The following is a 144,179-nucleotide window of genomic DNA, read 5'->3' as shown; positions in this document are numbered from 1 at the left end:
CGCTGCCCAGTGGGCCTGCCAGACCTAGGGTGTGCAAATGCAGGCCTAAAAGGGCCAGCAGACTCACAGGGCAGCGCGCCCTAGTTAGGCCCAGAAGCCTTCTATATAGAGAAGTTCGAAGGAGCAGCCGCGGATGGGTTTATAAACCAGTGCGGCTGCCCTTTGCTCGGCGAGGTGGGACTAAACATTGTGCACCGCCGGTGGCAGCGCACAACCATTAGTACCGGTTGGTGGTTCCAACCGGTACTAATGATTGGGCCTTTAGTACTAGTTCGTGGCACGAACTGGTACTATAGCGGCCGTTTCCCGCCCCTTGGCCTGGCGAAAATTGGCCTTTAGTACCGGTCGGTGGCTCCAACCGGTACTAAAGACCCCTCCTATATATATGGCACTTATAAGAAATTCTGTTTCATCGACCACCACTTCTTCTCGATCCAACTTCTTCGCCGCGCCCGTCGCCCATCGCGCGCCGCCCTCGCCGCCCGTCGTCGCCATCACCGCCGTCGCCCCCGCCACCCGTCGTCGCCGTCACCGCCGTCGCCCCCACCGCCCGTCGCCGCCGCCTCGCCCGCCGCCCGTCCCCGTCGCATTGCCCGCCGCCGCCCCCCGCTCGGACACACACACACATACACACACATACACACAGACACACACACACACATACACACACACACAGACACACACACACACACATTGTTTTTACTTATTTTCTATTTTCTGTTGTTTAGATTAATGTTAGATAAATTACGTAGATAATAATGTTAGAATGTTAATGTTAAATGAATTATATGGAAAAGATGTTAAATATTAATGTCAATTTTAGATGAATTAGCTAGATATTAATTAGTTATATATATGAGATTTGAACTAGTTGAATTAATATAACTAGTTTATTTTTAGTATGAAAATTAATAGAACAATGTTATTTTTAGTAAGAAAATTTAGGTATATGAGATTTGATGATCTAATCAAAATATTACTATATAGAACTACCTACTTTATTTTAGTAAGAAATTAATAGAACTAGTTTATTTTTAGTAAATGCTTAGTTGAATTAATAGAACTAGTTTATTTAGTTGAATTAATAGAACTAGTAAGTGTTTAATGTTTCACCTATATATGAACATATGTTAGATATTAATGTCAAATGTTAGATGAATTAGATATAAATTATATGTTAGATATATATTTATTTTGTTATATGAGATTTCATTATCTAATTAACATTTTATTATATAGAACTAGCTACCTTATTTTTAGTAAGAAAATTAATAGAACTAGTTTAGTTGAATTAGTTGAATTAATTAGTTGAACTAGTTAGTTGAATTAGTTCAATTAATTATGTATATTTTTCGTAAGTGCTTAGTTGAATTAGTTCAATTAATTAGTTGAACTAGTTGAATTAACAGAATTAGTTGAATTAATAGAACTAATAAGTGTTTAATGTTTCACCTATGAACATAGGAATGTCGTCTGACCAGGAACACGAGTTCATTATGTGCGAATACTGCGAAGACCAGCGCGGCCTGTGCGGCAGAAATTTTCTAGTTGATGATAGACGCTTCAACATCAAGCTGGATGAGAACTTCGAAGTGGATACAGTAAGTCACAATGACAAGTCTTTTTTCGTAATTAAGCATGACTTATGCCTCATTTGCTTCAACTTTTAATTTTAATTTTTCACTATTCTACTAGCGTATCCCCTGCCATGCAAGAATTTTTGTCTTGGATAAGATAGGTTTCAGTCCTAACGAAACTATGGAGGTAAAAAGAGTTAGTTGAAGATCGAGCATGGTTATACCTTCAACGTCAAATTATACAATGCAGACACATACACCTATTTTGATTGCAAAACTTGGCAAGCACTATGCAAGGCTTATGCATTTGAGCCTGATATGGTTATCAGCTTCGATATTCGTCCAGAAGATGATATTGAAGGTAATAGAGACATCTGGGTCGATGTGCAGACGCCTCCAGTTCTACCATTATGTGAGTTTCTCAACCATATTTATGTCTTTGATATGAGATTATTTGAATCAGTTGAATAATTAATAGATCTCAATTTATATTGACAGCTTACTTCCAATCAAGCAAACATGTCTGGCGCTTGGTAGACAGGACCGTCCACTGTCCCGGGGCTGAACTAAACTGCGAGGAGACAAGTCATTATGTTTCATAGCTTGAGGATCTTGATGCTGTCAAGACAAATTTCTTTCCTGCACTTAGAAATGTTAGTCCTCAAAACATGCGACCAATAGTGTTCGTACTGAACTACGGTCACATATATTTAGGAAAGATGGTAAGATTTCTATTATTTCTCCTCAGTGCATCTTTTGCATACATTATTTCTTTAAGCTAAACTTCATTGCTAAGTATGTTACTATATGATGTTCTTCAACAGGGACTCCCGATGAATGTTGTGCCTGATTGGATCGAGACTAAAGGTACCATGAATATTGTTAGCTTACGGCCAAGATATCCTACAATGCACTTTAGTGCATTCAGGATTTCTAATAGCGAGGAATGTTTAATAGTAAAAGACTGGAGCAAAATTGTGAACGATCACAGAGAAGTACTAGGGGGCAGCAATCAGAAGCGCAAACCACGATTAGGAGACAGGTTCATCTGCATGCTCCAATATGATGAATCAGCAAAGCTATACATGTTCTATGCTATTTTACCTGAGAGAGAGTAGTAGGAGTGATTAATTAGCTAGTTCATGCTCTTAGTACTTGTCCTCTCATGTCCGTGTTCTTCGTCCTGAACTTAATCTCAAAGAGTGATTTTCTTTTGTGGTGTTATGACCGCTTATAATATCATTACCATGTTGAACTCGATGATATCTTTGCTATGAAAACTGTTGTTGGTGACGATATATATGATGTAAGAGTTTTTGTATTAATATGATGATGAGTTATTATATCATTTATGAAAGAAACTGCATATTAGTTTCAACTGGATGGATTCTAGCTAAGTGATCAAGTATATGCCATATCCATATTACCTCGATCACTTAATTAGGTGATCAAGTATATATAATATGGATATGACATATACTTGATGACTTAGCTAGGATCCACGCATCCAGTCAAACTAATCTGCGGTACATTCACCTAATGATTTAACAACTCATTATAATGTAAAACAATCACTAAATTAAATTGAAAACACAAAATTAAAGTAAAAATAAAAAATAAAACCAAAACACACCCAAACATTTAGTACCGGTTGGTGTTACCAACCGGTACTAATGTCCTACGCGCCCACGGAGCTGGCTCGCGCCACGTGGTTGCCCTTTAGCACCGGTTCATGCTGAACCGGTACTAAAGGGGGGGCCTTTTGTGCCCACAATTTAGTGCAGGTTACCGAACCGGCACTAAAGGGCCTTACGAACCGGTGCTGTTGCCCGGTTCTGCACTAGTGTAACGAGATTGAACTAGGTATTGAGATACTGACGATCGAATCTTGGGCAAGTAACATACCGAAGACAAAGGGAACAACGTATGTTGTTATGCGGTTTGACTGATGCTATTGGTTATTGATCGGAGATGAGTCTCAGTCATGTCTACATAGTTCTCGAACCCGTAGGGTCCGCATGCTTAATGTTCGGTGTCGATCGGTATTATGAGTTTATGTGTTTTGATGCACCGAAGGTAGTTCAGAGTCTCGGACATGATCACGTACATGGCTAGGAGTCTCAGAATGGTCAAGACATAAATATTGATATATTGGAAGGCTATGTTTGGACATCAGAATGGTTCCGGGTGAGTTCGGGCATTTACCGGAGTACCGAGGGGTTACCGGAACCCCCCGGGGAGCATATGGGCCTTAATGGGCCTTAGAGAGAAGAGAAGGCAGCCTAGGAGCCCCCCCCAAGCCCAATCCGAATTGGGTGTGGGGCTTGCTGAAGGAAATATGCCCTAGAGGCAATAATATTATTATTATTTTATTTCCTTATATCATGATAAATGTTTATTATTCATGCTAGAATTGTATTATCCGGGAACATAATACTTGTGTGAATACATAGACAAGCCAAACGTCACTAGTATGCCTCTACTTGACTAGCTCATTAATCAAAGATGGTTATGTTTCCTAACCATAGACATGTGTTGTCATTTGATTAACGGGATCACATTATTAGGAGAATTATGTGATTGACATGACCCATTCCATTAGCTTAGCACCCGATCGTTTAGTACGTTGCTATTGCTTTCTTCATGACTTATACATGTTCCTATGACTATGAGATTATGAAACTCCCGTTTGCCGGAGGAACACTTTGTGTGCTACCAAACGTCACAACGTAACTGGATGATTATAAAGGAGCTCTACAGGTGTCTCCAAAGGTAAATGTTGGGTTGGCATATTTCGAGATTAGGATTTGTCACTCCGATTGTCGGAGAGGTATCTCTGGGCCCTCTCGGTAATGCACATCACATAAGCCTTGCAATCATTGAAACTAATGAGTTAGTTGCGAGATGATGTATTACGAAACGAGTAAAGAGACTTGCCTATAACGAGATTGAACTAGGTATTGAGATACCGACGATCGAATCTCGGGAAAGTAAAATACCGATGACAAAGGGAACAACGTATGTTGTTATGCGGTCTAACCGATAAAGATCTTCGTAGAATATGTAGGAGCCAATATGAGCATCCAGGTTCCGCTATTGGTTATTGACCGGAGACGTGTCTCGGTCATGTCTACATTGTTCTCGAACCAGTAGGGTCCGCACGCTTAATGTTTTGATGACAGTTATATTATGAGTTTATGAGTTTTGATGTACCGAAGTTAATTCGGAGTCCCAGATGTGATCACGGACATAACGAGGAGTCTCGAAATGGTCGAGACATAAAGATTGATATATTGGACGGCTATATTCGGACACCGGAAGTGTTCTGGGTGATTTCGGAGAAAAACGGAGAGCCGGAGGGTTACCGGAACCCTACCGGGAGAAGTAATGGGCCATATGGGCCTTAGTGGAGAGAGAAAAGGGCAGCCAGGGTGGGCCGCGCGCCTCCTCCCCCTGGTCCGAATTGGACTAGGAGAGGGGGGGCGGCACCCCCCTTTCCTTCTCCCTCCCCACTTCCTTTCCCCTCCTAGTAGGAGTCCTACTCCTACTAGGAGGAGGACTCCTCCTGGCGCGCCAATAGGGGCCGGCCGGCCTCCTCCCCTTGCTCCTTTATATACGGGTGCAGGGGGCACCCCTAGACACACAAGTTGAACCACGTGATCATATTCTTAGCCGTGTGCGGTGCCCCCTTCCACCGTAATCCTCGATAATATTGTAGCGGTGCTTAGGCGAAGCCCTGCGATGGTAGTACATCAAGATCGTCACCACGCCGTCGTGCCAACGAAACTCTTCCCCGACACTTTTCTGGATCGGAGTCTGGGGATCGTCATCGAGCTGCTTGATCGGTCGGACCATGAAGACATACGACTACATCAACCGCGTTGTGCTAACGCTTCCGCTGTCGGTCTACAAGGGCACATAGATCACACTCTCCCCTCTCGTTGCTATGCATCACCATGATCTTGCGTGTGCGTAGGAATTTTTTTGAAATTACTACGTTCCCCAACAGTGGCATCCGAGCCTAGGTTTTATGTGTTGATGTTATATGCACGAGTAGAACACAAGTGAGTTGTGGGCGATATAAGTCATACTGCTTACCAGCATGTCATACTTTGGTTTGGCGGTATTGTTGGACGAAGCGTCCCGGACCGACATTACGCGTACGCTTACGCGAGATGGGTTCTCACGACGTGCTTTGCACAAAGGTGGCTAGCGGGTGACAGTTTCTCCAACTTTAGTTGAACCGAGGGTGGCTACGCCCGGTCCTTGCGAAGGTTAAAACAACACCAAATTGACAAACTATCGTTGTGGTTTTTATGCGTAGGTAAGATTGGTTCTTGCTTAAGCCCGTAGCAGCCACGTAAAACTTGCAACAACAAAGTATAGGACGTCTAACTTGTTTTTGCAGGGCATGTTGTGATGTGATATGGTCAAGACATGATGCTAAATTTTATTGTATGAGATGATCATGTTTTGTAACCAAGTTATCGGCAACTGGCAGGAGCCATATGGTTGTCGCTTTATTGTATGCAATGCAATTGCGCTGTAATGCTTTACTTTATCACTAAGCGGTAGCGATAGTCATGGAAGCATAAGATTGGCGAGACGACAACGATTCTACGATGATGATCAAGGTGTCGCGCCGGTGACGATGGTGATCACGACGGTGCTTCGAAGATGGAGATCACAAGCACAAGATGATGATGGCCATATCATATCACTTATATTGATTGCATGTGATGTTTATCTTTTATGCATCTTATCTTGCTTTGATTGACGGTAGCATTTTAAGATGATCTCTCACTAATTATCAAGAAGTGTTCTCCCTGAGTATGCACCATTGCGAAAGTTCTGCATGCTGAGACATCACGTGATGATCGGGTGTGATAGGCTCTACGTTCAAATACAACGGGTGCAAAACAGTTGCACACGCAGAATACTCAGGTTATACTTGACGAGCCAAGCATATACAGATATGGCCTCGGAACACGGAGACCGAAAGGTCGAGCGTGAATCATATAGTAGATATGATCAACATAGCGATGTTCACCAATGAAACTACTCCATCTCATGTGATGATCGGACATGGTTTAGTTGATTTGGATCACATAATCACTTAGAGGATTAGAGGGATGTCTATCTAAGTGGGAGTTCTTAAGTAATATGATTAATTGAACCTAAATTTATCATGAACTTAGTACCTGATAGCATCTTGCTTGTTTATGTTTGATTGTAGATAGATGGCCTGTGCTGTTGTTCCGTTGAATTTTAATGCGTTCCTTGAGAAAGCAAAGTTGAAAGATGATGGTAGCAATTACACGGACTGGGCCCATAACTTGAGGATTATCCTCATTGCTGCACAGAAGAATTACGTCCTGGAAGCACCGTCGGGTGCCAGGCCTGCTGCTGGAGCAACACCATATGTTATGAACGTCTGGCAGAGCAAAGCTGATGACTACTCGATAGTTCAGTGTGCCATGCTTTACGGCTTCGAATCGGGACATCAACGACGTTTTGAACGTCATGGAGCATATGAGATGTTCCAGGAGTTGAAATTAATATTTCAAGCAAATGCCCGGATTGAGAGATATGAAGTCTCCAATAAGTTCTATAGCTGCAAGATGGAGGAGAACAGTTCTGTTAGTGAGCATATACTCAAAATGTCTGGGTATAATAATCACTTGATTCAATTGGGAGTTAATCTTCTAGATGATTGCGTCATTGACAGAATTCTCCAATCACTGCCACCAAGCTACAAGAGCTTCGTGATGAACTATAATATGCAAGGGATGAATAAGACTATTCCCAAGCTCTTCGCAATGCTGAAAGCTGCGGAGGTAGAAATCAAAAAGGATCATCAAGTGTTGATGGTCAATAAGATCACTAGTTTCAAGAAAAAGGGCAAAGGGAAGAAGAAGGGGAACTTCAAAAAGAACAGCAAGCAAGTTGCTACTCAAGAGAAGAAACCCAAACCTGGACCTAAGCCTGAAACTGAGTGCTTCTACTACAAGAAGACTGGTCATTGGAAGCGAAACTGCCCCAAGTATTTGGCAGATAAGAAGGATGGCAAGGTGAACAAAGTTATATGTGATATACATGTTATTGATGTGTACCTTACTAATGCTCGCAGTAGCACCTGGGTATTTGATACTGGTTCTGTTGCTAATATTTGCAACTCGAAACAGGGACTACAGATTAAGCGAAGATTGGCTAAGGACGAGGTTACGATGCGCGTGGGAAATGGTTCCAAAGTCGATGTGATCGCGGTCGGCACGCTACCTCTACATCTACCTTCGGGATTAGTATTAGACCTAAATAATTGTTATTTGGTGCCAGCGTTAAGCATGAACATTATATCTGGATCTTGTTTGATGCGAGACGGTTATTCATTTAAATCAGAGAATAATGGTTGTTCTATTTATATGAGTAATATCTTTTATGGTCATGCACCCTTAAAGAGTGGTCTATTCTTATTAAATCTCGATAGTAGTGACACACATATTCATAATGTTGAAGCCAAAAGATGCAGAGTTGATAATGATAGTGCAACTTATTTGTGGCACTGCCGTTTGGGTCATATCGGTGTAAAGCGCATGAAGAAACTCCATACTGATGGGCTTTTGGAACCACTTGATTATGAATCACTTGGTACTTGCGAACTGTGCCTTATGGGTAAGATGACAAAAACACCGTTCTCCGCTACTATGGAGAGAGCAACAGATTTGTTGGAAATCATACATACAGATGTATGTGGTCCGATGAATGTTGAGGCTCGTGGCGGATATCGTTATCTTCTCACCTTCACAGATGACTTACGCAGATATGGGTATATCTACTTAATGAAACATCAGTCTGAAACATTTGAAAAGTTCAAAGAATTTCAGAGTGAAGTTGAAAATCATCGTAACAAGAAAATAAAATTCCAGCGATCTGATCGTGGAGGAGAATATTTGAGTAACGAGTTTGGTGTACATTTGAAACAATGCGGAATAGTTTCGCAACTCACGCCACCCGGAACACCACAGCGTAATGATGTGTCCGAGCGTCGTAATCGCACTTCACTAGATATGGTGCGATGTATGATGTCTCTTACTGATTTACCGCTATCATTTTTGGTTATGCTCTAGAGACGGCCGCATTCACGTTAAATAGGGCACCATCAAAATCCTTTGAGAGGACGCCTTATGAACTATGGTTTGGCAAGAAACCAAAGTTGTCGTTTCTGAAAGTTTGGGGTTGCGATGCTTATGTGAAAAAGCTTCAACCTGATAAGCTTGAACCCAAATCGGAGAAATGTGTCTTCATAGGATATCCAAAGGAAACTATTGGATACACCTTCTATCACAGATCTGAAGGCAAAACTTTTGTTGCTAAATTCGGAAACTTTCTCGAAAAGGAGTTTCTCTCGAAAGAAGTGAGTGGGAGGAAAGTAGAACTTGATGAGGTAACTGTACCTGCTCCCTTATTAGAAAGTAGTACATCATAGAAACCAGTTTCTGTGACACCTACACCAATTAGTGAGGAAGCTAATGATGATGATCATGAAGCTTCAGAACAAGATACTACTGAACCTCGTAGATCAACCAGAGTGAGATCCGCGCTAGGGTGGTACGGTAATCCTATTCTGGAAGTCATGCTACTAGATCATGATGAACCTACGAACTATGGAGAAGCAATGGTGAGCCCAGATTCCGCAAAATGGCTTGAAGCCATGAAATCTGAGTTGGGATCCATGTATGAGAACAAAGTATGGACTTTGGTTGACTTGCCCAATGATCGGCAAGCAATTGAGAATAAATGGATCTTTAAGAAGAAGACTGACGCTAACGGTAATGTTACTGTCTACAAAGCTCGACTTGTCGCAAAAGGTTTTCGACAAGTTCAAGGGATTGACTACGATGAGACCTTCTCACCCGTAGCGATGCTTAAGTCCGTCCGAATCATGTTAGCAATTGCCGCATTTTATGATTATGAAATTTGGTAGATGGATGTAAAAACTGCATTCTTGAATGGATTTCTGCAAGAAGAGTTGTATATGACGCAACCGGAAGGTTTTGTCGATCCAAAGGGAGCTAACAAAGTGTGCAAGCTCCAGCGATCCATTTATGGACTGGTGCAAGCCTTTCGGAGTTGGAATAAACGCTTTGATAGTGTGATCAAAGCATTTGGTTTTGTACAGACTTTTGGAGAAGCCTGTATTTACAAGAAAGTGAGTGGGAGCTCTGTAGCATTTCTGATATTATATGTAGATGACATATTACTAATCGGAAATGATATAGAATTTCTGGATAGCATAAAGGGATACTTGAATAAGAGTTTTTCAATGAAAGACCTCGGTGAAGCTGCTTACATATTGGGCATTAAGATCTATAGAGACAGATCAAGACGCTTAATTGGACTTTCACAAAGCACATACCTTGACAAAGTTTTGAAAAAGTTCAAAATGGATCAAGCAAAGAAAGGATTCTTGCCTGTGTTACAAGGTGTGAAATTGAGTAAGACTCAATGCCCGACCAATGGAGAAGATAGAGAGAAAATGAAAGATGTTCCCTATGCTTCAGCCATAGGCTCTATCATGTATGCAATGCTGTGTACCAGACCTGATGTGTGTCTTGCTATAAGTCTAGCAGGCAGGTACCAAAGTAATCCAGGAGTGGATCACTGGACAGCGGTCAAAAACATCCTGAAATACCTGAAAAGGACTAAGGATATGTTTCTCATATATGGAGGTGACAAAGAGCTCATCGTAAATGGTTACGTTGATGCAAGCTTTGACACTGATACGGACGATTCTAAATCACAAACCGGATACGTGTTTACATTAAACGGTGGAGCTGTCAGTTGGTGCAGTTCTAAACAAAGCATTGTGGCGGGATCTACATGTGAAGCAGAGTACATAGCTACTTCGGAAGCAGCAAAAGAAGGAGTCTGGATGAAGGAGTTCATATCCGATCTAGGTGTCATACCTAGTGCATCGGGTCCAATGAAAATCTTTTGTGACAATACTTGTGCAATTGCCTTGGCAAAGGAATCCAGATTTCACAAGAGAACCAAGCACATCAAGAGACGCTTCAATTCCATCTGGGATCTAGTCTAGGTGGGAGACATAGAGATTTGCAAGATACATACGGATCTGAATGTAGCAGACCCGTTGACTAAGCCTCTTCCATGAGCAAATCATGATCAGCACCAAAGCTCCATCGGTGTTAGAATCATTACTATGTAATCTAGATTATTGACTCTAGTGCAAGTGGGAGACTGAAGGAAATATGCCCTAGAGGCAATAATAATGTTATTATTTTATTTCCTTATATCATGATAAATGTTTATTATTCATGCTAGAATTGTATTATCCGGAAACATAATACTTGTGTCAATACATAGACAAGCCCAACGTCACTAGTATGCCTCTACTTGACTAGCTCATTATTCAAAGATGGTTATGTTTCCTAACCATAGACATGTGTTGTCATTTGATTAACGAGATCACATTATTAGGAGAATGATGTGATTGACATGACCCATTCCATTAGCTTAGCACCCGATCGTTTAGTATGTTGCTATTGCTTTCTTCATGACTTATACATGTTCCTATGACTATGAGATTATGCAACTCCCGTTTGCCGGAGGAACACTTTGTGTGGTACCAAACGTCACAACGTAACTGGGTGATTGTAAAGGAGCTCTACAGGTGTCTCCGAAGGTAACTGTTGGGTTGGCATATTTCGAGATTAGGATTTGTCACTTCGATTGTCGGAGAGGTATCTCTGGGCCCTCTCGGTAATGCACATCACATAAGCCTTGCAAGCATTGCAACTAATGAGTTAGTTGCGAGATGATGTATTACGAAATGAGTAAAGAGACTTGCCGGTAACGAGATTGAACTAGGTATTGAGATACCGACGATCGAATCTCGGGCAAGTAAAATACCGATGACAAAGTGAACAACGTATGTTGTTATGCGGTCTGACCGATAAAGATCTTCGTAGAATATGTAGGAGCCAATATGAGCATCCAGGTTCCGCTATTGGTTATTGACCGGAGATGTGTCTCGGTCATGTCTACATTGTTCTCGAACCCGTAGGGTCCGCACGCTTAAGGTTTCGATGACAGTTATATTGTGAGTTTATGAGTTTTGATGTACCGAAGTTAATTCGGAGTCCCGGATGTGATCACGGACATAACGAGGAGTCTTGAAATGGTCGAGACATAAAGATTGATATATTGGACGGCTATATTCGGACACCGGAAGTGTTCCGGGTGATTTCGGAGAAAACCGGAGAGCCGGAGGGTTACCGGAACCCTACCGGGAGAAGTAATGGGCCATACGGGCCTTAGTGGAGAGAGAGAAGGGCAGCCAGGGTGGGCCGCGCGCCTCCTCCCCCCTGGTCCGAATTGGACTAGGAGAGAGGGGGCGGCGCCCCCCTTTCCTTCTCCCTCCCCACTTCCTTTCCCCTCCTAGTAGGAGTCCTACTCCTACTAGGAGGAGGACTCCTCCTGGCACGCCAATAGGGGCCGGCCGGCCTCCTCCCCTTGCTCCTTTATATACGGGGGCAGGGGGCACCCCTAGACACACAAGTTGATCCACGTTATCATATTCTTAGCCGTGTGCGGCGCCCCCTTCCACCATAATCCTCGATAATATTGTAGTGGTGCTTAGGCGAAGCCCTGCGACGGTAGTACATCAAGATCGTCACCACGCCGTCGTGCTGACGAGACTCTTCCCCGACACTTTGCTGGATCGGAGTCCGGGGATCGTCATCGAGCTGAACGTGTGCTAAAACTCGGAGGTGCCGTAGTTTCGGTGCTTGATCGGTCGGACCGTGAAGACGTACGACTACATCAACCGTGTTGTGCTAATGCTTCCGCTGTCGGTCTACAAGGGTACGTAGATCACACTCTCCCCTCTCGTTGCTATGCATCACCATGATCTTGCGTGTTCGTAGGAATTTTTTTAAAATTACTATGTTCCCCAACACTTGCCCCCTTTCCTTTCTCCTTCTCCCTCTTTCCTTTAGTTGGACTAGGAAATGGGGGAGTCCTAATCCTACTAGGAGGACTCCTCCCCCTTGGTGTGCCTAGAGAGGCCGGCCGGCCTCCCCCTCCCTCCTTTATATACGTGGGGAGGGGGCACCCTAGGACACACAAGTTGATTGTTTAGCCGTGTGCGGTGCCCCCCTCCACAGAGTTCCACCTCGGTCATATCGTTGTAGAGCTTAGGCGAAGCACTGCATCGGTAACTTTATCATCACCATCATCACGCTATCGTGCTGACGAAGCTCTCCCTCAACACTCAGCTGGATCTAGAGTTCGTGGGATGTCACCGAGCTGAACGTGTGCAGATCGCGGAGGTGCCATACCTTCGGTGCTAGGATCGGTCGGATTGTGAAGACGTCCGACTACATCAACCGTGTTGTCAGAACGCTTCAGCTTTCGGTCTATAAGGGTACGTAGACAACACTCGCCCCTCTCGTTGCTTTGCATCACCTAGATGGATCTTGTGTGTGCGTTGGATTTTTTTTGAAATTAGTGTGTTCCCCAACAGTGGCATCCAAGCCAGGTCTATGCGTAGATGTTATATGCACGAGTAGAACACAAAGAATTTTTGGGCAAGGGTATATACATATTGCTTGTCGTCATTAGTTGATTCTTGATTCAGTGGTATTGTTGGATGAAGCGGCTCAGACAGACATTACGCGTACGCTTACGCGAGACTGGTTCTACCTACATCCTTCGCACACAGGTGGCTAGTGGGTGTCAGTTTCTCCAATAGTTGAATCGGTTTCAATGAACAGGGTTCTTTCTGAAGATCAAAAAGCAATCACTATACCGCATAGTGGTTTTTGATGCATAGGTAAGAACTATTCTTGCTCAGTCCGTAGCAGCCACGTAAAACTTGCAACAACAAAGTAGAGGACGCCTAACTTGTTTTTGCAGGGCATGTTGTGATGTGATATGGTCAAGTCATGATGCTAAATTTTATTGTATGAGATGATCATGTTTTGTAACAGAGTTATCGACTACTGGCAGGAGCCATATGGTTGTCGCTTTATTCTATGAAATGCAATCGCCATGTAATTGCTTTACTTTATCACTAAGCGATAGTGATAGTCGTAGAAGCAATAGTTGGCGAGATGACAACAATGCTTCGATGGTGATCAAGGTGTCAAGCCGGTGACGATGGTGATCATGATGGTGCCTTGGAGATGGAGATCAGAGGCACAAGATGATGATGTCCATATCATATCACTTATTTTGATTGCATGTGATGTTTATCCTTTATGCATCTTATTTTTCTTAGTTCTCCGGTAGCATTATAAGATGATCTCTCACTAAATTTCAAGGTATAAGTGTTCTCCTTGAGTATGCACCACTGCTACAGTTTGTCGTGCCGAGACACCACATGATGATCGGGTGTGATAAGCTCTACGTTCACATACAACGGGTGTAAGCCAGTTTTGCACACGTGGAATACTCGAGTTAAACTTGACGAGCCTAGCATATGCAGATATGGCCTCGGAACACTGAGACCGAAAGGTCGAGCATGAATCATATAGTAGATATGATCAACATAGTGATGTTCACCATTGAAAGCTACTTCATCTCACGTGATGATTGGACATGTTTAGTTGATATGGATCACGTGATCACTTAAATGATTAGAGGGATGTCTATCTAAGTGGGAGTTCTTAAGTAATATGATTAATTGAACTTAAATTTATCATGAACTTAGTCCTGATAGTATTTTCATACCTATGTTGTAGATCAATTGCTCGTGTATAGCTTCCCAGTTTTATTTATGATATATTCCTAGAGAAAACTAAGTTGAAAGTTGATAGTAGCAATGATCCGGACTAGGTCCATGATCTGAGGATTATCCTCATTGCTGCACAGAATAATTATGTTCTTGATGCACCGCTAGGTGACAAAACTATTGCAGGAGCAGATGCAGACGTTATGAACGTTTGACAAGGTCGATATGATGACTACTTGATAGTTTAGTGCACCATGCTTTACGGCTTAGAACCGGGACTTCAAAAACATTTTGAATGCCATGGAGCATATAAGATGTTCCAAGAGCTTGAATTGGTATTTCAGACTCATGCCCGAGTCGAGAGGTATGAGACCTCTGACAAGTACTTTGCCTACAAGATGGAGGAGAATAGCTCAACAAGTGAGCATGTGCTCAGAATGTCTGAGTACTACAATCGCTTGAATCAAGTGGGAGTTAATCATTCAGATAAGATAGTGATTGACAAAATTCTCTAGTCATTATCACCAAGTCACTGGAACTTCGTGATGAACTATAATATGCAAGGGATGACGAAAAGGATTCCCCGAGCTCTTCGCGATATTAAAATCGGCGAAGGTAGAAATCAAGAAAAGCATCAAGTGTTGATGGTTGAAAAGACCACTAGTTTCAAGTAAAAGTGCAAGGGAAAGAAAGGGAACTTTAAGAAGAATGACAAGCAAGTTTTCACTCCCATGAAGAAGCCCAAAGCTAGACCTAAGCCTGAAACTGAGTGCTTCTACTGCAAAGGAAATGGTCGCTGGAAGAGGCACTGCCCAAAATACTTGGCAGATAAGAAGGATGGCAAAGTGAACAAAAGTATATATGATATACATGTTATTGATGTGTACTTTACTAGTGTTCATAGTAACCCCTGGGTATTTGATACTGGTTCAGTTGCTATGATTAGTAACTTGAGACAGGAGTTACAAAATGAATAGAGAGTAGTTGAGGGCGAGGTGACAATGTGTGTTGGAAGTGATTCCAAGGTTGATAAGATCACCATCGCACACTCCCTTTACCTTCGGGATTAGTGTTGAACCTAAAATAAATGTTATTTGGTGTTTGCGTTGAGCATGAATATGATTGGATCATGTTTATTGCAATACGGTTATTCATTCAAGTCAAAGAATAATTGTTATTCTGCTTACATGAATAAAACCTTTTGTGGTCACACACCCAAGGTGAATGGTTTATTGAATCCCGATCGTAGTGATATACATATTCATAATATAATAATATTGAAGCCAAAAGGATGCAAAGTTAATAATGATAGTGCAACTTATTTGTGGCACTGCTGTTTAGGTCATATTGGTGTAAAGCGCATGAAGAAACTTGATGCTGATGGGCTTTTGGAATCACTTGATGCTTGCGAACCATGCCTCATGGGCAAGATGACTAAGACTTCATTCTCTGGAACAATGGAGCGAGCAACTGACTTATCTATACCTACTATTAAAGCAAGGTGATATTCTTGGGTTCGTCCCGCATCTGATCCTATGTTACGTGAAATACATGAAGTGGTATTAATTTGTAGAGCAAAGTTTCGTATCAACTATTAAAAAAAGGTTTGTATCAGCTGAGTTGGGCCTACATTCCTTCACTTGGGCATTCACACGTACGTTGTGATCAAGCCCCTCAAGTTGTTTCAGTTTTGTTTCTAAAAAAGGATAGTTTCAGGTTTTTTTAAGAATCCTACCTTCTCCTGCAAGGGATCGAGCAGGCGATCGACCTCCTCCTATTTCCTATGCCCTTCCGTAAGTTGTTTAAGTTTTTTTCTGAACAAAAAACCAGTCGTCCGGCTGGGCCTTATGGCCAACAGACACATCTCAGCTTTCAATGGAATAAAAAATCTTCTTAGCTAGCGTACGTACGCTTGTATATGAGACATCATTTTTTGTCAATAGTCCCACCTTACTCAGTTAAACTGATTACCATCACTTTATATACTTTCTCAAACCATTGCCATCAGTCACCTAGGGAAATAAATAGTGAGCTTATAAAACGGGATTAGCATAACAGTTTGTGAATTACAATAGAGTTTACTGATTTGTAAAATGTTTGCTGATTTAGAAAATGTTTGTGAGTTTCAAAAAAAATGTTTGTCTATTCTAGAATTGTTCGCCGATTCAAAAGAAAAAGCTTAAAAACCATCCGCAATATAAAATAATGTTCAAATTTTAAAAATTGTTTGTAAATAGTTAAAATGTTCACAATTCTTTAAAAAATTCCAAAGTTCATAAAAATGTTCATGAATGATCGAAGGTATGTACTTAAAAATTAGTGCTTCTGAATGTTTGTGACTAGATACCCGCATGAATTTTGAAGAATTAACTGCCGGGATGGATTGAAATATTATAGTATGTTTTTTAATTACTTTTCTTGAAATTCAGAATAATACTTTGAATTGCAAAGTTTTTTGACAACCACGATATTATTTCGAAAATGTGCACATTGCTTTGATTCGTGAATAAATTTAGAAAAAAGAAATAGTTTTATGCATTTGTGAACAAAATTTTAAAATCATGTGATGAGATGTGAAAAAAATGTGGTCATCATCATTGGACATTATGGTTTTCTTTCTTCCGTTGCAACGCACGAGACCTTTTGCTAGTCGGAAATAATATATACTGATGTATGCGGTCCGATCAGTGTTGGGGCTCGCGGCGGGTATCGTTATTTTCTGACCTTCATAGATGATTTGAGCAGATATGGGTATATGTACTTAATGAAACATAAATCTGAAAAATTTGTGAATTTCAAGGAATTTCAGAGTGAAGTGAAGAATCATCATAACAAGAAAATAAAGTTTCTACAATCTGATCACGGAGGCGAATATTTGAGTTACGAGTTTGGCCTTCATTTGAAACAATGTGGAATAGTTTCGCAACTCACGCCACCTGGAACACCACAGCGTAATGGTGTGTCCGAACATCGTAACTGTACTTTATTAGATAATGGTGCGATCTATGATGTATCTTACCGGTTTACCACTATCGTTTTGGGGTTATGCATTAGAGACAGTTGCATTCACGTTAAAATAGGGCACCGTCTAAAAATCCATTGAGACGACACCGTATGAACTGTAGTTTAGCAAGAAACCTAAGTTGTCGTTTCTTAAAGTTTGGGGTTGCGATGCTTATGTGAAAAAGTTTCAGCCTGATAATCTCAAACCCAAATCGAAGAAGTGTTTCTTCATAGGATAACCAAAGGAAACTATTGGGTACACCTTCTATCATAGATCCGAAGTCAAGATCTTTGTTGCTAAGAGTGGATCCTTTCTAGAGAAGGAGTTTCTCTCAAAAGAAGTGAGTGGGAGGAAAGTAGAACTTGATGAGGTAATTGTACCTTCTCTAGAATTGAGAAGTAGCTCATCACTGAAATCAATTCTAGTGATGCCTACACCAATTAGTGAGGCAGTTAATGATGATGATCATGAAACTTCGGATCAAGTTACTACAGAACTTCGTAGCTCAACCAGAGCATGATCCGTTCCAAGAATGGTACGGTAATACTATACTGGAATTCATGTTACTAGACCATGATGAACTTATGAACTATGAGGAAGCGATGATGAGCCTAGATTCCACAAAAGGGCTTGAGGCCATGAAATCTAAGATGGGATCCATGTATGAGAAAAAAGTATGGACTTTGGTGGACTTGCCCAATGATCGGCAAGCCATAGAGAATAAATGGATCTTTAATAGGAAGACGAACGCTGATAGTAGTGTTACTATCTACAAAGCTGGCATTGTCAAAAAATAGTTTTTGACAAGTTCAAGGTGTTTACTACGATGAGATTTTCTCATTCGTAGCGATGCTTAAGTCTATCCGAATCATGTTAGAAAATTGCGACATTTTATGAAATCTGGCAAATGGATATCAAAAATACATTCCTTAATGGATTTCTTAAAGAAGATTTGTATATGATCCAACCAGAAGGTTTTTTCAATCCTAAAGATGCTTACAAAATGTGCAAGCTCCAGCGATCCATCTATGGACTGGTGCAAGCATCTTGGAGTTGGAATATACGCTTTGGTAAGTTGATCAAAGCATATAGTTTTATACAGACTTGCGGTGAAGCGTGTATTTACAAGAAAGTGAGTGGGAGCACTACATCCTTTTTGATAAGTATATGTGAATGACATATTGTTTCGGAAATGGTGTAGAATTTTCTGGAAAGCATAAAGGAGTGTTTGAAAGGAGTTTTTCAAAGAAAGACCTCAGTGAAGCTGCTTACATATTGAGCATAAAGATCTATAGAGATAGATCAAGACGCTTGATAAGATTTTTCAATGAGTGCATACCTTGACAAGATTTTTGAAGTAGTTCAAAATGGAACAGTCAAAGAAGGAGTTCTTGCCCGTATTGCAAGGTGTAAAGTTGAGTAAGACTCAAAAAACATGACCACGGCAGAAAATAGAAAGAGAATGAAATTTATTCTCTATACCTTAGCCATAGGTTCTATAAAGTATACTATGCTGTGTACCAAACCTATTGTGTACCTTACCATGAGTTTGGCAAGGGGGTACGATATTGATCCAGGAGTGGATCACATGACAGCGGTCAAAATTATCCTTAGAATACTAAGGAGATATTTCTCGATTATGGAGGTGATAAAGAGTTCCCCTTAATGAGTTACGCCGATGCAAGATTTTACACCGATCCGGATGACTCTGAGTCTCAATCTGGATACATATTGAAAGTGGGAGCAATTATCTAGAGTAGCTCCATGCAGAGCATTGTAGACATAGAAAATTTGCAAAAGGCATACGGCTCTCAATATGACAGACCCTTTGACTAAGCTTCTCTCACAATCAAAACAAGATCACACCTTAGTACCCTTTGGGTATTTTTCACATGACGATGTGAACTAATCACATGGTGATGTGAATTATTGGTGTTGAATCACATGGTGATGTGAATTAGATTATTGACTCTAGTGTAAGTGGGAGACTGAAGGAAATATGCCCTAGAGGCAACAATAAATTTGTTATTTACATTTCCTTATATCATGATAAATGTTTATTATTCATGCTAGAATTGTATTAACCGGAAACTTACTACATGTGTGAATCCATAGACAAACAGAGTGTCACTAGTATGCCTCTACTTGACTAGCTCGTTAATCAAAGATGGTTAAGTTTTCAAGCCATGGACAAGAGTTGTCATTTGATGAATGGGATCACATCATTAGAGAATGATGTGATTGACTTGACCCATCCGTTAGCTTAGCACTTTGATCGTTTAGTTTACTGCTATTGCTTTCTCCATAACTTATACATGTTCCTATGACTGTGAGATTATGCAACTCCCGAATACCGGAGGAACACTTAGTCTGCTATCAAACGTCACAATGTAACTAGGTGACTATAAAGATGCTCGACAGGTGTCTCTGATGGTGTTTGTTGAGTTGTCATAGAACGAGATTAGGATTTGTCACTCCGTGTATCGGAGAGGTATCTCTGGGCCCTCTCGGTAATGCACATCACTATAAGCCTTGCAATCAATGTGACTAATGAGTTAGTTACGGGATATTGCATTACGGAACGAGTAAAGAGACATGCCGGTAACGAGATTGAACTAGGTATTGAGATATCGCTGATCGAATCTCGGGCCAGCACTACCCCAGGAGACTGCTAATGCGACACTACAATCATGGACCCTTTGCCGAAACTGTGTGCGATGCAATAATCGCAAACGGTGGTGCAAAAAATCGTCAAAAAAGGTGCAAAACATTTGCGATGATGTATGCATCAAATACGGTTCAGGTTTTAGTTGCGTGTGCGATGAAGGGCATACGGTTAATCCATTCAAACTGTCTGCGATGAGGCAGAACAACAGAAACGGGTAGCCATAACAATGTGTGTGCGATGCAGAACACACGGTTAATCCATTCGAACTGTTTGCGATGAGGTAGAACAACAGAAACAGGCAGCCATATCAATGTGTGTGCAATGATTAGTATGTTACGCATACATTTCCTTATGTGAACATGTGTGTCAATGTACAATATGGACAGTTAATATGCAAATGCCTTCTGGACATCGGGCACACGCTTAAACTCAATGAACTATGTACGATACTAATACTTTCCATGAAAATTTATGAACTTGGGTAACAACATTTGAGTAACATATACATAGTGGTTACACTATTCGACAAAAGGAGGATCTTCGTAACATGGTTTTGACAACCATATGGTCCATATCTACATACTTAACATAGTAACAACTATCACATCTAACATTCTTAAAAAGTTGATCCGCACTACTACCAATTTTCTCAACATGCACACTGTCCACATCAGCTTTTGCCACGTCATCATTCAGTGAAGCCTATCCACCTATCACCTATTAGAGTGCCACGTCTGCCGTCAGTTTTTTCGATCCACCGGCCAACTGCGCATGTCTCTAGGCCTTAATTTCCCTGACTGCTCATCTTCTCCTATTCTTCTGCCACACCCGGTCTCCCCACCACAAACACACATGAAACGGATGGGGGATGTGAGCAATCATCCACCCCTCCGTTTTCCAATCTACCCGACCCTCCAATACCTTCGCACTATACATAGTACTTCGCACCAAGGCACTTCCTCCCGGACCGCACCAAGGCCCGTCCTGATTGTAAGCACGTTCGAGCTCTTAGCTATGGCGTTTGCGTTGGATCCTCATCAACCTTTCCGTGGAAAGAGTGATCGATGTTGCAATCCACGTGCAGCCAAATCAGTCTGTGCACGTGCCGTTGTTCTGCTCCGAGCCTCGGACGAGCTGCTCTGTTCCGGTCCTTCATCATGATGGCGTCCTCGGATGCACCAGATGCGGCCATTGCCGTTGCGGCCTCGATTCCAGTCGAACGCTCTGCTCCGATTCTCTCGTGCCGGAGGCTCCGGATGCGCCTGATGTGGCCATCCCGCACAACTGAGGAAGCCTGTGCGCAGGCGTTGCCCTGCTATAGCTCCTCCTCGCACAGACAAGCACGAACCATCTGGGGCAAAAGAAGCCAGCAGCGGCGGCAAGCAATCCCATCAGGCCGCGGGACATAAGTTTAATTCATCCATCGTCTCCCATGCTATCTTCTAGTCGAATCTGGTAGATTTTCTTCTCCCTACCAATCTTCTCTATTTGCATCAGTACTATCATAGCTGGGTGCCAAACTCCTATCCAGATTTGATAATTTTTGCTCTGGGAACTCAAAATGCGTTGAATCCTCCTTCGTGGATGCTCATCTCCGTCCAGTAGCACACGTGGTAGATGGGATAATTTGGAGACCTGGCTTCCGCCACCGCACCTACTGGACGCCTGCTTGGAAATCTGAAAAACTCTATGGTACATCTTCCTCAACATGAGTTCAAGCCTCTCCCATGGCTCATCCCCTTCTCCTTCAGGCACCAAGTCTGTTGAGCGGACACAACTGGAGCACTCGCCGCCGCCACGGTGCCACCACACGGCCACCTGATTGGCAAATCTGAATCACTCTACAGGTACACCTTCATCTTTATTAGTTGTTCAACCATCTTGCATAATTTGGGATTCTTATTAATCCCCAATCCATTGACTCTTGCTTCCTACCCGTTCAATTTATTGATGTACCAGATTCGTGGTGTTTGGATTTAATTGGAAGAAGTGATATGTGTCTTTCAATCTGCAATCAATTGGATACAACAATGATGAACACTTGATTTTTTGTTGCAACAAATTATAGGCTGCTGCACGCATATGTTCATCTAACTCAAACTAGACGATGAATGATACCTGAGCTAGTCATGCCGCTCATCTTGATCTGCCATCTCCATTTTCTCAGATAGGTTGGATGTAGATCTACATAACTATAGTTTTGTGAAATTTTACTCTTCGTCATGTGCCACTTGCTGGAAGGCCATTACTACAGATGGATCCAAATAAATTTCCTGGCATGTTCTCCACATTTTGGTCTGATGGTTTCATGTCATACGGCGCTGGAGCATATCATTGATTTCCTTTTGTTTGGTCGTATGAATTCTTATGATGAGATTGGATTCTTTATAGACAAGAATCACCAACAAACATAGTTGAATGAAAGTATCACGTATGTGCTACTACATTTTTAATGGATTATGTCGGATGGGGAGCGCAAACTGATTCTTATTATGTAGAATCAATATATTGCTACATCATGATTGGTCTTTATGCCCAGGAAATATTGAGTCCGCCTAAATTGATCTTAGGATGTAGTATATGGTTCACGATCCAAGTAGAGATTACACAAGAAGTCGAGAACTGGTATTTTTCAGTCGAATTTTTTTCCTCAGTTTGTGAAGATCTGCAACATTTAACATGTGTTTTTCTTAGTTATGGTGCTTCCTACCAGTTCAATATTTAGTAGTCTCTATTCGAGGTACTATTATGTATTCTCCTGAAAAGAACCATTGTATTTGTCAGATAAGTATGGACGAGGTTATTCGATGCGACGCATTTTCTGTTCTGTCAAATGCACGTCTTCATAATTTCACTCAGTCACCTTAGATAACCCTTTTGTTCTCCATATAAGTCTATCTCTTTCAGTGTGTTCAACTAAAAATAGCTAATTGACTTTATTAATCTTCATATAGGTCAGTCTATTCCAGCATATTCAACTAAAAATTGTCATATGCATCATCATTCATTGGTTCAATCTTTGTTGATAATCTGACAAAAAGTTCACTACTTCGGTAGTATGAAAACTTTATGAAACCGACAAGCTAACTTTCTTTATCAATAAAAATTTTGACGCCTCTCATAACTTTTTGAAGGATTTTTTTCATGGTTTACAATCTACTAACTTAATAAATCCTTCTCCTATACGATGCTATAAATTCCTGTAGCAACACGCGGGGTATCATTTAGTTTCAAGAGGCTAAGGGCCAACAACCATATGGTCCATATCTATGATACGTGTCCAACGTATCTACTTTTCCAAATACTTTTGCCATTGTTTTAGACTCTAACTTGCATGATATGAATGGAACTAACCTGGACTGACACTGTTTTCAGCAGAATTGCCATGGTGTTATTTTTGTGCTGAAATAAAAGTTCTTGGAATGACCTGAAAATCAACGGAGATTATTTTTGGAATAGATAAAAAATAATGGTGAAAGAATCAAGGCCAGGGGGCCCACACCCTGTGCACGAGGGTGGGGGCACACCTACCCCCCTGGGCGCGCCCCCTGCCTCGTGGGCCCCTGGTGCTCCTCCAACCTCAACTCCAACTCCATATATTCGTGTTCGAGGAGAAAAAAATCAAAGAGAAGGATTCATCGCGTTTTACGATACAAACCCGCCGCCAAGCCCTAAACACTCTCGAGAGGGCTGATCTGGAGTTTGTTCGGGGCTCTGGAGAGGGGAATCCGTCGCCATCGTCATCATCAACATTCCTCCATCACCAATTTCATGATGCGCACCGCCGTGTGTGAGTAATTCCATCGTAGGCTTGTTGGACGGTAATGGGTTGGATGAGATTTATCATGTAATCGAGTTAGTTTTGTTAGGGTTTGATCCCTAGTATCCATTATGTTTTGAGATTGATGTTGCTATGACTTTGCTATGCTTAATGCTTGTCACTAGGGCCCGAGTGCCATGATTTCAGATCTGAACCTATTATGTTTTCATGAATATATGTCAGTTCTTGATCCTATCTTGCAAGTCTACAGTCACCTATTATGTGTTATGATCCGTTAACCCCGAAGTGACAATAATCGGCATACTTACCGGTGATGACCGTAGTTTGACGAGTTCATGTATTTACTATGTGTTAATGCTTTGGTCCGGTACTCTATTAAAAGGAGGCCTTAATATCCTTTAGTTTCCAATAAGACCCCGCTGCCACGGGATGGTAGGACAAAAGATGTCATGCAAGTTCTTTTCCATAAGCATGTATGACTATATTCGGAATACATGCCTACATTACATTGATGAACTAGAGGTAGTTCTGTGTCACCCTATGTTATAACTATTGCATGAGGAATCACATCCGACATAATTATCCATCACTGATCCATTGCCTACGAGCTTTTCATATATTGTTCTTTGCTTATTTACTTTTCCGTTGCTACTGCTACAATCACTATAAAACCAGAACTATTACTTTTGCTACTCTTACCACTACTATCATATTACTTTGCTACTAAATACCTTGCTGCAGATATTAAGTTTCCAGGTGTGGTTGAATTGACAACTCAGCTACTAATACTTGAGAATATTCTTTGGCTCCCCTTGTGTCGAATCAATAAATTTGGGTTGAATACTCTACCCTTAAAAACTGTTGCGATCCCCTATACTTGTGGGTTATCAAGACTATTTTCTGGCGCCGTTGCCGGGGAGCATAGCTCTATTCTTTCAGTCACTTGGGATTTATATCTGCTGATCACTATGAAGAACTTGTAAGATTAAAGAACCAAGATTTTTCCCTCAACTACGAGGGGAGGTAAGGAACTGCCATCTAGCTCTGCACTTGATTCACCTTCTATTTTGAGTAAACTTGCGACACCTACTCCTGTTATTCATTTTAAAATGTCGCATGTTATTGATGAGGCCACTTCTGCTTTGCATGATACTTATGATGAAACTACTTCTATGCTTGATAATACTGTGCCACTAGGTGAATTTCTTGATGAACAACTTGCTAGGGTTAGAGAGAATGAAATTATTAGAACTAATAATATTGATGAAAGAGATGCTGAAGATTCTCCCCCTAGATATGAATTGCCTGTTGTGCCTGAGGGTTATGTTATGGATGAAGAAACTACTAGAGACTTCTTAGCTTGCAATGATAGATCTCATCTTAAGAAATTATTAGCTAAGCTTAAAGAAAAGTCTTTGAATGCTAGAATGAAATATGACCTTGCTTTTGATACTTCACCTATCTTTATTACTGATAAGGATTATGATTTCTCTGTTGACCCTGAGTTAATTACTTTGGTTGAATCTAATCCTTTCTATGGCTATGAATCTAAAACTGTTGTGGCCCATCTTACTAAATTAAATGATATAGCCACCCTGTTTACTCATGATGATAAAACTCGTTATTACTTTATCCTTAAGTTGTTTCCGTTCTCATTAAAGGGTGATGCTAAAACATGGTTTAATTCTCTTGATCATGGGTGCGTGCGTAGTCCCAGGATATGATTTATTACTTCTCTGCTAAATATTTCCCCGCTCATAAGAAACACCTTGCTTTAAGGGAAATATATAATTTTGTGCAAATTGAAGAAGAGAGTCTCCCACAAGCTTGGGGGAGGCTTCTCTGATTACTTAATGCGTTGCCTGATCATCCTCTCAAGAAAAATGAAATACTTGATATCTTTTATAATGGACTAACCGATGCTTCCAGATATTACCTGGATAGTTGTGCTGGTTGTGTTTTCAGGGAAAGAACTGTTGATCACGCTCAATTACTTTTGAATAATATGTTGAGTAATGAAAATGATTGGACACTTCTTGAACCAACTCCTAAGCAAACTCCGAAGAAAAGGGATATTCTATTTCTTAGTCCTGAAGATATGAAAAAGGCAAAGAAATCTATGAAAGAAAAAGGTATTAAAGCTGAAGATATTAAGAATTTACCACCTATTGAAGAAATACATGGTCTTGATAACCCGACACAGGTAGTAAAGGTAAATTCTCTCTATAGATTTGATGAAGGTGATATTCCTCGTTATAAGTCTGCTAACCAACTCTTAGATGAGTTTGATAGTTTTATTGTTAAACAAGAAAACTTCAATGCTTATGTTGGTAGACAATTGAAACGCAATGCCGATATGCTTGAACACTTGAGTGATTATATGTCTAGAGTCAAAGGTGAACTTAAACTTATTAGTATACATGCTTCTATGGTTACCACTCAAGCAGAACAAGTACTTAAGGCTCAGAATGATTTGCTCAATGAATTAAATAATAAGAAAACTGATAATGCTATTAGAGTTATGACTAGAGGGGGTAAGATGACTCAGGAACCTTTGTATCCCGAGGGCCATCCTAAGAGAATTGAGCAAGATTCTCAGAGAACTAATGTTGATGCACCTAGTTCTTCTAAGAAGAAGAAAAAGAAAAATGATAGGACTTTGCATGCTTCTAGTGAACCTGTTGTTGACACACCTGAGAATCCCAATGACATTTCTATTTCTGATGCTGAAACACAATCTGGTAATGAACATGAACCTAGTGATAATGTTAATGATGATGTTTATGTTGATGGTCAACCTAGCAATGACAATGATGTAGCGATTGAACCTGCTGTTGATCTTGATAACCCACAATCAAAGAATCAATGTTATGATAAGAGAGACTTTGTTGCTAGGAAGCACTGTAAAGAAAGAGAACCATGGGTTTAGAAACCCATGCATTTTCCTCCTAAACCATCCAAGAAAAAGGATGATGAGGATTTTGAGTGCTTTGCTGAAATGATTACACCTATCTTTTTGCGTATGCGTTTGACTGATATGCTTAAAATGAACCCTTATGCTAAATACATGAAGGATATTGTTACTAATAAAATAAAGATACCGGAAGATGAAATTTCCACCATGCTTGCTAATTATGCTTTTAAGGGTGGAATACCAAAGAAACTTGGAGATCTAGGAGTACCAACTATACCATGCTCCATTAAAATAAACTATGTTAAAACTGCTTTATGTGATCTTGGAGCTGGTGTTAGTGTTATACGTCTCTGTTTATATCGTAGACTTGATTTGAATAAGTTGACACCTACTGAAATATCTTTGCAAATGGCTGATAAATCAACTGCTATACCTGTCGGTATTTGTGAGGATGTGCCTGTTGTGGTTGCAAATGTTACTATTTTAACAGAATTTGTTATCCTTGATACTCCCGAGGACGATAGTATGCCGATTATCCTTGGTAAACCCTTTTTGAATACTGCAGGGGCTGTTATTGATTGCAACAAAGGCAATGTCACTTTTCATGTTAATGGTAATGGGCATACGGTACACTTTGTGAGGAAACAACCTCAAGTCCACAATATTAATTCTATTGGAGAAATTTCAACAACCACTGTTGGAGGTTTTGAATTTCCTCTTCCTACTGTCAAGAAGAAATATGATATTCTTATTGTTGGGCACGTGCATATACCCGTTGAGGTAACCTAGTGTTATTTGAAATTTCTCCGATTTCATGTGATTCGGAATGAGTTTGTTAACAAGACTTGATCAACCTTGTTAGTGGATTCCTTTTGATGAGCATGAGATGGATGAAGTTAGAAAGCACAACTTTCTGTACCCTCTTTTAATTTTCTGTTATTTGTATTAAATAAAGCAAAAATAGTATTTGTTGTCTGTTTTCTGCAATAAAAAATACCCCAAAAATAAAAGTTCTCCAAATGCCCTGAAAATGAAATATGATTTTTTCCAGAATATTTAAGAATTATTGGCACTAAGAACACATCAGGGGGACTCACCATGTGCCCACGAGGGTGGAGGGCGCGCCCCCTGCCTCGGGGACCCCACGTGGGTCCCCTCCACTTATCCTTTCACCCACACACTTCGTCTTGCTCCAGAAAAAATCACCCACCAGCTCAAACCCGTGTTCTAGCTCATCTTGCTACCATTTTCGATCTACTTGCTCAAAGCTCCATTCACAAAACTGCTTTGGGGGATTGTTCTTCGGTATGTGACTCCTCCAATGGTCCAATTAGTTTTTGTTCTAGTTCTTTATTTATTACAATTTTTTTCTGCTTAGGTGAACCTGTTCTTGAGCTTGCATGTCAAATTTATGTGGTCAAAAGTAGTTTTAATGCATGATATAGCCTCTAGGCACTTGTAGGAGTAGTTGCTATCACTTTTGTTGAGTTTGGTTCACTTTTATTTTGAGTCACTAAAAATTTCAGAATTTTTTCAGAGGAAGAAATATGTTTAGGAAAATGTACCAAGGTGTTTCCTCAAGGAAGCAAGGCCCAAGGTCCGCAATACGCGAGCCGGACAATGAACTACCAAGGGAGGCTCAAGTGCGGCCTTGTGAATGGCCGTTAGAGTATTTCATGGTTCAAGCAGGCATCAAGGAAGAATTTGACGCATATGTGCGTAATGCTGATCTTGAGAGCTTCGAGGCAGATAAGTGCCGGCAATACCTCTATTTAACTGATTCGTTTGTGAGAAAGTTTAAATTTACTTCCTCACGCAATTCTCACAGTGTCCTATTTGATCTTTATGATAAATCTTATACCATGGACTTAGAAGATTTTAATACTGCTTGTAAACTCCCGCAATGGGGTAGCACTAGTGAACCTCGCAAATCTAAATTTAAAATTTCTTGCTAGTATCACTGTGGGGGAATCTAGAGAAATAACACAAGCTACCATAGGGAGCATTCATTTTCCTGCCATACATTATTTTGCTCTCTTTGTAGGTAGATGCATTAACGGTAAAGATGATGCATATCACATGTGTGTTCCCGATCTTAGTGTTCTCGGGAGTGCTGTATTAGGAGATAAACAATACAAATTGGGGGCTATTGTTGCACATAGGTTGCATCTTAATGGTTTAAATGGAGATTTATTTAGTGGAATTTATGCAACTCGTATAGCTAATTTCTTGGTATACCCATACGTGGAGATGATATTGAGTTGCCTCCTGCTTATCTAAATTATAATGCTATGGTTCGTCATCAGTTTGTTGAGAGGAACGATCAGTTCCTCCAGTACCGACTAATCTTTGACAGACGGCGCACCTTCCACATTGCTCTCCCTGCTCCTGCTTTCTTTGATTTTCAGACAAAAGGGAGATATGTTATAACCAGGGAGAAGGCGAACGAGTACGAGAGGAGGTCGGAGACAACTCGCCTCCAAGCTGCAGCTCATGAGGCAATTTTTGCCGCTTCTCAGTACGACCCCAGCTACAACTTTGATCCTTGGGGATAGACCAACTTAGGCCAAAGGCCTAAGCTTGGGGGAGTACGCATTTCTCACCGACATTACATTCATGTTCACACACTCATGCCAGTTGTCGGTGCTCATACTTTTTCATTGTATCATCCCTGCTAGTTTATTTTCTTTTTAAGCTTTCTTCTTGTGTGTTTGAAAAACCTTAAGAAAAACCAAAAAAATTATTTGTAGATTTTAGCTAGTTTACTTTCCATGCTTGTAGTAGTAGTAATTAAAAAGAAAACCCAAAAAGATTTGTCATTCTTCTTTTGCTTGTTGGGAGCTTTCCCGTGTAAATAGTTTTGTTTCTTTTCTTTTTCTTTGGTCGAGAGGAGAAGACCATAATGACAATGTTGAGTGGCTCTCACATGCATTATTGTTGATCTAACAGAGAGCCCATATTACCTCATCTTCTCTCTTGAGTTGAATGCTTGCAGATTCCAGCTCAGTCCAATTCACGTGCACTATTATTATTATCCACACTATTCGGTCGTGCAAGTGAAAGGCCATAATGACGATATATGATGAACTGGTTGAGATGAGAAAAGCTGGTATGTACTCGACCTCTCTTGTTTTTGTAAATATGATTAGTTCATCATTCCCGATTCAGCCTATTATGAATGAAACATGTTTGCAATGTCAATTAGATATTATAGTTGCTCATGCCATGCTTAAGTAGCTAGGAGTTTATAATGGTTTACCTTGCGTGTCAACATGCTATTAAAATGGTTGTGATGTGGTATGATAGGGTGGTATCCTCCTTTAAACGATTCGAGTGGCTTGACTTGGCACATGTTCACGCATGTAGTTGAAACAAAATCAGCATAGCCTCCACGATATTTATGTTCATGGTGAATTATATCCTACTCATGCTCGCATTCAGTGTTGATTAATTTTAATGCATGTTCATGGTTGTTGTCGCTCTCTAGCTGGTCGCTTCCTAGTCTCTTTCTAGCCTTCACTTGTACTAAGCGGGAATACTACTTGTGCATCCAACTCCATAAACCCGAAAAGTTATTCCATATGAGTCCACCATACCTTCATATATGCAGTATCTACCTGCCATTCCAAGTAAATTTGTATGTGCCAAACTCTAAACCTTCAAATAAAAATTCTTTTTTTGTATGCTCGAATAGCTCATGTATCAACTAGGGCTGTCTGTATCTTTCATGCTAGGCGGGTTATTCTCAAGAGGAGTGGACTGCGCTCCTCACTCACGAGAAAATGGCTTGTCACTGGGATGCCCAGTCCCATGCTCAAATCAAATCAAAATAATTGCAATCAAAACTCCCCCGGGATTGTTGTTAGTTGGACGCACCCGTTGTTTCGTGCAAGCCATGGATTGATGCTTGTTGGTGGTGGGGGAGTATAAACTTTACCATTCTACTTGGGAACCGCCTATAATGTGTGTAGCATGGAAGATATCGAGATCTCTCGGTTGTTATGTTGACAATGAAAGTATATCGCTCAAAATAGTATTCATCTCTATTTCAAAATCGAGCTCTGGCACGTCTACAAATCCCTGCTTCCCTCTGCGAAGGGACTATCCATTTACTTCTATGTTGAGTCATCATCCCCTTATTAAGAAACATCAGTTGGAGAGCACCGCTGTCATTTTCATGTATTATTGTTAGTTTACATTGAGTATGACTTGACTGGATCTCTTTTACCATGAATTACAATTTCCAGTTAGCCCTTGATCTTTAGAGGTGCTCTGCATTTATGTTTTGCGGTCTCAGAAAGGGCAATCGAGATACCATCACTAGTAGAAAAAGGGCCTGCAGTCCCGGTTCATAAGGGCCTTTAGTCCTGGTTCTAGAACCGGGACTAAAGGGTCGGTACTAATGCCCTGACCCTTTAGTCCCGGTTCAAACCAGAACCGGGACTAAAGGCCCTCCACGTGGCCGCTGCCTGGAGGTCCACCTTTAGTCCCGGTTGGTAACACCAACCGGTACTAAAGGTAATTTTCCGATTTTTTTTGAATTTTTTTTGAATTTTTTTATTTCCAAATTTCTGATTTATTTTAACCTCTAATCTCTAATCACCCCTCTCATCACTGCTCAATTTAATCTCTAATCACCCCTCATCATTCCAAATCATCTAACTTCCCGGACGTTCACCCATCCTCCCACTCCCCCAGCCTGAGCACGCTTAACTTCCAGGTTCTATTCTCCCTCGTTTCCAAGTCTGCACTCGTTGTTTTCCTGACAATAGTAAGATGTTAATCCTATTAACCCTCAGGATTTTAGCTTGAGCATGAAGTCACACATTTCACTGTTTGAGTTTGAAACTATTGTTCTAAAAAACAATAATTATTTAGTAACACTAATATTTCTTGAATAAGTAGTTTGACCATAGTTTGACCACAGTATGACCATAGTTTGACCAGATTTGACCAAAATTCAAAAAACTGAAATAATTATTTAATAACACTAATATTCTTGAATAATTATTTAGTAGCACTAATACTTCTTGAATAAGTAGTTTGACCATAGTTTGACCAGATTTAATGAAAATTAAAAAAAACTGAAATTTGAGCATAACTTTTTTTCCTTTTGGAATTTGAGGATTCTACAAATTTGCAAACAGGCCATAGGCCGTCTCCATCGGATGTAACTTTTCAAGTAGATGATTTTTCATATAAAAAACTTTTTAATCCGAGTTCGTATGCAAAAATTATGCCCATTTTACAAATTCCAGAGAGATTTTGTAAATAAAGTCGAAATTCATATTTGTAAATTTTCCCAACAACTAGACCACATATCACATGGGAAACTTATTTTATTTTATTTTTTTTGACATTTCCATCATTTTCTTTTGTTTTTTCTAAAATTGAAAAGGCGGTCCACAAGGGGGGGAGAGTTTGAAAATTGGACCTTTAGTACCGGTTCGTGCCATGAACCGGTACTAATACCTCAAAGCCCATTAGTCTCGGTTGGTGGCACCAACCGGTACTAAAGGTTAGACCTTTAGTCCCAGTTGGTGCCACCAACCGGGACTAATGGGCATCGCACCCTTTAGTCCCGGTTTATGGCATGAACCGGGACTAAAGGGCCCAGGTGAACCGGGACTAATGCCTTAGCCGCACGAACCGGGACTAATGCACCCATTGGTCCCAGTTCTGGACTGAACTAGGACTAATGGGGTTACCCGGCCTGGACCAAAGCCCCCCTTTTCTACTAGTGCATCTTGTTATATCATATTATGATTGTTTTGAGAAAGTGTTGTCATCCGAGATTTATTATTATTGCTCGCTAGTTGATTATGCCATTGATATGAGTAAACAAGAGACCTAAATGTTATTGTGAATATGGTTAGTTCATAATCTTTGCTGAAAACTTGAATGCTGGCTTTACATATTTACAACAACAAGAGCAAACAGAGTCAGCAAAAGTTTTTCTTTATCACTTTCAGTTTATCAACTGAATTGCTTGAGGATAAGCAAAGGTTTAAGCTTGGGGGAGTTGATACGTCTCCAACGTATCTACTTTTCCAAACGCTTTTTCCCTTGTTTGGGACTCTAACTTGCATGATTTGAATGGAACTAACCCAGACTGACGCTGTTTTCAGCGGAATTGCCATGGTGTTATTTTTGTGCAGAAATAAAAGTTCTTGGAATGACCTGAAAATCAACGGAGATTATTTTTGGAATATATAAAAAATACTCGTGAAAGAATCAAGGCCAGGGGGGCCGCATCCTGTCCACGAGGGTGGGGGCGCGCCTATCCCGGGAGAAAAGATATACTGTTACTAAAATCAACTCTATATATTCGTGTTCGAGGAGAAAAAAATCAGAGAGAAGGATTCATCGCGTTTTACGATACGGACCCGCTGCCAAGCCCTAAACACTCTTGGGAGGGCTGATTCGGAGTTCGTTCGGGGCTCCGGAGAGGGGAATCTGTCGCCATCGTCATCATCAACCTTCCTCCATCACCAATTTCATGATGCTCACCACCGTGCGTGAGTAATTCCATCGTAGGATTGCTGGACGGTGATGGGTTGGATGAGATTTATCATGTAATAGAGTTAGTTTTGTTAGGGTTTGATCCCTAGTATCCATTATGTTATGAGATTGATGTTGCTATGACTTTTCTATGCTTAATGCTTGTCACTAGGGCCCGAGTGTCATGATTTCAGTTCTGAACCTATTATGTTTTCATGAATATATGTGATTTCTTGATCCTATCTTGCAAGTCTATAGTCACCTATTATGTGTTATGATCCGTTAACCCAGAAGTGACAATAATCGAGATACTTACCGATGATGACCGTAGTTTGACGAGTCCATGTATTTACTATGTGTTAATGCTTTGGTCCGGTACTCTATTAAAAGGAGGCCTTAATATCCTTTAGTTTCCAATAAGACCCCGCTGCCACGGGATGGTAGGACAAAAGATGTCATGCAAGTTCTTTTCCATAAGCATTTATGACTATATTCGGAATACATACCTACATTACATTGATGAACTAGAGCTAGTTCTGTGTCACCCTATGTTATAACTATTGCATGAGGTATCACATCCGACATAATTATCCATCACTGATCCATTGCCTACGAGCTTTTCATATATTGTTCTTCGCTTATTTACTTTTCCGTTGCTACTGCTACAATCACTATAAAACCAAAACTATTACTTTTGCTACTCTTACCACTACTATCATATTACTTTGCTACTAAATACCTTGCTGCAGATATTAAGTTTCCAGGTGTGGTTGAATTGACAACTCAGCTACTAATACTTGAGAATATTCTTTGGCTGCCCTTTTGTCGAATCAATAAATTTGGGTTGAATACTCTACCCTCTAAAACTGTTGCGATCCCCTATACTTGTGGGTTATCAATCTACATACTTAACATATATAGTAACAGCTAGCAAATTTTAAGAGGCTGAAGGCAAACAACCATAAATATCCGCTGGAAGCAGCTTGACATCGATGACTCGGCATCTTGTCAATGAAAAGGAAGAACCCTCATGTGCCTTGGTAGAGTAGGAGTAGAACAGTGTCTCCAATTTTCCAATATAGATGTATTGCCACGAGAAGCGAGAACTTGTTAATTTAAATGGTTCCATTTTTGCGAGAAATGCAGTACCTTGCAATCACTTTGGCGTTATTAGCAGGCACAAGTGTAATTCAACCACGCTGGGAAATCGATCCAGGAACGGCTACAGGGGGCAATTTCTGTTAACATGTAGAATAAAAACCAATTGTAACATATCGTTGATGATATATATAGTTTATGAGCATCAACATTAAAATAAGACTTTTTACCAGCGCTTTGTGCACACAATTAGTCTTGTTCAGTGTGTGCACCATAGGTCTAATTATCCCATCCAGAATCCAGCGTTCATATGCTGTGCTATGTCTGTCATCAACAAAGTTTATGACATACTTCAAGTCCTTCAAGTGAAATTTGGTACGCTTAGTAACATACATATCATTCACTATGCATCCAACATATCCCGCTTAAAAGGTGGAAGGTATTATTTATTCAGAACATGGCATAAGAATATATATAGTGCGCATAAATTGGTAAACAAAATTTGTTACTGGCTAGGAACGGAGTCAGAATATGATATCACAATTGGTTGCTTAAATAGTGATCAATTGGTTGCTTAAATAGTAATATGACAGCATGGAGAAAGTTGAAAGGACACTAACCTCGGTCAGACTTTGATCGGCTGATGACGTTGGGGAAGTAAACATCCATTTTAATTAGACCAGACTATGGTGCACGCACTAGAATTTTATTGCCAGCTTTCAGTTCATAACACTTAGACATTTTTCTCCAAAGGTCCGCATTAAAATAGGAGTGACCATCTTTATCAAGTTTTACGCTAACCGTCATTGTAAACCCATGTTGCGTTGTCAATATGACATCCTGGGAGTCATCTGCAAAGTAAAGCCCAAGATTTCCTTCTACTCCTGTTCTTGCAAAGCAAGTGATGTACTGCTTGAAATGAAAATTAAGATCGTAAATTAGATATATTGAAATAACCGAGTGATACGTCTCCAACATATCTATAATTTTTGATTGTTCTATGCTATTATATTATCTGTTTTGGATGTCTAATGGGCTTTAATACACCTTTTAATATTATTTTTGGGACTAACCTACTAACCAAAGGCCCAGTGCAAATTGTTGTTTTTTTGCCTATTTCAGTGTTTCGCAGAAAAGGAATATCAAAAGGAATCCAAACGGAGTGAAACCTTCGGGAGAGTTATTTTTGGAACAAACGTGATCTAGGAGACTTGGAGTGGACGTCAAGAAAGAAGCGAGGAGGCCACGAGGTAGGAGGGCGCGCCCAGGGGGGCAAGGCGCACCCCCAACCCTCGTGGGCCCCTCGTAGATCCACCGACGTACTTCTTCCAGCTATATATACCCATATACCCCGAAAACATCTAGGAGCACCACAAAACCATATTTCCACTGCCGCAACCTTCTGTACCCATGAGATCCCATCTTGGGGCCTTTTCCGGCGCTCCGCTGAGCGGGAATCGATCATGGAGGGCTTCTACATCAACACCATAGCCTCTCCGATGATGTGTGAGTAGTTTACCACAAACCTTCAGGTCCATAGTTATTACCTAGATGGGTTCTTCTCTCTCTTTGGATCTCAATACAAAGTTCTCCTCGATTCTCTTGGAGATCTATTCGATGTAATTCTTTTTGCGGTATGGTTGTCGAGATCCGATGAATTGTGGGTTTATGATCAAGATTATCAATGAACAATATTTGATTCTTCTCTGAATTCTTTTATGCGTGATTTAATATCTTTGCAAGTCTCTTCGAATTATCAGTTTGGTTTGGCCTACTAGATTGATCTCTCTTGCAACGGGAGAAGTGCTTAGCTTTGGGTTCAATCTTGCGGTATCCTTTCCAAGTGACAACAGGGGCATCAAGGCACGTATTGTATTGTTGCCATCGAGGATAAAAAGATGGGGTTTATATCATATTGCTTGATTTTATCCCTCTACATCATGTCATCTTGCCTAATGCGTTACTCTGTTGTTATGAACTTAATACTATGCATGATGGATAGCGGTCGATGTGTGGAGTAATAGTAGTAGATGCAGAGTCATTTTGGTCTACTTGTCGCGGACGTGATGCCTATATACATGATCACGCCTAGATATTCTCATAACTATTCGCTTTTCTATCAATTGCTCGACAGTAATTTTTTCACCCACCGTAGAATTTTCTATCTTGAGAGAAGCCACTAGTGAAACCTATGGCCCCCGGGTCTATCTTCCATCATATGATTTTCCTATCCACTTGCTATTTCTATCATTGTTTATTTTGCAATCTTTATTTTCCAATCTATACAACAAAAATACCAAAAATATTTATCTTATTATATATATCAGATCGCAGTCTCGTAAGTGACCGTGAAGGGATTGACAACCCCTTTATCACGTTGGTTGTGAGGTTCTTGTTTGTTTGTGCAGGTACGAGGGACTTACGTGTAGTCTCGTACTGGATTGATAACTTGGTTCTCAAAACCGAGGGAAATACTTACGCTACTTTGCTGCATCACCCTTTCCTCTTCAAGGGAAAACCAACGCCTGCTCAAGAGGTAGCACCGAGCAAGATGCAAATATGGGAGTAACTGATAGAACATATCCATATATAGATCCAAGAAATGTACAAAAATATAGAATTAAAAATAGATAATGTAACAAAAATTTGATGCAAATATATAGATAATGTAGCAACAGACGGTATATGTTCACAAATTTAGCCCATGCCAATCGTGGTAGATTGAGATTGAACATACCGAGCGCTCCCTGAAGTCATCCGGAATGGTGACGTAGAACATCGTTTCCGACTGGCCACGACCACAGTTGCCCGATTTGTGCTCGCACTGTTCACACATGAATGAACACCCACGAATCAGCTAGAACAAAAATGATTCCACGACGATTTTCGCCGGTTGATTAACAGCGACGGATGGACTACGATAAGAGATGAGTGAATATTTCGCTAATTAAGTTGATTACCTTCTCCATGAGAAAAATCCCCGGCCCAATCCCCTAGAAAACCACAGTCGACCAGAGTCTAGAATGTCGGTGCAGATAGGCAGTGGAAAGCGGTGGAGGCGAAATCCGGTGCTGTTTGGAGCGCGACCTACGGCTGTCGCCAACAGCCATCGAGCTTAGGGTGCAGAGTTGCGGAGGAGTCCGCGGCGACTGAGTGGGGACGAAGTGGGAGAGGGTTTTCTTTTCCTTTTGCATGTGTGAGTGAACACACATGGTTCGTAGAGGCGACGGAGATGAACCGTGTGCGATAGTAAATCACCGAGATTGAATGGGAATCCAAATTTCCTTTATCTTTCATCCATGAGTTTTTTTTCTACGATGATCATAAACCCTGCTAATCACCGTGTTCAAATTTGACACTTTTCCGAGTTCATTTACAATACTTAGGGGATTATGTGCATTTTGTAGGCATTAATGCACGTAATTCAAATTCAAACAATTGGTGCATGAAAGGGTGCACAAGAACGGTCTGGAAAAACCATACTCGTGGTATTTAGTAATTTCTCAAGCCTTTTACAAGGAATGGGCATAGATTTCAATGGAGTCAACCACAAACGCGTCATTTACTAGGTTATCAACTATAGAACAATGAAATATGTGCTTGAAAAACATGACGGCTAGCATGGTGCAATGGTATGGCCTCACCGTGCCCTGGTTAAAAGTTGAGATGGTTTGATTTATGTCGTCATGCACGCCCTTCATAAATCTAACCATCACTAAGGAAGTTCAATGCTTTCGAGAGGGAAATCACCAAGATTAATGGGGAACCCAAATTTCCGTCCTAGTATGTCTTTCAGTTTTTATCCAACGATCAACATACCGCCTCAAATGAAACATGTTCAAATTTGACATTTTTCCGAACTCATTTACAATATTTAGGGGATTGTGTGCATTTTCTAGGCATTAATTATGCACATAATTCAAATTCGAACAATCGGTGCATGAAAAGGTGCACAAGAACGGTCTGGAAAACCATGCTCGTGCTATACAAAAAATGAAACACATGGTTGGAAAACATGACGCCTGGTGTGGTGCCATGGTATGGCCTCACCATGCCCCTGGTAAAAATTGGAGAATGTTTTCCTTATGTCATGATGCGTGCCTTTCATAAAATGAACCATCATCCGAGGAAGTTTCATGGTTTCGAGGGGGAAATCACCAAGATTGAAGGGGGGGTCCAAATTTCCTTTGTCCTTTGTCCACGAGTTTTTTTCTATGATGAGCATACAACCTGCAAATCACCATGTTCAAATTTGGCACTATTTTGGGTTCATTTGCCATATTTAGGGGATTATGTGCATTTCCTAGGCATTAATGAGCATAATTCAAGTTCAAACAATCGATGCATGAAAGGGTCCACAAGAACGGCCTAGAAAACCATGCTCGTGCCATTTAGTAGATTCTCATGCCTTTTACAAGGAATGGACAGATATTTCAATGAAATGTGTGGCAATAGTCAACCAAAAATGTTTGTTTGTTGGGTTTTCAACTATAGAAAAAATGAAATAAATGCTTAAAAACATGAAGCCAGGCATGGTGCCATGGTATGACCTCACCATGCCCTGGTAAAAATTTGAGAAGGTTTGGCTTATGTCGTCATGCACGCCCTTCATAAATCGAACCATCACCGAGAAAGTTCCATGCTTTCGAGAGGGAAAATCCCCAAGATTGAAGGGGTATCCTAATTTCCATCCTAGTTTGTCATTCAGTTTTTTTTTCAATGATCAACATACCACCTCAAATGCAACGTGTTCAAATTTGGCATTTTCCCGGGCTCATTTACAATATTTAGGGGATTATGTGCATTTTCTAGGCATTAATGGACATAATTGAAATTCGAACAATTGGTGCATGAAAAGGTGCACAAGAACAGTATGGAAAACCATGCTCGTGTTATTTAGCACATTCTCATGCCTTTTACAAGGAATGGGCAGATATTTCAAGGAAATGTGTGGCAATAGTCAACCATAAACGCGTCGTTTACTCGGTTAACAACTATACAAAAAATGAAACACATGGTCGGAAAACATGACGCCTGGCTTGGTGACATGTTATGGCATCACCATGCCCTGGTAAAAAAAGGAGAATGTTTTCCTTATGTCATGCGCGCCTTTCATAAATCGAACCATCACCGAGGAAGTTTCATGGTTTCAAGGCGGAAATCAACAAGATTGAAGGGGGGGGTCCAAATTTCCCATGTCCTTTATCCACGAGTTTTTTCTATGATGAACATACAACCTGCAAATCACCGTGCTCAAATTTGGCACTTTTCCGGGTTCATTTGCCATATTTAGGGGATTATGTGCATTTCCTAGGCATTAGTGCGCATAATTCAAGTTCAAACAATTGATGCATGAAAGCGTCCACAAGAATGGCCTAGAAAACCATGATCGTGCCATTTAGTAAATTGTCATGCCTTTTACAAGGAATGGACATATATTTCGATGAAATGTGTGGCAATAGTCAACCAAAAATGTCTGTTTGTTGGGTTTTCAACTATGAAAATGAAATAAATGCTTAAAAACATGACGCCTGGCATGGTGCCATGGTATGACCTCACCATGCCTTGGTAAAAATTTGAGAAGGTTTGGCTTTATGTTGTCATGCACGCCCTTCATAAAGCGAACCATCACCGAGGAAGTTCCATGCTTTCGAAAGGGAAATCCTCAAGATTGAAGGGGAATCCAAATTTTCTTCGTTCTTTGCCCTGGAGTTTTTTCTACAACGAACATACACCCTGCAAATCATCATGTTCAAATTTGGCATTTTTTCGGGCTCATTTACCATATTTAGGGGATTATGTGCATTTTCTAGGAATTTAGCGCATATAAATCTAATACAGCTACATGTGCACGGGTGTGACGTGAGGGACGTGGATTGCCGTTCGATCACGGCGCATACAACGGTGCACACGCGCGATCCGCGTGGCTGGGGTTCCGGCCAATTGATAACCCACAAGTATAGGGTATCGCAACAGTTTTTGGGGGTAGAGTATTCAACCCAAATTTATTGATTCGACACAAGGGGAGCCAAAGAATATTCTCAAGTATTAACAGTTGAGTTGTCAATTCAAACACACCTGCATAACTTAATATCTGCAGCAAAATAATAAGTAGCAAAATAATATGATATTAGTGGTAACGGTAGCAAAAGTGATATTTTTGGTGTTTTATACTAATTGTAATAGTAGCATCGGAAAAGTAAATAAGTGGAGAACAATATATGGAAAAGCTCGTAGGAAATGGATCGGTGATAGAGAATTATGCCGGATGCGATCGATCATGTAACAGTCATAACCTAGGGTGACACAGAACTAGCTCCAGTTCATCAATATAATGTAGGCATGTATTCCGAATATAGTCATACGTGCTTATGGAAAAGAAATTGCATGACACCTTTTGTCCTACCCTCCCGTGGCAGAGGGGTCCTATTGGAAACTAAGGGATATTAAGGCCTCCTTTTAATAGAGTACCGGACCAAAGCATTAACACATAGTGAATACATGAACTCCTCAAACTACGGTCATCATCGGGAGTGGTCCCGACTATTGTCACTTCGGGGTTGCCGGATCATAACACATAGTAGGTGACTATAGACTTGCAAGATAGGATCAAGAACTCTCATATATTGATGAAAACATAATAGGTTTAGATCTGAAATCATGGCACTCGGGCCCTAGTGACAAGCATTAAGCATAGCAAAGTCATAGCACCATCAATCTCAGAACATAGTGGATACTAGGGATCAAACCCCAACAAAACTAACTCGATTACATGATAAATCTCATCCAACCCATCACCGTCCAGCAAGCCTATGATGGAACTACTCACACACGGTGGTGAGCATCATGAAATTGGTGATGGAGGAAGGTTGATGATGACGATGGCGACGGATTCCCCTCTCCGGAGCCCCGAACGGACTCCAGATCAGCCCTCCCGAGAGAGTTTAGGGATTGGCGGCGGCTCCGTATCGGAAAACGCGATGAATCCTTCTCTCTGATTTTTTTCTCCTCGAAAGTGAATATATGGAGTCAAGGTTGAGGTCGGTGGAGCGTCAGTGGGCCCACGAGGCAGGGGGGCGCCCCCACCCTCGTGGACAGGTGGAGGCCCCCCTGACATGGATTCTTCTTCCAGTATTTTTTATATATTCCAAAATAATTCTCCATTGATTTTCAGGTCATTCCGAGAACTTTTATTTTGCAAAAAAATAACACCATGGAAATTCTGCTAAAAACAACGTCAGTCCGGGTTAGTTCCATCCAAATCATGCAAGTTAGAGTCCAAAACAAGGGCAAAAGTGTTTGGAAAAGTAGATACGATGGAGATGTATCACCAATCATAACGCAACACACAAATAGGCTCAGTGCACACTATTTCCGGAAGCGAAGGAGATGAACCGTGTGCAATAATGAACGAGCAAAATTGTAAAGGAAGCCAAATTTCTGTTGTCATTTCTGGTTGAGCTCTTGAATACCACCGCACTATATGACTGTCCATCCCCTCCGTCCCAAAGCTCTCTCCATGCGTCATCCATGGCACCGCGGTGCAAAGTAACTCGTAAGGAAGCGATGGCATCCCGCTACGCCGCGTTCCTCGCCGCCCACGACCGCGCACATGGTAAGGAAGCGATGGCATCTCGCCGCACCGAGTTCATCGCCGCCGGCGGCTAGACAGTTACATGGGTGGACTTTGAGGCTGCCATGGCCGAATAGCTCGTGGATCTAGAGGCGGCCAAAGCCACACAGAAGGAGTGAAAAAGGCAAAAGGCAGTCAAGAAAAGAGAGTCCCCCGCTGCAAGAAAAACGAGGCCGCATGCCGTGGTGAGGAGAGCTTGGCGGAGATCGAAGCATGGTGGTATGCCGCCTACAAGGCCAGGAAGGAGAACGCTGGCCTATGGCCAGCATGCCCTGATGGTAGCATGTGAGAAGTAGTTTCAGTTTGTAGTCTTATAGCAAATTTCCAGTAGTACTTTAAGTTTATAGTATTAACGTACAATGTCGGTAACGGCATCCTTTGAGGGCTTTGAGAGTTGATTAGCATGTGTGCCCGTGTGCGTTTTTTTGCGTTAATCATTCAAAGATCACAAAAAGATACGGTTTCTATGCCGTACCTGTCTGTGTTTTTTGCGTTAATGACCCATAAGTCAGTTATCCGTGCGATATTTCCTAATAAACCAAGCGTACCCTTGAACGAAAAAAATCAAGTACACGTGTACATTTTTTGGGAGACGAGATATGCCAACTTTCTTTTTTCTCGCACACGATTATTTTACGCGCTTCGTCTGCGTTGTGCGTTTCCCCGCCCAAGTTTCAAGTTTCGCACTGAAATTTTCCTTAGGCGCGCGATTTCAGAATTTATTCCTCCAACCACATCCCCTTCCCCTTAGTATCCCACCCTCCCTTGCGCCTTCCCCTACCGACATCTCAAACCGCCACCCCGCAACCACAGCTTCAACCACATCTACGTTCTTCTCGGATCTAGTCAGGTAACCCACCGATCTCTATCATGTCCTTGGCCTGATTGCTTAAATAGCGCATGCACAACATCCTCAGGCCTCCAAATTCCCCCGCCAGGAGCTGATGGTGGTCCATGGTGCGATGGACGCCGTGCGTGTTGACCCAGAGGAACACCTCGCCTCCGCCGCCGCCGACATGGTGCAGGCTCTGGCCCTGATGAAGTCCCCAGTGACTACCGCCAGGACTTAACAGGTAAGATCTGACCAGCTAAATCTTACCAATACCACTTGCAACAGGTATGATTTGTACGGTTGATGTATTAAGCATGTTCGTGCCTTGTTTATTTCAGTACTACACACTGTGTGATGTTCAAATATTACCGTGTCCAGCTCAATTTCACCAATACCAGCAACAAACTTACAATACATGACTCAGCATATCACTAGAGATGCTGCCCATTTGCTATTTTTAGTGGATGCTAACCCTGTTGCACTTAACATGCCTGTCCATGTACTTACGTAGGGTCATAACGGCCGATGCTTTTGTTTGCCGTTGAGGTGAGCTGCATCCCATGTCTTACAGTATTTCACATAATTTGTGCAATTGCAGTTTAACTTCTACCCATTTACTGGTTTCCTATAGGTACACATGTCAGTGGCACTGATCCACACTTCGACCCGGAGGAACAGCTCGCCTCTACCTTCGCTGACTTTGGGCGAGCTCTGGCCAAGATGAAGTGCCCCAGCAACTACCTCTCAGGACTTACCAAGTATGTACTCACCATTTCAATATAACCAATACCAGTTGCAATCAATGGGTATGTTTTGTACGGTCGATGTATTAAGCATGTTCTAGTAAACATGCTTAACACGTTTTTGCTACTATCCCTACCTATTCATAGACATCTGGGCCATTCACCTACCTTGTGATGTTTAACTATGCCAATTGCATGTTTATTAGTACCGGTTTCAATGTCTATAAAGCCTGTTGCAATTAACAGTTGAATCCATTTTTAAACAGTTGCATTTCAAAGGCTACAAACTTACAAAACATGACTTAGGATGTTGTTAAGCCTGTTGCAATTAACAGTTGTATCCATTTTTTAATCTGTCCATTTGCTACCATGCTACTGTTTGCAATGAAGATATACTACAGATGCTGCCCCATTTGCTATTTTTGGTGGATGCTAACCCTGTTGTACTTAACATGCTTGTCCATGTACTTACGCAGCGTCATAACGACCGATGCTGTTATTTGCCATCAAGGTTAGCTGCATCCCATGTCTTACAGTATTTCACATCATTTGTGCAATTGCATTTTAACTTCTACATTTACTGGTTGCCTGTAGGTACACATGTCAGTGGCACTGATCCATGCTTTGACCCGGAGGAACAGCTTGCCTCCACCGCTACTGACTTTGGGCGGGCTCTGGCCAAGATGAAGTGCCCCAGCAACTACCGCTCAGGACTTACCAAGTATGTACCCACCAGTTCAATATTACCAATACCAGTTGCAATTAATGGCTATGTTTTGTACTATCGATGTATTATGCATGTTGTAGTAAACATGCCTAACACATTTGAGCTATTTTCCCTACCTTTTTATAGACAACTGGGCCATTATCTGCTCTGGCAGCACCTGCCCTGTTATGTTTAACTCTGCCAATTGCATTTTTATTAGTACCGGTGGCCAGTAAGCCTGTTGCAATTAACAGTTGTATTCATTTTTAAAAAGTTGTATTTCATTGGCTACAAACTTACAAAACATGAATTAGGATATTGTCAAGCCTATTGCAATTAACAGTTGTATCCATTTTTTAATCCGTCCCTTTGCTACCGTGCTACTCTTTTCAAATGAAGATATCACTACAGATGCTGCCATTTTATTACCATTTGGTATTTTTGGTGGATGTTAACCCTGTTGTAGTTAACATTGGTTTTCCATGTACTTACATAGGGCTACAATGGGCGATGCTATTATTTGCCGTCGAGGTTAGCTGCATCCCATGTCTTATACACCATCTATTCCTAAATATAAGTATTTTTAGAGATTCCAATATAGACTACATAAGGCGCAAAATGAGTGAATCTAGATTCTAATCTAAACTATATCTATAATTCTATATAAATTCGTATGTAGTTCATATTGAAATCTCAAAAAAAAACTTGTACTTAGGAACATAGGTAGTTGTATTTTACATCATTTGTGCAATCTCAGTTTAGCTTCTAACATTTACTGGTTGCTTGTAGGTACATATTTGAGGGTTACTGATCCTCGCTTCGATCCCTTTTATGTATGGGGCAATGCGATATTCATGAACACGCGTCAAGTGAGGAAACTAAGAAAGATTGTTAGGCGAAAAAACGGGTTATTGGAACTAAGCTCTTATTTACACTTTGTCAAAGACAACAGTGAAGTTTAGGATGGTAAGTAATGTGTTGCCTTTTCCCCCTGCCCACGACAAGTTACTCTATTAGACCTCGGTATCTGATATTTTTCTCTTTTCAGTGGTTTCCAAAGCTATTTACTAATGATTACCTTCCAAACTACATGAATGTAGTGGAGGCAACTAAGGTTAAAGTATATAATTCATGCTACCATAAGAATGCTCTAGAAGTCTTCCTGAAGGAGGTGAAGGATGGACGGGCGATCATCACAAGGGGTTGGACAAAAGTGGTTCTTTCCTATGGCATACAGGAAGGCACATTATGGACATTCCGCTTCTTCAACACCGTCGGCAGTCAAAATGATTTACACTTGTCTCTTTACCTTTACCGCCTTTATATACTGCTGTTCATCATAGTTAATTGCTGCCTAATCCTGCAATTACTGAACATATTGTACTGGAAATCTTATTTATGGATTCGTTATTGAACCATTGTGTTGAGAATTTGAATTGCACGTTTCGTATTTCAAAATTTCCAATTAGAATAATAAATTACAGGCAAAAATAAAAATCGAACAGACAGTCATGGACCTTTGCAAACGGTTCTAGCAGTAAAAGCGCTTGCGATCTACAGCCCAATGCCACACGGTTTTCTAATTCAAATCGTGTGTGATGTAGTTAATGAAAGCAAACAATTAACCAAGGCAGAGCGTGTGAGATAGTTACACCTTTCACACACGAGCATATACATAAAACCGTGTGGGATGTATATCCGAACGAAAACGTTTTCCCTGAATTGACTGTGTGGGATGTGCATAAGAACGGAAACATATTCCTTGGATTGACTGTGTGTGATGTACATACGAACGGAAATGATTTTCTGGGATTCACAGTGTGGGATGTACATACCTACGGAAATGATTTCTGGGATTTACCGTGTGGGATGTACATACCTACGGAAATGATTTCTGGGATTCACCGTGTGGAATGTACATACCTACGGAAATGATTGGGTTTTGATGCCTCGCCCGATCGCACACAGCCCCAGCCTGGGTCCCAGGAGGGCCTATCCTTGACGATTTCTGGGTCATGTGGGAAGGACACCCTATCGCACACACTCACTTGGCCATGATTCCAAATGTCGTTGAGGAAAGGGGTAAAAAACTGTTTGTTTAGGAACGACACGCACAAGTGAAGTAACATACCAATGACAAAGGGAACAACGTATGTTTTTATGCGGTTTGACCGATAAAGATCTTCGTAGAATATGTAGGAACCAATATGAGCATCTAGGTTCCGCTATTGGTTATTGACTGGAGATGAGTCTCGGTCATGTCTACATAGTTCTCAAACCCGTAGGGTCCGCACGCTTAACGTTTGGTGACGATCGGAATTATGAGTTTATGTGTTTTGATGTACCGAAGGTAGTTCAGAGTCCCGGATATGATCACGGACATGACGAGGAGTCTCGGAATGGTCGATACATAAAGATCGATATACTGGAAGGCTATGTTTGGACATCGGAATGGTTTCAGGTGAGTTCGGGCATTTACTGGAGTACCTGGGAGAGAAGAGAAGGCAGCCTAGGAGGGGGCGCCCCCCAAGCCCAATCCGAATTGGGTGGGGGGGGGGGGGGGCTAGCCCCCCTTTCCTTGCTCCTTCTCCCTCTTCCTTCTATTCCTAGTTGGACTGGGAAAGGGGGGGGTCCTACTCCTACTAGGAGGAGGACTCCTCCCCCTTGGCGCGCCTAGAGAGGCCGGCCGGCCTCCCCCTCCCTCATTTATATACGTGGGGAGGGGGGCACCCAAGGACACACAAGTTCATTGTTTAGCCGTGTGCGGTGCCCCCTCCACAAATTTCCACCTCCGTCATATCGTTGTAGAGCTTAGGCGAAGCCCTGCATCGGTAACTTCATCATCACTCTCATCACGCCGTCCTGCTGACGAAGCTCTCCCTCGACACTCAGCTGGATCTAGAGTTCGTGGGACGTCACCGAGCTAAACGTGTGCAGATCATGGAGGTGTCGTACCTTCGGTGCTAGGATCGGTCGGATCGTGAAGACGTACGACTACATCAACCGCGTTGTCATAACACTTCCGCTTTCGGTCTACGAGGGTACGTAGACAACACTCTCCCCTTTGGTTGCTTTACATCACCTAGATGGATCTTGCGTGTGCGTAGGATATTTTTTGAAATTACTGCGTTCCCCAACATTCAATCACTCATACAATCTATAGAATTCCTTGTAATCAAAGGAGCCATTACATTTGTGAATGTAGACAGTATTTCCCTTGACTTTTCTGGTATATTCAAGAGTGAATTTTAAAAAAGAGTGAATTTCTGTTTTTTCTAGAATTAAATGCACCTAAATTTCAATCACTCAGGTAACTTTTTTTTCTCGAATGCACCTAAATGCAGGAAATGCTTTTCTTCTCCCATTTTTGTTCCACTTTCTGCACATTGCAAGTCAGTTTGTTTGGACGAAAAGACAGAAGTTCACAAATGGAAGTTGAAAAATCAATAGCTCAAATTGTATCATGGTTATTCTAGCATGTATTTAGCTGCCACACAGTACATACTTTCCAGTTTCTGTGTTGTTCATCATTTCAGCTAAAGCTATTAACATGTGTAGTGTTTCTTATGTACTGATTTGATTTGTTTATGTTTCTCAGTGCACTATGGTGCATACCATATGCTCGTCTTGCCACGACAAGCTCCTGGACAAGTGCCACTTCTGCTCCCTTCCCACGATCTACAATCGCTGCCTCATGGTAGAACATGTCGTTGAATCCATCAAAGTTGCTTGTTCCAATGGCAATCATGGATGCACTGCAAGGATAATTTACTACCAGAAATAAGACCACGAGAAAGTCTGCCCACACACTCCATGTTTCTGCCCCGAAACCAGTTGCGGCTTTAGCGTATCAACCACGATGCTTCTGGACCATTTTTCAGGCAAGCACAAGTGGCATCCCCTGAAAGTTACGTACAGAAAGGTGTTCCATATCCGCATCCAGCCTGGATCAACCATTCTCGTGGGCGAGGATGGGCACCTGTTCCTTGTCAACATGACAATGGAGTCCCTTAGCGGTGTCATCTCAGTTTGCTACATCCAGCCTGACATTACTGGATCCAAATTCAGGTGCGGGCTATCATTGTCGTGCACTGAACCGAGCTTTTCTCGGGCTATGGACTTTCAAAACCAGGAGCACTAATCTGTATGATGGGCTGCCCAAAGATTGCTTCCTGTTCCTCGTGCCGAAGGTGTTGCTCCGTGGCTCCGGTAAGAGTGCCACAGCCATGGTTGGTATGATGCTCATGCCACAATAGGAAACATGCGCAAGTGATGGCGGGCCCATGTATGTACCACTCGCTGCCTGCGTAGGATGTAGGATTCGATATTTGGGTGCTGATTGACAAAGACTGCTTCTAAGTATCATAGTAGATATTTGTCAGCTTTTGAAGGAGGCATTAGTGTTCTTTTGGCATGTCTTGATACATTGCGAAACTTATTCTTTTAGCAAACATGTATGTCATTTGTGTCGAAACCTCACTTGAGCAGGTCATGTATTGCTTAATCAGTACTTGAACTTGTATCGAACAATATTTATGTGTGATCTATATTTGTAAGAGAAAATCGCGTGGAGGCTTCTGGGGTCCAAACTAGGTGATCTTGATCCAAGGTTACATGGACATATCGCAACCTGAAAAACTGCAGGCCTGTAACTCTCTGAAGGCGTTGGATTGTAGGGAAAGTATCGATACTGGTATATTTTTGAATTAAAGTGTGGGGTGAGCCATTGGGCTACTTGCTTAAGCGGATCAAATTGTTTGGATCCATGAAAACATGTTGTCAATTATGTGCCATTAGACGAACCAAATGCAATGGCTATTACTCATCTGCTATGTGAATGAAAGCAGGGTGAACCTAGCACAAGGTACAACTGAGGTTTTTTATCATATATCATATGATTTCTGTTTTTTGACATTGATGATTGACCGAGTCATGCGGCTTCGTAAGCCAGCCAAAGGCCCTTACTTACGATGTCATATAATTTCTATGAATGTAGTATATGCCCTACTCTAAGTAGGGATGCCAAAGCCCGCTAAGCTATGCTAGTAATACAAATACACTAATTGTGACAAAAAGAGGAATGCCTTGGTTTTACTGAATCAACTGAAGGATGCGGGCTGATGCGGGATGCCACTTTGCATCCCTAATTCTAAGAAGCTGGCAATATAATACATTCGACGGTGTCGTGGGGAGTCTGGGCCCTTAACCCTTACTTTACATATATACGAGTAATTGTCCAAGCAAAAATTAGACATAGATTTGTTTTTTGTATATTACAACCAAGATTTGATTTGGACAAGTATATCAGACATATCTCCCTGTTGGTATTAGCCATATGCTTTTCAACCAGACTTGCATTATGGATGGAATGTAGGGGATTACCGAGTCATGGTTGTGGTGTAGCAAACATTCCACGCCAACTATATCTTTGATAACCTATTGAACCAACACATCTTGGCATAGATAGTACTCCCTCTGTTTTTATTTAGTTCGCATATTAGCTTTGGTCAAAATCAAGCTTTACAAACTTTGACCAAGTTTATAAACAAAAATATTAAGATATACAATAACAAATCAACAACATTAGATTTATTATTGAATGTACTTTCACATCGTATAGAATTATTATGATAAATGTCTATATTGTTTTCTACAAACTTGGTCAAACTTCACGAAGTTTGACTTCAGTCAACTCTGATATGCAGAGTAAATAAAAACGGAGGGAGTACATGGTGTTGGGTAACATAGTAATTTCAAAATTTTCCTACGCACACGCAAGATCATGGTGATGCATAGCAACGAGAGGGGAGAGTGTGATCTACGTACCCTTGTAGATCGACAACGGAAGCGTTAGCACAACGTGGTTGATGTAGTCGTACGTCTTCACGGCCCGACCGATCAAGCACCGAAACTACGACACCTCCGAGTTCTAGCACACGTTCAGCTAGATGACGATCCCCGGACTCCGATCCAGCAAAGTGTCGGGGAAGAGTTCCGTCAGCACAACGGCGTGGTGACGATCTTGATGTACTACTGTCGTAGGGCTTCGCCTAAGCACTGCTACAATATTATCGAGGACTATGGTGGAAGGGGGCACCGCACACGGCTAAGAATATGATCACGTGGATCAACTTGTGTCTCTAGGGGTGCCCCATGCCTCCGTATATAAAGGATCAAAGGGGGGGGTGTGGCCGGCCAGGAGAGGGCGCACCAGGAGGAGTCCTACTCCCTCCGGGAGTAGGATTCCCCCCCTTTCCTAGTTGGAATAGGATTCGGGAGGGGGGAAAGAAGAGAGAGAGAAGAAAAAGGGGGGGCGCCGCCCCCCTCTCCTTGTACTATTCGGATTAGGGGGGAGGGGCGCGCGGCCCAGCCCTGGCCACGTCTCCTGTCTTCCACTTAGGCCCACTAAGGCCCATATACCTCCCGGGGGGTTCCGGTAACCTCCCAGTACTCCGGTAAAATCCCGATTTCACCCGGAACACTTCCGATATCCAAATATAGGCTTCCAATATATCAATCTTTATGTCTCGACCATTTCGAGACTCCTCTTCATGTCCCCGATCCTATCCGGGACTCCGAACTCCTTCGGTACATCAAAACTCATAAACTCATAATATAACTGTCATCGAAACCCTAAGCGTGCGGACCCTACGGGTTCGAGAACAATGTAGACATGACCGAGACACGTCTCCGGTCAATAACCAATAGCGGAACCTGGATGCTCATATTGGCCCCTACATATTCTACGAAGATCTTTATCGGTCAGACCGCATAACAACATACGTTGTTCCCTTTGTCATCGGTATGTTACTTGCCCGAGATTCGATCGTCGGTATCTTAATACCTATTTCAATCTCGTTACAGGCAAGTCTCTTTACTCGTTCCGCAATACATCATCTCACAACTAACTCATTAGTTGCAATGCTTGCAAGGCTTATGTGATGTATATTACCGAGAGGGCCCAGAGATACCTCTCCGACAATCGGAGTGACAAATCCTAATCTCGAAATACGCCAACCCAACATGTACCTTTGGAGACACCTATAGAGCACCTTTATAATCACCCAGTTACGTTGTGACGTTTGGTAGCACACAAAGTGTTCCTCCGGCAAACGGGAGTTGCATAATCTCATAGTCATAGGAACATGTATAAGTCATGAAGAAAGCAATAGCAACATACTAAACGATCGGGTGCTAAGCTAATGGAATGGGTCATGTCAATCAGATCATTCACCTAATGATGTGATCCCGTTAATCAAATAACAACTCTTTGTCCATGGTTAGGAAACATAACCATCTTTGATTAACGAGCTAGTCTAGTAGAGGCATACTAGTGACACTCTGTTTGTCTATGTATTCACACATGTATTATGTTTCCGGTTAATACAATTCTAGCATGAATAATAAACATTTATCATGATATAAGGAAATAAATAATAACTTTATTATTGCCTCTAGGGCATATTTCCTTCAGTCTCCCACTTGCACTAGAGTCAATAATCTAGATTATACAGTAATGATTCTAACACCCATGGAGCCTTGGTGCTGATCATGTTTTGCTCGTGGAAGAGGCTTAGTCAACGGGTCTGCTACATTCAGATCCGTATGTATGTTGCAAATCTCTATGTCTCCCACCTGGACTAGATCCCGGATGGAATTGAAGCGTCTCTTGATGTGCTTGGTTCTCTTGTGAAATCTGGATTCCTTTGCCAAGGCAATTGCACCAGTATTGTCACAAAAGATTTTCATTGGACCCGATGCACTAGGTATGACACATAGATCGGATATGAACTCCTTCATCCAGACTCCTTCATTTGCTGCTTCTGAAGCAGCTATGTATTCTGCTTCACACGTAGATCCCACCACGACGCTTTGTTTAGAACAGCACCAACTGACAGCTCCACCGTGTAATGTAAATACGTATCCATTTTGCGATTTAGAATCATCCAGATCAGTGTCAAAGCTCTTTGTCACCTCCATAAATGAGAAACATATCCTTAGTCCTTTTCAGGTATTTCAGGATGTTCTTGACCGCTGTCCAGTGATCCACTCCTTGATTACTTTGGTACCTCCCTGCTAGACTTATAGCAAGGCACACATCAGGTCTGGTACACAGCATTGCCTACATGATAGAGCCTATGGCTGAAGCATAGGGAACATCTTTCATTTTCTCTCTATCTTCTGTAGTGGTCGGGCATTTAGTCTGACTCAACTTCACACCTTGTGACACAGACAAGAACCCTTTCTTTGCTTGATCCATTTTGAACTTCTTCAAAACTTTGTCAAGGTATGTGCTTTGTGAAAGTCCAATTAAGCGTCTTGATCTATCTCTATAGATCTTAATGCCTAATATGTAAGCAGCTTCACCGATGTCTTTCATTGAAAAACTCTTATTCAAGTATCCCTTTATGCTATCCAGAAATTCTATATCATTTCCAATTAGTAATATGTCATCCACATATAATATCAGAAATGCTACAGAGCTCCCACTCACTTTCTTGTAAATACAGGCTTCTCCAAAAGTCTGTATAAAACCAAATGCTTTGATCACACTATCAAAGCGTTTATTCCAACTCCGAGAGGCTTGCACCAGTCCATAAATGGATCGCTGGAGCTTGCACACTTTGTTAGGTCCCTTTGGATCGACAAAACCTTCTGGTTGCATCATATACAACTCTTCTTACAGAAATCCATTCAGGAATTTAGTTTTGACATCCATCTGCCAAATTTCATAACATTAAAATGCGGCAATTGCTAACATGATTCGGACAGACTTAAGCATCGCTACGGGTGAGAAGGTCTCATCGTAGTCAATCCCTTGAACTTGCCGAAAACCTTTTGTGACAAGTCGAGCTTTGTAGACAGTAATATTACCGTTAGCGTCCGTCTTCTTCTTGAAGATCCATTTATTCTCAATTGCTTGCCGATCATTAGGCAAGTCAACCAAAGTCCATACTTTGTTCTCATACATGGATCCCATCTCAGATTTCATGGCTTCAAGCCATTTTGCGGAATCTGGGCTCACCATCGCTTCTTCATAGTTCATAGGTTCATCATGATCTAGTAGCATGACTTCCAGAATAGGATTACCGTACCACTCTAGCGCGGATCTCACTCTGGTTGATCTACGAGGTTCAGTAGTATCTTGTTCTGAAGTTTCATGATCATTATCATTAGCTTCCTCACTAATTGGTGTAGGTGTCACAGAAACAGGTTTCTGTGATGTACTACTTTCCAATAAGGGAGTAGGTACAGTTACCTCGTCAAGTTCTACTTTCCTCCCACTCACTTCTTTTGAGAGAAACTCCTTCTCCAGAAAGTTTCCGAATTTAGCAACAAAAGTCTTGCCTTCGGATCTGTGATAGAAGGTGTATCCAATAGTTTCCTTTGGATATCCTATGAAGATACATTTTTCCGATTTGGGTTCGAGCTTATCAGGTTGAAGCTTTTTCACATAAGCATCACAGCCCCAAACTTTCAGAAACGACAACTTTGGTTTCTTGCCAAACCATAGTTCATAAGGCGTCGTCTCAACGGATTTTGATGGTGCCCTATTTAACGTGAATGCGGCCGTCTCTAGAGCGTATCCCCAAAACGATAGCGGTAAATCAGTAAGAGACATCATAGATCGTACCATATCTAGTAAAGTACGATTACGACGTTCGGACACACCATTACGCTGTGGTGTTCCGGGTGGCGTGAGTTGCGAAACTATTCCACATTGTTTCAAATGTACACCAAACTCGTAACTCAAATATTCTCCTCCACGATCAGATCGTAGGAATTTTATTTTCTTGTTACGATGATTTTCAACTTCACTCTGAAATTCTTTGAACTTTTCAAACGTTTCAGACTTGTGTTTCATTAAGTATATATACCCATATCTGCTTAAGTCATCTGTGAAGGTGAGAAAATAACGATATCCGCCACAAGCCTCAACATTCATCGGACCACATACATCTGTATGTATGATTTCTAACAAATCTGTTGCTCTCTCCATAGTACAGGAGAACGGTGTTTTTGTCATCTTACCCATAAGGCACGGTTCGCAAGTACCAAGTGATTCATAATCAAGTGGTTCCAAAAGCCCATCAATATGGAGTTTCTTCATGCGCTTTATACCGATATGACCTAAACGGTAGTGCCACAAATAAGTTGCACTATCATTATCAACTCTGCATCTTTTGGTTTCAACACTATGAATATGTGTGTCAGTACTATCGAGATTTAATAAGAATAGACCACTCTTTTAGGTGCATGACCATAAAAGATATTACTCATGTAAATAGAACAACCATTATTCTCTGATTTAAATGAATAACCGTCTCGCATTAAACAAGATCCAGATATAATGTTCATGCTTAACGCTGGCACCAAATAACAATTATTTAGGTCTAATATTAATCCCGAAGGTAGATGTAGAGGTACCGTGCCGACTGCGATCACATCGACTTTGGAACCATTTCCCACGCGCATCATCACCTCGTCCTTAGCCAATCTTCGCTTAATCCGTAGTTCCTGTTTTGAGTTGCAAATATTAGCAACAGAACCAGTATCAAATACCCAGGTGCTACTGCGAGCATTAGTAAGGTACACATCAATAACATGTATATCACATATACCTTTGTTCACCTTGCCATCCTTCTTATCCGCCAAATACTTGAGGCAGTTCTGCTTCCAGTGACCAGTCTGCTTGCAGTAGAAGCACTCAGTTTGAGGCTTAGGTCCAGGTTTGGGTTTCTTCTCTTGAGCAGCAACTTGCTTGCTGTTCTTTTTGAAGTTCCCCTTCTTCTTCCCTTTGCCCTTTTTCTTGAAACTAGTGGTCTTGTTGACCATCAACACTTGATGCTCCTTCTTGATTTCTACCTCCGCAGCTTTCAGCATTGCGAAGAGCTCGGGAATAGTCTTATTCATCCCTTGCATATTATAGTTCATCACGAAGCTGTTGTAGCTTGGTGGCAGTGATTGGACAATTCTGTCAATGAAGCAATCATCTGGAAGATTAACTCCCAATTGAATCAAGTGATTATTATACCCAGACATTTTGAGTATATGCTCACTAACAGAACTGTTCTCCTCCATCTTGCAGCTATAGAATTTATTGGAGACTTCATATCTCTCAATCCGGGCATTTGCTTGAAATATTAACTTCAACCCCTGGAACATCTCATATGCTCCATGACGTTCAAAACGTCGTTGAAGTCCCGATTCTAAGCCGTAAAGCATGGCACACTGAACTATCGAGTAGTCATACGCTTTGCTCTGCCAGACATTCATAACTTCTGGTGTTGCTCCAGCAGCAGGCCTGGCACCCAGCGGTGCTTCTAGGACGTAATTCTTCTGTGTAGCAATGAGGATAATCCTCAAGTTACGAACCCAGTCCGTGTAATTGCTACCATCATCTTTCAACTTTGCTTTCTCAAGGAACGCATTAAAATTCAACGGAACAACAGCACGGGCCATCTATCTACAATCAAACATGAATAAGCAAGATACTATCAGGTACTAAGTTCATGATAAATTTAGGTTCAATTAATCATATTACTTAAAGAACTCCCACTTAGATAGACATCCCTCTAATCCTCTAAGTGATTACGTGATCCAAATCAACTAAACCATGTCAGATCATCACGTGAGATGGAGTAGTTTCATTGGTGAACATCACTATGTTGATCATATCTATTATATGATTCACGCTCGACCTTTCGGTCTCCGTGTTTCGAGGCCATATCTGTATATGCTTGGCTCGTCAAGTATAACCTGAGTATTCCGCGTGTGCAACTGTTTTGCACCCATTGTATTTGAACGTAGAGCCTATCACACCCGATCATCACGTGGTGTCTCAGCACGAAGAACTTTCGTAACGGTGCATACTCAGGGAGAACACTTCTTGATAATTAGTGAGAGATCATCTTATAATTAATGCTACCGTCAATCAAAGCAAGATAAGATGCATAAAAGATAAACATCACATGCAATCAATATAAGTGATATGATATGGCCATCATCATCTTGTGCTTGTGATCTCCATCTTCGAAGCACCGTCATGATCACCATCGTCACCGGTGCGACACCTTGATCTCCATCGTAGCATCGTTGTCGTCTCGCCAATCTTATGCTTCCACGACTATCGCTACCGCTTAGTGACAAAGTAAAGCATTACAGCGCGATTGCATTGCATACAATAAAGCGACAACCATATGGCTGCTGCCAGTTGCCGATAACTCGGTTACGAAACATGATCATCTCATACAATAAAATTTAGCATCATGTCTTGACCATATCACATCACAACATGCCCTGCAAAAACAAGTTAGACGTCCTCTACTTTGTTGTTGCAAGTTTTACGTGGCTACTACGGGCTTAAGCAACACTAGTGCAGAACAGGGCAATAGCACCGGTTCGTAAGGCCCTTTAGTGCCGGTTTCGGAACCGGCACTAACATTTCGGCACTAAAGGCCCCCCCTTTAGTACCGGTTCAGCACGAACCGGTGCTAAAGGGCAACCACGTGGCACGAGCCAGCTCCGGGGGCCGGGAGCCCTTTAGTACCGGTTGGTAACACCAACCGGTACTAAAATGTTTGGTGGATTTTTGGTTTTATGATTTCTTTTTCATTTAGATTTGTGTTTTCCATTTTAATTCTTTTTCGTTTGCTGGTATTTTACGGTACTACACATTGTACACGTTATGCATATATATATATAAATAGAATTTCTAGTAGAACCAATCATATATATATATCATCAATGTCTCACAAACCACCATATTAATTTACACATACACACATGTATAGCTATATACAATTTCTCCTACATATGCATGTTGCCTTCGGAGCCAGTGGCATTAGCCGAATTGGTGCCTTCGGAGCACGATGACAATTGGAAGTGGTTCATGACATGTTCGATGGGGGCGGTAGCGGGTAATAGTATTCTCCCTTCGGATTTATGACCTGGTCGAGCAAAAATCCCGCTATTTCCTCTTGAAGTGCTTCTACGCGCTTCGTTTCTAGGAGCTTGTCCCGCACCTCTTTGAACTGTTAAGAAGGAGATCAATATGCATGTGTATTAGTTGTGTGACTAGATATCGATAATGGTGTAAAAATTGTGAATAGTGTTCTGACAAGCGTACCCATTCCTGTCTTTGAGATCTGCTCCTTTCGGACGCCATCATGCGAATGTTCTCGCAAACGCAGTATGCACACAAATTAGTCCCCTGCGCCTGCTTCAGGGCCTTTATTACAAGAATGGAATTTAATTTGATTAGATAATAATTAATCAAGCATGATAATTAAAGAGATGGCAGCTAGCTAGCTAGCTAGTACTACTTAATTACTTACCTTGGATCAAAACCATTTCAGCTGTGGTTTCCATTCGCCTTCCGTGACGCTGATGAACCTTGCCCAAGCCCTGCCCGCCGACAAAGAAAATGAATAAAGGGGTTATTAAATAGTTCATATCATGAAATGACAAACTAAATAGGCCGAGATATATAGTTAATAATGATTGAAATTACCTGTTGACTATCCCATACAAGATGTTGTAGTCACTATTTGCTTTGAGTAGCGAGTCCAGTATTTCAACTGTTCCGGCGTCAACTTTAATGATACACAAGATCCAGTGAAATCTGCTTGCACACACGTTTGCATGTCTTAATTAAGCGGGCATATGTAAGCAAAAACATGTAGCTAGCTAGTAGGCAAAAACAGAGAATTTGTAGTACAAGAAAGTGTGACTCACTCGAAGTTGTAAGGAAGTAGTATATCTTCATTGTATTTGAGGCGCTTCAAGAACTCTAGCATGCTGTCCTCTACCTGCTTTTCATAATACTTGCTCATTTTCCATGTGTATTGATTAACGGTGTTTGGGTCAATGAACCCAATGCCATAGCGTCCACCTTTTCTCATTTCATACATCTTCATCCTGCATAATACCATAGAAAAGAATATAGTGAGGATAATTACAGGTAATGATTGATCAAAAGGATCACTACAGCTAGCTTGAGACTTAAATTACAGAAAGAAATCACTTACAGACAATAGCAACTGACGATAGATTTGTCGAGTGCGTCTTGATTGTATAACTGAAACAGTTCAGAATACTCAACGGCCACAACTTTCTCATGGTAGTAATGATCCTTCTTGACATACACCATGAGGGACTCTCGATCGGATCTCTTGGTAATGTCCATGTACCATTGATGCAATTCATACATTCTCGTTGGGAGCTTCTTCACATCTTCTGGCTTGACCAAAGGTTGGCCCCGGACATATTTCCGTTTTATTTCCTCCTCTGTAATCACAGGCATGTCCTCGATCTCGAGGAGTTGTCCAACAGTGATCTTGAGTTCTTCAGCCTGCATTATATGCTCCTGGGTTATTACCACATCGCCCACCTCGGGAACGTAAACTGTTTGGCCACAATAATATTGGGCGCGCGTACTGTCACGTGTTGTCGATACAACAAGCGGGGGGGGGGGGGGGGGGGCGATTGCGCCGCCTGTTCTCCCAGCTTGGCAACGGTTTTCCCGCATTTTTCGACAGCTGCTTGTTGTTTGCTCGAGCTCGAGCTCGCCTCCTTCTGTAGACGTTGTCGATGTAACTTCCTGATGTGGCGCTCATAGTCTGTGTCAACAGGCTTAGGAGCTGGTGGTTGAGCCATACGAATGAAGTGGTCAACTACTTCCACAGGAACTTTCTCCCTTGGCGGCGGTGGCGGTTTCGGTCCAAAATGGGCGTCGACTTCTGCCCGGACTATGGCATTGGTTTGCTCCTCGGTCCTGTCGTAAGCCCTCACAGGAAGAGGAGTAGTGAGGTTTGGACCACATTTATATCGCTTGCCTCCGCCTGTACTTCCTGTACTATGACCTCGACTAGTACCGCTACGCACCATCGCTGCGGGGTGTCTCTTCTGCGATTGCTGACGCGGCGGAGACGGCTGACGGGGCTGAGTTGGACGAGGAGGAGTGGCCTGAAGCTGTGCCGGACTTGGAGGAGGAGTGGCCTGAGGTTGTGCCGGACTTGGAGAAGGAGTGGACGTCTGACGCTGTGTCGGACTTGGAGGAGGAGTGGCTTGACACTTTGCCGGACTTGGAGGAGGAGGAGTGGCCTCACACGTTGGTGGACTTGGAGGAGCGGGAGTCTGCTGACTCGGTGGCGGACTTCGACGAGGAGTCGGGTGACGCGGTGTCGGTGGCCTTCGAAAAATGATGCAATCCTTTCTCCATAGGATGATACGATGTTTGGCATCTCCGAGTGTGTGCTCCTCATCACCTCCAGGAATGTCAAGCTCTAGCCCCGAATATTGGTCCACCACCTCATCAACCAAGACACAAGCATAGCCCGCTGGAATCGGGTTGCAATGGAAGGTTGCCTCGGGGGAATTTGAAAAAGCAACGGCGTCCGCCACCTTCATGGATATGTTCTTCATTTTGAAGTGTAGCTCGCAGTTAGTGTTCTCCGTGATGTCATCCACGGGGTATCTATCCAGCACTACTGCGTCGCCCGGGGCGGAACCCACGCTGCTTCTCGACATGGATGGGGCGGTGGTATCCAATGCTGGATCATCCGCTAGCTGCTGCAGCTGCTGAGACCCCCTTTGCTGGCTAAGTGAGTCGATCTGCTCCTGCTGCCGCTGGAATTTAGCTGCCAATTCCGCTTGACTTGCTTCTAGGCCTTGAAGGCGTTCATAGTCGAGCTTCCTTTGCTCCTCCTCCATCTTCCTCTTCTTCTCCTCCGCAATCTTCTTTCTCGCACGGGTTCTGTAGTCGGCGTTCCAGTCCAAAAACCCCTCATACCACAGAATAGCGCCCTTGCCTCGTGTTCTTCCCGGGTGTTCAGGATTTCCTAGGGCACGCGTAAGCTCGTCGTTCTCTCTGTTGGGCTGGAACACCCCCGATCGAGCCTCTTCTATTGCAACAAGTAGCGCATCGTCGGCTCCGTTCAGACATGCCTTCGTCGAAACATTGCCTGTCTTTGGGTCCAACTCCCCCCCATGCGCATAGAACCAAGTCCTGCACCTGGGGGGCCAGCTCTTACTAACCGGAGTGACACCTGCATCCTCCATCTCTTTCTCAGACTTATCCCACTTAGGCATTGCCACCGCATAGCCACCTGGCCCCAGCTTATGGAACTTATCCTTTTTTTCAGCATTCTTGTTTATTCTCGACCGTTCCTTAGCTAATTCTGAATCCTTGAATTTCACGAAATCATCCCAATGAGCACTTTGATTCTCTAGTATCCCCTCGAATACTGGAGTCTTCCTTCCTCCCTTGACATACTTCTCCCACGTCATTCTCTTGTGGTTCTTGAATGCAACCGCCATCTTCCTAAAAGCAGCATCCTTGACTTTCCGCACGTCTGCTTCTGTGAAATTATCTGGTAGGGTGAAATGTTCCATGAGAGTATCCCAAAGCAGATTTTTTTGATTCTCGTCGACAAAAGTAACATCTGTACGTGGATTTGCTGGCTTTCTCCATTCTTGAAGGGAGATCGGGAGCTGGTCCTTCACAAGAACTCCGCACCGACGAACGAACTTGTCCGCAATCTTCTTAGGCGCTAATGGTTCGCCATTAGGTCTGATTGCCTCGATATTGTACTTTACGCCCTCTTTCAACTTTTTGTTCGGGCCTCATTTCGTCCTTTTGCCTGAAGATTTGCTCGATCCGGATGGCTGAAAGAAGAAAGATTGATTCGTTAATATATCTTCAACTCATTTAAAACATGCGATGATCACCAGATTCCTGCTTATATAAATATATATACCTCGCTGGTGTTTGTTGTTTCAGGATTAACATGTTCTTCGTCGTAGTTCATGACTTCATCTTCTCGGTCGTCGCGATCGAATATCATATCACCCTCTCCGGTGTTGTTTAGAAATTCGGAGCCGTCAAAATCTTCTTCATTCTGATCATCATCTGGCCCGCGTATGATATCGAGCATGGTCTGTTCTCTCTCTCTCTGTCGGTATTGTCCGCCATAGCTTTTATTTAACTATGCCAAAAGAAATATAAAACAATTTAGTATAATCTCGAATAATAGATATAATCTCGAATACATCGTCTCGAATAATAGATATAATCTCGAATACATCATCTCGAATAATAGATATAATATTGAATACATCACTAGCTAGCTAGCTAGCAAGCTAATAAAGATCGAATAGTACAGAGTAATCTAGGCCACTCGCGGTTCCTGAGGTGCGGGCGGTGGACACCCAAAGAGAAGGAACCATCACTGGATCATAGCTCGGGTGATCTCCCCAAAGAACCTGCCAGGTATTGGAGAACCTGACGTCCATAGCAGCCATGTAGCGATGGACGTGCTCGTCCTCCTCCCTGACACGGCGACGTACCACCTCCGGCGGGGCTGGCTCCCTCCGCACCGAAAGTGGCCCACGTGAATGCCACCAAAGGAGATGAGGGTCGATGACGGGACCCGGGGTCGGGTTCCTCACCAAGCGTCGCGCCCCTGAAGGTAGCACCTCCCAGTGCCAGCCCGGCGGAGCCCAGTCCCGGACATGGGTCCTCTGAAGCAGGACGTCGTCGCGGACGTGTCGACGGCGAGGATGCGGGCCGGGCATCGTCGACAACAAAATACTATATGCCGCAAAAGTAAAGTAACATTTTTTAAATGATGGATTGTGATGATTTCATATATGCAAATTCTAAATTTTATAACTAAAAATATAAGAAACTAAAAAAACATCGATCATCGTCTAACAATTTGAAATTAATCTAATTCATCTAGCTAGCTAAAACTAACATTTCCAAAATTTCTAACATTTCTATATAACTAACATTTCTATAACATTTGACATTATATATATTATAACTAACATTTCTACATACTATTTGACATTAATCTAATCTAATTAATTAATTCATCTAAAACTTTGTATGAAAAACAGAAAAACAGAAAAAACTAAAAGCTAAAAACAGAAAAATTGTGTGTGTGTGCGCGTCTAGTGTGTGTGTAGTGTGTGTGTGTGTGTGCATGTAGTGTGTGTGTGTGCGCGCGCGCGTGTGTGTGCGCTACGGTCGGCGCCGGCGCCGGTGCCGGTGTGCGCTACGATCAATTGGAGGCAGGAGAGGGGCCGGGGGAGGGGCTCACAGCGCGCGCGGGCAAGGTCGAGGCAACGGCGACGGCGAGGGCGAGGTCGATCCAAAGGAGACGGCGACGGCGAAGCGAGGGGATCGGCGACCGGGACGGCGACGGGGGTGCCGCGGAGTCGACGGGGACGACGCGACGAGGACGGGGGCATCGCGGAGTCGACGGGGACGGCGCAACGAAGGCGGCGACGGGGGCGGCGACGGCGCGACGGGGGCGGCGGCAGAGAGAAGTGGGAGATGAGAAACTGAAAATTTTCGAAGTGTTTCTTATATAGGGGACACCTTTAGTACCAGTTGGAGCCACCAACCGGTAATAAAGGCCTGTTTTGGCTAGGCCAAGCGGGGGCGGGGGGGGGGGGGGGGGAGCACCCCCCTTTAGTACCGGTTCCTGGACCGGTACTAAAGGCCCCCCCTTTAGTACCGGTTGGTGCCACGACCCGGTACTAAAGGGGGTGCGCTGCCAGGCGAGGGGCGCAGAAGTTTAGTCCCACCTCGCTAGCCGAAGGGCGCTCACACCTGCTTATAAGCCCCGCCGCCGCTGCTGTCTCGAGCTCCTCTATAAAGCAGGCCTTCTGGGCCTACCTCTGCTACTCTGCCCTGTGGGGCCTATTGGGCATGCGGGCCTGCATCCTGGCCCAACAATAGGTTGGGTTTCTAGTCGTATGCAGGCCGCTGTGGCCCGGTAGGTGGGCTTTTTCATTTAGTTTTTTCTTTTCTGATTTATTTATTTTGTTTTATTTATTTTTAGTTGTTTTTTGCTGTATTTAGAGTTTCTTTGTGAATATTTTTGATAGTTTTTAGAAACTTTCAGTTAGTGCCGGTAGTTTTTAAATTTGAATAGTTTAAATTTTGAATTATTTGAAATTTGTGTGAATCACTAGTTTGTGAATAACTTAACTTTAAAAATACATTTTCCAGTGATTCTTTTTTCTTATGTTTAATATTAGTGTGTTTTATCATTATATTCAATTTGGTAATGCTTATGTTATTTAAAAATGAAATGCCTTTGTAACGGATGAGTTTTCGTCCGAAACCCTGATACTTCGAAACAGATTGTCCATTTTGTACACGAAGTGCATACAGTTTTTGCGGTAACCCTCTCTACTTTTTTGCACATGCTATGTGGGTGAAATTATGATACCATGCCAACTTTCATCCTTTTCTGAGTTCATTTGAAATGATTTTCAATTTCAGGGTCATTTAGAAATCATACCAAGGTTACACAGAAGAAAGTGATGATAGCTAAGCCGATCACATCCCAGATCTTTCGGTGTGAAACTTTTTTCTTCGCGTGTGTCCCTTTGCGTCGTAGCCATGGAAAATCTTCATCATTTAACGGGATGCTCGGGTCAATATTCACTGTGAATGGAGCAATTTCATCAAACTTTTCATAATCTTTTGACTTGTCTGTCTTGTCATCCACTCCCACGATGTTTCTCTTCCCAGAAAGAACTATGTGCCGCTTTGAATCATCGTACGATGCATTCACTTCCTTATCTTTTCTTTTTCTTGTCTTGGTACACATGTCCTTCACATAGAAAACCTGTGCCACATCATTGGCTAGGACGAATGGTTCGTCTGCATACGCAAGATTGTTGAGATCCACTGTTGTCATTCCGTACTGCGGGTCTTCCGTTACCCCGCCTCGTGTCATATTGACCCATTTGCACCGAAACAAAGGGACCTTCAAACCACGTCGATAGTCAAGTTCCCATATGTCCTGTATATAACCATAATATGTTTCCTTTCCCGTCTTGGTTTCTGCATCAAAGCGGACATCACTGTTTTGGTTGGTGCTCTTCTTATCTTGGGCGATCGTGTAAAATGTATTACCATTTATCTCGTACCCTTTGAAAGTCATTATATTCAAAGATGGTAACTGGGACAACAAGTACAGGTCATCTTTAATAGAGGTGTCATGCATGGTACATGCTTGCAACCAGCTGGCGAAACTCCTGGTTTGTTCACGTGTAATCCAGTCATCAGACCGCTCCGGGTGTTTGGAGCGTAGCAAATTCTTGTCTTCATCCATATACGGAGCCACCAAGGCGGAATTCTGTAGAACTGTGTAGTGTGCTTCAGTGAGAGAATGTCCGTCCATACATATTATTTGTTCCCCTCCTAGCGTGCCTTTTCCATCCAGTCTTCCCTTATGCCGCGATTCAGGAACACCAATCGGCTTAAGGTCAGGAATAAAGTCAATACAAAACTCAATGACCTCCTCATTTTGACGGCCCTTGGAGATGCTTCCTTCTGGCCTAGCATGGTTATGAACATATTTCTTTAAGACTCCCATGAACCTCTCAAAGGGGAACATATTGTGTAGAAATACAGGACCCAAAACGTTAATCTCTTCGCATAGGTGAACTAGAACGTGCGTCATGATGTTGAAGAAGGATGGTGGGAACACCAACTCGAAACTGACAAGACATTGCACCAAATCATTCTGTAACCTTGGTATGATTTCTGGATCGATTACCTTCTGAGAGATTGCATTGAGAAATGCACATAGCTTCACAATGGCTAATCGAACGTTTTCCGGTAGAAGCCCCCTCAATGCAACCGGAAGCAGTTGCGTCATAATCACGTGGCAGTCATGAGACTTTAGGTTCTGGAACTTTTTCTCTGCCATGTTTATTATTCCCTTTATATTCGACGAGAAGCCAGACGGTACCTTAATACTGAGCAGGCATTCAAAGAAGATTTCCTTCTCTTCTTTGGTAAGAGCGTAGCTTGCATGACCCTGATGTATGCCGTCTTTTCCGTGCATACGTTGCTGGTCCTCCCGTGCCTCAGGTGTATCTTTTGTCTTCCCATACACGCCCAAGAAGCCAAGCAGGGTCACACAAAGATTCTTCGTCACGTGCATCACATCGATTGCAGAGCGGACCTCGACGTCTTTCCAATAGGGCAGGTCCCAAAATATAGATTTCTTCTTCCACATGGGTGCGCGTCCGTCAGCGTCATTCGGAACAGGTTGTCCACCAGGACCCTTTCCAAAGACCACCTTCAAATCCTTGACCATATCATCTACATCAGCACCAGTACGGTGGCGAGGCTCCGTCCGGTGATCTGCCTCACCTTTGAAATGCTTGCCTTTCTTTCTTACGGGATGCCTGCTCGGAAGAAATCGACAATGTCCCAGGTACACATTCTTCTTACAATTAGCCAAATATATACTGTCGGTATCGTCCAAACAGTGCGTGCATGCGCGGTATCCCTTGTTTGTCTGTCCTGAAAGGTTATTGAGAGCAGGCCAATCATTGATGGTCACGAACAACAACGCCTTCAGGTCAAATTCTTCCCCCATGTGCTCATCCCACGCACGTACACCTGTTCCATTCCACAGTTGTAAGAGTTCTTCAACTAATGGCCTTAGGTACACATCAATGTCGTTGCCAGGTTGCTTAGGGCCTTGGATGAGCACTGGCATCATAATGAACTTCCGCTTCATGCACAACCAAGGAGGAAGGTTATACAAACATAGAGTCACAGGCCAGGTGCTATGGTTGCTGCTCTGCTCCCCAAAAGGATTAATGCCATCTACGCTTAGACCAAACCATACGCTCCTTGCGTCATCTACAAACTCCTTCCCGTACTTTCTTTCGATTTTTCTCCACTGCGACCCGTCAGCGGGTACTCTCAACTTTCCGTCTTTCTTACGGTCTTCTCTGTGCCATCGCATCACCTTGGCATGCTCTTTGTTTTGGAACAAACGTTTCAACCGTGGTATTATAGGAGCATACCACATCACCTTGGCAGGAATCTTCTTCCTGGGGCGCCGGCCCTCGACATCACCAGGGTCATCGTGGTAGATCTTATAGCGCAATGCACCACATACCGGGCAAGCGTTCAAATCCTCGTACTCACCACGATAGAGGATGCAATCATTAGGGCATGCATGTATCTTCTACACCTCTAACCCTAGAGGGCAGAGAACCTTCTTTGCTTCGTACGTACTCTCGGGCAATTCGTTGTCCTTTGGAAGCATATCCTTTATCATTACCAGCAACTTTCCAAATCCCTTGTCAGATACACCATTCTCTGCCTTCCATTGCAGCAATTCCAGTGTGGTGCCCAGCTTTTTCTTGTCACCTACGCAATTCGGGTACAACAATTTTTTGTGATCCTCTAACATGCGCTGCAACTTCTTCTTCTCCAAATCACTTGCGCAGTTTCTCTTTGCATCGGCAATGGCCCGACCTAGATCATCAACGGGCTCATCTGATGCCTCTTCTTCAGCTTCTTCCCGCATTGCCGGCTCAGCTTCTTCCCGCATTACCGGCTCAGCTTCTTCCCCCATTGTTTTATCATCGTATTCAGGGAACCCATGGCTAGGATAGCTGTCGTCGTCCTCTTCTTCTTCATTGTCTTCCATCATAACCCCTCTTTCTCCGTGCTTGGTCCAAACATTATAATGGGGCATGAAACCGGTCTTAAACAGGTGGACGTGAATGGTTCTTGACGTAGAGTAATTGTGACCATTCTTACAGCGAGCACATGGACAAGGCATAAAACCATCCGCCCGCTTGTTTGCCTCAGCCACAAGCAGAAAAGTACGCACGCCCTCAACGAACTGGGGAGAGCATCGGTCATCGTACATCCATTGCCGGCTCATCTTCATTACACAACACCGAATAGACCAAATTAATACAAGTTCATACATAAAGTTCATACAACACTTAAATGCAACAAACAAATAACTCTCTAGCTAAAGCATTTAAATGCAACAACAAATACGATCAAGATCGCAACTAAGGTAACAATGGATCCAACAGCATAATGATACCAAGCCTCACTATCGATGGCATATTTTCTAATCTTTCTAATCTTCAAGCGCATTTTCTCCATCTTGATCTTGTGATCATCGACGACATCGGCAACATGCAACTCCAATTCCATCTTCTCCCCCTCAATTCTTTTCAATTTTTCTTTCAAGTACTCGTTTTCTCTTTCAACTAAATTTAACCTCTCGGCAATAGGGTCAGTTGGAATTTCAGGTTCAGATACCTCCTAGAAAAAATTTCTATGTCAACTTGATGGGCATAATTTGTCATAAACACGAAATGCAACTAGTTTTAAAAGAGAATATACATACCACATCCGAATCATAACAAGGACTAGGGCCGACGGGGACGGATATCAAAACCATGGCACTATATGTATAACAAACAACGTACGGGTAAGATAATTATACGAGTAACTATATATCCAAATCACACACATCAATTTATATATAAAATTTCATGAACAAGAGGCTCACCACAAGGTGGTGCCGGCGACGGGACGGTGCGGGCGATCGACGGTGGCTACGATGGAGATTTAGAAGGCACTAAGTAAACCACACCTACATATGCAAACTAAGTGTTATTTTTGACCTCAAATTGCATATAAATCAAATACTAGCACATACATATATATATCCTCCCAAATTACTAAACTCACAAATTAATCACTATATAAACCAATGCAAGAGCTAATCTAGCAATGAGAGATGAAAGGACAAAGTTGCTAACCTTTGTGATCATTTGAATGGATGAGGGCCTTCAAATCTTGACAAATTTTGGGCAAATTTTGTGATGAACTCGAGAGGAAGAAGGGAAGAACAGAGGAGAGGGCCGGAGAGTGGAAAGGGGGAAGAACAGAGTGCTGGTGGACGAAGGGTTTATATAGTACGACCTTTAGTACCGGTTCGTGCCAAGAACCGGTACTAAAGGGGCTTGAGGGGCGCCTGTCTGACAACATCCTGCCACCACCCTCATTAGTACCAGTTCATGGCACGAACCGGTGCTAAAGGTTCGCCACGAACCGGTACTAATGAAAGCGGCCCGGCTAGCCGTTGGAACCGGCACTAATGTATACACTAGTGCCGGCTCAAATACAAACCGGCACTAATGTGCTTCACGATTGACCCTTTTTCTACTAGTGCAAGAACCAATCTTACCTACGCATCAAAACCACAACGATAGTTTGTCAAGTTGGTGCTGTTTTAACCTTCGGAAGGACCGGGCGTAGCCACACTCGGTTCAACTAAAGTTGGAGAAACTATCACCCGCTAGCCAGCTTTGTGCAAAAGCACATTGGGAGAACCGGTCTCGCGTAAGCGTACGCGTAATGTCGGTCCGGACCGCTTCGTCCAACAATACCACCGAACCAAAGTATGACATGCTGGTAAGCAGTATGACTTATATCGTCCACAACTCACTTGTGTTCTACTTGTGCAAATAACATCAACACATAAAACCTAGGCTCTGATACCACTGTTGGGTAACGTAGTAATTTCAAAATTTTCCTACGCACACGCAAGATCATGGTGATGCATAGCAACGAGAGGGGAGAGTGTCATCTACGTACCCTTGTAGATCGACAACGGAAGCGTTAGCAAAACGTGGTTGATGTAGTCGTACGTCTTCACGGCCCGACCGATCAAGCACCGAAACTACGACACCTCCGAGTTCTACACGTTCAGCTCGATGACGATCCCCGGACTCCGATCCAGCAAAGTGTCGGGGAAGAGTTCTGTCAGCACGATGGCGTGGTGACGATCTTGATGTACTACCGTCGCAGGGCTTCGCCTAAGGACCGCTACAATATTATCGAGGACTATGGTGGAAGGGGGCACCGCACACGGCTAAGAATATGATCACGTGGATCAACTTGTGTCTCTAGGGGTGCCCCCTGCCTCTGTATATAAATGATCAAAGGGGGGTGTGGCCGGCCAGGAGAGGGCGCGCCAGGAGGAGTCCTACTCCCTCCGGGAGTAGGATTCCCCCCTTTCCTAGTTGGAATAGGATTCGGGAGGGGGGAAAGAAAAGAGAGAGAGAAGAAAAAGGGGGGCGCCGCCCCCCTCTCCTTGTCCTATTCGGACTAGGGGGGGAGGGGCGCGCGGCCCAGCCCTGGCCACCTCTCCTCTCTTCCAGTAAGGCCCACTAAGGCCCATATACCTCCCGGGGGATTCCGGTAACCTCCCGGTACTCTGGTAAAATCCTGATTTCACCCGAAACACTTACGATATCCAAATATAGGCTTCCAATATATCAATCTTTATGTCTCGACCATTTCGAGACTCCTCGTCATGTCCCCGATCCTATCCGGGACTCCGAACTCCTTCGGTACATCAAAACTCATAAACTCATAATATAACTATCATCGAAACCTTAAGCGTGTGGACCCTACGGGTTCGAGAACAATGTAGACATGACTGAGACACGTCTTCGGTCAATAACCTATAGGGGAACCTAGATGCTCATATTGGCTCCTACATATTCTACGAAGACCTTTATCGGTCAGACCGCATAACAACATACGTTGTTCCCTTTGTCATCGGTATGTTACTTGCCCGAGATTCGATCGTCGGTATCTTAATACCTAGTTCAATCTCGTTACCAGCAAGTCTCTTTACTCGTTCCGCAATACATCATCTCACAACTAACTCATTAGTTGCAATGCTTTTAAGGCTTATGTGATGTGTATTACCGAGAGGGCCCAGAGATACCTCTCCGACAATCGGAGTGACAAATCCTAATCTCGAAATATGCCAACCCAACATGTACCTTTGGAGACACCTGTAGAGCACCTTTGTAATCACCCAGTTACGTTGTGACGTTTGGTAGCACACAAAGTGTTCCTCCGGCAAACGGGAGTTGCATAATCTCATAGTCATAGGAACATGTATAAGTCATGAAGAAAGCAATAGCAACGTACTAAACGATCGGGTGCTAAGCTAATGGAATGGGTCATGTCAATCAGATCATTCACCTAATGATGTGATCCCGTTAATCAAATAACAACTCTTTGTCCATGGTTAGGAAACATAACCATCTTTGATTAACGAGCTAGTCTAGTAGAGGCATACTAGTGACACTCTGTTTGTCTATGTATTCACACATGTATTATGTTTCCGGTTAATACAATTCTAGCATGAATAATAAACATTTATCATGATATAAGGAAATAAATAATAACTTTATTATTGCCTCTAGGGCATATTTCCTTCACATGGTGGCTCTGAAAAATTCAGTCGTCGGGGGGCAATAGACGCCCAAGATGTAATGTCGTGTCCATCTTGGCGGGTTGGTTTCTACGCCATTGCACATCCAAATCTCAATTGACTCATACTTGGGCCCTAGATGAGCCACACTCAGCTCCCCGCAAAGCTCACCCAAGTTGGGAGTTGCATACATGAGCCCCATGCAGCAAGGAGGCGGTGTTGTGACGCTGAATGATTCGTCCTCCAGTCTGAAGCGGAGAAACCCTGGTGTCGTTTCTCCATCCGTGAGTTTGTTCTGGTCAATGTGCGAAAACAATGAGACCTCGAAGAAGGTCGGGTTTCTCAAAATGCTAAGCACTTGGTGGGTGAGCAGCTTGTAGAAGCAGTTAGTTGCTACACAATTGGAGCTCGGAGGCAGTGGGAGGACGTGCTGTGTGGCTTGGGTTGAGCACGCAGACCATGGTCTCCGTGGGCACAACACCAGCCCATCACAGTGGGCGAAGCAATGCGCATCGTCTTCATTAGGTAAGTCCATGGTGTCCGCGAGGGCTGCACCCTCCTCTGACACGTACAAGCCAATGGTGGCAACCTTGTTCGTGCGGTCCTCTCTCGTACTGGTCCACACGAGCAAGTGTGGCTTCTGGGCACAGAGGTGGGCACCATGAAACGCTGCGTTGTCGGAGATGGTGTGGCGCCATGCCTTTGTAGACAAACGTGAACCGGAGTAGCGACTTGACGGGCAGGCGGGCCATGATCTGCAAGAGTTCGGGAGGCATCTAGCACGGTGCCATCTTGCTCCTCTTGGCTATCTCGTTGTCCATGGCCAAGCCAGATCGTGTCGATGAGATGGTGTTTTTACATGATAGGCCTTCAATGTATTATGGAAAGAGCAAAGTCTCGTCGTTGTCGGATTAAGTTTCCTCGACGCATGACAAGTGGTGGCCGACTCCTATTCTGCTCCCGTTCCCATATGACTACATTATCTGCAAAATATAGATTATATAATATTCTCATGGCTTTGATTGCAAAAAAGGGAAACGTTTCCAGCCGGGGCGCCGGTCCAAAATTGGGTCGGTCGCACGCCAGCCTTGCAATCCGTATGGATCGTGCGTCCAGCATGCCACAAGCGCAACCCCTGCGAATCGTTATTTCTTCTTCTTTCATACTTCTTCCTCACGACGCGGGGCAGTTGTATCCGTTCTTGTTGCTGGGTGGTGCACTGTGGTGATCATCCCGTTCGTGCTGCTGGGCACGTTCAGCGCAGAGGCCGCCATGGTTAGGGAGGCGAGACACACCTAAGGCTCCAGAAAGCTGGCACCGCCATGGCCAGATGTTGGAACTGTGGCTCATAGTTGCTGCAATTGTCGGACACCCGCGAGCTTTTCCATGGTGGCCACACCAATGTGGGAAGGGATGCTGCAATCGATTGATGTGGGAGCTGCAACCGTGCCCCGGTTTTGCTGGAACCGGCGACCGCGGTGAGGTGGAGGGTCACCACGGCAAGTTAGATTGGAGGGGCGGGGGTGTGCAACCATGAACCTCTTTTGTTGCAGCCGTACTATGCCGGAGCTGGAACCAGTGGCTGATTTTGCTTCAACGATTGAACCGTCGAGAAAAGGGCTTCGCGATCTACTAGTTTTTCACTTCAACGATTGAACCGGCGAGAAGAAAAAGGGCTTGACTGGCTGTGTTTTGCTGGAACCGTCAACCTAATTTGCTGGAACCAACCACCACGATTGCTCGAACCGGCACCTCAAGTGCGATCGGAATGCTGCAACCTGTCGCGGTAAAAGCTACAATTGGCGGTGACTTTTGCTACGACTGGCAGCAGAGAATGCTACATCCGTCATCTGAAAAAACTTCAACCAAGGGACGGTCAACCAACAATGGTGAGCGGTGGCGATGGAAGCTGGGAGCAGGCCATAAATGAATATGACGACAGCGAGGAAAAGCTGGAACCGTTGTCCATCGGAGCTGCAACTATGGGCAGCGAAGCTGCATACTTAGGCGTCTCCTAGGCAGTTTTTGGCTTCGAACTGGACGAGGGGAGCTGCATCCAGCCTACTTCCCAGCGTGGCGAGCGGCGCTGATCATAGGCGAACAACAGCGATTGGAGGCGCAGTAGTGCTTTGAGGGATCACAATACTGGGACTTCGGAAGAAGCCTAATGCACCACACTTGCGTGTGTGCCGAGCCCCATGACACAACTCAGGAGCATCCACAACCAACGAGTGCAGTAAACACGAACCTTGACTGGGAGATTCACCATGGAAAATCGGAAGCGGTTGAGTGACTTGGTTGCTCCTTCTATTCTTGTCTCTCCTTACGTTGAAGTGAGCATTCCTGCTACCTATTCTTCACTATGTTAGTTCTAGTATATTAGGTGAAGCTTAGCCCCAATTGTGATCTTGGATGTATTTTCTACTCTCTATGTTTTGTTGCCTGGTGGTTAGCACAGGTTGGTTGGGAGCCAATACTTGATTTTCCACATCATCCTTGGTGTTAGCTTTTTCGGGCTCCGGCAACATTGTTCAAGCCTTTATCTTGCACCGATACAAGGATGATTTTGGTTGGTGTCCTCTCTGGTTACCCTCCTGTGTCTCTATAACCTCCAGCTACGGATACCTGCTTAGAAGCCTCTAGACTAGGTTGTTGCATGGTGTGGTGACAGATGGATTCCTCGTTGCTTCTTGATGGCATCTGCTGAATCAAGGGGTTATTTTTCCTACTCCATGCAAGCACCTAATCAAGATTTTTGGCGTCGGGGTCTCCACCCTGTTCCAGGGATCTTTTGGACTCTTGTGGACATGTTGTCGTTATGTGCTGGTGGTGGCCAGCACATCCGCCATGGCGTATGTGGTGGTCGATAGCAGTGAGAAAGGTGTGATGTGTCATCACCTGGGTGAAAAGTTGTGATGCATTGTGTGCTCCTTTGTACTATTTGGTTACGCGTGTCCCTTGTGCTTACACATGTATCCTTTTCTTTTTATGGGCTCCCACGTGTTTGATTATCCTATAATTCGGTGATGGAGTCAAAAGTACTCCACCGCTATCAGTTAAGCCGGAAACTATGCGAACAAAAACAATGTGCTTACTTTTATGTTCCTCAGTTTTTCTAGAATAATATTGATCTGCAATAGTCAAACTTTTATCGCACACTCGTAGGTACTTAAAAGAAAGACAACATTAATATATGGATAAACTAGCAACAATGAAATAGATTAAGTGCACGTCTTATATCTATACCATATAAGTTTGGGAATGGAAACCACAATGAGGAAGCATTTTTAGTGTAGTGTGGCTGCCTCGGCACCTTTTGTTCTCATACCTCTGCTATTCTCCTCTCCCACCTCCTGGAAAAAGTTCGGCCCGAGACACACATGCACGGGTTTTCTTTCCCCAAAGGCCAGCCAAGATGCTAGGCGCCGCCGTCGAGGGGAGGAGCAGGGCTTCGCCGGACAAGGCCGACAAGAGATCCAAGAAGGCGCGGCTGCACCTGCCCGAAGGCCACGTGAGTCAAGAGGCGGCCAGAGGAGGAGATGGGGGCGCCATCATCGGGGCGGCGTACAGCCCGCGAGTGGAGCTCGCCGTGAGGATCGACAAGCAAGTGCTCCACTGCCCCCTCTGCACCCTCCCCTTCAAGCCCCCCGTCTTCCAGGTTCCTCTGGTTCTTTCTTTCCTTCTTTCTTCCCCCATTAGCGCCGGTGAGAGATCGACTCTTTCGTGCTGATTTACGGGCCATCTACGATTTGTGTGCCTGCCGGCAGTGCAAAGCGGGGCACCTGGCCTGCGGCTGCTGCGTGGCCCTCTTGCCCTTCGGGCAGTGCAAGGTGTGCGTGGACGACGGTGGATTCTTCGACCCCTGGCCCGTGCTTGACGCCGTGGTGTCCTCGACCCGGATCGAGTGCCCTAATGCTGGCTGCCAGAGGTACGTGACCTACCATGAGGTCGCCGAGCACAAGTCCGCGTGCCCGCACGCGCCCTGCCACTGCATGGAGCCGGGCTGCGTCTACGTCGGTGCGCCGCAGGCGCTCGCCGGCCACCTCCACACCGTCCACTCGGTGCCAGTGCGCGCCGTGCATTACTGCAAGATCGGCCAGCTCCAGCTGCCGGTGTCGACCCCGCGGGTGGTGCTTCTCGGCGAGGACAACCATGTTTTCCTCTTGACCGTGGGTGCACTCGGCGCTGGCATGACCGCCGTGTCCGTGGTGTGCGCCAGGGCGAGGGCGGCGACGCGGCCACGGTTCACGTGCAAGTTGTGGGTCAATCTAGAGCCATCCCAGGCGGCGGCGGCAAACTGCAGCAAGGAGGACATGTTGCTGGTGGACATGCACATAAGGAGCAGCTCGTCGCCCGGCACGGTGGCTACCGCGGACGAGCCAACGTTCCTGCCGGTGCCGCAGATGTACCTGGTTCCAGCAGCGACAGGGGATGGGGCTGCGTCCAAGGAAGTTCGCCTGCACATCCGCATCGACAAGATGTCCCCTTGGTCCGATGCATTGGCTTGATTAGGTCCACCGCTGCTGTGTTGATGGGAAACAAAAGATGCATTCAAGGCAGATCATGCTTACTTATTTTGGAGTTGCAGCTGAAACTATTTGTGTGATGTTAATTAGTAGATGCAGTTCACCTTTAATGTCATTGTAGGGTACTGTATTTAAATCAGAGGATATTATGCTTGGTGCTCATCCTTTCATTAAATGCATCTTCTTCCGTTCTTATGTCATTCCAACTTGCAAGCATTTCATTCACATCCGTTTCAATCTATCTATCTCAAGTCAGGAGTAGAGCTCAATCTCATGCCGTGAAATGTTATCCATGCTACGAAAGTGATGTTTAATGCGGGTTTACTGGAGGATAGTGAGGAAGAAAGCAGGCCTTCTGTCAAACAAATCTCCCAAGGAAGATACCTTGCCAATGTTGATGCAGCATGTAACCCTGCAGTAATTCCTGATTAAGCTTCTCTCAGAGTCTTCCTAAGGAATGAATCAAATCCATCTCCTTCCTAACGGGGAAACTTATCTCTGTACACTGCTTAAACTGCTCATACTAAAGTGTTCTAGACCTCTTTGAGGTCTGCAGTCTTCTAAAAACGAAAAGTAGTAACTTCTACTAAACGTGGCCATAATTCTTTTCTTGATGAATGAGCTTTCTGAGGAAAAAAAACTATTTTCTAACAAAATAATCTTTCGATATTAAAATGAAAACAAGTCATCGATACTATATGAAACATATATTTACAACTTGAATGGCGGCTGAGAGTTACCCTACCAAACCATTGGTGTTTACTGATGGGCATGTCATGCGTTTGGATAACTCCCAAATTTTAGATCTCACTCACTAACATTTGATTTATCTTTTAGTTTTATTGATAGTAGAAGACTACGCTGGTTAGTGGAGCGTGAAAAAACTTTCCTTTTGAATTGCCCCTCTTGATTTTGCGCACGAAGCATGTCGGCATGTTTAAAACCAGGGTACGCAGAGCATAACTATAGATGGACCAGCCCAAAAAGCCACGTTGGTAAGGTTTTTAATTTCGGAAATGGAAAAATTTCGGACGTCACCGGAATATGCAGAAATTCGGAAATTGGGAACTTATTTTGGATTTTGAGTTTCAAAAATCTAAGTATTACATCTTTTTAACCTAATTTAAATTTTAGTTTGAATTTGACTCAAAATTTCAGGGTTGCAATTATTTCGAACCCCACCGAAATATGTGAAATTTCGCTGAAATTTTGAACCATCGGTACATGAAGAAACTACACTGGAATTCCTCTTGACAATTAATACTACAACATCCAGAAGGAGCCAATTACATGGCGGCATGCAGACCTTTGTGTAGGTTTACTTCCAAGTAAATCTACCCTCGTTAAACCATATCTAAAAAAAACGTCTGTATTGATGTTTTGGGACGGTGCTAGGTGTCCCGAACACGGGCCTCCTCAGCACACGTGCCTCGCATGCAGACAACCTTCACATAGGCCGTGTGAGATCCCGTTCCTGACAACACATTCAATGTGCATGCAAGCTACGGTGCATAGCCTACTGCTGTCGGGTGTGACAAGTGTCGAGAAGTCCGCCTCGATCATCAAATGCGACTTCCACACACCGCCGACTCTTTCGGTCAAGGCAATCGATGCCACATGCTCCCGCATGGACTTCGTGGAGTTGCTCTTTCATGCGGACGTCAGGCAACATATATCTAATTATATTATAGAGTGAGATTTGATTTGTTTTTAATTTGTCTCACACAAGCATTTGATTGCTAATATATGCCTATGTTATTCTCATGCATTTTTAGCAATATTATTGATGCGTGATGGTATAATGCATCAAGCATGCCATGTTCTGTGTATTAGCGATTTATCTTTTTCTTGAATCTTGGTACAATTTATTTTGGCAGAAAACTGATTTTTTTTATCCCCAATTAAGCCTTTCACTTACTATCTTTGTTACACGTTATGCTTCATTATACTCGCTAAGATGCAATTCCTTTCCTCCGACTTTGGAGTTGTGATGTTTCTGACAACATCACATAAAAGTTTGCAATTTTCTCTATCCAATAGGTTATGTTAAAGCGCCCTTCCCAATAGTTCATTATAAATCAACTGAAATTTGAAACCATCGACTGATATGTATTTGCAGAGTCTATGATATATATACCCATCTTTAAATATGTTCCCTAGTATTCTTCTTTCCTATTAACTGATTCATGAAATGATTCCCTGAGGTGGCCAAATACATTACTTACATACAATGAATTGTAATAATTGCCCATTTGAAGAAGGCATGGTCAATTATTATTAGACCTTGTTTTTGTTAGGTGCTTTTGTATCGCTTATTTATTCCTACCAGAATGTAGGAACATATATCAATAGATATATTTGTTTTCTTGATTTTCCAAGAAGAACTGGCACACGAAGCTGGGATAACTGCTTTGATTCTTAAATAATTGTTTCCTATTAGTACAATATTTTTATCATCCATTGGTTAAAGAACTAAATTATGTATTAGTTTGCATCGATGCAGTAGGGGACATATTTTGAAAGCAGTTCACATCCAGTTAACATTGATTGCCACAGATACCGATCATGTCCAATGTGGGAAAGGTGATACATTCATTATTTGTTTGTGGGACTCGATAATAGAGGTGAGACCTTTTTCCACCTATCTGTTGGAGATGATTTCTGTGGATTTAGTGTTTAATGCAGCGGCCTGTTGCTTTAGGATACGTTGTGCCTCACACCCGAAATACGCTTCAATTAGTTTTACAGTAATAATATTGCATCACTTTGTATTATTATGATGTACTACTTCAATCCATGTCACATTATTATTTCAAAATAAATAATCACAAACTTCAACATACTTGTTTTTCAGTTAATGTTGTTCCAAATTAGTTCTGGTGGTTTGTTTTATTGATTCTAAGTTTCTGAACTTCTCATTCTTGTATAGGTAAAAGAAAACTTCCACATTGACGAGGGTGATTCTTCATATGGAGTGTTACGGATCATGAAAAATTGTGGTTGGATAGTTAGGTTGACAGTGGTATCCCTAGCCCAACAGCGTTGAAAGTCTTGTGCTCGCACTTATTTTAGGATTTTCTGGCGATGTGCGTTCTGTGAGAGGAGACGTTCCCGTCGACTACGAGGCACCTACAGTGACTTTGTAAAATCTCTAGATGATATGCTGGCTCAGTCTCTCGGATGTGCGCATAGGGGTAGGGGTGTGCCTGTGTGCATTCATAGGACTGAGTGTATGCACGTATATATGAGCGATTGCGTCTGTATTATGCTAAAAAGATGTCTTTTTCAGTTCGTGTCACTGTGCTAGTTTACCTGCAAGGTTGAACCCAACTAATGCACAACTCTTTCCACTACTAGCTACCGATCTAAACTGGACAACAGTAAACAAGCAAGCAGGGTGAAATATGACCCATAAAATCATCAAAAAAATGTGAAAATAAATAAATAATTCATCACATCAACGAAATAATAGCTAAAGAATACTTTAGATTAACACAACTCATATGTCTATTGTATTGAACATCAAAGTGGACAGATTACATCGTGGTTACTGCCATGAACCCATATCCAGGGGTTAGACTACTCACCACTCATCTTTGAGTGCGAGGATCTATGTCAGTAAAGATCGAGATGAATTTTCCTCCTCCGACAAAGTACTAGATCAAGGTTGAAATGAAGATCGCCTCAGACCATGAGATAGTTGACGTGAAAAAATGCACGATAAATTGGGGAAAGGCTTTCAGGATATATATAGCCAGTGGTCACCAGAGCTACTTTCGTGGGAAATACCATAGGCCCTAGGCGCCCCACCAAGGATCCTATGGCCTTTGGACGCCTCTGCCATATGGGCCCCTCAATGAAGAGGGCCCAGGTGCCCTAGTATTCTTCCGGCACAAAAACACCTTCTATTTTTTATGATTTTTCTGGTGACTTTTTCTATGGTGATTTCCTGATATCCCAAAAATAGCAGAAAAACAAAACTGGTGCTCGGCACTAAAGTAATAGGCCTGTCCCTGAAAAGGATTGAAAATATATTGCAAACTTGAAGGATAATAGGCATGAAACATACAAAAACTATAGGTATGTTGGAGATATATCACTGACCAACTTTTATACTCCATTCCATACGGTGTGTATACTGGAAGCACACCTGAAACATAGTTAATCATCTAATCATAATGCCATTAACATCAAAACCCTCATTAGAGCCTAGCCGTACTTTCAACATCGATTTCGCGTAGTAGTAGGTTATCAAAAAAAAAGGGTAGTCCTTTGTGCACCCCTTATGGCGGATTTTGGGGCTATCAAGCCGGTATGGGGATGCCTATGTCAATTGGATGCCAAGCGAGGAATAGGTGTCATCCTTGCTCCTCCTGGTTGAACTTTCATTGCCCCATTAAATACTCGTTGCCTATGTTTTATCTTGCCTAGATCTTTTCTCACATATTTTGATTTGGGGATTATACTAGCGGTTCGTGTTCTGATCTGGAGGTCCTTCTATTCTTGTCTCTCCTTAGGTTCAAATAAGCGTTCCTGCCACCTATTCTCCACTATGTTATTTCTAGGATATTAGGTGAAGCTTAGCCCCTATTGTAATCTTGGGTGTATTTTCTACTCTCCATGTTCTATCGCCTGGTGGTTACCAGAGGTTGGTTGGGATTCGATACTTGATTTCCCACATCATCATTGGTGTTAGCTTTCTCGTGCTCCAGCAACGTTGTTAAAGCCTTTCTCATGCACCGATGCGAGGATGATCTTGGTTGGTGTCCTCTCTGGTTATCCCCCTGTGTCTCTATAATCTCCATCTACGGATGCCTGCTTAGAATTCTCTGGAATAGGTTGTTACATGGTGTGGTGACAGATGGATTCCTCATTGCTTCTTGATGGCATCTGCAAAATCATGGGGTTATTTTTCCTACTCCACGCAACCAGCTAATCAAGATTTTTGGCGTCGGGGGTCTTCAAAATCCGGTACCCTATTCCAGGGATCTTTTGGACTCTTGTGGACATGTTGTCATTATGTGCTGGTGGTGGCCAGCACATCCGCTATGGCGTATGTGGTGGTCGATAGCAGTGAGAAAGGTGTGATGTGTCATCACCTGGGTGAAAAGTTGTGATGCGTTGTGTGCTCCTTTGTACTATTCGGTTACGCGTGTCCCTTGTGCTTACACATGTATCCTTTTCTTTTTATGGGCTCCCACGTGTTTGATGATGCTATAATTCGGTGATGGAGTCAAAAGTACTCCACCGCGTATCAGTTAAGCCGGAAACTACGCGAAAAAAAACAATGTGCTTACTTTAATGTTCCTCAGTTTTTCTAGAATAACATTGATCTGCGATAGTCAAACTTTTATCGCACACTCGTAGGTACTTAAAAGAAAGACAACATTAATATGTGGACAAACTAGCAACAATGAAATAGATTAAGTGCACGTCTTATATCTATACCATATAAGTTTGGGAATGGAAACCACAATGAGGAAGCATTTATAGTGTAGTGTGGCTGCCTCGACACCTTTTGTTCTTATACCTCTGCTATTCTCCTCTCCCACCTCCTGGAAAAAGTTTGGCCTGAGACACACATGCACGGGTTTTCTTTCCCCAAAGGCCAGCCAGGATGCTAGGCGCCGGCATCGAGGGGAGGAGCAGGGCTTCGCCGGACAAGGCCGACGAGAGATCCAAGAAGGCGCGGCTGCACCTGCCCGAAGGCCACGTGAGTCAAGAGGCGGCCAGAGGAGGAGATGGGGGCGCCATCGTCGGGGCGGCGTACAGCCCGCGAGTGGAGCTCGCCGTGAGGATCGACAAGCACGTGCTCCACTGCCCCCTCTGCACCCTCCCCTTCAAGCCCCCCGTCTTCCAGGTTCCTCTGGTTCTTTCTTTCCTTCTTTCTTCCTCCATTAGCGCCAGTGAGAGATCGACTCTTTCGTGCTGATTTACGGGCCATCTACGATTTGTGTGCCTGCCTGCAGTGCAAAGCGGGGCACCTGGCCTGCGGCTGCTACGTGGCCCTCTTGCCCTTTGGGCAGTGCAAGGTGTGCGTGGACGACGGTGGATTCTTCGCCCCCTGCCCCGCGCTTGACGCCGTGGTGTCCTCGACCAGGATCGAGTGCCCTAATGCTGGCTGCCAGAGGTACGTGACCTACCATGAGGTCGCCGAGCACAAGACCGCGTGCCCGCACGCGCCCTGCCACTGCATGGAGCCGGGCTGCGTCTACGTCGGTGCGCCGCAGGCACTCGCCGGCCACCTCCACACCGTCCACTCGGTGCCGGTGCGCGCCGTGCAGTACCGCAAGATCGGCCAGCTCCAGCTGCCCGTGTCGACCCCGCGGGTGGTGCTTCTCGGCGAGGATAACCATGTTTTCCTCTTGACCGTTGGTGCGCTCGGCGCTGGCATGACCGCCGTGTCCGTGGTGTGCGCCAGGGCGAGGGCGGCGACGCGGCCCCGGTTCGTGTGCAAGATGTGGGTCAATCTGGAGCCATCCCAGGCGGCGGCGGCGAACTGCAGCAAGGAGGACATGTTGCTGGTGGACATGCACATAAGGAGCAGCTCGTCGCCCGGCACGGTGGCTGCCGCGGACGAGCCAATGTTCCTGCCGGTGCCGCGGATGTACCTGGTTCCAGCAGCGACAGGGGATGGGGCTGCATCCATGGAAGTTCGCCTGCACATCCGCATCGACAAGATGTCCCCTTGGTCCGATGCATTGGCTTGATTAGGTCCACCGCTGCTGTGTTGATGGGAAACAAAAGATGCATTCAAGGCAGATCATGCTTACTTATTTTGGAGTTGCAGCTGAAACTATTTGTGTGATGTTAATTAGTAGATGTAGTTCACCTTTAATGTCATTGTAGGGTACTGTATTTAAATCGGAGGATATTATGCTTGGTGCTCATCCTTTCGTGAAATGCATCTTCTTCCATTCTTATGTCATTCCAACTTGCAAGCATTTCATTCGCATCCGTTTTAATCTATCTATCTCAAGTCAGGAGTAGAGCTCAATCTCAAGCCATGAAATGTTATCCATGCAACGAAAGTGATGCTTAATGCGGGTTTACTGGAGGATAGTGAGGAAGAAAGGAGGCCTTCTGTCAAACAAATCTCCGAAGGAAGATACCTTGCCAATGTTGATGCAGCATATAACCGGGCAGTAATTGCTGATTAAGCTTCTCTCAGAGTCTTCCTAAGGAATGAATCAAATCCATCTCCTTCCTAACGGGGAAACTTATCTCTGTCCACTGCTTAAGCTGCTCATACTAAAGTGTTCTAGACCTCTTTGAGGGCTGCAGTCTGCCAAAAACGAAAACTAGTAACTTCTACTAAACGTGGCTGTAATTCTTTTCTAGATGAATGAGCTTTCCAAGGAAAAAAAATCTATTTTCTACAAAATAATCTTTCGATATTAAAATGAAAACAAGTCATCGATACTATAAGTGTAAACATCTACTTACAACTTGAATGGCGGCTGAGAGTTACCCTACCAAACAATTGGTGTTTAATGATGGGCATGACATGCATTTGGATAACTCCCAAATTTTAGATCTCACTCACTAACATTTGATTTATATTTTGGTTTTATTGATAGTAGAAGACAACGCTGGTTAGTGGAGTGTGAAAAAACTTTCTTTTTTAGTTGCCCCTCTTGATTTTGCGAACAAAGCATGTCGGCATATTTAAATTTTAACCTAATTTAAATTTTAGTTTGAGTTTCAAAAATCTATAATTTTTCATATTTTTAACCTAATTTAAATTTTAGTTTGTTTGACACAAAATTTCAGGGTTGCAATTATTTTGAACCCCACCGAAATATGTGAAATTTTGCTGAAATTTTGAACCCTCAGTACATGAAGAAACTACATTCCTCTTGACAATTAGTACTACAACATCCAGAAGGAGCAAATTACGTGGCGGCATGCAGACCTTTGTGTAGGTTTACTTTCAAGTAAATCTACCCTTGTTAAACCATATCTACAAAAACGACTATAGTGACATTTTGGGACGGTGCTAGCTGTCCCGAACACGGGCCTCCTCAGCACACGCTCCTCGCATGCAGAAAACTTTCTCAGAAGCCGTGTGAGGTCAGGTTCCTGACAATGCATTCAATGTGCGTGCAAGCTACGGTGCATAGCCTACCGCTGTCGGGGGTGACACGTGTCGAGAAGTCTGCCCCGATCATCAAATGCGACTTCCACACACCGCTGACTCTTTCGGTCAAGGCAATCAATGGCACATGCTCCCGCATGGACTTCATGGAGTTGCTCTTTCATGCAGATGTCAGGCAACATATATCTTTTTATATTATAGAGTGGGATTTGATTTTTTCAATTTGTCTCACGCAAGCATTTGATTCCTAATATATGCCTATGTTATTCTCATGCATTTTCAGCAATATTATTGATGCATGATGGTATAATTCATCAAGCATGCCATGTTCTATGTATTAGCGATTTATGTTTTTCTTGAATCTTGGTAGGATTTATTTTGGCAGCAAACTGATTTTTTATCCCCAATTAATCCTTTCACTTACTATCTTTGTTACACATTATGTTTCATTATACTCGCTGAGATGCAATTCCTTTCCTCTGACTTTGGAGTTGTGATGTTTCTGACAACATCACATAAAAGTTTGCAATTTGCTCTATCCAACAGGTTAGGTAAAAGCGCCCTTCCCAATAGGTCATTATATATCAGCTGAAATTTGAAGCCATCGACTGGTATGTATTTGCAGAGTCTGATATATATACCCATCTTTAAATATGTTCCATAGTATTCTTCTTTCCTATTAACTAATTCATAAAATGATTCCCTGAGGTGGCCAAATACATTCCTTGCGTACAATGCATATATGTGCTTCAATTTTCTCTATTAACAACTTGACATATTGATGTTAATTGTAATAATTTCCCATTTGAAGAAGGCATGGTCAATTATTATTAGACCTTGTTTTTGTTAGGTGCTTTTGTATCGCTTATTTAATCCAACGAGAATGTAGGAACATATAGTAATAGATATATTTGTTTTCTTCATTTTCCAAGAAGAACTGGCACAGAAAGCTGAGATAACTGCTTTGATTCTTAAATAATTGTTTCCTATTAGTACAATATTTTTATCCTCCATTGGTTCCAGAACTAAATTATGTATTAGTTTCCATCCATGCAGTAGGGGAAATATTTTGAAAGCAGTTCACATCCAGTTAACATTGATTGCCACAGATAGCGATCCTGTCCAATGTGGGAAAGGTGATATATTCATTATTTGTTTGTGGGACTCGATAATAGAGGTGAGTCCTTTTTCCACCTATCCGTTGGAGATGATGTCTGTGGATTTAGTGTTCAATGCAGCGGCCTGTTGCTTTAGGATACGTTGTGCCTCACACCCGAAATACGCTTCAATTAGTTTTACAGTAAAAATATTGCATCACTTTGTATTATTATGATGTACTACTTCAATCCATGTCACATTATTATTTCAAAATACATAATCACAAACTTCAACATACTTGTTTTTCAGTTAATGTTGTTCCAAATTAGTTCTGGTGGTTTGTTTTTTTTATTCTAAGTTTGTGAACTTCTCATTCTTGTATAGGTAAAAGAAAACTTCCACATTGATGAGGATGATTCTTCATATGGAGTTTTATGGATCATGACAAATTGTTGTTGGATGGTTAGGTGGACAGTGGTATCCCTAGCCCAATAGGGTTCAAATTCTTGTACTCGCATTTATTTTGTATTTAATCAGGATTTTCCAGCAATGTGCGTTCTGTGAGAGGAGACGTTCCCGTCGACTACGAGGCACCTACCGTGACTTCGTAAAACATCTAGATGATATGCTGGCTCAGTCTCTCGGATGTGCGCATAGGGGTAGGGGTGTGCGTGTGTGCGTTTATAGGGCTGAGTGTATGCGCGTATATATGAGCGCTTGCTTCTGTGCTATGCTAAAAAAATGTCTTTTTCAGTTCGTGTCACTATGCTAGTTTACCTGCAAGGTTGAACCCAACTAATGCACAACTCTTTCCACTACTAGCTACCGATCTAAACTGGACAAGAGTAAACAAGCAAGCAGGGAGAAATATGACCCATAAAATCATCCAAAAAACGTGAACAAATAAATAATTCATCACATGAACGAAATAAATAGCTAAAGAAAACTTTATATTAACACAGCTCATTTGTCTATTGTATTGAACATCAAAGTGGAGAGATTACATCTTGGTTACCGCCATGAGCCCATATTCAGGGGTTAGACTACCCACCACTCATCTTTGAGTGTGAGGATCGATGTCGGTGAAGAACGAGATGAATTTTCCCTCTCCCGCAAAGTACTAGATCAGAGTTGAAATGAAGATCACCTCAAACCGTGAGATAGTTGACGTGCAAAAATGCACGATAAATTGGGGAAAGGCTTTTAGGGTATATATAGCCACTGGTCACCGGAGCCACCTTCGTGGGAAGCACCATAGGCCGTAGGCATCCCACCAAGGATCCTCTGGCCTCTGAACGCCTCTGCCCTATTGGCCCCTCCATGCAGAGGGCCCAGGTGCTCTAGTCTTCTTCCGGCACAAAAGCACCTTCTATTTTTTCTGTTTTTTCCGGTGACTTTTTCTGTGGTGATTTCCTGATATCCCAAAATAGCAGAAAAACAAAACTGGTGCTCGCCACTAAATTAATAGGCCTGTCCCTCAAAAGGATTGAAAATATTGCAAACTTGAAGGATAATAGGCATGAAACATACAAAAACTATAGATATGTTGGAGATGTATCACTGACCAACTTTTATACTCCATACCATACGATCTGTATACTGGAAGCACACGTGAAACATAGTTAATCATCTAATCATAATGCCATTAACATCAAAACCCGCATTATTAGAGTCTAGGTGTACTTTTAACATTGATTTCTTGTAGTAGAAGGTTATCAAAAAGGGTAGTCCTTTGTGCAACCCTTATGGCGGATTTTGGAGCTACCATGCCGGTATGGGGATGCCTATGTCAATTCGATGCCAAGCGAGGAATAGCTATCATCCTTTGCGAACTCCTGCTCCTCCTGGTTTAACTTTCATTTCCCCATTAAATAATCAATTCCTGTGTTTTGTCCTGCCGAGATCTTTTCTCACATATTTTGATTTGGGGATTATGCTAGCGGTTCGTGTTCTGGCCAGGAGGTCCTTCTATTCTTGTATCTCCTTAGGTTCAAATAAGCTTTCCTACCACCTATTCTCCACTATGTTATTTCTAGGATATTAGGTGAAGCCTAGACCCTATTGTAATGTTGGGTGTATTTTCTACTCTCCATGTTCCGTCGCCTGGTGGTTAGCAGAGGTTGGTTGGGAGCCGATAATTGATTTCCCACATCATCATTGGTGTTAGCATTTTCGTGCTCCAGCAACGTTGTTCAAGCCTTTCTCATGCACCGATGCGAGGATGATCTTGGTTGGTGTCCTCTCGGGTTATCCCCCTGTGTCTCTATAAGCTCCAGCTACGGATGCCTGCTTAGAAGTTTCTGGACTAGGTTGTTGTATGGTGTGGTGACAGATGGATTCCTCATTGCTTCTTGATGGCATCTGCAAAATCAAGGGGTTATTTTTCCTACTCCATGCAACTAGCTAATAAAGATTTTTGGCGTCAGGGGTCTTGAAAATCCGCTACCCTATTCTCGAGATCTTTTGGATGCTTGTGATCATGTTGTCATTATGTGCTGGTGGTGGCCAGCACATCTGCCATGGCATATGTGGCGGTCGATAGAAGTGAGAAAGGCTGGATGTGTCGTGACCTGGGTGAAAAGTTGTGATGCGTTGTGTGCTCCTTTGTACTATTTGGTTATGCATGTCCCTTGTGCTTACACATGTATCCTTTTCTTTCTATGGGCTCCCACGTGTTTGATGGTGTTATAATCTGGCGATGGACTCAAGAGCACTCCTCCATGTATCAATTAAGCAGGAAACCATGCAAAAATAAAAACAATGTGCTTACATTTATGTTCCTCAATTTTTCTAGAACAACATTAATATATGTATAAACTAGCAATAATGAAATAGATTAAGAGCACAGCTTATTTCTATAGCATATAAGTTTGGGAATGGAAACCACAATGAGGAAGCATTTATAGTGTAGTGTGGTTGCTTGGGCACCTTTTGTTCTCAGACCTCTGCTCTTCTCCTCTCCCACCTCCTGGAAAAAGTTTGGCCTGAGACACAGACAACGATTTTATTTCCCCAAAGGCCAGCCAGGATGCAAGGCGCCGCCGTCGAGGGGAGGAGCAGGGCTTCACCGGACAAGGCCGACAAGAGCTCCAAGAAGGCGCGGCAGGACCTGCCCGAAGGCCACGTGAGGCAAGAGGCGGCCGGAGGAGGAGATGGGGGCGCCATCATCGGGGCGGCGTACAGCCCACGAGTGGAGCTCGCCGTGAGGATTGACAAGAAAGTGCTCCACTGCCCCCTTTGCACCCTCCCCTTCAAGCCCCCCGTCTTCCAGGTTCCTCTCGTTCTTTCATTCCTTCTTTCTTCCTCCTTTGGTGCCGGTGAGAGATCGAATCTTTTGTGCTGATTTACGGGCCATCTACGATTTGTGTGCATGCATGTAGTGCAAAGCGGGGCACCCGGCCTGCGGCGGCTGCGTGGCCCAGCTGCCCTTCGGGCAGTGCACGGTGTGCGTGGACGGCGGCGGCTTCTTCGACCCCTGCCCTGCGCTGGACGCCGTGGTGTCCTCCACCAGGATCGGGTGCCCCAATGCCGGCTGCCAGTGGTACATGACCTACCACGAGGTCGCCGAGCACAAGAAAGCGTGCCTGCAAGCGCCCTGCCACCGCACGGAGCCCGGCTGCGGCTATGTCGGCGTGCCGCAGGCGCTCGCCGGCCACCTCAACACCGTCCACTCGGTGCCGTTGCTCGCCGTGCAGTATGGCAAGGTCAGCGAGCTCCAGCTGCTGGTATCGACCCCGCGGGTTGTCCTCCTCGGCGACGACAACTGTGTGTTCCTCCTGATCGTCGGCGTGCTCGGCGCCGCCGCAGCCGCCGTTTCCGTGGTGTGCGCCAGGGCTAGGGCGACGACGCAGCCCCGGTTCACGTGCAAGATGTGGGTCAACTGCGGCAAGGAGGACATGGTGTTGGTGGTCATGCACATAAGGAGCAGCTCGTCGCACGGGGCGGTGGCCGCCGTGGACGAGGCAACGTTCCTGCCGGTGCCGCGGATGTACCTGGTTCCAGCAGCAGCAGGGGACGGGGCATCCATGGAAGTTCCCCTGCACATCCGCATCGACAAGATCTCCCCTTGGTCCGATGCATTGGCTTGATTTCCGATGTTGACGGGAAACAAACGATGCAGCTGAAACTATTTGGGTGATGTTAATTAGTAGATGCAGTTCATCTTTAATGCAATTGTAGAGTACTGTATTTAAATCGGAGGATATTATAGTTGGTGCTAATCCTGTCGTGAAATGCATCATCTTCCTTTGTTATGTCATTCCAACTTGCAAGCATTTCATTTGCATCTGTTGCAATCTATCTATCTCAAGTCAGGAGTAGAGCTCAATCTCATGTCAAGAAATCTTATCCATGCTACAAAAGCAATGCTTAATGCGGGTTTACTTGAGGATAGTGAAGAAGAAAGGAGGCCTTCTATCAAACAAATCTCCCAAGCAGGATATCTAGCCAATGTTGATGCAGCATACAACTCGCTGACATTTGATTCATTTTTAAGTTTCATTGATAGTAGAAGAGTACGCTAGCTAATGGAGAATAAAAAATCTTTCTTTTTTAGTAGCCCCTCTGGATTTTGCGCATGAGCATGTCGGCGTATTTAAAACTGGGGTACCCTGAGTGTACCTACAATATATGGACCTGCCCAAAAAGCCACGTCGGTGAGGTATTTAATTTCGGACATGGATTTTTTTGGAATATGCAATATTTGGGAAATTTGGAAATTATTTCAGGTTTTGAGTTTCAAAAATCAATATTTTTAATAATTATTAAGCTAATTTAAATTTTAGTTTGAATTTGGCTCAAAAGTTCATGGTTGCAAGTATTTCAAACCCCACCGAAATATGTGAAATTTCACTGAAATGTTAAACCCTCGATACAATAAGAAACTACACTAGAATCCTCTTCACAATTAGTACTACAACATCCAGAAAGAGCCAATGATGTGACGGCAAGCATACCTTTGTGTGGGTTTACTGCCAAGTAATCTATCCTCCATTAAACCAGATCTAGAAGAACGTCAACAATGACATTTTCGGATGGTGCCAGGTGTCCCGAACAAGGGTCTCCTCAGCACACATGCCTCACATGCAGATAGCTTTCATAGAGGCCGTGTGAGGTCATGTTCCCGACCACACATTTAATGTGAGTGCAGGCTATGGTGCATAGCCTACCGCTGTCGGGGGTGACAAGTGTCGAGAAGTCCGCCTCGATCATTAAATACGAGTTCTCCACACCGCCGATTCTCTCGGTCAAGGCTATCAACTCCACATGCTCCCGCATGGACTTCATGGAGTTGCTCATTCATGGGGACATCAGGCAATATATGCCTTTTCATATTATAGAGTGCAATTTAAATTTTTTCAATTTTGTCACGCATGCGTTTGATTGCTAATATATGCCACTATTTTTCTCACGCCCTTTCAGCAATATTATTGATGCATAATTGTATGATGCATCAAGCATGCCATGTTCTATGTGTTAGTGATTTATCTTTTTCTTGAACCTCGGTAGGATTTCTTTTGGCAGTAAAATGAATTTTTTATACCCAATTAAGCGTTTCACTTGCTCTCTTTGTTGCAGGTTATACCGCATTACACTCGGTGAGGTGCAATTCCTTTGCTCTGACTTTGGAGTTGTGATGTTTCTGCCAACATCACATAAAAGTTTGCAATTTTCTCTATCCAATAGGTTATGTTAAAGCGCCCTTCCCAATAGGTCATTATAAATCAACTGAAATTTGAAACCATCGACTGATATGTATTTGCAGAGTCTATGATATATATACCCATCTTTAAATATGTTCCCTAGTATTCTTCTTTCCTATTAACTGATTCATGAAATGATTCCCTGAGGTGGCCAAATACATTACTTACATACAATGAATTGTAATAATTGCCCATTTGAAGAAGGCATGGTCAATTATTATTAGACCTTGTTTTTGTTAGGTGCTTTTGTATCGCTTATTTATTCCTACCAGAATGTAGGAACATATATCAATAGATATATTTGTTTTCTTGATTTTCCAAGAAGAACTGGCACACGAAGCTGGGATAACTGCTTTGATTTTTAAATAATTGTTTCCTATTAGTACAATATTTTTATCCTCCATTGGTTCAAGAACTAAATTATGTATTAGTTTGCATCCATGCAGTAGGGGACATATTTTGGAAGCAGTTCACATCCAGTTAACATTGATTGCCACAGATAGCGATCATGTCCAATGTGGGAAAGGTGATACATTCATTATTTGTTTGTGGGACTCGATAATAGAGGTGAGACCTTTTTCCACCTATCTGTTGGAGATGATTTCTGTGGATTTAGTGTTTAATGCAGCGGCCTGGTGCTTTAGGATACGTTGTGCCTCACACCCGAAATACGCTTCAATTAGTTTTACAGTAATAATATTGCATCACTTTGTATTATTATGATGTACTACTTCAATCCATGTCACATTATTATTTCAAAATAAATAATCACAAACTTCAACATACTTGTTTTTCAGTTAATGTTGTTCCAAATTAGTTCTGGTGGTTTGTTTTATTGATTCTAAGTTTCTGAACTTCTCTTTCTTGTATAGGTAAAAGAAAACTTCCACATTGACGAGGGTGATTCTTCATATGGAGTGTTACGGATCATGAAAAATTGTGGTTGGATAGTTAGGTTGACAGTGGTATCCCTAGCCCAACAGCGTTGAAAGTCTTGTGCTCGCATTTATTTTAGGATTTTCTGGTGATGTGCGTTCTGTGAGAGGAGACGTTCCCGTCGACTACGAGGCACCTACAGTGACTTTGTAAAATCTCTAGATGATATGCTGGCTCAGTCTCTCGGATATGCGCATAGGGGTAGGGGTGTGCCTGTGTGCATTCATAGGACTGAGTGTATGCACGTATATATGAGCGATTGCGTCTGTATTATGCTAAAAAGATGTCTTTTTCAGTTCGTGTCACTGTGCTAGTTTACCTGCAAGGTTGAACCCAACTAATGCAAAACTCTTTCCACTACTAGCTACCGATCTAAACTGGACAACAGTAAACAAGCAAGCAGGGTGAAATATGACCCATAAAATCATCAAAAAAATGTGAACATAAATAAATAATTCATCACATCAACGAAATAATAGCTAAAGAATACTTTAGATTAACACAACACATATGTCTATTGTATTGAACATCAAAGTGGACAGATTACATCGTGGTTACTGCCATGAACCCATATCCAGGGGTTAGACTACTCACCACTCATCTTTGAGTGCGAGGATCTATGTCAGTGAAGATCGAGATGAATTTCCCCCCTCCGACAAAGTACTAGATCAAGGTTGAAATAAAGATCGCCTCAGACCATGAGATAGTTGACGTGAAAAAATGCACGATAAATTGGGGAAAGGCTTTCAGGATATATATATAGCCAGTGGTCACCCGAGCTACCTTCGTGGGAAATACCATAGGCCCTAGGCGCCCCACCAAGGATCCTCTGGCCTTTGAACGCCTGTGCCATATGGGCCCCTCCATGAAGAGGGCCCAGGTGCCCTAGTATTCTTCCGGCACAAAAACACCTTCTATTTTTTATGATTTTTCTGGTGACTTTTTCTGTGGTGATTTCCTGATATCCCAAAAATAGCAGAAAAACAAAACTGGTGCTCGGCACTAAAGTAATAGGCCTGTCCCTGAAAAGGATTGAAAATATTGCAAACTTGAAGGATAATAGGCATGAAACATACAAAAACTATAGATATGTTGGAGATATATCACTGACCAACTTTTATACTCCATTCCATACGGTGTGTATACTGGAAGCACACCTGAAACATAGTTAATCATCTAATCATAAATGCCATTAACATCTAAACCCTCATTAGAGCCTAGCCGTACTTTCAACATCGATTTCGCGTAGTAGTAGGTTATCAAAAAAAAGGGTAGTCCTTTGTGCACCCCTTATGGCGGATTTTGGGGCTATCAAGCCGGTATGGGGATGCCTATGTCAATTGGATGCCAAGCGAGGAATAGGTGTCATCCTTTGCGAACTCCTGCTCCTCGTGGTTGAACTTTCATTGCCCCATTAAATACTCGTTGCCTATGTTTTATCTTGCCTAGATCTTTTCTCACATATTTTGATCTGGGGATTATACTAGCGGTTCGTGTTCTGATCTGGAGGTCCTTCTATTCTTGTCTCTCCTTAGGTTCAAATAAGCGTTCCTGCCACTTATTCTCCACTATGTTATTTCAAGGATATTAGGTGAAGCTTAGCCCCTATTGTAATCTTGGGTGTATTTTCTACTCTCCATGTTCTATCGCTTGGTGGTTACTAGAGGTTGGTTGGGAGCCGATACTTGATTTCCCACATCATCATTGGTGTTAGCTTTCTCGTGCTCCAGCAACGTTGTTAAAGCCTTTCTCATGCACCGATGCGAGGATGATCTTGGTTGGTGTCCTCTCTGGTTATCCCCCTGTGTCTCTATAATCTCCATCTACGGATGCCTGCTTAGAATTCTCTGGACTAGGTTGTTACATGGTGTGGTGACAGATGGATTCCTCATTGCTTCTTCATGGCATCTGCAAAATCATGGGGTTATTTTTCCTACTCCACGCAACCAGCTAATCAAGATTTTTGGCGTCGGGGGTCTTCAAAATCCGGTACCCTATTCCAGGGATCTTTTGGACTCTTGTGGACATGTTGTCGTTATGTGCTGGTGGTGGCCAGCACATCTGCCATGGCGTATGTGGCGGTCGATAGCAGTGAGAAAGGTGTGATGTGTCATCACCTGGGTGAAAAGTTGTGATGCGTTGTGTGGTCCTTTGTACTATTCGGTTACGCGTGTCCCTTGTGCTTACACATGTATCCTTTTCTTTTTATGGGTTCCCACGTGTTTGATGATGCTATAATTCGGTGATGGAGTCAAAAGTACTCCACCGCGTATCAGTTAAGCCGGAAACTACGCGAAAAAAAACAATGTGCTTACTTTAATGTTCCTCAGTTTTTCTAGAATAACATTGATCTGCGATAGTCAAACTTTTATCGCACACTCGTAGGTACTTAAAAGAAAGACAACATTAATATATGGATAAACTAGCAACAATGAAATAGATTAAGTGCACGTCTTATATCTATACCATATAAGTTTGGGAATGGAAACCACAATGAGGAAGCATTTATAGTGTAGTGTGGCTGCCTCGGCACCTTTTGTTCTCATACCTCTGCTATTCTCCTCTCCCACCTCCTGGAAAAAGTTTGGCCTGAGACACACATGCACGGGTTTTCTTTCCCCAAAGGCCAGCCAGGATGCTAGGCGCCGCCATCGAGGGGAGGAGCAGGGCTTCGCCGGACAAGGCCGACGAGACATCCAAGAAGGCGCGGCTGCACCTGCCCGAAGGCCACGTGAGTCAAGAGGCGGCCAGAGGAGGAGATGGGCGCGCCATCGTCGGGGCGGCGTACAGCCCGCGAGTGGAGCTCGCCGTGAGGATCGACAAGCACGTGCTCCACTGCCCCCTCTGCACCCTCCCCTTCAAGCCCCCCGTCTTCCAGGTTCCTTTGGTTCTTTCTTTCCTTCTTCCTTCCCCCATTAGCGCCGGTGAGAGATCGACTCTTTCGTGCTGATTTACGGGCCATCTACGATTTGTGTGCCTGCCTGCAGTGCAAAGCGGGGCACCTCGCCTGCGGCTGTTGCGTGGCCCTCTTGCCCTTCGGGCAGTGCAAGGTGTGCGTGGACGACGGTGGATTCTTCGACCCCTGCCCCGCGCTTGACGCCGTGGTGTCCTCGACCAGGATCGAGTGCCCTAATGCTGGCTGCCAGAGGTACGTGACCTACCATGAGGTCGCCGAGCACAAGACCGCGTGCCCGCACACGCCCTGCCACTGCATGGAGCCGGGCTGCGTCTACGTCGGTGCGCCGCAGGCGTTCGCCGGCCACCTCCACATCGTCCACTCGGTGCCGGTGCGCGCCGTGCAGTACCGCAAGATCGGCCAGCTCCAGCTGCCCGTGTCGACCCCGCGGGTGGTGCTTCTCGGCGAGGACAACCATGTTTTCCTCTTGACCGTGGGTGCGCTCGGTGCTGGCATGACCGCCGTGTCCGTGGTGTGCGCCAGGGCGAGGGCGGCGACGCGGCACCGGTTTGCGTGCAAGATGTGGGTCAATCTGGAGCCATCCCAGGCGGCGGCGGCGAACTGCAGCAAGGAGGACATGTTGCTGGTGGACATGCACATAAGGAGCAGCTCGTCGCCCGGCACGGTGGCTGCCGCGGACGAGCCAACGTTCCTGCCGGTGCCGCGGATGTACCTGGTTCCAGCAGCGACAGGGAATGCGGCTGCGTCCATGGAAGTTCGCCTGCACAACCGCATCGACAAGATGTCCCCTTGGTCCGATGCATTGGCTTGATTAGGTCCACCGCTGCTGTGTTGATGGGAAACAAAAGATGCATTCAAGGCAGATCATGCTTACTTATTTTGGAGTTGCAGCTGAAACTATTTGTGTGATGTTAATTAGTAGATGTAGTTCACCTTTAATGTCATTGTAGGGTACTGTATTTAAATCGGAGGATATTATGCTTGGTGCTCATCCTTTCGTGAAATGCATCTTCTTGCATTCTTATGTCATTCCAACTTGCAAGCATTTCATTCGCATCCGTTTCAATCTATCTATCTCAAGTCAGGAGTAGAGCTCAATCTCAAGCCATGAAATGTTATCCATGCAACGAAAGTGATGCTTAATGCGGGTTTACTGGAGGATAGTGAGGAAGAAAGGAGGCCTTCTGTCAAACAAATCTCCGAAGGAAGATACCTTGCCAATGTTGATGCAGCATATAACCGGGCAGTAATTGCTGATTAAGCTTCTCTCAGAGTCTTCCTAAGGAATGAATCAAATCCATCTCCTTCCTAACGGGGAAACTTATCTCTGTCCACTGCTTAAGCTGCTCATACTAAAGTGTTCTAGACCTCTTTGAGGGCTGCAGTCTGCCAAAAACGAAAACTAGTAACTTCTACTAAACGTGGCCGTAATTCTTTTCTAGATGAATGAGCTTTCCAAGGAAAAAAAATCTATTTTCTACAAAATAATCTTTCGATATTAAAATGAAAACAAGTCATCGATACTATAAGTGTAAACATCTACTTACAACTTGAATGGCGGCTGAGAGTTACCCTACCAAACAATTGGTGTTTAATGATGGGCATGACATGCATTTGGATAACTCCCAAATTTTAGATCTCACTCACTAACATTTGATTTATATTTTGGTTTTATTGATAGTAGAAGACAACGCTGGTTAGTGGAGTGTGAAAAAACTTTCTTTTTTAGTTGCCCCTCTTGATTTTGCGAACCAAGCATGTCGGCATATTTAAATTTTAACCTAATTTAAATTTTAGTTTGAGTTTCAAAAATCTATAATTTTTCATATTTTTAACCTAATTTAAATTTTAGTTTGTTTGACACAAAATTTCAGGGTTGCAATTATTTTGAACCCCACCGAAATATGTGAAATTTTGCTGAAATTTTGAACCCTCGGTACATGAAGAAACTACATTCCTCTTGACAATTAGTACTACAACATCCAGAAGGAGCAAATTACGTGGCGGCATGCAGACCTTTGTGTAGGTTTACTTTCAAGTAAATCTACCCTCGTTAAACCATATCTACAAAAACGACTATAGTGACATTTTGGGACGGTGCTAGCTGTCCCGAACACGGGCCTCCTCAGCACACGCTCCTCGCATGCAGAAAACTTTCTCAGAAGCCGTGTGAGGTCAGGTTCCTGACAATGCATTCAATGTGCGTGCAAGCTACGATGCATAGCCTACCGCTGTCGGGGGTGACACGTGTCGAGAAGTCCGCCTCGATCATCAAATGCGACTTCCACACACCGCTGACTCTTTCGGTCAAGGCAATCAATGGCACATGCTCCCGCATGGACTTCATGGAGTTGCTCTTTCATGCAGATGTCAGGCAACATATATCTTTTTATATTATAGAGTGCGATTTGATTTTTTCAATTTGTCTCACGCAAGCATTTGATTGCTAATATATGCCTATGTTATTCTCATGCATTTTCAGCAATATTATTGATGCATGATGGTATAATTCATCAAGCATGCCATGTTCTATGTATTAGCGATTTATGTTTTTCTTGAATCTTGGTAGGATTTATTTTGGCAGCAAACTGATTTTTTATCCCCAATTAAGACTTTCACTTACTATCTTTGTTACACATTATGTTTCATTATACTCGCTGAGATGCAATTCCTTTCCTCCGACTTTGGAGTTGTGATGTTTCTGAAAACATCACATAAAAGTTTGCAATTTGCTCTATCCAACAGGTTAGGTAAAAGCGCCCTTCCCAATAGGTCATTATATATCAGCTGAAATTTGAAGCCATCGACTGATATGTATTTGCAGAGTCTGATATATATACCCATCTTTAAATATGTTCCATAGTATTCTTCTTTCCTATTAACTAATTCATAAAATGATTCCCTGAGGTGGCCAAATACATTCCTTGCGTACAATGCATATATGTGCTTCAATTTTCTCTATTAACAACTTGACATATTGATGTTAATTGTAATAATTGCCCATTTGAAGAAGGCATGGTCAATTATTATTAGACCTTGTTTTTGTTAGGTGCTTTTGTATCGCTTATTTAATCCAACGAGAATGTAGGAACATATATTAATAGATATATTTGTTTTCTTCATTTTCCAAGAAGAACTGGCACACAAAGCTGAGATAACTGCTTTGATTCTTAAATAATTGTTTCCTATTAGTACAATATTTTTATCCTCCATTGGTTCCAGAACTAAATTATGTATTAGTTTCCATCCATGCAGTAGGGGAAATATTTTGAAAGCAGTTCACATCCATTTAACATTGATTTCCACAGATAGCGATCCTGTCCAATGTGGGAAAGGTGATATATTCATTATTTGTTTGTGGGACTCGATAATAGAGGTGAGTCCTTTTTCCACCTATCCGTTGGAGATGATGTCTGTGGATTTAGTGTTCAATGCAGCGGCCTGTTGCTTTAGGATACGTTGTGCCTCACACCCGAAATACGCTTCAATTAGTTTTACAGTAAAAATATTGCATCACTTTGTATTATTATGATGTACTACTTCAATCCATGTCACATTATTATTTCAAAATACATAATCACAAACTTCAACATACTTGTTTTTCAGTTAATGTTGTTCCAAATTAGTTCTGGTGGTTTGTTTTTTTTATTCTAAGTTTGTGAACTTCTCATTCTTGTATAGGTAAAAGAAAACTTCCACATTGATGAGGATGATTCTTCATATGGAGTTTTATGGATCATGACAAATTGTTGTTGGATGGTTAGGTCGACAGTGGTATCCCTAGCCCAACAGGGTTCAAATTCTTGTGCTCGCATTTATTTTGGATTTATTCAGGATTTTCCAGCAATGTGCGTTCTGTGAGAGGAGACGTTCCCGTCGACTACGAGGCACCTACCGTGACTTCGTAAAACATCTAGATGATATGCTGGCTCAGTCTCTCGGATGTGCGCATAGGGGTAGGGGTGTGCGTGTGTGCGTTCATAGGGCTGAGTGTATGCGCGTATATATGAGCGCTTGCTTCTGTGCTATGCTAAAAAAATGTCTTTTTCAGTTCGTGTCACTATGCTAGTTTACCTGCAAGGTTGAACCCAACTAATGCACAACTCTTTCCACTACTAGCTACCGATCTAAACTGGACAAGAGTAAACAAGCAAGCACGGAGAAATATGACCCATAAAATCATCCAAAAAACGTGAACAAATAAATAATTCATCACATGAACGAAATAAATAGCTAAAGAAAACTTTAGATTAACACAGCTCATTTGTCTATTGTATTGAACATCAAAGTGGAGAGATTACATCTTGGTTACCGCCATGAACCCATATTCAGGGGTTAGACTACTCATCACTCATCTTTGAATGTGAGGATCGATGTCGGTGAAGATCGAGATGAATTTTCCCTCTCCCACAAAGTACTAGATTAGAGTTGAAATGAAGATCGCCTCAGACCGTGAGATAGTTGACGTGCAAAAATGCACGATAAATTGGGGATAGGCTTTTAGGGTATATATAGCCACTGGTCACCGGAGCCACCTTCGTGGGAAGCACCATAGGCCGTAGGCATCCCACCAAGGATCCTCTGGCCTCTGAACGCCTCTGCCCTATTGGCCCCTCCATGCAGAGGGCCCAGGTGCTCTAGTCTTCTTCCGGCACAAACGCACCTTCTATTTTTTCTGTTTTTTCCGGTGACTTTTTCTGTGGTGATTTCCTGATATCCCAAAATAGCAGAAAAACAAAACTGGTGCTCGCCACTAAATTAATAGGCCTGTCCCTCAAAAGGATTGAAAATATTGCAAACTTGAAGGATAATAGGCATGAAACATACAAAAACTATAGATATGTTGGAGATGTATCACTGACCAACTTTTATACTCCATACCATACGATCTGTATACTGGAAGCACACGTGAAACATAGTTAATCATCTAATCATAATGCCATTAACATCAAAACCCGCATTATTAGAGTCTAGGTGTACTTTTAACATTGATTTCTTGTAGTAGAAGGTTATCAAAAAGGGTAGTCCTTTGTGCAACCCTTATGGCGGATTTTGGAGCTACCATGCCGGTATGGGGATGCCTATGTCAATTCGATGCCAAGCGAGGAATAGCTATCATCCTTTGCGAACTCCTGCTCCTCCTGGTTTAACTTTCATTTCCCCATTAAATAATCATTTCCTGTGTTTTGTCCTGCCGAGATCTTTTCTCACATATTTTGATTTGGGGATTATGCTAGCGGTTCATGTTCTGGTCAGGAGGTCCTTCTATTGTTGTCTCTCCTTAGGTTCAAATAAGCTTTCCTGCCACCTATTCTCCACTATGTTATTTCTAGGATATTAGGTGAAGCTTAGACCCTATTGTAATCTTGGGTGTATTTTCTACTCTCCATGTTCCGTCGCCTGGTGGTTAGCAGAGGTTGGTTGGGAGCCGACTTGATTTCCCACATCATCATTGGTGTTAGCATTTTCGTGCTCTAGCAACGTTGTTCAAGCCTTTCTCATGCACCGATGCGAGGATGATCTTGGTTGGTGTCCTCTCGGGTTATCCCCCTGTGTCTCTATAAGCTCCAGCTACGGATGCCTGCTTAGAAGTTTCTGGACTAGGTTGTTGTATGGTGTGGTGACAGATGGATTCCTCATTGCTTCTTGATGGCATCTGCAAAATCAAGGGGTTATTTTTCCTACTCCATGCAACTAGCTAATAAAGATTTTTGGCGTCAGGGATCTTGAAAATCCGGTACCCTATTCTCGAGATCTATTGGATGCTTGTGATCATGTTGTCATTATGTGCTGGTGGTGGCCAGCACATCTGCCATGGCGTATGTGGCGGTCGATAGAAGTGAGAAAGGCTGGATGTGTCGTGACCTGGGTGAAAAGTTGTGATGCGTTGTGTGCTCCTTTGTACTATTTGGTTATGCATGTCCCTTGTGCTTACACATGTATCCTTTTCTTTCTATGGGCTCCCACGTGTTTGATGGTGTTATAATCTGGCGATGGACTCAAGAGCACTCCTCCATGTATCAATTAAGCAGGAAACCATGCAAAAATAAAAACAATGTGCTTACATTTATGTTCCTCAATTTTTCTAGAACAACATTAATATATGTATAAACTAGCAATAATGAAATAGATTAAGAGCACGGCTTATTTCTATAGCATATAAGTTTGGGAATGGAAACCACAATGAGGAAGCATTTATAGTGTAGTGTGGTTGCTTGGGCACCTTTTGTTCTCAGACCTCTGCTCTTCTCCTCTCCCACCTCCTGGAAAAAGTATGGCCTGAGACACAGACAACGATTTTCTTTCCCCAAAGGCCAGCCAGGATGCAAGGCGCCGCCGTCGAGGGGAGGAGCAGGGCTTCACCGGACAAGGCCGACAAGAGCTCCAAGAAGGCGCGGCAGGACCTGCCCGAAGGCCACGTGAGGCAAGAGGCGGCCGGAGGAGGAGATGGGGGCGCCATCATCGGGGCGGCGTACAGCCCACGAGTGGAGCTCGCCGTGAGGATTGACAAGAAAGTGCTCCACTGCCCCCTCTGCACCCTCCCCTTCAAGCCCCCGTCTTCCAGGTTCCTCTTGTTCTTTCATTCCTTCTTTCTTCCTCCTTTGGTGCCGGTGAGAGATCGAATCTTTTGTGCTGATTTACGGGCCATCTACGATTTGTGTGCATGCCTGTAGTGCAAAGCGGGGCACCTGGCCTGCGGCGGCTGCGTGGCCCAGCTGCCCTTCGGGCAATGCACGGTGTGCGTGGACGGCGGCGGCTTCTTCGACCCCTGCCCTGCGCTGGACGCCGTGGTGTCCTCTACCAGGATCGGGTGCCCCAATGCCGGCTGCCAGTGGTACATGACCTACCACGAGGTCGCCGAGCACAAGAAAGCGTGCCCGCAAGCGCCCTGCCACCGCACGGAGCCCGGCTGCGGCTATGTCGGCGTGCCGCAGGCGCTCGCCGGCCACCTCAACACCGTCCACTCGGTGCCGTTGCTCGCCGTGCAGTATGGCAAGGTCAGCCAGCTCCAGCTGCTAGTAGCGACCCCGCGGGTTGTCCTCCTCGGCGACGACAACTGTGTGTTCCTCCTGATCGTCGGCGTGCTCGGCGCCGCCGCGGCCGCCGTTTCCGTGGTGTGCGCCAGGGCTAGGGCGACGACGCAGCCCCAGTTCACGTGCAAGATGTGGGTCAATTGCGGCAAGGAGGACATGGTGTTGGTGGTCATGCACATAAGGAGCAGCTCGTCGCACGGGGCGGTGGCCGCCGTGGACGAGGCAACGTTCCTGCTGGTGCCGCGGATGAACTAGTAGAAAACAGGGCTATGGTCCAGGCCGGCTCAGCCCATTAGTCCCGATTCAGTGTAGAACCGGGACTAATGTGGGCATTGGTCCCAGTTCGTGAGCCCAGGGGGCCGGCCGGGCCACGTGGGCCATTGGTCCCGGTTCGTCTGGACCTTTTGGTCCCGGTTGGTGGGACGAACCGGGACCAATGGGCCTGGCTCCTGGCCCACCACCATTGGTCCCGGTTGGTTGCCTGAACCGGGACCAAAGGCTGCCCTTTAGTCCCGGTTCATGCCACAAACCGGGACCAATGAGGTGCCTATATATACCCTCGCCCGCGAGCAGAGCACTCCAGTGCTCTGTTTTTCTCTGGCCGGCGAGGGGAGGGGTTTGTGGTGCTCTAGCTCACCTCCTATGCACATGAGGTGTTCGATGGAATGCCCGAGCCACACTACTTAAACTTTCTCCTCTCGAAGCTCGACCTCCAAGCTCCATTTTCCTCGAGATTTGTCTAGATTTAGCGGTCCGTCACGCCCCGTCCCCGTCTTCACCGCCGTCGATCACCCGCGCTGATCTCATCACCGACACCACCGTGGTGAGCCTCTTGTTCTTATCTTCTTTCTGAAAGGAAAAATATTCTTACTTGTCTGTTTAGATAGATACTTGTATCATTTTCTTACATTTATTATTGCATCTTATATAGTGCGATGGTTTTGGTATCCGCCCCCGTCGGCCCTCGTCCTGTCTATGATTTGGATTTGGTATGTATATTATCTTCATAACTATTGGTTCATTTATTGTTTATGAAAATTATGCCAACCAACGTGACATAGATTTTATTTATCTAGGATGTATGTGAATCGGAAATGCCAACCGACCCTATTGTCGAGAGGTTAAATTTAGTTGAAGAAGAAAACAATTTGTTGAAGGAAAAAATAAAAAAAAATTGAGGAGGAGAAGATGATATTGGATTTGCATGTTGCGGATGTCGTCGATGATCACAAGATCAAGATGGATGCAATGCGCTTGAAGATTAGAAAGATTAGAAAATATGCCATTCATACCGAGGCTTGGTATCATTATGCCGTTGGATCAATTGTTACCTTGGTTGCGATTATGATCGCATTTGTTTTCGCATTGAAATGTTTTACATAGTTTCAATGTATGGTTTAATTAATTAGATGCTCTGGAGAGCTATATATATGTTGTTAGATGAGAACTATGTATGCACTTTGGTTTTAATGTGATGATGAACTTCTATTAATTTGGACACTTAATTATATATAATGCACGCAGATGAACCGGCAATGGATGTACGGTGACAGACACACCCGCGAGTACATTAAGGGCGTGCATGAGTTTCTCGATGCGGCTGAGGCAAACAAGCAGAATGGTTTTATGTGTTGTCCATGCACTGAATGTGGGAATACGAGGTCTTACTCTAACCGGAAAATCCTTCACTCCCACCTGCTTTACAAGGGTTTCATGCCACACTATAATGTTTGGACGAGGCACGGAGAAATAAGGGTTATGATGGAAGACGGCGAAGAAGAAGAGTACGATGGCAACTATGTGCCCCCTGAATACGGTGATGCTGCAACGGGGGGGAGCTGGTGAAGATCAAGAGGAACCAGACGATGTGCCCAATGATGCTGCCACGGGTGAAGCTGCTGAAGATCAAGAGGAACCAGACGATGTGCCCGATGATGATGATCTCCGCCGGGTCATTGTCGATGCAAGGACGCAATGCATTAGTCAAAAGGAGAAGCTGAAGTTCGATCGCATGTTAGAGGATCACAAAAAAGGGTTATACCCCAATTGCGAAGATGGCAACACAAAGCTCGGTACCGTACTGGAATTGCTGCAGTGGAAGGCAGAGAATGCTATGGCTGACAAAGGATTTGAGAAGCTACTGAAAATATTGAAGAAGAAGCTTCCAAAGGATAACGAACTGCCCGACAGTACATACGCAGCAAAGAAGGTCGTATGCCCTCTAGGATTGGAGGTGGAGAAGATACATGCATGCCCTAATGACTGCATCCTCTACCGCGGTGCATACAAGGATCTGAACGCATGCCCGGTACGCGGTGCGTTGCGGTATAAGATCAGACGAGATGACCCTGGTGATGTTGACGGCGAGCCCCTCAGGAAGAGGGTTCCTGCGAAGGTGATGTGGTATGCTCCTATAATACCACGGTTGAAACGTCTGTTCAGAAACGAAGAGCATGCCAAGTTGATGCGATGGCACAGTGAGAACCGAAAGAAAGATGGGAAGTTGAGAGCACCCGCTGACGGGTCGCAGTGGAGAAAAATCGAGAGAAAGTACTGGGATGAGTTTGCAAAGGACCCAAGGAATGTATGGTTTGCTTTAAGCGCGGATGGCATTAATCCTTTCGGGGAGCAGAGCAGCAATCACAGCACCTGGCCCGTGACTCTATGTATGTATAACCTTCCTCCTTGGATGTGCATGAAGCGGAAGTTCATTATGATGCCAGTTCTCATCCAAGGCCCTAAGCAACCCGACAACGAAATTGATGTGTACCTAAGGCCATTAGTTGAAGAACTTTTATAGCTGTGGAATGGAAACGGTGTACGTACGTGGGATGAGCACAGATAGGAGGAATTTAACCTTAAGGCGTTGCTGTTCGTGACCATCAACGATTGGCCCGCTCTCAGTAACCTTTCAGGACAGACAAACAAAGGATACCACGCATGCACGCACTGTTTAGATGACACTGAAAGTATATACCTGGACAAATGCAGGAAGAATGTGTACCTGGGCCATCGTCGATTTCTTCCGACCAACCATCAGTGTTGAAAGAAAGGCAAGCATTTCAAAGGCGAGGCAGATCACCGGAAGAAGCCCGCCATGCGCACCGGTGATCACGTGCTTGCTATGGTCAATGATTTACACTACGTAATCTTTGGAAAGGGTCCCGATGGACTAGCTGTTCCGAATGACGCTGATGGACACGCACCCATGTGGAAGAAGAAATCTATATTTTGGGACCTACCCTACTGGAAAGACCTAGAGGTCCGCTCCTCAATCGACGTGATGCACGTGACGAAGAACCTTTGCGTGAACCTGCTAGGCTTCTTGGGTGTGTATGGGAAGACAAAAGATACACCCGAGGCACGAGGGGACCTGCAACGTTTGCACGAAAAAGACGGCATGCCTCCGAAGCACTATAAAGGTCCTGCCAGCTACGCTCTTAAGAAAGAAGAGAAAGAAATCTTCTTTGAATGCCTGCTCAGTATGAAGGTCACGACTGGCTTCTCGTCTAATATAAAGGGAATAATAAATATGCCAGAGAAAAAGTTTCAGAACCTAAAGTCTCATGATTGCCACATGATTATGACACAACTGCTTCCGGTTGCATTGAGGGGGCTTCTACCGGAAAACGTTCGATTAGCCATTGTGAAGCTATGTGCATTCCTCAATGCAATCTCTCAGAAGGTGATCGATCCAGAAATCATACCAAGGCTAAGGAGTGATGTGGCGCAATGTCTTGTCAGTTTCGAGCTGGTGTTCCCACCATCCTTCTTCAATATCATGACGCACGTCCTAGTTCATCTAGTCGACGAGATTGTCATCCTGGGGCCCATATTTCTACACAATATGTTCCCCTTTGAGAGGTTCATGGGAGTCCTAAAGAAATATGTCCGTAACCGCGCTAGGCCAGAAGGAAGCATCTCCATGGGCCATCAAACAGAGGATGTTATCGGTTTTGTGTTGACTTCATTCCTGGCCTTAACAAGATAGGTCTCCCTAAATCGCAGTATGAGGGGAGACTGACTGGAAAAGGCACTCTGGGAAGAGACTCAATAATATGCAGGGATGGATATTCTTGGTCTCAAGCACACTACATAGTTCTACAGAACTCTACCTTGGTGACCCCGTATGTCGATGAACACAAGAACAGTCTGCGCTCCAAACACCCGGAGCAGTGCGACGACTGGATTACATGTGAACACATCAGGACTTTCAGCAGTTGGTTGGAAACACGTCTCAGAGGTGACAACACTGTTTGTGATGAGTTGTACTTGTTGTCCAGGGACCATCTTTGACTGTATTGACTTACAAAGGATACGAGATAAATGGGAATACATTTTACACGATCGCCCAAGATCAAAAGAGCACCAACCAAAACAGCGCTGTCCGCTTTGATGCAGCAACCGAGAGCGGAAAGGACACATATTATGGTTACATAGTGGACATATGGGAACTTGACTACGGACCTGATTTTAAGGTCCCTTTGTTTAAGTGCAAATGGGTCAATCTGTTAGGCGGCGGGGTACAGGTAGACCCACAGTACGGAATGACAACAGTGGATCTGAAAAATCTTGGGTACACTGACGAACCGTTCGTCCTAGCCAATGATGTGGCACAGGTTATCTATGTGAAGGACATGTCTACCAAACCGAGAAAAAGAAAAGATAAGGAAGCGAATACATCATACGATGAGCCAAAGCGCCACATAGTTCTTTCAGGAAAAAGGGACATCCTGGGAGTGGACGGCAAGACAGACATGTCTGAAGATTATGAAAAGTTTCATGAAATTCCTCCCTTCAATGTCAAGGCTGACCCAAGCATCCTGATAAACAATGAAGATTATCCATGGTTACGGCGCAATAAGCAAATGACACAAGCGAAGAAAAATTGAAGACTTTCTCCCGCAATAAGCAAATGCTATGTGGGTGAAATTATGATACCATCCCAACTTTCAACTTTTTCAGAGTTCATTTGAAGTGCTTTCATGTCTTATGGTTCGAAACTTTGATACTTCGAAAGTGATTTTCCATTTTGTACATGAAGTGCATCAAGTTTTTGTCGTAACCCTCTCTACTTTTTGGAACATGCTATGTGGGTGAAATGATGATACCATGCCAACTTTCAACCTTTTCAGAGTTCATTTTGAAATGCTTTCCAATTTCAGAGTCATTTAGCTCAAAGAATGAATTAATAGCAAACAAAATGAACTACAAAACTTTTATGAAAATAAAAACAATCAATTAAAATATTATGTTATGATCAACTAAAATAAAACTATAATATTCTTCAATAGCAAAAAGAATATAATTTGTGTGACCTAAAATCAAACTATAATTATTTAATTGTAAGTATAAATAAAAAATAAATAGCAAAGAAGAAAAAAATTCTAATTTTATAGTAAAGTTATTCATAAACTAGTGATTCACACAAATTTTTAAAAATTCAAATTTAAACTATTTAAAATTTAAAACTAATGGCACTAAGAGAAAGTTTATAATTTTTGTGACCTAAAAGCAAAAAGAAATCACTAAAAAACTTTAAGTATTTAGTTTTAAGTAGAAATAAAAAATAAATAGAAAAAAAACTCTTATTTTATAGTAAATTTATTCATAAACTAGTGATTCACACAAATTTTTAAAAATTCAAATTTAAACTATTTAAAATTTAAAACTAATGGCACTAACAGAAAGTTTATAATTTTTGTGACCTAAGAGCAAAAAGAAGTCACTAAAAAACTGTAAGTATTTAGTTTTAAGTAGAAATAAAAAAATAAAAAACCAAAAAAATGTAGAAATAAAAAAGAAAAAACCAAAAAAAAATGCCACCTACTGGGCCTCCATGGCCTGAATACGACTAGAAACCCTACATGGGCCAGGATTCAGGCCCGCAGAAGGCCCAATAGGCCCACAGGCAAAGCAGTGTCAAATTAGGCCCATAGGCCTGCAGTTGAGAGGAGTTCGAGAGGGAGGAGGCAGCAGAGCTTATAAACTGGTGTTGGGCGCTGTCAACTAGCGATGTGGGACTAAACATTTGGGCGCGGGGCAGCACAAGGGTATTGGTCCCGGTTGGTGGCACCAACCGGGACTAAAGGTGGCATTGGTCCCGGTTGGTGGCACCAGCCGTGACCATTGCCCCCCTTTAGTCCCGGTTGGTGCCACCAACTGGGACCAATGGGCTTCGCTTCCTGCCCTTTAGGCTGCCGAAAAGAGGCCATTGGTCTCGGTTCGTGGCACCAACCGGGACTAATGCCCACCTTTAGTCCCGGTTGCTGCCACGAACCGAGACTAAAGCCTCTTCTATATAAGGCCACACTTTGGAATTTTTCATTCTCATCTTGCAGTTGCCCCGACGCCGCCAGGCTGCCCTGACGCCGCCCGCCCCCATCGTCGCCGTCGCCCGCGCCCATCGTCGCCGTCGCCCGCGACGCGCGCCGCCCCGGCCCGCCCCCGTCGCCATCGCCCTCGTCCCTGCTCCGACGCGCACCGCCCCGTCCCGCCCTCGCCGTCGCCCGCGCCGGCCCCTTGCCCGACGCCCGCCACCCCGGCCCACCGTCGCCATCGCCCGCGTCTCCTACCCCAAGCGCGCGCCCACTGCCCCGTCGCCATCCTCGCCGCCGACTCCGCGGTCCTCCTCTGGTCCGGCCGGCGCCCTAGCTAGCATTTTTTTCATATATATGCATTTTTTTATATATTTGCTTGTTTTTATATATATATGTATATATATGTTCTCTGTGTATATATCTATGTTCATGTATATATGCAAAAGATAGTTTTTTAGAAAAATTAGGATTTTTTTCTGTTCATAGATTTTTTTGGTGATATTAATTATTGTAAATATGAAAATGTTTGTATATTCATATGAACAAATGAATTAGAAGAGGGAGAAGAAGAGGGGGTCGAGAGGGGGTCTAGGGTCGCCGAGAGGTCGAGGGTCGTCGAACATGAGAGGAGGAAGAGGATAAAAAAAGAAGAGGAATAAGAAAAGAAAAAAGAGGAGAAGAAAGAATAGAGGAGATCTTCTCCTCTATTCTTTCTTCTCCTCTTTTTTTCTTCTTCTTCCTCTTTTTTTTATCGGGAACGAGGGTCGTCGAGGGTCGCCGAGCGGTAGAGAAAGAAGAGGATAAAATAGAAGAGGAAGAAAAAAAAGAGAGGGGTCGACGGTCGCCTAGGGGTCGAGGGTCGAGAGCGGGTCTAGGGTCGCCGAGAGGGGAGAGGAAGACGAGGAGAAATAAATAAGAAGAAGAAAAAAGAAGAAAAAGAAGAGGAGAAGAAGAAAGGAATAGAGGAGAAGAAGAGAAAAATAGAATATATATTCTATTTGCTCTTTTCTCCTCTATTCCTTTCTTCTTCTGCTCTTTTTTTTCTTCGATCTTCTCCTCTATTTTGTTCATGGATATATGCTAAAGAAAACGAGGGGGGTGATAGATGATGATGAGGGGTCGAGAGTGGGACGAGAGGTCGAGAGGTGTCGAGGGGAGAAAAAATATGTTATCAGGGACAAGGGTCATCGAGGGGTCGAGAGAACTAAATAAGAAGAAGAAGAGGAGAGGAAGAAGAGCAGAAATAAATAAGAAGAAGAAAAAAGAAGGGGAAGAAGAGGGAGAAGAAGAGGAGAGGAAGAAGAGGAAGTCTTCTCCTCTATTCTTTCTTTTCTTCTTTTTTCTTCTTCTTCTTCCTCTTTATTTTATCGGGAACGAGGGTCGTCGAGAGGTCGAGGAGCGGTAGAGGAGAAACCCTAAATAGAAAGTATCGTCGGTGTGAGATACATGTACCGTCGGTGTCGGACACTACACCCACATCCCACAAGTGGCGCGGGCTTCGACGCCCACGTCACTTGTGGGACGTGGATGTAGTGTCCCACACCGAAGGCAACATGTATCTCACACCCACAATACTTGCTAGCTATTTAGGGTTTCCTCTACCGAAAAGAAGAGGAGAAATAAATAAGAAGAATAAGAAAGAAGAAAGAGAAGAGGAGAAGAAGAAAGGAATAGTGGAGAAGAAGAGAAAATAGAATATATTCTATTTTCTCTTTTCTCCACTATTCCTTTCTTCTTCTCCTCTTTTTTTCTTCTTTTCTTCTTCTTATTCTTCTTCTTATTATTATTCTTATTAGCCGGAAGTAGAGAGAGGTTTCCTAGTGTCAAAGTATTGAAGAAATCCATGCCTTCATCATTAGCCGGAAGTAACCAGGGCATGTTGGTACGAAGTTCTGCAAAGTTGTTTTGGAATGGAGTCCCGGATAGAATAATCCGCCTTTTGGTACCAATTCAGCAAAGGCCTTCCAAATAGCGATATTCGGAAGGCTCTTGCTGAACTTTGTACCAAAAGGCGGATTATCCTATCTGGGAGTCCGTTCCAGAACAACTTTGAAGAGCTTCGTACCATCATGCACATGTTACTTTCGCCTAATGATGAAGACATGGTTTTGTTGAACCCTGAGACACTACGCAACCTCCCGACCCCTCGGCGATCCTCTCGAACATGAGAGGAAGAAGAGGATCGTTGAGGGGTCGAGGGTTCCAGGGTCGTCGAGGGGTCGAGGATCGCCGAGGGGTCGAGAGAGGTTTCCTAGTGTCAAAGTATTGAAGAAATCCATGCCTTCATCATTAGCCGAAAGTAACCAGGGCATGTTGGTACGAAGTTCTGCAAAGTTGTTTTGGAATGGAGTCCCGGATAGAATAATCCTCCTTTTGGTACCAATTCAGCAAGGGCCTTCCAAATAGCGATATTCGGAAGGCTCTTGCTGAACTTTGTACCAAAAGGTGGATTATCCTATCTGGGAGTCCGTTCCAGAACAACTTTGAAGAGCTTCGTACCATCATGCACATGTTACTTTCGCCTAATGATGAAGACATGGTTTTGTTGAATCCTGAGACACTAGGCAACCTCCCGACCCCTCGGCGATCCTATCGAACATGAGAGGAAGAAGAGGATAAAAAAAGAAGAGGAAGAAGAAAAAAAAGAGGAGAAGAAAGAATAGAGGAGAATCTCCTCTATTCTTTCTTCTCCTCTTATTTTTCTTCTTCTTCCTCTTTTTTTTATCGGGAACGAGGGTCGTCGAGGGACATAGATGTAGTGTCATCGTTGTCGATATATACCCCCTCCCGATAGCTTACTATGATTAGGTAGCTAGTTCTACGTTTGGCACTAATATATCCATCTGTCATGTTTGAATAAAAATTGCCATGTTGTAAATATTTGTAGAAACTATGGACACCGCCCTAGACGAAGCAACAAAAGAAGCGTTGTTGAGGGACATAATCGCAGAAGGAAGTGATGCCATCTCGTTGTTTCTCAACGAAACCGATGGTCTGGAAGGAGAGGGTGAACAAGCTGGCTACGGTGACCTAATGCCGGTGCAAGAAGAAGAACATGAGGACGGCTCCGGTGACCCAATGCCGGTGCAAGAAGGAGACCGTGATGACGGCTCCGGTGACCGAACCGAGTCTGGCCAGGTATATATATTAGTTAAGCCTATGCTGACTAGCTGATTGATGCATTCATTCCGGATCGAGCACCACTTCGGTAAAGAGACGAGGCCCGAAGAAAAAGTTGAGCTCGGATGAAAAGTTTGAGATCATAGCAATCGCGCCCGACGGCCAACCTATTGAACCCCTCCGGACAAAGAGCGCATTTGTTGCTCAGTGCGGGGTTCTGGTTAGGGACAAGATCCCGATAAGCATCCAGCAATGGTTTAAGCCGGCTACAGAAGACCCTGAGGTGTCTTATGTCAATGATATGCAGAAAAATGATCTTTGGACTGAGCTGAAGTCAAATTTCACCCTACCGCCTGAGGATAATACAGAGAACCCAGTTAAAGAGAAATTAATCAAGTCTTTTGCTCTGAAGAGGATGGCAGAACTATTCAGGAGGTGGAAGAAAGAGCTGAATAAGTTTGTCGAAAATAACGAGACACCAGAATTCAAGGGCAGATATGAGAAGATCAGAGATCACTGGCCCGCATTTGTGGCCTACAAGACATCGGAAAAGAGTCAGAAGATGTCAGCGACAAACAAGCAAAATGCTGCGAAGAAGAAGCTTCACCATCGCACAGGGTCAGGTGGCTACCTCGTAGCCCGGCCTAAGTGGTCCAAGACTGAGAATGATCTGGTTCATAAAGGGATCGAACCAGAGACAATTAACTGGCCAGACCATTGCTGGACTTGGTTCTTCGGGGCTGGCGGAACACTGGACCCTGTAACAGGGAAGTGCATTTGGACGAACGATCAAATGGACATACCAGTCAGTAAGCTTAAGCAGTATATCGAAGCAGTGCAGGAAGGGACGTTCTTTCCAGACAGAGAGAACGACGAGCTCACAATGGCCCTCGGGAATCCTGAGCACCCTGGACGGACACGAGGCATGCCAGGCTCCATTCCGTGGAAGGTTGGGTTTCTGGACGCAGGCGGTTACAAATCCCATGAGAGGAGGAAAAAAGTGCAGCAGACCCAAATGTAGGCGCTGAAAGCAAGGGTAGACGTGATAGAGGAGCAAGAAGCAAATCGCAGCAAACGTACTGCCGAAGCCTCCCCCGAAGCTACCCCGCCATCTCAGCGCAGAAGCAGCGTGGCTTCCACCGAGCTGCTTCAGCCGGAGCATGCCTTGACGGCTCCTGCCAGCTATCCCGTGGATGCTATAACGGAGTCTCAAAATTGCCACCTTATGACGCAATGGATGAATTTGAAGGTCAAGGCGGTTGTTGGCTCTGTTTTTCCTACTAAACCCGGCGCAACTTTTCACTGCCGGCCGATTCCAGAAGGACATGCTAGGGTGATGGTGGATGAGATAACGGAGGGATTTGAGGACCTCCAGCTTGACCACCCTACCGGTGAAGGGGAGACTCGGCTGGGGTCTGTTCTGAAGACTCCATGCCTATGGCGGAAGGAGCTCATCAAGCTTCCGAACTGGACGCCACCGCCTCCTCCTCCTCCTCCGGCGAGTCAGGGCACTTGTCACGACCGGGTTTTTCAGACATAAATTTCCAGAAAAGATCGTCGTGCTCATCAGCCCCAGGATTACTGTTAGCTGATGAGGCTCCAAACTTGATACAAAAATCTCAAGAAAAATACAAAATATGTAGTACAAGACCCTTCTGGCCTGTGAGTACAACAATTGGGTTTCTAGTGGTTGATGGCGGAAGCGGTTTGTGAGACATCAGTGTCTATGGGACTCCATTTCCCACAGGAACAGCTGACCAGGTTAACTCCTATCTTCGCGAGGCTGCTATCACCGTTGCTTAGGTCTCGAGGCTGTCAACGCAACGCTCCTCTCCGTGCAGAAATCTGGCCAAGACAATAGCCAGGGACAAGCCAGTGAGTACTTTGAATGTACTCGCAAACATTAAGAACACAGGTATAATATAATTGATAATCATGCACTGAAATATTCTACGATCACATCGTCATTCACAAATAAAATATCTTTTATGCATGCAAGCAGGTTATTTATATGCAACATGAGTAAGCAATAAAAGAGAGGGAATAAAATGCCACAGTCGGGCGTCTTAGCGACACCACATAAAGGGCTTTAAAAGAAATGCCATAGTCGGGCGTTTGAGCGACACCACATAAAGGGCTTTAAAAGGAATGCCACAGTCGGGCGTCTGAGCGACACCACATAAAGGGCTTTAAAAGAAATGCCACAGTCGGGCGTCTGAGCGACACCACATAAAGGGCTTCAAAAGAAATGCCACAGTCGGGCGTCTGAGCGACACCACATAAAGGGCTTTAAAAGAAATGCCACAGTCGGGCGTCTGAGCGACACCACATAATGGGCTTTAAAAGAAAGGCCACAGTCGGGCGTCTGAGTGACACCACATAAAGGGCTTTAAAAGAAATGATCACAATGAATATCCAGGAGGTAGAACCATCCCAGGGATACTTGATAATATAATTAATGCAACGGGTTAGTCCATCATAAAATAATAATCATGGTTCTCACAAGTCACCAGTCGATATCCAAGTTTGGTTTAACAATATCTCCTCCGAAGACCGACGCTAAGACCAACACTTGACCCATCCCAGACTGTAATCCTTAACCATGGACACGGCTATTCGAATAGGTTTTATTCTCTGCAGAGGGTGCACTCTTTACCCACGAGTAACGGATTCCTTTAGTCCATCGGGACTAATTCCGTCTACGGCCTTTTAGTTGAAAACACGCCTAACTTGCACACACCAGCTTAACTCATCGGTGTCTGGGATCACCCACGACACTTGTTAAGCAAAACTCTAAGTGGGGAGGCTACAACCTCGCGTAGCATGGGATCAAATTTATATCGCGTGCTCTAAGGGGTGGCCTCCCCTCTCGGTCCCAACCGGAAACACCCATGCCCCCGGACCAGGTGGCATGCCTACCGGCTACAACCGATATCTTCCACCATGGCCTCTCTGTACGGTGTGTGCTTGAAAGGGGTTGACGACTTACTGAACCATACCCTACCTGCGGCAGGGACAAGTGGTAGTACATAGCAAGTATGGGGGTTACTGGAAACAAGACTCGGTCTACGGTCGACTCAGGAGGTTTATAAGTTCCCTGCATGACATGTAAACAAATATATTTCAATCAACAAAAACACCACTCAATATACCTTACCATGCCATACCGGACATAACCGTCCCGACGGGGACCGGCGACAAGCTCACGCCTACCCAAGGCCAAGGCTTTCCCGAATTCCTTTCCGGCATGCATGCAAGGCACATGAGGATGATTACCATCACAATTATATTCATTTCCAACAGCGAGGAAATCACTAATATGCTTCCATGCAAATGATCATGTCACATGAAATAAGAAGTCCTTCGAAGTAAGGTGGTGTTATAAACGTGTGAAATAACACAACAAAAACATTATGCCAGGGTTCAGAATGCTTGCCTTTAAGTTGTGGAGGGGTGAGGTGCTCTCCAAAACTTTTGAAAGTTTCTTCTCTCTCTCCAAAAATCCTATTTAAAATATATTTGAATTAACACACATTTCAAAAACAGTACAAAAAAGTTGTTTGGAAAATTTTCAAATAAATCTTAAAATAAACTAGACCAAATTTGAGGAAGGTAGGAAAAAGAATCAATTCATTTGGAGTTATATTTAAAAAGTTATTGACAGTGAAAGCTGTGGTCAAAATCTGTTTTTAATAAAATCAGGAAAAGGAAAAGGTTTCAAACGAGATTACGCTTTCGGTGCAGAGAAAACGTATTTGCGCCCTTTACGCCTCCACTTAACCACGTGGACCGGCGCTGGGTCTCTGGCGGTGGGCCCGCCTAGCCCACTGGTCAGGTTTGACCAGTCGCCCGCGTCGTCTCCCTCCTCTGCCTGAGTGGAGCGGGGCTCCGGCGAACGGTGGCTCCGTTCGGAAAGCTGAGGCCACCAGCGGATTCAGGGGGCCGAGGTGGTCACTCCGGTAGTCGTAGGGTCGTCGGAGGTGGAGGAAATCGCCGGCGGCGAGCTCCGCGGCGGAGGGAAGCTTCGGTGGTAAAGTGGTTTTGAGGCGGCGATTGTTCCCGATGAAAATCGAGTAGGGGGAAGGGTTCACGGGAGGATGAGGAGGTTTCTGGCGAAGAGAACGGAGAGGGGGAGGCTCTGGAGGCACCGGCAGGGCCTGGGCAGTGGCGGCGGCTGCAGTCGCCGGAGATGAGGAAGGAGGCCTCCCCGGGTCGATTGGCTGCCAAAGGGGGTCCTCGGGGGGTGGCTTGGGACTGCCTGCGTGCAGAGATGAGCTCGGGGCTCCTTACATAGGCGAGTCGAGGCGGTTCCGCGGCGGCCGCGGATGAGCTCGTCGGCGACCGTCTTTCTGTAGCTGCAGGGCATCGTGGCGGCGACGAGCGCTAGTGGACATGGCTGCGGATGAGCTCGCGCTGCTCCAGGGGCCAGCTGGCGAGCGGGAGGGGCTTGGGCGGCGCTGCCCGTGGCTGGAGCCACTGCGGACGCCGGTGTGCCGCCAAGAATGCCCTGGCGGCGGCGCTGTAGCGTGCCAGGGTGGCTTGGCGCGATGCTGCGAGGTGGGGAGTGCGTGGCGAGGTGCTGCCGTGTGGGCCAAAGCCAGGGGGGCCAGCGTGTCGGCTCGGGCGCGGCATCATGCAATACGCGCGCTCTGGGCGCGTCTAGTGCACGCACGGGAGATGCTCGACACAATGCCGCGGCATGCTACAAGTCGCAAGTGAGGTTGGGGTTTACCAAATCGAGGTTAGGAGCAACTGGGAGTCTAGTGGACATGCTAGTTTGATCAGAGGTGCAAGCTCGCAGTGCAATGCCAAAACTCATGTCAAAACTGGTCATGCCTACAGGGTGCTCGATAGAATGCCACATGCACCTAGGCATCTCTTGGGGTAGCCAAAACTTCCAGGTTGGGGTCTCTTTAGATGTACAAGAGGGTGGTGAGGTTAGTTTGCCAAAAGTAGAAACTTGTTAGTGCAAGTTTAGTAGAATTTCAATTCTAGACAGGAAATAAATGACATTATTTCATGAACCAAAAATGATCCAAAGGGTGCATGCTCTTGGACTTAAGGGTTTAACATGGAGGACTACAAGTAGGGTTAAAGAGCAAGAAAAAATATGGTTGCTGTACAATCCATCCAGTTGGTCCAGAATGAAGATGAGGTTGATTCACTCAATATTTTCAAAGAACAGCGCTATGTTTTTGCATAAATTTGAATCATATGCTACGACCAATATCCCATAATTTTGGTGGAGGCTAGAAAGAATTATTTAAATGGGTTATAGTGCAAATTGCACTATGGACCAGAGAAGAAAAATTGAGTGTAGAGCTCAAAATATTTCATGAATAATAGATATTTTTGTATAAAAGTGATTTAAAGACATCATATGACATCTCCAAATTTTTGTGGGAATTTTAAGTGAATCTATCAAATGGTTGTAGTTCAAATATGGCCATTTAACCTTGAAAAACCATTTTCAAGAAAGTAAAGATCAAGCAACTTAATTATTTAATTAGTTATATTAAATAAGGGAAAGTTTCTCTTGAGAGATTAAATATGTCCAATGACATATTTGAAAAGTTTTCTCTTTGGAAAAAAAAACTCATCATAACAGGGAAGGAAATGATTTAAAAAATCAAAATGGAGCTCAGATATTCAAAGTTTTAATTCCTGGGAAATTTTTTAATTCATTAAAACAAGGCCAAATTTTTGGGGTGTCACAACACTACCCCCCTTAAGAAAAATCTCGTCCTCGAGAGTTGTTAAAAGCTATTTTAAGAAAAACTATACGCAATAAAAATGTGGCTACAGTGAGAGGGCAATAGGTGGTGAAAAACCACAGTGTGAAAACTGGTGCCGCGTGGAAAAGTCTACGGTTCGGGACAAAACGCGAGATTCTATGCTAGATATAAATTTAGAATAACTTCTAAATTTAAATATACGCTGGTCGTACCCGAGAGCACAGTGCTCTCTCTGGCTGACAGGTGGACCCGGGGTCCGCTGTCAGTCTCTTCTTCTCCCTCTGGTTCTCTCTTCTTCCTCTCTCTCGCGCGCTTCCCCGCGCTTTCTCCACCGGTGACGTTTAGCGCGTAGGGTATCTAGGCCGTACTGCGGTAGTGCGCGGCGTGCTAGCTGCCGGTGCAGCATGCACTCACCTCGCGGGCCAGCGTGCTGTCGGCACTGCTCGTGGATTCGTCTTCAAACACCAGCGATCGGCGACGAGCGGCGTTGGTGGACTTCGCCCACCGTACACCGAGCTCGAGCTATAAAACGGCCGGGGTGTCCCTCTTTTCTTCCTCACACCTGGCCTCACTTCTCCTCCTCCTTCTTCCTCCATTATTGCTTACAAGAGCTCGGGTGAGGTTCTAATGGCGGAGGCGATGCCGGACTGGTTTGCGATCCTGATATGCGTAGGGCTGGCGACACTGCTGGGGCTCTCCGTGCTCCTGTGCACGATGATCCTCGACGAGCGTCGCGATGCTGTTGCTCGGGTGTTGGCTCTCCACGGTGGTGGTTATCACGAGGAGTAGATGGGGTGTGCCGGGTGCTAACCGTTGTATGGGGGTGATTAGCTGGATACAACACTGTTGCAAGGTTTTGCAAACAGTGTATGTGCCCGAATGATTATGGTTGTGAGTCTGCTGCCGTGGTGTTGTGTGAAATTAATAAATCCACGCCGCGAGAAAGTGTAGATGTAGCAACTCAGGGAAAGGAAATCTCACTCCAGGATTTTGCGAGGGAAAAAACGGTTAATTTAAAAGAGCATAAACCACAACAAAAACTACACACATTAGTAGAAGCCAATTAATTGACTTGTCGTACAAACTTAGGCCATCACGCATAAGTCACACACATAAATAAATGTTGCAATAATGAACACCGCAGCAACGTTTAAAATGGAAACGGTAACTGGATGGGGTCCCTAGAAAACGTCTCTGGTACTGGGATACACTCCTCTTCTATCGGGGAAAGTGGATTGACCAGACGATGCACGTGTCTCTCCTGGTCGGGCCTTAGTGCTCTGCCGATGGCGATCTGAGGATTTAAATCTGCGAGGCTCTGAAGATAACCCGTCACATGTTGGGATAAATGCTCTTGAGCGATGACGTACTGGACAAGGTTGGCCAAGACTGGGTCTCTCTCAATGCGTCCACCGGGAAAAGATGTCACTCCTCCGGGCGCTGCACGGCTCGGGAAGTAATAATACCCTCGTTCGCTGGCATAGGGTACCGTGAATCGAAGGCGAGCAAGCGCTTCGTATGCTACAGCTTCTATGGCCATCTGTGAGGTTGGCATAGATTTCCCCATGAAGGAGACCTCTGATGGGTCTTGGTTTGAGTTTACGGGAGGGATGTGCACTGCTGCCCAATATCTTGAGGTGGAAGAGGTGATCCTCGATTTGAACAACTCGTACTGGGGTGGCTGGGTAGCGCCCATGGTACTGCAGGTAAAATCCCGCAATATCTTGACAAAACTACCTGGGGTTGCATCTGGGGTTCTCAGATAAATGCTAGGGCTCGGCATGGCTAGGAAATGGTTGTGAGGGTGGTGCACAAGGTGAGAGGTGCTTGGCAAGGTCACGCAGTGGCCTTTTATAGCACTGGAGCTGGGTCATTTTTACCGTGGTGAATGGTAAAGAACAATTTTCAGCTCTGTTCCAAGGGTCGGGGTCAAGCCACAGATTCACACATTTCACTATAGTGATGTGTTACTATGGGGGTTGACGGGGTGATTTTTGGTAACTGTGCCCGAGATAGAAATCTTTCACTGCATACTGGCGTATCCAGGCAAGGCTACTATTAAAATAGAGGCACGACAACAGGCGGCATTAAAATTACAAGGCCACACGATTACAAAGCGAGGGTACACTGGAACTCGATACGACTCGGGTGACTTAGTCTACCTCGTTTACATCCAAGCGGGCGTGCCTTGAGGCTCCTCCACGGGTCTCGTCGTCGGAATTAGCTGGAGTGGGTTGAGGGGCTGCAGGTTCGGGGTAGCGATGAGGACCATCTCGGGGATTGTTGGCCACAATCCCGTTGGAGTGTGCTCCCAATATGCGACGAAGCACTTCTGGGGTTATCGCAGCACCTTGGCCTATGGCTGGGGCAGGCATCAGGGAATCGATCGGGTGTCCAAACAGCATGACTGGGTTGTCGGCGTTGGGCTCGTTTTCTTCTATCGCCGGGGCTCGACGAACCAGCTCTCCTCGAGCTGCGATTAGATCAATAGTGATTTGATCGCACAGTTCCTCTAGTGCACTTACATAGCGCACTAGGTGCAACAATGCAGGATCCGTCTCGTGATCTCCGTTGGCAACTTGGGGTGGCCTACCATACCCTTCACGTCTGGGGTAGTAGTGGAACGAGCGACAGTTAACTCTGGGCGACAAGTGCCGGAGATGAACTATAGCCTCTGGAGCAGCTAGTTGGATGGCTTGAAGCTGAAAGGAAGTTGTCCTTCCGGTGAACCTATAGGGGCGCTCGGGCTCTAGACCCCTACCGTAGATGTGTACAGTGGCCCAGAATTGACGGTTCTCACCGCTCATGGGTCCTTGGTATACAACATATTCTGGGGGCTCTTCTAACGCATAGGCACGACGGGTGAGGTTTGCGAGTATGGTCACAAAGCCTCCAAGGTTGGTTGCTGTGGTCTCATTGTGCACGATGGGTCCAGGCATTGTGGCTCGGTTTGGGGTAGCGGCTGCTGTGCTGGGTTGGGGCTGGCGTGCCCTTTTTATAGGAAAAAGGGGACGGAGTCTTCCTTCGCACGCTTGCGAAAAGACTATTTAGGACTTGGTCCCTGGCGCATGAGCGACAGGTTAGGTTGATAGGTTGGGCACCGACTGCCAAAAGGTGTTGGGTCACTATGTAGCTATCTTGCATGGGAAGCTTGACTGGGGTTTGGTTAAGATCTAGTGGGTTGGTTTACTTAGGTTTATTGACCTGGCTAAGATAGGATTAGCCAATGGTCAGCCTGGCTCTGGTACCAAGTCTGTCACGACCGGGTTTTCCAGACATAAATTTCCAGAAAAGACCGTCATGCTCATCAGCCCCAGGATTACTGTTAGCTGATGAGGCTCCAAACTTGATACAGAAATCTCAAGCAAAATACAAAATATGTAGTACAAGACCCTTCTGGCCTGTGAGTACAACAATTGGGTTTCTAGTGGTTGATGGCGGAAGCGGTTTGTGAGACATCAGTGTCTATGGGACTCCATTTCCCACAGGAACAGCTGACTAGGTTAACTCCTATCTTCGCGAGGCTGCTATCACCGTTGCTTAGGTCTCGAGGCTGTCACCGCAACGCTCCTCTCCGTGCAGAAATCTGGCCAAGACAATATCCAGGGACAAGCCAGTGAGTACTTTGAATGTACTCGCAAACATTAAGAACACAGGTATAATATAATTGATAATCATGCACTGAAATATTCTACGACCACATCGTCAGTCACAAATAAAATATCTTTTATGCATGCAAGCAGGTTATTTATATGCAACATGAGTAAGCGATAAAAGAGAGGGAATAAAATGCCACAGTCGGGCGTCTTAGCGACACCACATAAAGGGCTTTAAAAGAAATGCCACAGTCGGGTGACTGAGCGACACCACATAAAGGGCTTTAAAAGGAATGCCACAGTCGGGCGTCTGAGCGACACCACATAAAGGGCTTTAAAAGAAATGCCACAGTCGGGCGTCTGAGCGACACCACATAAAGGGCTTTAAAAGAAATGCCACAGTCGGGCGTCTGAGCGACACCACATAAAGGGCTTTAAAAGAAATGCCACATTCGGGCGTCTGAGCGACACCACATAAATGTCTTTAAAAGAAAGGCCACAGTCGGGCGTCTGAGCGACACCACATAAAGGGCTTTAAAAGAAACGATCACAATGAATATCCAGGAGGTAGAACCATCCCAGGGATACTTGATAATATAATTAATGCAACGGGTTAGTCCATCATAAAATAATAATCATGGTTCTCACAAGTCACCAGTCGATATCCAAGTTTGGTTTAACAATATCTCCTCCGAAGACCGACACTAAGACCAACACTTGACCCATCCCAGACTATAATCCTTAACCATGGACACGGCTATTCGAATAGGTTTTATTCTCTGCAGAGGGTGTACTCTTTACCCACGAGTAACGATTCCTTTAGTCCATCGGGACTAATTCCGTCTACGGCCTTTTAGTTGAAAACACGCCTAACTTGCACACACCAGCTTAACTCATCGGTGTCTGGGATCACCCACGACACTTGTTAAGCAAAACTCTAAGTGGGGAGGCTACAACCTCGCGTAGCATGGGATCAAATTTATATCGCGCGCTCTAAGGGGTGGCCTCCCCTCTCGGTCCCAACCAGAAACACCCATGCCCCCGGACCAGGTGGCATGCCTACCGGCTACAACCGATATCTTCCACCATGGCCTCTCTGTACGGTGTGTGCATGAAAGTGGTTGACGACTTACTGAACCATACCCTACCTGCGGCAGGGACAAGTGGTAGTACATAGCAAGTATGGGGGTTACTGGAAACAAGACTCGGTCTACGGTCGAGTCAGGAGGTTTACAAGTTCCCTGCATGACATGTAAACAAATATATTTCAATAAACAAAAACACCACTCAATATAACTTACCATGCCATACCGGACATAACCGTCCCGACGGGGACCGGCGACAAGCTCACGCCTACCCAAGGCCGAGGCTTTCCCGGATTCCTTTCCGGCATGCATGCAAGGCACATGAGGATGATTACCATCACAATTATATTCATTTCCAACAGCGAGGAAATCACTAATATGCTTCCATGCAAATGATCATGTCACATGAAATAACAAGTCCTTCGACGTAAGGTGGTGTTATAAACGTGTCAAATAGCACACCAAAAACATTATGCCAGGGTTCAGAATGCTTGCCTTTAAGTTGTGGAGGGGTGAGGTGCTCTCCAAAACTTTTGAAAGTTTCTTCTCTCTCTCCAAAAATCCTATTTAAAATATATTTGAATTAACACACATTTCAAAAATAGTACAAAAAAGTTGTTTGGAAAATTTTCAAATAAATCTTAAAATAAACTAGACCAAATTTGAGCAAGGTAGGAAAAAGAATCAATTCATTTGGAGTTATATTTAAAAAGTTATTGACAGTCAAAGCTGTGGTCAAAATCTGTTTTTAATAAAATCAGGAAAAGGAAAATGTTTCAAACGAGATTACGCTTTCGGTGCAGAGAAAACGTATTTGCGCCCTTTACGCCTCCACTTAACCACGTGGACCGGCGCTGGGTCTCTGACGGTGGGCCCGCCTGGCCCACTGGTCAGGTTTGACCAGTCGCCCGCGTCGTCTCCCTCCTCTGCCCGAGTGGAGTGGGGCTCCGGCGATCATCGCCGGCGAACGGTGGCTCCGTTCGGAAAGCTGAGGCCACCAGCGGATTCAGGGGGCCGAGGTGGTCACTCCGGTAGTCGTAGGGTCATCGGAGGTGGAGGAAATCGCCGGCGGCGAGCTCCGCGGCGGAGGGAAGCTTCGGTGGTAAAGTGGTTTTGAGGCGGCAGTGGTTCCCGATCAAAATCGAGTAGGGGGAAGGGTTCACGGGAGGATGAGGAGGTTTCTGGCGAAGAGAACGGAGAGGGGGAGGCTCTGGAGGCACCGGTAGGGCCTGGGCAGTGGCGGCGGCTGCAGTCGCCGGAGATGAGGAAGGAGGCCTTCCCGGGTCGATTGGCTGCCAAAGGGGGTCCTCGGGGGGTGGCTTGGGACTGCCTGCGTGCGGAGATGAGCTCAGGGCTCCTTATATAGGCGAGTCGAGGCGGTTCAGCGGCGGCCGCGGATGAGCTCGTCGGCGACCGTCTTTCTGTAGCTGCAGGGCATCGTGGCGGCGACGAGCGCTAGTGGACATGGCTGCGGATGAGCTCGCGCTGCTCCAGGGGCCAGGTGGCGAGCGGGAGGGGCTTGGGCGGCGCTGCCCGTGGCTGGAGCCACTGCGGACGCGGGTGTGCCGCCAAGAATGCCCTGGCGGCGGCGCTGTAGCGTGCCAGGGTGGCTTGGCGCGATGCTGCGAGGCGGGGAGTGCGTGGCGAGGTGCTGCCGTGTGGGCCAAAGCCAGGGGGCAGCGTGTCGGCTCGGGCGCAGCATCGTGCAATACGCGCGCTCTGCGCGCGTCCAGTGCACGCACGGGAGATGCTCGACACAATGCCGCGGCATGCTACAGGTCGCAGGTGAGGTTGGGGTTTACCAGATCGAGGTTAGGAGCAACTGGGAGTCTAGTGGACATGCTAGTTTGATCAGAGGTGCAAGCTCACAGTGCATTGCCAAAACTCATGTCAAAACTGGTCATGCCTACAGGGTGCTCGATAGAATGCCACATGCACCTAGGCATCTCTTGTGGTAGCCAAAACTTCCAGGTTGGGGTCTCTTTAGATGTACAAGAGGGTGGTGAGGTTAGTTTGCCAAAAGTAGAAACTTGTTAGTGCAAGTTTAGCAGAATTTCAATTCTGGACAGGAAATAAATGACATTATTTCATGAACCAAAAATGATCCAAAGGGTGCATGCTCTTGGACTTAAGGGTTTAACATGGAGGACTACAAGTAGGAGAAAGAATCAAGGGTTAAAGAGCAAGCAAAAATATGGTTGCTGTACAAACCATCCAGTTGGTCCAGAATGAAGATGAGGTTGATTCACTCAATATTTTCAAAGAACAACACTATGTTTTTGCATAAAGTTGAATCATATGCTACTACCAATATCCCATAATTTTGGTGGAGGCTAGAAAGAATTATTTAAATGGGTTATAGTGCAAATTGCACTATGGACCAGAGAAGAAAAATTGAGTGTAGAGCTCAAAATATTTCATGAATAATAGATATTTTTGTATAAAATTGATTTAAAGACATCATATGACATCTCCAAATTTTTGTGGGAATTTTAAGTGAATCTATCAAATGGTTGTAGTTCAAATATGGCCATTTAACCTTGAAAAACCATTTTCAAGAAAGTAAAGATCAAGCAACTTAATTATTTAATTAGTTATATTAAATAAGGGAAAGTTTCTCTTGAGAGATTAAATATGTCCAATGACATATTTGAAAAGTTTTCTCTTTGGAAAAAAAAACTCATCTTAACAGGGAAGGAAATGATTTAAAAAATCAAAATGGAGCTCAGATATTCAAAGTTTTAATTCCTGGCAAAAATTTTAATTCATTAAAACAAGGCCAAATTTTTGGGGTGTCACAGCACTCCGCCTCCACCGCCTCCTCCTCCGGCGAGTGACGATCAGGGCCCTCGGCCGGCTCCTTCTCCGACGCGTGGCGGCACTCCGCCTCCTTCTCCGCCTGCGCCGACGCGCCCGAGCAGCCAGCCTCCTCCTTCTCCGCCTCGTCAGCAAGGGCGGAAGAGACCTGTCGCCGCTCCAGCTGCTCCGGCGCGTCGTAGTCCTTCTCCTCCACCTCTTAAGAAAGTAAAGAAGACAACTGCTACGTCTGCTCAGTCGGCGTCTAGCAGTACAACCAGAGGCGGGAGGACATACAGATTCGGTCCTTCTCTAAAGACTCCAGAGAAGTTACCATACGAGAGGACCTAGGAGGAGAACACCGAGATCGCGCGAGAAGAAGTGAAGAAATTCTTTGAAGGGGTGAAAGCAAAGAAACATCCACCTCCGGAGGAGAAGGTAGATCGGGTGAAAGTGAAGCGCACTCTGGCTGCCCTGACAAAACCACCGAAGTCTGATTCGCCGAAAGGAAACTATGACCGCAATATTGGAAAGGAATTTGCCGAAGCGGAGCGGTCGGGAAGTACTGTCAGTGATCAAAGGTTGAAAGAACGACGAGCTGGGAAACAAATTGCCCAGCTCGGCGAACAAGCGAAGCAATCGTGCCCCCCGCTCAAGGTGCCTAGCCACAACGTTGATAATGATCCGAGGATGGTGCCCGGTTATAGCAATCTTGCAGATTACCTGCCCGACGAAGTACATTATGAACCCATGGAGGTGCAAATACAAAGATACGAGTATGGGAAGCCTCTCGTCAAAGATGAAAGATCTCTATCAACGATGATGCGAAGATTGCATGATTGGTACTTGAAAATCTGCAGAGACTCTGGGGGGAGGAGTACCTTGTATGTGAAAGTTAAAAAGGAGCATGACCTCGTTGGAATTGATCTGTTGCCTGTTCCATTTGAGGAGTTCTATCAGTTTTCAATCAATTGGCCCTCGATAAAACAACGGTCGCCTGCTACTGTCTGTAAGTAGTACTACTTCTGTCATTAAGTTTCTCTATATAGCTTAGCTCTTTCATTGCATGTATTTATAATCATCCTCACTATATTATGCAGATTGAAGATTGCCGAATTGAAGAAAAGACAAGTCGGTGATATTGGGTTCATTAACACACATCTCATAGATGCAACTCAGGTTAAACATCATGCCGCAGCTACCGAGGCCAGCTTGCTACGATCGTTCGTAATAAATCAAAACAAAGATATAATACTCTTTCCTTACAACTTCAGGTGAGTGTTACTGTCTTGTGCATATTCGGTTTCCCTTATATATTAGTCAAGGTTATAGTAATGTAATTCATGAGTTATGCATGTGTGTGCAGTTTCCACTATATTCTCCTAGAGATTAAGCTTGAGCAGGGAGTAGTAACCGTCTTGGACTCTAAACGAAAAGATCCCAAGGAGTATGCGGACATGACTGAAATCCTCAAGAAGTAAGTTAAATCGATCATTATCCACCATATCAGCAACTTTGTTCATTTCCTGATATCAAGTAATTGTTTTCTTTGTCCGGCAGGGTTTGGAGAAAATTCACCAAAACAGTTCCGGGACTGCCGAAGGAGCTGGAATTTAGACACCCGAAAGTAAGTACTATAGTAGCATGTTCCGCGCATCTCCTAGTGATTCAAGCGCTAGTTTCATCAATACCATTTAGCATTCTTGCTTATCAGTTTGATTGACCTCTATTTCTTGTAAAGTGGTTGTGGCAGGAACAAGGGAATGATTTCTGTGGATACTACATCTGTGAGTCCATCCGCCACACGACCTGTGAGCGGGGCGGGTACTCTAACGAACAATATGAAGTACGTAAATAACAATATTCACAATTTTATTTTATTACCATCATTTGTGTTGAGTTTCATTCATTTATATATATATATGTATATATATATATATATATATATGTATTGACCCCCTTCTTGAAATTAGATGTTTCGGAAGCGGGATGAACTCCTAGCACCAGCTCGCATGAGAGCAATTCAAGAGGAATTGGCGGCATTCTTTCTTGACCACGTGATCCCTGAAGACGGAGAATTCTATGTGGACCCTGAGTCCGTATGATTATATTTGTAAGAGATAATTATTGTATATATGTAGCCGGTAGTGTCAGATAGATATACGAGAACTTGTTGTTCGACCAATCTCTCGGAGAAGGAGAGGTGGTCGATATCACTTCTCTCTGTATATATGCATATATGTTCATGACGATCTTCTGTTTCCTTCGTTTGCTTACTAGCTAGCTAGCGTGTCTAGTCCTCTCTATATACGTATGTATAGTACGTAGCGTCGACCAAGCACGGACATAACAGAGGACACTTCTCTCTATTAATTATAACTAGCTAACACAATATATGAAACACCTAAATTAACCCCCCAAAACCGCCAACCCCCCCCCCCCCTTTCAAAAAAAAACAAAAACGCCAGCCACAAAAGTGCTGACGCGTAGATGCCTATTGGTCCCGGTTGGTGCCACCAACTGGGACCAAAGGGTCTCCTGACTGGGCTCTGCGCACTGCCCACGTGGAGGGCCTCTAGTCCCGGTTCTGGATTGAATCGGGACTAAAGGGGGGAGGTATTAGTACCGACACTTTAGTCCCGGTTCCTGAACCGGGACTAAAGGCCCTTACGAACCGGGACTATAGGCCCTTTTTCTACCAGTGATGTACCTGGTTCCAGCAGCAGCAGGGGACGGGGCATCCATAAAAGTTCCTCTGCACATCCGCATCGACAAGATCTCCCCTTGGTCCGACGCATTGGCTTGATTTCCGATGTTGACGGGAAACAAACGATGCAGCTGAAACTATTTGGGTGATGTTAATTAGTAGATGCAGTTCATCTTTAATGCAGCTGTAGAGTACTGTATTTAAATCGGAGGATATTATAGTTGGTGCTAATCCTGTCGTGAAATGCATCATCTTCCTTTGTTATGTCATTCCAACTTGCAAGCATTTCATTTGCATCTGTTGCAATCTATCTATCTCAAGTCAGGAGTAGAGCTCAATCTCATGTCAAGAAATCTTATCCATGCTACAAAAGCAATGCTTAATGCGGGTTTACTTGAGGATAGTGAAGAAGAAAGGAGGCCTTCTATCAAACAAATCTCCCAAGCAGGATATCTAGCCAATGTTGATGCAGCATACAACTCGCTGACATTTGATTCATTTTTAAGTTTTATTGATAGTAGAAGAGTACGCTAGCTAATGGAGAATCAAAAATCTTTCTTTTTTAGTAGCCCCTCTTGATTTTGCGCATGAGCATGTCGGCGTATTTAAAACTGGGGTACCCTGAGCGTACCTACAATATATGGACCTGCCCAAAAAGCCACGTCGATGAGGTATTTAATTTCGGACATGGATTTTTTTGGAATATGCAATATTTGGGAAATTTGGAAATTATTTCAGGTTTTGAGTTTCAAAAATCAATATTTTTAATAATTATTAAGCTAATTTAAATTTTAGTTTGAATTTGGCTCAAAAGTTCATGGTTGCAAGTATTTCGAACCCCACCGAAATATGTGAAATTTCACTGAAATGTTAAACCCTCGACACAATAAGAAACTCCACTAGAATCCTCTTCACAATTAGTACTACAACATCCAGAAGGAGCCAATGATGTGACGGCAAGAATACCTTTGTGTGGGTTTACTGCCAAGTAATCTATCCTCCATTAAACCAGATCTAGAAGAACGTCAACAGTGACATTTTCGGACGGTGCTAGGTGTCCCGAACACGGGTCTCCTCAGCACACATGCCTCACATGCAGATAGCTTTCATAGAGGCCGTGTGAGGTCATGTTCCTCACCACACATTTAATGTGAGTGCAGGCTATGGTGCATAGCCTACCGCTGTCGGGGGTGACAAGTATCGAGAAGTCCGCCTCGATCATTAAATACGAGTTCTCCACATCGCCGATTCTCTCGGTCAAGGCTATCAACGCCACATGCTCCCGCATGGACTTCATGGAGTTGCTCATTCATGGGGACATTAGGCAATATATGCCTTTTCATATTATAGAGTGCAATTTAAATTTTTTCAATTTTGTCACGCATGCGTTTGATTGCTAATATATGCCTCTGTTTTTCTCACGCCCTTTCAGCAATATTATTGATGCATAATGGTATGATGCATCAAGCATGCCATGTTCTATGTGTTAGTGATTTATCTTTTTCTTGAACCTCGGTAGGATTTCTTTTGGCAGTAAAATGAATTTTTTATACCCAATTAAGCGTTTCACTTGCTCTCTTTGTTGCAGGTTATACTCCATTACACTCGGTGAGGTGCCATTCCTTTGCTCTGACTTTGGAGTTGTGATGTTTCTGACAACATTATATAAAAGTTTGCAATTTGCTCCATCCATAAGGTTATGTAAAAGTGCCCTTCCCAATAGGTCATTATATATCAGCTGAAATTTGAAGCCATCGAATGATATGTATTTGCAGAGTCTATGATATATATGTTGGGGAATGCAGTATTTCAAAAAAATTCCTACGATCACGCAAGATCTATCTAGGAGATGCATAGCAACGAGAGGGGGAGAGTATGTCTACATACCCTCATAGACCGAGAGCCGAAGCGTTATGAAATGCGGTTGATGTAGTTGAATGTCTTCACGATCCAACCGATCAAGTACCGAATGCACGGCACCTCCGCGATCTGCACACGTTCAGCTCGGTGACGTCCCTCGTACTCTTGATCCAGTTGAGGCCCAGGAAGAGTTTCGTCAGCACAACGGCATGATGACGGTGATGATGAAGTTATCAACGCAGGGCTTCGCCTAAGCACTACAACACTATGACCAAGGTGAAATTTTGTGGAGGGGGGCACCGCACATGGCTAGACAATAAACTTGTGTGTCTATGGCGTGCCCCCCATGAGGGAGTCATGGACTAAGGGGTCCTCGGGCGTCCGACCTATTGGATATGGGCCGGACTGATGGGCCGTGAAGATACGAAGACCGAAGACTCTACCCCTGTTCGGATGGGGCTCTCCTTGGCGTGGGAGGCAAGCTTGGAGAGCAAATATGAATATTCCTTTCTCTGTAACAGATCTTGTGTAACCCTAGATCCCTCCTGTGCTTATATAAACCGGAGCATTAGGTCCGTAGATCACCCGAATAATCATAGCCAGACTAGACTTTTAGGGTTTAGTCATTACGATCTCGTGGTAGATAAACTCTTGTAATACTCATATTCATCAAGATCAATCAAGTAGGAAGTAGGGTATTACCTCCATAGAGAGGGCCCGAACCTAGGAAAACATTGTATCCCTATCTCCTGTTACTATCAACCCTAGACGCACAGTTCGGGGCACCATACCCGAGATCCGCCTGTGTTGACACCGACATTGGTGCTTTCACTGATAGTTCCACTGAGCCGTCCTCAGAAGGTTTGATGGCTCCTTCAATCATCTACAACAATGTTGTCCTAGGAGAAGTCTTCCTCCCCGTACAGATCTTCTTGTTCGGCGGCTTCGCACTGCGGGCCAACTCACTTAGCCATCTGGAGCAGATCGAAAGCTACGACCCTGGCCACCAGGTCAGATTCAGAAGCTTGATCTACGCCGCAGATGTCCGTGGGGACTTGATCTTCGACGGATTCATGATACGTCTCCAACGTATCTATAATTTTTTATTGTTCCATGCTATTATATTATCAACCTTGGATGTTTTATATGCATTTATATGCTATTTTATATGATTTTTGGGACTAACCTATTAACCTAGAGCCCAGTGCCAGTTTCTGTTTTTTCCTTGTTTTAGAGTATCGCAGAAAAGGAAAATCAAACGGAGTCCAATTGACCTGAAACTTCAGGGAACATATTTTTGGACTAGAAGTAGCCCACGGAGTATCGAAGACGGACCAGGAGAGTCTCGGGCTACCCATGAGGGTGGGGGGCGCGCCCACCCCCCTGGGCGTGCCCCCCTACCTCGTGGACAGCACGGAGGTCCACCGACGTACTTCTTCCTCCCATATATACCCATATTCCCTCAAAACTTCGTGGTGCAGAAGAGATCGGGAGTTCCGCCGCCAGAAGCCTCCGTAGCCACCGAAAACCAATCTAGACCCATTCTGGCACCCTGCCGGAGGGGGCAATCCCTCTCTAGTGGCCATCTTCATCATCCCGGTGCTCTCCATGACGAGGAGGGAGTATTTCTCCCTCGGGGCCGAGGGTATGTACAAGTAGCTATGTGTTTGATCTCTCTCTCTCTTGTGTTCTTGAGGTGGCACGATCTTGATGTATCACGAGCTTTGCTATTATAGTTGGATCTTGTGATGTTTCTCCCCCTCTACTCTCTTGTAATGGATTGAGTTTTTCCTTTGAAGTTATCTTATCGAATTCAGTCTTTAAGGATTTGAGAACACTTGATATATGTCTTGTGTGGGATACCTGTGGTGACAATGGGGTATTCTATGATCCACTTGATGTATGTTTTGGTGATCAACTTGCGGGTTCCGTGACCTTGGGAATCTATGCATAGGGGTTGGCACACGTTTTTGTCTTGACTCTCTGGTAGAAACTTTGGGGCACTCTTTGAGGTCCTATGTGTTGGTTGAATAGATGAATCTGAGATTGTGTGATGCATATCGTATAATCATACCCACAGATACTTGAGGTGAGATTGGAGTATCTAGGTGACATTAGGGCACTAGTAGAAAACGGAGATTTAAAACCGGTTCGTAAGGGCCTTTAGTGCCGGTTCCATAACCGGCACTAATTGGTGGCCACTAAAGGCTGCCCCCCCTTTAGTACCGGTTCGGCACGAACCGGCGCTAAAGTGCCACCACGTGGAGTGAGCTCGCGCCCTGGTATGGGGGACCTTTAGTACCGGTTGGTGTTACCAACTTGTACTAAAGGTTTTTTTTGAATTTTTTTTTGAAAATTTTGGAAAAAAAATTTGATTATTTTTTTTCGATTTTTAATTTGTCTGAATTATTTGGTGATTTAGTCTCTACTCACCTCTCTTAACTGCTCAAGTGTGGATCACTCATTCCAAATCATCTAACTTCCCGACCGGTCACCCATCCCTCTCACTACTCCAGCCCGAGCACGCTTAACTTTCAAGTTCTATTCTCCTTCGTTTCCAAGTCTGCACTTGTTGTTTTCCTGACAATAGTAAGATGCCAATCCTATTAACCCTCAGGAGTTTAGCTTGAGCATGAAGTCACACACATATCACTGTTTGAGTTTGAAACTATTATTCTAAAAAACAGTAATTATTTAGTAACACTAATATTTCTTGAATAAGTTTGACCATAGTTTGACCACAGTTTGACCATAGTTTGACCACAATTTGACCATAGTTTGACTAGATTTGACCAAAATTCAAAAAATTGAAATAATTATTTAGTAACACTAATATTCTTGAATAATTATGTTGTAACATTAATACTTCTTGAATAAGTAGTTTGACCAGATTTAACAATTTTTTTTAAAAAACTTAAATTTGACCATATCTTTTTTTCCTTTTCGAATTTGAGGATTCTAAAAAATTGCAAACAGGCCGAAGGCCATCTCCATCGGATGCGGATTTTCGTGCTGAATTTTTTGATATATTATACGTTTTTTCCGACATCGTATGCAAAAGTTATAGCCGTTTTACATTTTCCCTACACTTTTTGCAAAACATGTCCAAATTTAAGTTTTCAAATTTTCCTAACGTGTAGATGTAGTAATATAACTACCTCTCGAAGGATTTTATTTTTTGAAGTCTCTATAATTTTCTTTTTATTTTTTTCAAAACTGAAATGGTGATACACGGGGGGGGGGGGGGGGGGTAGAGTTTGAAAATTACCCTATAGTGTCGGATTGTGTCTTCAACCGGGACTATAGGTTAAGACTCTGTAGTGCCAGTTGGCGACACAAACCGGTACTATAGGTTAGACCTTTAGTATCGGTTTGTGTCACAAACCGTCACTAAAGGGGCTCATGGGGCCCTGGCCTGACGCCAGCCTGCCACCACCCCTTTACTACCGGTTCGTGGCACGAACCAGTACTAAAGGTTCATTATGAACCGGCACTAATGCATAGCCATTTGAACCGGCACTATTGATCACATTAGTGCCGGTTTTTTTTACAAACCGGCACTAATGTGCTTCACGTTTGTCCTTTTTTCTACTAGTGGGGTTTTGGTTGATTTGTGTCTTAAGGTGTTATTCTAGTACGAACTCTAGGGCTGTTTGTGACACTTATAGGAATAGCCCAACGGATTGATTGGAAAGAATAACTTTGAGGTGGTTTCGTACCATACCATAATCTCTTCGTTTGTTCTCTGCTATTAGTGACTTTGGAGTGACTCTTTGTTGCATGTTGAGGGATAGTTATGTGATCCAATTATGTTATTATTGTTGAGAGAACTTGCACTAGTGAAAGTATGAACGCCAGGCCTTGTTTCAACGCATTGCAATACCGTTTACGCTCACTTTTACCATTAGTTACCTTGCTGTTTTTATATTTTCAGATTACAAAAACCTTTATCTACTATCCATATACTACTTGTATCACCATCTCTTCGCCGAACTAGTGCACCTATACAATTTACCATTGTATTAGGTGTGTTGGGGACACAAGAGACTCTTTTTTATTTGGTTGCAGGGTTGCTTGAGAGAGACCATCTTCATTCTACGCCACCTACGGATTGATAAACCTTAGGTCATCCACTTGAGGGAAATTTGCTACTGTCCTACAAACCTCTGCACTTGGAGGCCCAACAACATCTACAAGAAGAAGGTTGTGTAGTAGACATCAAGCTCTTTTCTGGCGCCGTTGCCGGGGAGGTTAGCGCTTGAAGGTATATCTTTAGATCTTGCAATCGAATTTTTATGTTTCTTGTTCTAGCACTAGTCTAGTTTATAAAAGAGAACTACAAAAAATGAATTAAGTTTGCCTCATACGCTTCATCGTTTTAATAACTTTCGTGAGTCTGATGGAAAGGAAAATTGTGCCAGAGTGTTAGAAGAAGAATCCATTAAAATGTTTGGCACTAAATATCTGAATGATGAGCATGATTGCAATGTTGTTAGTATGAACTCCTTGAATATCCATAGTACTAACGATGATTGCACTAGTTATGATGAAAATGTCTCCTATAAACATGTCAATTTTTGTGGAGTGCATTGGGTTTGCAAGTACATACCAAATAGGGAAGATAGATATTGCAAGAGGCATAAGCATTTAGAAACTAAATGGTTGCAAGAAAGGCTAGATGTTTGTGCTGAAACTTTAAATTTTCTTGGCCGTACTTGTGAACTTTGCAATGAATGTGGTCATTTAACCATCCGATGCAAATTGTTTCATGATCTAATCGTTTCCAAAAATTGTGATGACTTGATTTCTCTTGCACATCATAGTGAACTTAGTTTGCTTATGGGTTACGAAGAAATGAAACGTTTAACTAACTATCTTCCAGTATTTGCCCGTGATAAACTTCTTGGCTTTGATCTAGAGGAAATTTATATGTATTTTGCGGTGAATTGTATTGAAAATCCTTATATTGCCAGCTATATAAAGAAAAGAAAACAAATAGAGGATGAAGAGAATACTAATGAAAGGGAAGAGACTTCCCAATACCGTCCTATTATATCTTATGATGAATCAGGTAACGAGGAGGAGCCTCCTATTCAACCAATCTTGTTAATAAGGAGCTCCAAAAAGAGCATTGAACCCACACATGATGTGCTGAAGAAGAAGAAAAGAAAAAGAAAGAGAGGTAAAAAGACATCTCTCCCAAATAATGATGCTCCTATTACTGTTATGCCTCATGAAAATATAATTGTGGGAGATAATGATACTTCTTATAATCTTGAAAATATTTTTGGCACTTGCTTGGAAGAATATGATAATTGCTATACTATTGGTGCTATCCATCTTATATTTACTAATTGGAAGCACCATACGAGCCTCCACATTAATCGCTAAAAGCAGTTTACAAATAACCGTTAGATCTTAATTTTGCGTCTAGGATTTAACAGATTTTTTTGGGGAGAAGGATTTAAGAGATATGGTTTCCTCATGATGTACGTATATTTATAATGGAGATCCAATCAGCTGAAGAGTCCATCTGAGGTACAGTGGGATGGAAGCGTGGAAACCAAAAGCACCTAACAAACTAAATATTTTTCCTTGTGCGTCTAGGATTAAAGAGATAGGTTCCCTCATGTTTAACAGTACGTAGATTTACAAGGGATATCCAATCAGCAATTTGTACATCTAGGTGTAGATACGTGGACTATTTTTTCTCATTCAGAAATCATCGTGCACCCAATCAAAATGTAAATATGTTTGTACTATACCAGTTCTAAACATAAATCACACTTAATTAAAGATATACTACCAAATTTGTATGTGACAACATAAGTAGTATTTTTTGAAAATATAAAAAAATTAATGGTTGAAAAAGTTGCAAATCCAGGATTACAATTAGCATTTTCTAAAAATATAAAGAAATTAATGGTTGAAAAAGTTACAAATCCAGGATTTACAATAAAAAAATTGCTAACCATTGAGTCAGATGTCAAGGAATGTAGTGTAAGTTGAAGGATTAAGTTCCGTATGTTAGATATTTAAGGAATAAGCACTCAAAATGGTGAGACCATTTATTCAATAAAAATGTAAAGTAATAGTAGGCAAATGTAATGTAAGTGTAGGTAAATGTAATGTAATGGCCTAGGTGTCTGCCGGTTAAAGTTTTAGATCACACGCTAGGATACGGGCTAGCGGTCATCTCCTAAAATAATGCATTGTCATTGCCATCAATTTAGTGGGACTTTTACACAACAAAAGTGTGAGATTATGAATTACATTACAACTTCAAAATAATCAAGCAAATTTCTCAATGTTAATGTTATTATTAAAAATAATAATAATTCAAGAACGTTATAGTCGAATAAAAAAGAAACGTTCGGTGAGAATACCACAAATTTTCCGGAATTATTGAAAAGAAATAGAAGGCTTGCATGAGATAAAACAAACTTTAAGAAGTTTAACGATCTTCCAAATATTTAAAAGTCAGAGGATAAGCTTTAACTAAGTTGTGTCCCATAGCAAGGTATACATGGGCAAGCATGGAATAACCCTGTAAATATTAATCCATAAATAGTAAAATTATTTAGGCTACATGTATAAGAATATGATTTTTGCGAAGAGGCTACATGTATAATAATGATAAAAAGGAAAATCATTTTCATATGTATTTAGTCATTCATCAAGTATTGCATACAATATATTATAGGCTTTGAAAATAGAGAATAAAATATATATTTATAAATATTCCGTACATCTAATTGCTATAAGATTTGAATAAAATAATTATTATAGAGACTTCCTATGCACAATATTACAAACTTCCAAAAACTTCTAGCCCGTGCAGGAGCACGAGTTGACGGCTAGTACTATTAATGATGAGAGTGATTATGCTTATGATATGAAAAGGCCCAAGCTTGGGGATGCTATGTTTGATGAAGATGATGTTTTTGAGAATATATTTGCTGCTATTAATGTTTGTAACAAGCTTGGGGAAGCTATGTTTAATGAAGATGATATTTTTAGTCTCCCAAGTTTTGATATGCAAATTTATAATGATGATAGCGTGCCTCCTACTTATGGTGATTATATTGATGAAAGTGGGTTTGGAAGAGTGTCAACTTTAGAGAGTAATGATCTGTCAGGACCCCGATCCTAGGTCACACCGATCTAGCATGTAACACTTCATATCACTTTGTGACCTCACGCACGGTATTCCCACGGGTGCCACCTTACCTGGCACGGGACCGTTTGCGCCTTTTGGCTCATGTATATGATAGTGTCGCTAGCATCCATATGACAGAGAACCCGGGCCGACATGAATAGTCATAAACCCAAAGTGGCACTAACTTACAGGGACAGGCATACATGAAACAACATTGAACATGTCGGTCATCAGTGTGTGAATCCGGGCTGTAGCAACTGGGCTAACAGGACTCCGGGAACCTAGGCTGTAGCAGGCTAGCAGGACTCCGGAAGTCACCGCATGACATTTCCCCGAAGGGACAGACACAGGAACGAAGTGAATCACATGTCGGCCGGTCTAAGTGTTCCGGAGCAGTAGTACTGGGCTAGTAGGACTCCGGTAAACCGGGCTATAGGAGACTACCCAGGCTCAGTGGAAACACCATACTACATATCCCTATAAGAGAGGCTACCAAGGATAAACAACTAGATTGTCGGATCCCACACATACCAAGCATTTCAATAACATACACACAATATGTTCGATATGTGCAAATACAACATGGCATCACAACAAAACTCTACGACTCAAAGTATTTATTCATTAGGCTCCGAAGAGCCAGATATTACAAACATGGTTCACATGACCCAACATTCAGAGCATAACAAACAAAGCACAGGCGGATGCTTAACATTTCTGAGTACAGACATCTACAAATGAAAAAGGCTGAGAAGCCTGACTATCTACCAGATCCTGCCGAGTGCACAAGATCATAGCCGAGGTAATAAGCTAAACGTCGAAGTCCACACGGAACTACTAGAGAGACTGACGTCTCTCTGCAAAACATAAAATAGGCAAACGTGAGTACAAATGTACCCAGCAAGACTTACATCAGAACTATCTACATATGCATCGGTATCAATAAAGGAGGTGGTGGAGTTTAACTGCAGCAAGCCAACTTTGACTTAGTGGCTAACCTGAACTACGACTGCAAGTTACTCTTTTGAGGTGGCGCACATGAGTCCACATATTCACCATATCAATACACCGCTAAGTATTTGGCTCCCGTCTCCCTACGAGAACGCCATCCATATCACTCACACTTATCTTGCGCATTTTAGAGTATCCACTTTCACTTGTCTATGAACTGTATAGGCAACCAAGTAGTCCTTTACCGCGGACGCGGCTATTCGAATAGATGATGTTAACCCTGCAGGGGTGTTCTTCTTCACACAAGCTCTCACCACTTACCGCCGTTTACACGACATGTACTCGCCAACCATCAAGCGGAAGCCCAACGAGGGTGTCGGCCACGGCCTACCTAAACACTCAAGTCTCTAGTCCAGGTTCATCGCCTATCCAGGTTCCATCCGCAGGGAGTCCAGCCGGGGTTTCCACATACGGCCCCGAACGATGTGTACAGGGTTCCGAGACACCAAACGGGCGCCCGGCATGCCCAGCCACGGTGTATGTACCGCATCATATCCCACCCCTAGGGTCAGTGCTACGCACGGCCGCCAACACATATCCTATAAACACCAAAAACTAGTTGCAACTCCTGGACAGAGGACTAGGGTGGTTAAGAAGCCGGGAGGGTCCATTGGTTTCAGGCCCAATGGGTGGTAGTAGCTGGTTCTTAAATCACACATACATATCTCGGTGCTTAAGGATGGTTCCAATGAAACAACCCACCATTTACTCCTACATGGCCTCTCATCGATACCTTTACCAAATCGTGTTCAACACACTTAGCTCACACACAGTAGAACATGTTCACAACTTTCCAATTCATCCCCGATGAATCAGACCTAACACAACTCTAAGCAATAGCAGGCATGACAAACAAGCATGAATGAGTAGGCACATCAGGGCTCAAACAACTCCTACTCATGCTAGTGGGTTTCATCTATTTACTATGGCAATGACAGGTCATGCAGAGGAAAGGGGTTCAACTACCGCAGCATGTAACAGTTGAATCGTTGTTGTCCTAATCCAGTAAAAGAGAGCAGGAGGGAGAGGGTGGTATTGTATCGGAATGAATAAGGGAGTTTTGCTTGCCTGGCACTTCTGAAGATAATATAGTTCTTCATCGGTGTCATCGAACTCATCGCCGGAACCACGTTTACTGAGAGGGGACAATACCGGCAAACAAGGAAGAAACACAATCAATGCAATGCAACAATATGATGCATGCTCATGACATGGCACTATGCTGTTGATTAAACTAATGCAACTAGCAACATATTAAATGAAGTTGGTTTGAACCAAAGGTTCAAATTCAAACTCCATATATGCTTTCTTAAATGCAATTTAATTGAATTGTCCTAAGCAGAGGACATAAGTTTCTCTAACATGCATGCAAATGCCATAAACAGATTCTTTGGATTTTTCTGATCATTTTCCATATATAAATTGTTTGATTTGGAGCTACGGTTGATTTTCTATGATTTTTAGAAGTTTTGGCTATTTCCTGGAATTTCCTGGATAAACTTAAATCCAAAAAATGCTTTACTTCGTCAGCATGACATAGGTGTGACATCAGCAGGTCAACTGGGTCGGCCAGGTCAAACCTGACCTGTGGGACCCATATGTCAGTGTCTCATGCTAGTTTGGGTGGATGACAAGTGGGACCGGTTAACGTTGACTTGACCAAAGTCAAAGCTAACACGTGGGGTCCACACGTATTAGTACTCATCTTAACAGAAAATTAGACTAACCTAATTATGCTCGGGGACCCACATGTCATTGACACAGGCAATAAATAAACACGATTAGCACCAAAACTAATGGTGCCACGTCAGCGTCACCGGAACCTCGCCGGCGGCGACCAAATCGACGGTGGCTTGGCTCGGAAACACGCTACGGGTACCATGGCATAGCGCTTGTGCCCGCGCATCCAGAAGAGGCAGGAGCAGGTCGCGGGGTGACCGGAGATAGCCGGAAACAAGCTCACGGCGGCAGCCGGAGTTCGGGTGTGGACGGGGCGACGCTACGGGGCGCCAGGGGGATAAACTGGCAGGTGCTACGCGCTCCTAGGGGTTTACCGAGCACGGTGATGCGCTTTGGCGCGGGCTGCGGTGGCCCTGGCCACGACGGTGAAGAACCATGGCGGCGGTGAGCTTTCGGGTCCGGTGGACAGCGGGGCTAGAGGAGGAGAATGACGGCAGGGAGAGAGTGGTTCGGTAGAGGAGCTCACGGCGGGGTCGTCGGTGATCTCAGCGTGCTCGGGGATGGCCTGGTGACGACGAATCGGTCGACGACGGCCATCAGTGCAGAGGGCGAAGATGGTGTCGACAACGGCGCTCCAGGGCATCCAGCGTCATGTGGCTCGGCGAAGAGGACCGGGGCATCACGGTGGAGCTCGGGGGCGCGTCTGAGAGGCTCGGAGATGGCTGTGACCGTGGGGGAGCTCGTCGGCAGCGACGGCTGCATTCGGTTGTGCTCGTGGAAGGGACTAGAGGGCGAAGGAGAGAGCAGAGAGTGAGGGAGAGGAGAGAGGGGCCACAGGGCGTCTCCGTGGCATCGCTAGAAGGTTCGGGGAGGAAGCAGGATGTGGCCAGAGCAGCATCGGCGCTCGCCATGCACCTAGTTGTCCTCCTAGCAGAGGAGAAAGATGACAAGTGCCCTGGGGGGCTGGGCCGGCCACTTGGGCTGCCAGGTGGGCTGCATAGGTGAGTTGGCCTAGGTTAGTCTCTCTCTCTCTCTTATTTCTGTTTTTTTCTATTTTTCTGTAATCTTTGTTGCTTTACTAAAATACCTAAACACTTCCAAAAATCATGAATCTAATCATGGCTACTGTTTAAAATATATCCAACAGTAAACATTTTAGTTTATCATTATTTGGTCATTTTAAATATTTTATAGCATTTAAATGCCCAAATGCAAATACTATATGATTTAATGAAGTGACCCTATGTTGCCCAAGAAAAGTGTGCACCATTTTTGTCAGAGGTTCTAGACCAAGGCAAAGATGATGAACATTTTAGAAGGCCATTTTGGGTTTATTGAAAAAGGTTTTTAGTAAACCCTAATTGGTTTAAGGGGGGTGCTGGGGGTTCTGTCATCCCCATTTCAAATTCATTTGAAAAGTAAACATGATGACTTGAGGAACAAGAAAAGGCAACAGGGGCTGAGCTAGGGCTATGACAACTCACCTCCACTAAACAAGAATCTCGTCCCGAGATTCAAGCGTAGGGTAAGATGAAAGGGGAAACACAAACTAACATAATCTTCACGACTCAGGTTGCACTTCATAAGGGCGTTGATTCAAACACCATCTTTGTCTCGTCGTCTTGCTCTGAGAACTCCAGCCAACATGACAATGAGAGAAAGAAGAAACTCTAGAAGAATCGACCTTCTCGAAATCGAATAACTCAGGATCAACTTACGGAATGAGACATAGCAACATCTCTTGAGCTAAGAGGCAAAACATGCATCAGGAGGGACGGAAGAAACAATTTGACAAGGTTTTCAAAGTAGTGAGGAAACAATTACCATGATCCCATAACGGGGCACCTTGCGAGAGGTGACTCGTAGAAGTATTCTCTTAAGTGGCAAAAAGAATTCCTTTTGATTCAAAGATCATTGAAACCCTCTATACTAGCCTAAGGCAATCACAATCGATCGTTTGAAGGAGTTTGAAATATTGCCATACTCAGACTAGAATGGATGATGTGGACTACCTTGTTGAAGACAACGCAATGGATGATTTTGCTTATCGTCGGAAATGGATGGGACCCATGGTAGGACCACTTTTGAAGGTGATCTGACCAGAAATTACCGAGAAGGGTAGTCCATGGTTGAAAGGCCAAATGGCGGTGCAAGCTAGGAACAAAATGCTAATGCCGGGAATGATTCTAGTAACTGGGAGAAACTCAACATAAGAGAGTGATTCCATCGTTAGAAAAGTTATGGCATAATCGAAGAAACTAAGAGCGGATCCCAATTAATGCCGACGATAAATCCTAGTGTTTGCACGTGCTCTCAAGAACTTGAGCATTTCCATATTCATTAAGGTTTTACCAATATCCGTGACAAGGATCCTGGCAACACAACATACCACCATGATGGATATTGGTGGAGGATGCGGATGCAAAGGAAGATTACACTTTCTCAGATTTCACATTAGCGAGGCCAAGGGGACAAAATCTGGATAATCGACCGAGATACATTTAGCACTCCGCTTCTAATGTTCTCCTTGATGTGCTAGCGCAACCCATTTATTAAAATGGTTTGGTACCTAGGACATCAAGTAAAAGGTCGGACTTCGGGAGCACAAAAATCCATAAGGAACAATTATTGGAGTAAACCCTACGAAATCCTTATGGGGAGGTGGCCAACTTCTTCAATCAAGATACTACAATAATAGGTCTTTCGGCTGGGTGTGTCAGCCACGACATCCACATTACCGGGTTATAGAGGGACCAATATTATAGCTCTTGTAAGACGTTCCAACCATCATATCTGCCTGAGATTCAGATCTGGTTGGTAACAGGATATTCCACATTCACTGAGTCTAGAAGAAAATGAAAGTTTGCAACACAAATCGACAAGACGATGTTGCGAGATTCTCGGGAAATGAACTACGATAGTAAACTCCAAAACATGAGCTGGTTCTGCTAAACACATGTGAACACACTGTCCCAGACAAGCATGACCACATAGTAGTCTTATGATAAAACACTACCGAGTTCAGGTGGGGAACCATCATCTAGGGTAACGATGTCTTGTGCATGACCTAGGATTTGCACAACAACTCCTTTTCCTTGAACAAATCAATCAGTGGCTTGGTGTGCTAGGGACACATATAGAACGAAGGTTGCAAGTCTACGGACCACAGAATACTTCGCACGTATGCATGACTGATTTGGTGTGATTCCATAGGGACCAACATTGACTTTCTCGAATTCACGACGGCAACTTGCATCAACTGCTCATGAACTGGAGAAAGTCACTTCTTACATCCAAACATATGCTTCATGATCTAGCATGAAGAAAATTCTTACACAAGTTTCCAACACTAGCTGGATGTTCAACACAAATCATGGAGGAGACAAGATGCTGCTGATGGGCTCAACAACGACTCATCGGAATTTCCATATCACCGGACTTCCACCATTATGTGAACAATGTGATAGTATTGGTCTGTCACACCCTAGTTAGTTCAAGCATTAGAGTGTGCATCATGTTTAAATTCCTCTTAAATTTGAAATGGGGAAGACAGAACCCCCAACACCCCCCTGGAAACAACTAGGGTTTACTAAAATTATTTTTCAATGAACCTGAAATGCCCATCTAAAAAGTTCACTCTCTTTGTCTTGGGTTAGAACCTCTGGCAAAATTGGTGCACAATTTTCTAGGTCAAAAGAAGGTCATTGAATTAAATCATAAGTATTTGATTTTGGGCATTTAAATGCTATAAAATAATTTAAATGCTCAAATAATTCTGGAAATAAATGTATACTGTTGGAAATATTCTAAACAGAGCCCACATTTATTTTCGGGATTTTTGGAAATGTTTTAGTATTTTTAATAAAGCCAAACAGTTGCAGTTAAATAGAAAAACAGAAACAAATCAAAAAAAGAGAGAGAGGGAAGCCCACCTGGGCCTTACCTGTGCTGGCTCATCCCACCTGGCTTGGCCCAGCCGACTGGCCTTGCCCGTCGTCGTCCTCCTCCCGCCAGGAGGACGAGGAGCGCGTGGCCGGCACCCGCGGCCACACGCCGGCCACCTCCTGCTTCTGCCGACGCCCTGGAGACGTCCAGGGATGCCACGCCGACCCCCACGTCCCAATCTCATCCTCCCTCACTCTCCCCCTCGTCTCCCTCACCCTCTCCCGCGATGGCCGAGCATGATCCTCGCCGCCGTTTGCCGTAGACGTCACCAGAGCCACCCCATCGCCCCTCCGACAAGCCCAATAGCTCCGCCTCGTCGCCCTGGACCTCTCCGCTGACCCGCGCAACTCCAAACGCCGCCGAACGCCGTCTTCGCCCTCGTCTTCAACCTTGGGCACCCGAGCCGTCTTCGGTCGATTTGTCGCCGCCAGGACCTCCCCGAGCTCGCTGACCCCCTCTCCGACCCCGCTGTGAGCTCCTCTTCCTCTTCCCCTAGCTCCCGTGCTCGTTTGGCCTCTGTAGTCACCACTTCCACCGCACCCGAAAGCTCCCCGCCGCCGGCCATGGCGCCGTCGTGGCTAGAGGCATAGTTGCTAGAGCCACAGTGGCTCGAAGCCAAGCTCACCGTTGTGCTCAGCGCAGCACCAGGAGCCCGTAGCCACCACCAGCTCTTTTTCCCGTGCACCGTAGCATCGAACCCAACCCCATCCGAACTCCGGCCGCCGCTGTCGAGCTCGCCGGCGTTGTTTCCGGCGTTCCCGTGTCCAACCACTTGCACCACTGGATGCGGCAGCTCCCCAGCTACGCGTAGCACGTCTCCACCGGCGATTTGGTCACCGGAGGACCAAATCCGAAGCTCTCCGCCGTCTCGGCCTCGCCGGCGACTCAAAGCCGGCGGGATTAGCCCCGCTGACCAGGGGTTTGACCCCAGTTTGACTCCATCTGAGACACTGATGTGTGGGGCCGGCTTCTAACTAATTTAGATTAGTTTAAATTAGAGCTAATTACTCTGTTAGAGGTTAATGACGCTGTTAACTACCCCTCTCTCACTAACATGTGGGCCCAGAGCCTAACTAACCCAGTTTAGTGCTAACTAAACACTAACCAACTCTGTTAGTTAGCTGAGAGACTAACAGAAGGGGCCCACCAGTTAGGTTTGACCTGGGCTGGCGCCTTTGACCCACTGAAGTCACAGTGACGCAGTGCTGACGCATTAATTCAATTTCTGGATTTATTCTTTAATAGGAAATTCCAGAAAATAATTAAAACTTCTAAAAATCATAGAAAATCAACCATAGCTCCAAATGCAAAGATTTATATATGAAAAATGATCATAAAAATTCAATCTATCCATCTATAATGGTTTGATGCATGAAAAAACAAGTTAACCTTGCTGTTTAAGCAGAATGAGGTAATGCACTAATAAAGCCATGTTTAATAAGCTAATAATTGAATCTTTGACTCAAATGAGTTCATCCCTTTCTGTTTTAGCTTGCATTAGGCCAAGACACCTTCATCTTGCCATGTCATAGCATGCATCATATTGTTGCATATTGCCATGTGTTGATTATGTTTCGGTGTGTCTTTCGTGGTAGGTTCTGCCTCCGAGGATAACCCCGAGTATCCGTCTGAAGGGCAGTACCCTACTACCACTACAACAGGCAAGCAACCCATTGATCATTCCGATACAAAACCATGTTCTCTCTTCTGCTCTGGTTTACTGCATTAAGACAACGCAATTCAAACTGCTGTGTGTTACGGTAGTTGAACCCTTATCCTCTGCATGACCTATCATTGCCACAGTAACTAGATGAAACCCACTAGCATGTGTAGGAGTTGATTGAGCCATGTATGTGATTCCTACCTTGCTATGCCTACGATGCTTAGAGTTGTGTCAGGTCTGGTTCATCTAGGTGATGGGCTAGAGTGATATGATATGTCGGTAAAGTGAGGAATGTGTTGAACATGTTTTGGTAAAGGTATCGATGAGAGGCCATGTAGGAGTACATGGTGGGTTGTTTCATTGAGACCGTCATTAAGAACTGAGATCTATATGCGTGATTTAAGATTCAGCTACTACCACACATTGGGCCCTGAAATATGACCCCGCTCGACTTACTGACCCCTCTCACCCTCTGTCCAGGAGTTGCAACTAGTTTTTGGTGTTTGTAGGACATGTGTTGGCGGCCGTGCGTAGCGCTGACCCTAGGGGTGGGCTATGATGCGGTAGATACACTGTGGCCGGGTATGCCGGGTGCCCGTTTGGCGTCTCAGGACCCTGTACACATCGTTTGGGGCCGTTGAGGACACCCCGGCCGGATTTCCTTCCGGACGGAACCTGAATAGGCGATAAACCTGGACTAGAGACTTGTGAGGTTAGTCAGGTCGTGGTCTACACCCTCGTCGGTTTTCACTTGAAGTCTGCCGAGCACATGTCGTCTGCAGACGCTAAGTGGTGGAAACATGTGTGACGAAGTACACCCCTGTAGGGTATAAAACTATTCGAATAGCCGCGTCCATGGTAAAGGACTACTTGGTTGCCTATGC

At 43.9% G+C, this 144,179-nt stretch overlaps 4 protein-coding genes and 2 pseudogenes across 4 annotated transcripts; all 6 read left to right on the top strand.

Moving 5' to 3' along the window:
- The first annotated feature begins 42,892 nt into the window (after positions 1–42,892).
- LOC147977830 (putative E3 ubiquitin-protein ligase SINA-like 6) lies at positions 42,893–48,467 on the top strand (annotated as a pseudogene).
- A 25,106-nt stretch (positions 48,468–73,573) lies between these two features.
- LOC125547644 (E3 ubiquitin-protein ligase SINA-like 10) lies at positions 73,574–75,033 on the top strand. The gene is made up of 2 exons (XM_048711458.2): positions 73,574–73,965; positions 74,075–75,033. The coding sequence occupies exons 1-2, from the start codon at positions 73,723–73,725 to the stop codon at positions 74,813–74,815; spliced, it is 984 nt and encodes a 327-aa protein (XP_048567415.2). The 5' UTR covers positions 73,574–73,722; the 3' UTR covers positions 74,816–75,033.
- Positions 75,034–80,306: 5,273 nt separating this feature from the next.
- Positions 80,307–81,761, top strand: LOC125547645 (uncharacterized). The gene is made up of 2 exons (XM_048711459.2): positions 80,307–80,693; positions 80,803–81,761. The coding sequence occupies exons 1-2, from the start codon at positions 80,451–80,453 to the stop codon at positions 81,541–81,543; spliced, it is 984 nt and encodes a 327-aa protein (XP_048567416.2). The 5' UTR covers positions 80,307–80,450; the 3' UTR covers positions 81,544–81,761.
- A 5,020-nt stretch (positions 81,762–86,781) lies between these two features.
- On the top strand, positions 86,782–88,342 carry LOC125547646 (uncharacterized). The gene is made up of 2 exons (XM_048711460.2): positions 86,782–87,300; positions 87,410–88,342. The coding sequence occupies exons 1-2, from the start codon at positions 87,058–87,060 to the stop codon at positions 88,115–88,117; spliced, it is 951 nt and encodes a 316-aa protein (XP_048567417.2). The 5' UTR covers positions 86,782–87,057; the 3' UTR covers positions 88,118–88,342.
- Positions 88,343–93,149: 4,807 nt separating this feature from the next.
- LOC125547647 (uncharacterized) lies at positions 93,150–94,588 on the top strand. Its single transcript, XM_048711461.2, has 2 exons — positions 93,150–93,545; positions 93,655–94,588. The coding sequence occupies exons 1-2, from the start codon at positions 93,303–93,305 to the stop codon at positions 94,393–94,395; spliced, it is 984 nt and encodes a 327-aa protein (XP_048567418.2). The 5' UTR covers positions 93,150–93,302; the 3' UTR covers positions 94,396–94,588.
- Positions 94,589–99,720: 5,132 nt separating this feature from the next.
- On the top strand, positions 99,721–126,139 carry LOC147977829 (uncharacterized; annotated as a pseudogene).
- The last annotated feature ends 18,040 nt before the right edge of the window (positions 126,140–144,179 follow it).

Source organism: Triticum urartu, chromosome 3A, assembly GCF_056163025.1.
Source record: "Triticum urartu cultivar PI428250 chromosome 3A, HENAU_Tu73, whole genome shotgun sequence".
Classification (NCBI taxonomy): Eukaryota; Viridiplantae; Streptophyta; class Magnoliopsida; order Poales; family Poaceae; genus Triticum; species Triticum urartu.
This window is presented reverse-complemented; position numbering and strand designations above follow the sequence as displayed.

Coding starts and splice junctions, on each gene's coding strand:
- LOC125547644 (XM_048711458.2), top strand. CDS start 73,723: ATGCTAGGCGCCGCCGTCGAGGGGAGGAGCAGGGCTTCGCCGGACAAG. Junction 73,966..74,074: donor TCAAGCCCCCCGTCTTCCAG/GTTCCTCTGGTT, acceptor GCCTGCCGGCAG/TGCAAAGCGGGGCACCTGGC.
- LOC125547645 (XM_048711459.2), top strand. CDS start 80,451: ATGCTAGGCGCCGGCATCGAGGGGAGGAGCAGGGCTTCGCCGGACAAG. Junction 80,694..80,802: donor TCAAGCCCCCCGTCTTCCAG/GTTCCTCTGGTT, acceptor GCCTGCCTGCAG/TGCAAAGCGGGGCACCTGGC.
- LOC125547646 (XM_048711460.2), top strand. CDS start 87,058: ATGCAAGGCGCCGCCGTCGAGGGGAGGAGCAGGGCTTCACCGGACAAG. Junction 87,301..87,409: donor TCAAGCCCCCCGTCTTCCAG/GTTCCTCTCGTT, acceptor GCATGCATGTAG/TGCAAAGCGGGGCACCCGGC.
- LOC125547647 (XM_048711461.2), top strand. CDS start 93,303: ATGCTAGGCGCCGCCATCGAGGGGAGGAGCAGGGCTTCGCCGGACAAG. Junction 93,546..93,654: donor TCAAGCCCCCCGTCTTCCAG/GTTCCTTTGGTT, acceptor GCCTGCCTGCAG/TGCAAAGCGGGGCACCTCGC.